We start from the raw sequence: 141,137 nt of genomic DNA, 5'->3' as shown, positions 1-141,137 counted from the left end.
TCGGTCAATTGCGAGATTATATCTTGGTTGCTGGACATACGACAGGTTTTAATTAGAGGAACTTGTTTAACTCACCACTAGATGTCACGGAATCCTTTAATTTACTGGCTCCAGGCGTCACAACTCAGGATCTCAGTAATGTCACTGTTCTTTTATTTTCTTAAACACCAGCAGAGTTCGCTCTTTGGGCTGAGACGTCGTTTGTGAAAACTTGGACAAACCAGTCGCTGTTTTATTTGAGATGCACCTTGACTGTAACATCTCAAATAGACGACTAGTCCTGTTTTTACTAATGTAATTCAGAAAATAAAAAGACAGTGACGAATCAAATTTTTTTAAAGTCCAGAGTTTTGACAGCTGACATATTTCCCAACAGAGTGACGGAGGTTTCAGGGGGAGGTGGATCTCTGCCCCTCGCTGCCGAAATGACTGCTTGAAGTACGCGACCGGGCGTCACCAAGCAAATCAGAATATGCAAATGAGTCAACCGAAGCCTTTAAGATTCCGCTCATGCTCTTGTCTTCCGTACGCACATCGCGAGCATTACCATAATTCAGTGGCCTTCGTTGTGTGAAATTCAAATAAGCAAAGCGTCAGGCTTTAATCTCGGCAGCGTGTGAATGTCAATCAATTCACATCATTACATTGTGGCCTCCTGCTTGAATTACGTCTTCAACAGTTACATAAAGTGAAGGAGATCACAACCAGCTCCTCACAGCACATTATCAGTCCCTTTAAGAAGGATCCCATTGGAGCCACAGCTGCCATCTGAATGCCCTGTGGACCCCCTCTCCCAGGTGACAGATTAATGAGCGTGTTCGCGGGGATATAAACTGTATCGCTGGCGTCACGTGTTAACCTCTCTCATGTCCGAGCTCCTCGTATTCATGAGGGAACGCACGCTAATGGACAACTTGTCTGTCAATTACAGCTCGTTGCCGAGTCTCCGATGACAAAGACACAGCTGTGATTCAGTGCGAGCGATTCCTGGAACTTGTGACTGAGCAAAATGGAATTACGCGACAGTCTTGTTTCTAGAGATTCGAAATCCTGGTTTATCTAAAATAGGCTCTTTGATATATGACTGCATGATTTGAACCGAAAAATGCATTAAACAGAGAATGTGCTGGTTCACAAAGCTAAAGTTGTTTTACTTACAATTAAAACATTTCGTAGGAATCTTCACTTTAAAGAACTCTTGCAGTGAAGTGCTCTAATAACATGTCAAAATGAACTGACACCAAATTACAAACATTCATAAAGACACTAGCACATTATGTTAGCTGTTAGCATTCTTTAGTTCCAATGTTTGATGTTAAATGAGTTTATGAAGCTTCCTCTCATCTTAGTCTTTTTCTCTCCACAGGTGGTGTTTACCTCCATGAATGTCCAACATGGCCGCTGTTTGAATACACTGACCTGGAGCAGGTGGTTTTAAAGATAACACTGTATGGAGATCAGACTCACTCTGAGCTGGTTGATGTGCGACGGGCCCTCGGGGGCCGGGCCCTGGCTCCTGCAGCTCCAGCTCCATGTAGTTGAGTTGCTTCTTCGATGTGGGACTAATGGGAATATTCACGTAGGTCACACCTTCGCTGCAGGGCCGCTCGGGGAGAAGTGTCTCCGGGGGGAAAACGAACACTGTGCGAAAAAATAATAAATTGAGACGGTAGAATTATTGAGCTGGAAACACCCAAAACGAATGAAAATGGTTTCAGACATGTAGAATATTGTCTTTCGATTCTAAGAGCTTCTTTTGGAATGCGTCAGAAGATAATCACACAAAGGGGACATTCTAATGCACTGAAAATGCAGCCTCCTGACATTATTAACTCATGAAGTTTAAAAGTCAGAATACACTAGACTCTATTGTCGCCCCTGGTTTTAATGTATATAAGGGGAAGGGTTAACCGGCAGAGATTTTCAAGTGGCTCACTGTAAGGCATTAAAAACTTTGTGTGTCTCACAGGTGAAGGACATGGGACCCATCCTTTCCAGCCGTCTGACAGGATACAGGTGAAGGGCCTGAGATGGAGCAGCCCACACCGGGGTCTATTAACCGCGCTTAAGTGTGCAGCATTACCATTAAAAAACTATATGGAAGGTTAAGTGCTGAGACAGTCGTTATCATTTGTAGCATCCTGACACTGCAACGTTTTATTAAGGAACTACATCACAGGTGAGAGAAGATTAAAAGATCTTTTCTGAGAGCAGTAGTTAACAATTCAATTGCATTAGGATGCTACCAGTTTATTGTCTTAGTTTTACTCTAGTAAATATGAGATGTTTGTATTAAGGATAATGTGGTTTAGGTTATTAAAACTGTAAAAGATGGCAATGCGAGTAAATAATTGTTTTTTAACCTTAAGTATTAAACTTTTCTCAGACAACTTTTGTTGTGTGTCGGGTCTAAAGTACTTTAGCTGTTTTTAACCATAGAAAGAGATTCAAGCTGTGGTTTCATGGTTAAGAACCTATTGTTTGAGTTCACAGTGATTTTTATCAAACCTTCAAATTAAAAGTTAAAATCACTGATTACTTGTACTCAAAGAAGTACTTTGTAAAAAAATCATCCTTTTGTGATTTTGCTCATTTCTATGAAACAGTCATGATGACCTTAATTAAAACATAATGAAACAATAAGGCTCATGTTATAACCACTTTTTAAAGCTGGACGGCTTCCCCTCCAGGCTGAGCAGCTCCTGAGGCTCATATGTTAATTAGAGTCATTCAAACACACACAGTAGACATCAGCAGTAACACTGGAACACTGTGTATCCCACTGAATTGCCCCAGAGGCTCATTATGTATAATTAGCCAATCGGCCCAAGAGATAAATTATGAGATACATCATAGTCATTTTGTGCTGTGGGGCAGTGAAACACTAACTCACTGCCCTTATGATTAATCCATAGAGTTATTTGATTCATGCTGCTGTAAACTGTGATCAGAGCTCCATCGATTATCTATTTTCTTACAGCATTCTGGGCCCGATGTAATCTGGTTCAATAAACCTTGACTTCTCTTTCACAATCACAATCAGTGCCATCAAGTTTTCTGATTGTCCGTCCCATTCTTGTGAACAATATATCAAGGAAAGATGTGAAGGAGAAGCCATAAGGAAAATCAAACTATAACTACGAACAATTCAAAATAGTGCTTCTATTTCTCCATAATTTGCAACACTACAAACTCAAATCCCTGTTTAAAATCTGTAAAACGGAACTAAAAGCTTTATGCATTAGTGCAGAATGTACTAGAAACAGGTTTGACAGTAAACTGATGCCAAACACAAGTCATAGTGATCAAGGAGTGCTGTCCGCAGAAAAAGGTGTCGAGGAGAACCAACAGAAAAATTGTTGCCTTCCACCATCGCTCTTCCTGTCAAACACACAAATTATAGCTCCACCGGTGCCTGCAGTGAATTTGCTGTGTAATTTATACGGCTTGATAAATGGTTTCCAGTGACACCAGGAAGTCCCGGTCGGCTTCAGCTGTCATGAAGCCAAAAGGCAGCTGAGATAAAGAGGCACAGTGGAGCTCACTGCTGCTCGGCTCAATATCTTATTGATGCAGAATGAAATGTGTTTGAGGTGAATCATGCGTCTTCCCATGTGTTTTTTTTATGCCTCAGCAAAGACATCTACAAGCTTCAATAACAAGAAAGTACATTCGAGGAAATATGTGAATTCTTCTGTGACTAATGAAAAGATGTGAGAAGATCAACTCTGTCTCTGCAGAGCATTGATACGAGTGTTTATTAGCGATGTGAGAAAAATTAATTAACACACGCTTTGTTTGGATTAAAGAAACTGGATCCAAGATTAAAACCAGTGTAGAACAGATATAAAATATTAAGGTGCGGTGGTCACACACTGCCAAAGATACATTTCACATTTGGTGAGAATAACCGTGTTCATTAAGTTTAGGCCTTATTTGGACTTTTACCGACTTTAAAAGTTTTAAATTGACAAACAGATCTGATAAAACAGCAACAAGCTCCTTTAACGATCCTTCTACTTCCCATTCAGCTTCATCTCTAAGTTTACGAATCAACAAACTAAAACCCACAATCTCATCAGATTTTAGGAATAATCAAATATTCAAAAACCTATCACCAGTGTACTAGGGCTGATTTATAAATACAAACATTTATTCGTGGGGAAACTTATTGTAGGACCTGTTCAGATTCAAAATAAGCAGTTGACCAATTTAAACAGAGCGTTTAAATTAGTGTGACCCAGCAGAGGGCGCTCTCTCTCAGGTTGACCTATGGAATGAAACCTTGACCTCTCACGCTAGTAATGACATGTTTGCTACAAAAATGGGCAGCAGCTGGCAAAGCCCTCCCTCTGAGAGTCCTTGAAGCATTCTCGGTAAATAGCAAAGTAAACAACAACAACAATGACTTGCCAGCAACAAACGCGAGGCGGCGATGCCACTACGGGCGACCGGAGAAACCTTGAGTCAACAACCTTCGCTTACCACGACATCGTAAATATGCCAACACAGATGAGATGGCGTGCATGGAGGGGCTCATTCGAACGGATTGTGTGTCATTTCAAATTTATGGTTAAAAGGGACGGCCCCACTCTGCGTAAGCAGGATATTCTCCTGTCGAGCTCCGGCACAAAGCGAACCTGACGTACAGAATAACAACACAGAGCTGATGTGAAGAGCCGGGTCAGGGCTTTAACGGCGGTATTGACGGTTGAAGATCAAAGAGAATATCTAGATCATAAAGAAATGATTTCTGAAGGATCCCTACAGCAAAGAGAGAGACGTTCAGCTGAGGACCATCAGAGCGAGGAACACTGATGAGCTCAACTCTAAAAGACAAAAGGATATTTTACACCTTTACAGTTAATAAAAAGGAAATGAATTCCACATGGAGCAAACACAGTCTTGTGTCAAAGTCACATGGTAAAACTATAAAATGCAGCAGAAAACACTTTATAGCCTGGATGCATCTTCGCAGCTGCAGCCCGGTCAAATGCCTGATAATCTTCAACATTTGGGGACAAAAGATTTCTTCTGCTCTCGCCTCTTGGTGAACGGCAGCAGTGGCGGCAGCAGCCATTACCCTCGGGAAGCACATACATCAGCGAGAAGCAATTAGACGCCAGCAGAGTCTCCGCAGGTGCAGCCTTTAACTACGTCAGACGCCTGATTCGTAATCGATCCTGCCAGCCACTGCCAAAGTGGGGTGTTTTATAATGGCTGCCATTACAACCGTGGGCTTTACCCACAGCTCCGAGGCTTTTTATTATGTACTCTGCAAAAGCCTCCGGGGGGCGTAAGAGGCCGAGCTGCCTGAGCCAGACGTCCATGAAGTCAACTGCTTCTTAAGAGGAACATGGGTCCTCAGGGTGAGAGGCCTGCTCCAGCCTGTTTTCTACCTGTGTTACTTCAGCAGGTGTGTCAGGCATAAAAATAATTCAAAATGTACACGTTAAACCTAAAAACGTCTGCATTGGTTACGAAGGGTTGGCTACCAACATTTGACATGTTCACATTAGCCACTATCTAGACCCGATTGTAAAGTTGTGTTGATGGTTTTTAAGTGATGACGTCAACAACTTGTGCACCAAAGTCTTCCGAGTTGCTGCTCAGGCTCGAGAAGGCGTTTACGAGAATTTGCCCAATTATTACACCGCACGGGAACGGTGTTACAAAGTTATAAAAACCATCATTCTGAGCAAACACTATGAAATCAGGAGCTAATGTGAAGAACTACTGTCACAACACAGTTTCAGCTCAAGGTGACGTCACGCCTGCATCCTCACAACACTTGAATCACTGGACTTGGCCTCGTGCACGTGCCCGTCCATTAGCGGCCTGCTGAGGCGAGGTGACGGCAGGCAGGACATGGCGGCCGAGCTGAGCGTGCAGCTACGTGAACCTGACTGATGGGTTTGGTGCAACGTTGTGACAGCTGCTGGGACTTTGTCGAGCAGGTGTGCAATAGACTGAGGGCATCTTTCTGGGTGTGTGCGACGCTTAAGTGGCCAAACGTCCCCTGACAACTGTCCTCTCCCCTCACGTCAGCGCAGGTATCCCTCCACGCGTCACTGCTCTGTCACATATCTGCGTTTAATTGGCTGTTACGTAACATGGGTTCAAGGAGAGATGACAGTTCACTCAACTGCGAGTTCTGCTAGACGCTGTGAAGAGGAGACGTCGCTAAACCGAGCCCTTTATTCTAAATTACATGCATGTGATTCATCTTTTCAACTCTTGCCTATGATTAGCTCTTTGAATTTAAAGAACAACAGTACAGGGCAACAGCTGTCTTCTTTATAACATATATCATATCATACTCTGCACATAATGCTTTGTTTCTAAGTATTTCAGAATCCAAAAAGTTACAAATTATTCCACCTGTTAAATCTGATAAAATCTTTAACCTGATTTCTAGGTAGCGACCTTTTCTTCACAATAAGAAAAGACCTCGGCCTGAAGTGACATCTCCTCGCTTGAAAGGATTCATATAAACCCAGCTATGGATGAGAATATGAAAGCAGATAATGGTTTGACGAGAATGGCCTCAATCATACCCACTCCTCCACCTAGGCCCTTAGAAAACCATTTAAATTCTCTGGAACCCACATTTTTATTCGGATCTGCATCAAATTGCACACACTCAAAAGTATCCGTCCCCTCGGAGAAATCAAGGAACATGTTGAAAAATGTCCAATTTCTCAATGTTAGGAGAGAAAAATAGTGAAAGAAACAAGAACTACTGCTCTGCGGTTGCACGCCAACCCGTGTAGTCAGCGTGACCTTAACCTTTGACAACCAAAATCGAATCAGTTCATCCTTGAGTACAAGGGAAGATTTGCACCAAATTTGAGGAGATTCCATCGAGGCCACTGGTTGTCGAGTATTTATAATCTTTCTAACAAATGCAATCAAAAACATGACTTGATAGTCCGAGGTAATAAATTGATGGATCATACAAATCAAGCAAACAGCTGAGTCACTTCCAGTTTACCTTCAAAATGACATAATGAAGCACCAATTTAATAAATAAGTCTGAGAGAATATAAATCTCGCTCTAACTCAGAACAGACTCATCATCACAACTATTGAAAACACATCGAGTTTAAAATATCTTTTTATTACTACACAAATATCTATTTATAACCACAATAATACTACTACACACTGCTTTCAGGTTAGTTCTACAACATACATTAAACCAGAACTAGGCTCTGTTCCCATACACTGAAATTGATTTTAACTAAACCTCAGCAGCTGTCTACAATATACACACGCAGCCACTTCATGGAAATAACTTCCTGTGAGTGTCACAGGCCATTCACCTGGATTAGGTCACGTAAACATAGAGTGCGTGTGGGTAACGCTCCTTCCTCAATCTGCTATTTAACGAGCCTCATTTTATTTATTCCTTTCATATCGGTTCGTACACAAACGGGTGATGTGTTCGTTTCAAGTGTGTGAGCCATCAACTTCTAAATCTGTAAATGGTTGCTGTTTGTTCTATGACGCCTCCAGAGCACTTACAGAAAAAACTAAAATGGCCCATCGAGTAAAAAATTGAATCATTTTGACCTGATTGTTTATTAAACTTAAAACGAAAGAGTCTTTGTTATGGCGTCACTAACCTTCCGTCTCTTGATGGAACCTCTGCTGACCACAGCTGCCCATTAACTCGTACTTCTTTTCCCCTGCCTGAAACACACACACAGTTGATTTTAATTTGCAGTGAGTGAGTTTGTTACATAAGTAAGTGATGAGGAATTTCTCCTCGACAGTTCAGAGGACACGTCAGGAGTATTAATAGACGGACGCTGATATTCAGGATTTAGTCAGAGCTCAGGGTTAAACCTGGCACTTAGAAACAAGAAATACCTCATCAATATGGAGGCACAGCCATGAAGACTTATGGCTTTCTCTGTGCAAACAAATGGAGAAGGCGGGGTTGACTGCAGCCAGCCACCAGGGGGCGATCAAGATGATATGGCCTATTTCTTAGGTAGCTGGCGTGTCGTCCATCTTTATATAAAGTCTAAGGTACCTGCTGATGCTGCCCCTGTATACAGAGGTGTACATTTAAATTAAAGCTAAATGCTAAACTAAACCTTGTGGAACCACTTCTGTACTTGTAAAACTGTAAAGCCCATATTCATAATTCTTATTTGCATCATAGATTCTAACAATCTGTCCTTACTTGACAAGACCTTTTGAGACCTGGAATACTGACTGAACAACATCAAGCTTCTTTACAACCTGTTCTATAATCCCAATTAATTGGTGTCCCTGTGATATCACTTCCCTTCCCCCCCCCCAAAAATAGATTGAACTGAACTCCTAACACAATGAGTTACCCAGTCAACATGTGTGAGCGGTTGATAGCACAAGGCGGATTAGAGAGTTTGGGATTGGCGTACCTCTGAGTTCCTCTCCGGCGCCCGATTCTCCATAATCGCATAAGCAGGATCAGCTCGGCGTCGCTCCTCTCTGCTACTGAGCCTTTTGTCTGGTGGGACCGAAACATACAGTGCGTTTTAAATATGTAAAACACCGAAAACTATTCTGTTGTGGCTTTTAAAATCAGGTTTGTTAATAAAAGCAAGAGATTCCTGGTTAATGTTAAACAGACACAGCAGAGTTTTCATGCTCAGAGATCCAACATGCTGCAGACAGTCACCTGATATATACACTATAATCTGTAATCTCTAAAAAGTCTTTATAGGATAACTAAAAACATCAGAATAGACGTTATGCTCTATTATGTCAGGTATAGTGGCATCAACATTATAAACCAACTGATGGTGGATTTTATAAAGACACACTGAGGATGAGAAAAGGGAAACTACTGCTCAGTAAAGCTCGTAAAGATATTTTCTGTAATTTGATTGGTCGGCAGATGCAAATAATGGCCATAAAACTTGTTGCATCAATGATCTTTAGGATGGAAAATGTCATCAATACATTATTTCATCCTTTGAGTGAAATTTTTCCATATACATTTGTTGCAAATTTGAATAAATTCCCATTTCATACAAACGTGTCGGACAGACAAAGGGAAATATTTAATCATTTATAAATGCTAGTTCATTTATAAGCCATTAATAAATACTTCAGCTGTGAAAAATGTGGTAATAATGGTGTTTAAATCTATTAAATGCTTGAGTTTCAAAACTATTAAGGGCAAATAGTTCATCTTCAGTTGATGCTTTTTGAATCATTAGTTGTAACCTATAAACCCCTTTATAACAGGGGCCTTATTAGAAAGTTGTGACAAAGTTTGTCATCCAAAAAAAAAAACAATCCACCATCAGTCAGTCAGTTCATATCGAAGCTCATACACATTAATCATTTTATAAACTTTGCAGTAACTTAAACTTTGTTTTCAGATCCACCAAAGAGCAACAAGAGAAAAAGAAACCACGAGGACACAAGCAGTTTATTAAAAAGAAAAGACAAGAGGGAAAAGTATGTTTTTATTGATGACCAAGAGCAGGAAGAATATAAAAAAGAAAAGAAGAGACTCTTCAGAGGGAGCCAAGAGGAAACCGACGCCGGAGGAATCGTAGACGCTTTGTTATGAGCTGAAGAGGAAACTGGTAAAGAGGCCTCTTACCTTCAGTGGCCACTGAGCGACCACTCATCTCCTCATAATCACAGAGGCCGTCCACGCTCCGTGATCCATCACCGTGACCTTGATGGAGCGGCGTATCGTCAGGGGCCGCTTCCTGTTCCTGGCTTCTCTTCAGGTGCGGCCCTGAGGGAGAGCTTAGGAACGTGGGGACGCTCCTGAAGCGGAACATGTCAGCGGGGACGACTCGGGGAGGAGGGTGGCAGTGCTCGCTCCGACACTTCAGACAGTTCTCGTAAATGACGTCTCGGCCCTTCTGCTGTGGATCTTGTGTGCAGCTTCCACTTGGTGCCGACTTGAGCTCGTTTCCAAAAGCAGGGCTCATCGATTCATACAAGCTCAGTCTGGTTTTTTGAACCAATGCCTCTGGCTGCCGGTCCGTGCCTGGAAAGCCCAACAGATCCGCCAGGAGACAGGATAACTTCTCTCTCCCTTTGATTGGCAGCGGTGACTCCTCGCTCGCCCCGTGGAAGCTTCCAGAGCCGGAGGAGACTTGCCGTTTCACCTGAACAGCCTTGGATGTAATGTCGAGTTCTGAGGCAGCGCCGGGTCTGCACGCTGATTTATCAACACTTTGATCTGCTGGATTGAGAATATAATGTTCTGGAGGCAACAACTCCTCAACACACTTTGATTTCTGTCCCAGAGCTGCGGCTGCTGGGGTTCGTCCAAAACATGCATCACATGGTTTCATGCATGCAACGTGCACACGATCAGTCCAGCTACACTTACCTGTTATGGCAGCTGTCACTGAACCACTTGCCGGAATGCACGGTGTCCCCTGTGGAATGATCAAGAAAACATACTCATTAGATTCTTCGTGAAACACTACAGCCTTGACCAATTTATAGGCCTTTCACAGACGCATCACATCAGCTTGTGTTGGACATGAAAACTTTTATTTTACACAATGAACCGCGCAGAAAAGATGTTATTAAAAATTTCAATTTTCGTAATTCAAGTTCTATTTATTTGGTTGTATTTGTGTTTTCTTCCTAATTATAATACGGTTTCTGGTTAAATTTCAAACCTCAATTGGGTTCATTTTTAATAAGGGATTGATAATGAGATTTAAGGATTTCATGACTGGTTTAACGTGAGGCTTTGTGTGTCAATCAGTGAGTAAACATCTGAGTCTGGTGTTTAAATATGAAGCACCAAAGTAAAAGGCTGGAAATTATCCTTATTTATTTATAATCCCCTGAAAAGACACCAATGTGCTCATCTGTGTATTTTCTGATCCGCGTCTCAGCCAGGAGACGACTTGTTCCCCTGAAGATATAAATCTAAAAAAAAAGACTTGGTTGCAAATATGTAGCCTCAATTTCGTAAAAGGTTTAAATAATTTCCTTAAACACACGTGCACTGCAGAGCTAAGATGAATGCATCAGGAAGAAATCATGCATTTGTCGGGGCCCGTTTTTAGATTGTGGATTAATAAACAGTCTAGTGAGAATTCACAGCAGATTCATAACAAACACCAGGGCCAATTTTCATTTTGTTGATGCAACATGTCATCCGGAGTGGTGATGTGGCTCAGTGATGCGTTTTAATAGACTCTGAACAACAATGAAGCTTCATTACAAAGAAATAACATCAATCAGGCTTTGGCTTCACAGCTTTTAACTATTATCTGGACTTTTAATAAGAAAATAGAGAGTTTTGTCAAATTCATACTTTAAAAAAAAACGGTAACCACAGTGGACTGCCTGAATGTCCTGTACGCCACTGTCATGTGACCACATCCATTCAATGTCATATTCTAGTATTTTGCTTTGATTGATGTCTGATGACAGTTACAGCTAAATAATTTACGATAAATATAATCATACATTCCTAAATGCATTTTGAAATGTGTTTATGGTTTAATATTTATAGTTTTAAAGTATCCCTTTGACAGTGAGCCATTTGAACACCACACGGGGGGGGGGGGGGATGTTGCACAGGGTGAGATGTTCCCTCCCACACTGATCCATCAGCTCCTCCTGTTTAATTTAGTTCCCTCAGAACTGGCAGAGGAACAAAGAACAGATCCTGCAGAAATGTACTAAGTCTACATGATGAACAAGATGCACCACCAGCAGATGGAGCTGTAGAGGTCACGGCCAGTATTCAGTAGAGTGACACGATAAGAGCTGGGTGTTTAAAACGAAGGGGTTTTTCCAAAGAAATTAAACTTTTGGAAACTATACATCACCACAGGCACAAGTAAAATAAAATAAATAAATGCATACCAAACTTTTGAGATATAAAACTGCACATCTCAAAATCCCCTGGTCTACACTTAAATCAAATTTATCTTTCATTACATTTACTTATTGTCACTTGAAGACAAGACGATAGAAGCGAAAAAGCAGAATTAATGTGAAGCTATTTAAATAATAAATGAATCATTCAAGTGAAGCTGTGACAACTTAATTTCCATCCATCCTTCAGAGAAGAAAAATCACCATCACCCCAGAGAACAAGACGACTAACCCCATAACTCAGACTGAGGCCTGAAGAAGAAACGCTACATATCAGGAAGTCATGCTGCATCTCGCTTGAAAAAAAACAATTAAACTCCGGTAATATTCACTTCAGACTTATGACTTATACTAATGTAGCGCATTTAAGAATATGAGACATCTCCATGTTATGCAACGAATGGAAGGCGTAAGAAGAGAAAAAGTGAAAGTCACTCAGAGGTCTGCCTGTGCTGTCAGGGTTGGCGGCTGAAACGCTAAGTCGCTAAGACAGATGGGCTGTGGGACTGTTGTGACACCGGGCGCAGAGCGGCATCACCGTCAGCCGGCACGATACCGCAAAGGTCATATCGACAGCGAGCCACGGAACAGATGATACAGTGATGATAAGGCCGGCTCGCACAAGCTGCTACTGCACGACAGCAGGTTACACAACGGAGACCCATTTTTTTTGTCTTGTCTTTTGACCACTTTTTTCTGGAATGGACAAAAGGTGAAATGTATTCTCAGTTCTTTATGGAGTGCATCATGTGTTCATATTAAAACGCTATTGGTTATTATCCTTGTTTTTATTGCCAAAGGGTAACCGTGAAGAGCCATGAGTTACCAGTGTAATTTTGGTGATGGGCATATAAACAGAAGCCTGGTCCAAACCCTATAAGATCTCTTCCCTCTTACCTTAAAGCCACCGCACACTGAGCAGATGGCCACGATGGTTTTTGAGACAGATGTGACTGAGCTGCAGATGTGGCAGGAGTCAGGATGTTCACTGGAGGCCACCATCTTGTTCCTGCTCTCCTCTGAGGGGTCCTGTGAGTGTTGCCTCACTGAATGTTTGTCAGTAGTTTCCGAGTCACGCTCACAAGTCGTGACGTTGCTTTTATCCCCCTGGGCCGACTCTTCAGAAGAGCCTTTAGCTGGGGAGGAGGGTTCCTCGTCTTTGGCTCCCACGTTTCCCTCTTGTGAAAGATTCCTGGGAGAGTCGTGCAGGTACCTGAGGGATGTCGGTACCTGGTACTCGTGTCCAGGGGCACTGGGGCAAGAACAGGGACTCAGGTCTTGAGTCAAGTGGGGAGGCAAATTGAAAACAGAGCCAAAGTCGTCCCCGGAGGTGATGTCCAGGCTGCCTGTGTAGGACGAGAAACTTCCAGAGTACGAGGAATGGCTGCCGGTGGCGATACCGCTGTCAGACGAACTCTGACGCCCGATTTCCTGAAGCTGCCGCGGGGGTTTGGCCGGAGGCCGAGTTCCAGACCCCTGGCTGACCGACAGCTTCTCCATGCTCTGCAGTGCCACTTTGGCGGCAACATGGCTGACGTTTTCCGTCGGGGCAGAGATCGGTTCGGTCCAAATGGTCAGCCGGCTGCCGATGCTGCAGTCTGATTGGCTGGTGTCGGAAGTGTCGGAGGAACCGGATATGCTGCGGTCGTCTCCTCCAGCAGACGGGCAGAACGTGGACAAGGCTGCGGAGAAGGACGACATAATAATGACGTTTCCATCAGTGATGCATATATCACATATCAAATTGTTTGTCTTCCGCAACAGTGATATCAATCTGACAAATTAAGTCATGTTAGATCATTTAGGATCATTTAGAGCAACATCTGTGTTACCTGTGCTGCTCCGGTGAGAGAGCATGCTCAGTCGCTTCTCCAGCTCCTGAGTGTCCTGGTTCAACTTCTCCTCCACGCTGGTCTGACTGCCACTGGTATCTGGACCCAGAGAGAGAATCAGAAGCAGCCCTTAAGTTCACCCACAAACACATGAGAGGAAAACTAATGGAACCGAGCAGTGATGAGATTTACTGAGTGTTGCTGCTGTCACTGAGACGGGGGGGCGGGGGGGTCAGGTGGGTTTTGTTCCGCGGGGACACAGCTGCGACAACAGCCACACTCACTCCAGATAAACACGAGTGGACACTTTAAAAACACAAGGGTCTCACTCATCTTCATGTGGCGTCATGAAAACATCGTTTCAGAGACGGCAGCAAACGCGGCAACAACAAACACGGCTGAAAGTGGCGGTGAACACTGGACGGCCAGAGGAAAGGGTCACACAGGGGAGCACCTTGCAACACAGCAGGGTTTATTAATAGCGCGGCCACATGGCTCTGCTGGTACGTGCTCTGCTGCCGCTGGTGATGTGAGGGGGTCTAATGTAGCTCAGACAGCCAAGGTCAACTCTGACGCCAGATCGATTTGTTTCTTCAGAGATCTATCACCGTCTGAAATATGAATGTGATGTGTTGCAAGTGGTATTTATGAATTTATACGTTTGAAGTCCAGTCATTGAAGACGAGGAGGTGAAGGTCCCGTCCGAGACGCACGTATTCTCCACTGCAAGATGAATTATGCAACAATGCATCTCAAGAATCCTGCGACCCCAACCCGAGTATTAGGGTCACTTGTGTAAAAAAAAAATTCTATAAAAAAGTGAGAATCATGTCAAAGTAATGAGAATAAAGTAGTAATATTAGGCTACGTGTCCTTTTAGAGGGCAACTACCAGAAGACCAGTCCATCTCTTACTTTAATATGAAGAATGTTGAGCAGCAAGTTAAGTTGTATTTTTGGACAAATTTCACAACTTCTAAATCCTTCATCTTTCGACGGATCAGCACCTTAGTATCAAATTGTTTTGTGCTGGTTGACTGAATATCACTCTGCCAGAAAACAAGAGAACCTCACAAAGGGTTTTCTCAAGAAACAATTATATTGGTTCCAGATTGTAAATACAGAAGTGGAACTCCAGCAAACATATAAACATTTATTTATATTTTCTTTTGCTCAAAATGTTGAAAATGTAGAAATATAACATCTTCCACAACCTTATAGATTCTCACCATCGAACCTGCCGCCCTGTATCCCACCTGCTCCCCGTTTGAACAGGTTTCTCTGCCGTCGCCAACATGAGACGAGCCAACAGCTATGACCGAATGCAGCACAGCCCAAGGGATCACAAAGGCATGCATCATGGGTAATACCTGCTCAACTGACAGGTGTCATAGCCAATCACGCTCGGCTGTATTTTTGCCGCTCGCTCATCCCCCCCTAAGCTCCAGTAACGCCACCGCCCCCCCCCTGACTCTAGTAGCAGAGACGAGACCGATCTGTGAACGGGCTTAAAAAGTGTCCTGCTATTTATGATGAAGGAAAAGTAAATAAACCGACACTTAGTAGAGAAATTAAAGTTCTTATGTGATAACGTATCATAACATCTGAGTTTTTTCAAGTCAAATCTTAGTTTGAACCTTATTCATTCATTTGCAACATTTCAGTGATGTTCAGAATTCAGAAAGATGGACGCACGACAGCGTGCAGACACGATTGTGGTCTGCAGAGGAAGATGAGGAGGGGTGGGCGGGGGGGGGGGGGGGGTGGTAGGCATTGAAGGGGGTGCGTTGGTGGTGGGAGGTGGGGGGTGGAAACCTGAGGATGAGGTTACATACATGCCCGGAGTGATTAGGAGGCTTTGGCTGCTCTTGCTTATGTGAACTGCGACTTTGAACCCTTCGCTGTCCCCCCCCGCTCCTCCGACATCCTCCCCGCTATTTATTCTACTACGCACAGCATTAATAGGAGCATGAGCTCAACCTGCGATCGGGCGGTGAGATGTGTGAAAACCAGAATATTGAGACATAAGCACCAGAGTGGAAAACCAAAAGGTGTCGACACATTCTGTTGCTCGATCTAATATTACTAAACCACGTGGGCAGCGGGAGAACAGATAATGTTTGACAAACGAGAACTAGGAAACCTCACATAAGATACAATGAGTCTCTGCATCCCAGACCTTGTAAACTATAATATATATAATTCATACATTCATTTCTAAAAATATTAAATATTCATCACAATTTCCTGTAAAAGTCTAAACAAACATAATAAAATTGCTTCTAAAGCTCATCAGCAGTTCAAACAAGAGAGTTTGGCACATTGATTAAATTGGTTATCAAAAGTGTTGAGGATCATTTATTTGCCGTTTAAATGAAAAAATAATAAGCTTCAAACTTTTTTAGCCTAGACATGAACCAGATACTCATCGGCAGTGCTTGGTGCTCCTTTTAATTCATTTCTTTTATTCTCATCGTTTCTTCCTTGTAAACATTAAGAAAAAGGTTTAACTTAAGCTTTAAGTTATTTAAATATTAGCTCTAAAATGTTAATATTATTTAATAGACTAGATGAAATCCTGTCAGACAACTCTGCTGTAACAGTAGTAAAAACACATAATGGCTATTTTGAACTCGGCTCTTCCTCCAGCAGCATCACAACCTCAACTATTCATAGACATATACAACCGAGTTTGGTGCCATAATCACAGTAAGTACAGTAGTTATCCTCTTCTTGATATTTAAGATGAGCCTAATCTTTACATCGACTCAAATTATAAAACTGTTTCTGAGGATTAACCAATTACATACAAATAAGCTCGTCCGTCCACGGAGCAGCTCTCTGACTCATTCTGCCAGAAATGGACAGATTCCAGGAACACATGGATCACACCTCACGGCTATAATAAATCCCTGAAAGCACAGGAGGGGAGCCAGGCCCGCTTCGCTACAACAATAATGTAGAGTGTTGACTTAAGTGTTTGCTCGCACTCCTTGGCAACAACCCGGCAGCTCATTATCCAAATAATGAGAGGATCATACAGAGATCCACCTTCTGTCTTTAAATAAAAAAGGTACTTGCAACTGAACATGCCCCCGTCCGTGCAGACCTCACACATGCCGCTGGGTTTCCACTCGCTTCCAGTTAGGCAGCATTAAGAGATCTCTGGTACTGACCTGGCAAAACGGGCCGCAGTCCAAAAGGGCCTCTGTTGGGGGAGATGCCTCGGACGATGCAGTCGAACAGAAAGCTGATCTGCTCGCTCTCGGCAGACGCCAGCAGGAAAACACCGGCCCCTGTAGAAGGCAGACTTCAGTTAGTCACAGGGTTTTACTGAAATAGGTTCAAATTTATTCAACATGTGCAAACAAATGAGAAAGTCCGTACAATCACTTGAAAGTCTACAATAACAATAGGACATTCAATTGTAGCTAAAATGTCGCCAATGTGGAAATATTTCCCATTAAAAAGGAATTATTCTGCATTCCTGGATTAATTAATTAAAGTTATGACTGCCAAGCTAGAAAATGTAGAAGGCCAAACAAGAACAAACAGATCATAGAATTATAAAGGTCAAAAATAGTTAAAATTGTCCATTACAATATAAAAAGGCCAAAAGCTGCCATTAGTTTGTTGTCAATAAAGAAGACTCAAACCACAGAGCTGTAAGAATACAGAATATAATAAAAAATATGACCCAGCATTAACTGTTAACTTATGGTAATTTGAAAGGTTATTTAATTTACTTTTTGTAAATTGATTGCGTCATCAAAGAGGGTTCAACGATGCAGAGGTCGGAGGTCGTGCTCTCCTGACCTGACTGACGACACAAATGGTCGTCCGTTACAAGGCGTCACTGAGACCACCCATGTGACCGGCTGACCTCTAATCACATTCCCTACACCCCTGTGGTCGTGAGCGAGGTCAAAGGTTCGGCTGCAAAATCTACACCACTATAAACTCAAGATGTAGTAAATGTTATGATATAGATCCGATTATGAGGTATCTCAAATTTAAAGAAAGATGCAACTCCATCAACTCGTGTGTGGAAGTGAATGAATTCAGCACCTGTCAAGCTTTTCCAGCAGGTGAGTGGACATCAGGTGCACAGTCATTGGCCACAGAGCAAAAATAAGCTCCAAGCAAAACAAAGAACAGGTGGCACAGTTTGTCTGGTTCACAAAAGATAAGAACTCTGCCTCTCCGCTCTAAAAGCTGATAAAACAGCATCTGGCTCTATAGAGCTGCGTGACTGTAAAATGAGCTCAACTCTTCACAAGCGCCAACATTAAAGTCTGGTCCTTTTTTACAGCAGGAAGTAAAAACTCCTTCTATAACTCAAGTGAGGAACTAATGGAATTCAATCTTTATAGGTACGTTTCATCATTGTGTAGTTTAGTTGACCCTGAATTGAATATAGTAAAGGAACTATCGCCTCAGCAGGCCAAAGAGCAGTAGCAGCTGTAAAGTATTGTGACTGTCTTTAAAGCAGCAGAACAAGTTAAAACCAAAACGATCACATTTTACCTTCAACAGTGTTCACACATGCAACAGTCTCAATCATTCGGAGTCGGGTTAGTTTCCACCTGATGGATTCACTCTTAAAAGCTCAGTTTTGGTCTCCACCACCTCCTGAGATAAATCCGGCTCTTAATCTGCCGAATGGTTCACTAAGCTCACCAGCATTAACTTTGTCTGCCATATTGGCCGAACAGGTGGTAAAGGGCTGTAAGGCAGAAGGAAGCACCGAACCAAAAGAACATAAAAAGGTATGGGGCTGAAAAACAAATCAATGAGTGGAAATATAAATCAAATAAAAACCTCTGTAGAGCGGAAGGAACCTCCAACTGAAGCCAGGTGATAATTTTAATTATATAAAAACAAACAAGAAAGCAGATCATTAGTCACCAAGATTTTCCTGTTATTTGTTTATTATGTTATTTTCTAATTAACTTCCGAGTGTCCTTCAGTTGGATTATTTCCCTCTGAGAATATTAAAGCATCTAAAGGGTTTTTCAACTTAATGAAAGTTTAAAACATGAACGGATGGATGGATTTATAATTAACAGTGTTTTTCCACAGGGCTGAAACTAATCATCGTTTTCATAATTAATTAATCTCTTGATAAATCATCATTTGAACTGATTTACTGATCTGAAAACATTTCTGCTCACACATACACACAGACACTTTGGTTTCTTAGCTGGACTCTCCGACTGAAACACTAGGAACACGGAGGATAAACTAACAAACAGGACGAGAACAAAAGGTCGAACAAATGCCGCTTCATTTAGAAGTGACAGCTCCAACGCGTTACACCACTTCCCTGTGTGCGGTGAACACGCCGTGCTGAGAGATGACATGTCGCAGGAATGTTCAGCCTTCAACGGCACAAACCCACAGAACACGACATTCGTGTTCGCACTCATTCACGTTAATTGGCTTTAAAAAAAAACATATTCGAGTGAAAGTGGTGTCTGACCTTCATATTCTGCGAGACCCGCTGCCGAAGAGTTAATGGAGCTAAATAAATCACACGTCGCATTCTCAAGGGTCGTGTTTCCAGCGGGCTCATCGTGTGACCGTGGCGCTCTGATGTCTGCCTCCGTCCCCTCCAGGTGTCGACACACACTCGTCTCTACTTTAATGGTTTTGTGTCTATTCCAAGACGTAAACTGTGGTTCACTTTACCACGGTGACACGTGTAAGTGAGCGTAGGGAAAACAGGAAAACAGCAACTCTGATGTTGGACTTTATATCCTGCAGCAGGTCCCTTGTTGTCGTGAAGCAGCTGGTTTCTAATGGTTTCTAATGTCAGAAGGCAAAACATAAGTAAAACTGTCTTCTGCCGTTTACATGACACTCGTGGGAACTGTTGGGTTTCGTTATCATTTTTTAGGGTCTCGACTGTATTAGGCAAAGTTGTTGAGGTACAAATAAACAAACTTAGCTATAACTGTACGCAAATCAAATCACCAATAATTGGACTTCATCCAACTCACAGAACAGATGCATCCTTCTCTGGAACTCATGACTTCATGGGGCCTTCCACAAACTTCTGCCACCGTAAGACTATCCTCTAAAAGGTTGGAGAAGTTGATCAACAGTTGGGGAACAGTACTCAACAGAGCGGCACGTTGTAAACTTTACAGTCTTCTCTTCAAAACAGCCACATCACAAAACTAACTCTGATGGTAGAGAGCAATGTGAAGGAGACTGGGAGCAGGGCAACGCAGTAAATCGTAAAACACCCGTTGTTTGTGACTTGGCTACTTCGATCGTCTCAGGTCTGGTTTACAGCTCTGTCAGCAACAGGGCAAGAGAGAAACTCACTACAAACATTTACCGACTGATGTTCTACAGATTGATGATAAACAGAAAGTTAAATAACACAGTAAAGTACAGTAGTATAGTGCAGAAAGAAGAGCTCTGTCAGCAGCTGAGCTGAAACTACAGGGGATTGATGGTGTATTTGTACATGCATAAAGAAAAGAGGTTACATGCATGGACCAAAAACCACAATCTAATAAATTAAAGACAACTCCAGAATCATTAATTAGAAATATTACTTCAACATGCAGAGTTACCAGGGGAAACTTAACCCTATCTGACAAGGGTATAGGGGTATTTCCATTGAGACACAGCATCATTCAAGAAGAACCATGACAGAAAGGGCTAAAGACAAAAGTTATATGTGTCCATATACTTTAGGCCAAAATAGTTAGGCAAAGCAAATCAGACAAGATGAGGTCAAACTGTAATGAGCCAGAAAACTGGAAGAGCAACTAAATTAAACAACAGCTGCAGCAGAAACAGAAGAAGTCCCAGACCGCTCTCTGCCAGGGAAACAAATAAATAAGTTGTTGGAGACGTCTTTTAAATTTGAGACACTCAAACAAGAGCTGATTGGAGAAAAATAAATAAATCGTACAATTCAGGACGACATCTGCACATCTCAACCTTCTGGCAGCGATAAAAAAAACACATCTGAAGGCTGCTTTTCCTCTTTGTTTCATAAAAGTCCATTGAGCATCTTTTGTTAATGTGTCCGCCTGAGGGAGGCCAGATGTACGAGCAGACAAGAGGAGCGAGACACTCAGTGACTCAGCTCAACGCGCTGATCCAGACACTGATGTTCTCCGAGCAGAGGGGCCTCGAACACAGGAAGCAGGTCTGAAACATCCCGGCGGCCTAATTTAAATCCATTTAACGTTCAGCGTGTTTATTCTTCGTAACCGCTTCTCTATATACAACATATACATGTATAAATGACCCAGTTATGACTCCACTGCAGGGACATTTATCATCCAATGATCCTCAACCTAAAAAACAAACCCTAAATGAAAATGAGGGGGACCTGGATGATCAATATTCACAGCACTGCTTGACCAAAACATTGTTTGTGTCGCCGTCAACTCAACAAACACAAACTCTGAATTAAAAGCAAAGAGGGCAGGAGCCTCATTCAGACACAGCCGAATGAAAAAGGGTCACATGAATCACAGCCAGTGATGATCTGGTCTGTGTGGAGAAGCCGTAAGGAAAAACACAGCTCACATCACCATTTAATGAGCTGTTAGCCGCTAATGATGCAAGAGGGACCTAACAATATGACGAAGATGGGGTTGTACCAATACTGATCGACTTTCCTTAAAAACGTATTTATTTGTTTTATTCGTTGTGAACATCAAAGTCCGGACTTGGTTTTCCTGATATTTAGCAGAGTCTCTAAACGGCTTTGTTATTTAAAACTTCTCCATTTTGTCACTTTCCAGACTCAAGTTTGATGTTCTGTTTTGTAATCCTGCCATTTTGTCAACTAGTCACTGTTTCTGTGGTTTTGAATTAATCTACTAAATGTGCATTGCTCATTAATCATAACTGTTTTGCTGTTTTCATGCAGTTGCTTTATTTCCCCTTGTCTTCCCCAACATGACGGAGCCATTTCAGCCCAACAACCCCTAAACCCTCTGCCTTCGAAAACCATCTGTCAAACATAATATCATTTTATGGGCTGCTTACCTAAACACATCCACAGTGGCACAGAAATAACAAATAGGCCACCAACTTACAGTATCCACATCTCGTTCCGCCCTCGAACACGAATCCGTGGGGGACAGGTCCATAGCGCCGCAGGTCTGGCAGGTTCCAGTGGCCGATGATCACCGGAGGGACGTCCCGGGCCAGAGCCAGCAGGTTGTTGCACAGATGAAGAGTTGCAGGTCCGCTCTCCAGCTTGGTCCCTGGTAACACTCCAACGCTGAATCTGTGAACTGAGCAAACACACAAACTTGATAAAAAAGGAGAACAGAGGCCTTTTCTTCAGTTGAGGGACTCACATTAGAAAGGATGAGGTTTCCTATACAGACCATTAAAGACAGGCTTTGGGTGCTTGATTTGCAGACTAACAATTAAAGACTGTATTGACTTTCACTAACGAGCTGTGAGGGATGAATAATAAAGTTTAAATTGAGCAAATTAAATGGAGCAGCAATAACAATGAGTGAATATGACTTTCTTTGGACTTTGAAACTATACGGGAAAGTTGTCTCAGACATACATATACACACAGCCCTTAAATGGTCACATATATGTAGTACATAGATGCCCATACATTGCATAAGTTTCAATACAAATATCCTCATGCATACAAATAGCATGCAGAGGGATCAGCAAGACATTTTATCACCTCCACTAAGGACGAGTAAAGACAGTTTGATGGTTGGTTTGTTAGCAGGATGACGCAGAAGCTATTGAAAGAATTTCAAGGACCCTTGGAAGGAGGAGACACGAGCCAAGAAATTATAAAACTTTCTGGCATGGCTCCTGACGAAAGGGCAGATCCAGGATTTTTTATTTGTATCACTTTAACATTGCTCCGATTTCCAAGGGGAATAAATCCAGGGATTTTGATAATAAACAAAAAGAAAAATCTGTCATATTTAGAGTGTGGGACTTATTTTTATGCAGCTTGAGTGAATCTATTGGGCTTCTAGTTCCAGGATGCAAAGGCAGATGGGGAATCATTACACTTTTAAAATAATAGCACGTGTACAAGAATATATGGGTTTTTGCACATTTTTCAAGTGGTGAGTAGATATACAGAGGATTGATGGACGACTAAGTTTTGAAGCATGATGCTAAAAACTGTTCCTAAGACTGGTGCAGCCCTGCTCCTGTAACCTCTGCCAGAAAATAAAAAAAGGTCTACATGCTGCATCACCTATAGAGACTTTATATCTAAACATACAGACATGAATGGTATTAATTCTCTCATCCAGCGATCATTAAAACATCTCAAATACATCATTTTTGTGGGCATGCCATTAATCGTTTTGTGAATTAGTAAGGGGTCATGTAGGAATGCACTGTATTGAAAAACATAAAGCCCCTACACAGCGATTACTTCACCACGGATTAGGTTTCATTTCCCAATAAAAAGGAGAAACAGCTGCGGAGAGAATGAAATGAGCGAGCGGAGCCCTGAACACAACGCGCTCACATCTGAAGCCCGAAAGCCATCGATCAAAGCCAGTTAAACATCTGTGGAGCCGAGTCGAGGCAAAGAGGAAAAGTGATGTAAAATTAGACATTGCGTCTCACAGCCTTGGTGCCTCGTCTCGGCCTGGGGCTCCAGGGGAATTTCATTCAACGCACTTGTGTGTGGAGTTTTCCCCCTGAAGCATCGAGTCAAAAATACTGAACAGCACCGAACAAACTTGAGATTGATGGAGGCGACGGTGAGGAACATGCCGGGCCAGCTGCGTCGCGCCATCGCTCATGTCGAGGGAGATTCATCCGCTGCCACACAACCACACAACGTCTGCATGCAGGCCGGCAGGTGACATTTCTGCAGGTTTGGACACACTCCACTCTGTGGCATTAACATCAGGCCACACACACATACACACACACACAGAGGACAGACACACACAAACACATTCTTCAAACTCCCTAAACAAGTGGACAGACACGTGCACATATGCAAATCAAGCCCTGTGTTCTCTTCCACACAAGCAGGTCCCTTAATGTTGTCTGGACTCCTGCCACCAGCTGAACAGCACAGTGCTAATAATAGGGTCCGTTTGTTTCTCTTTATATAACTTGCATCATAGACCCACAGACGGTATACAGGTCAACGCAGGGCTACAGTATTCCACAGGGTCAGACGTGTATTTCAGGAGGAAAGACAAAACAGAACCATGTGACTGAATGACAACAGCTTGTTTGTTTAAAGAACGGTTCCGGACCCCGATGATGAGAATGAAAATCTTTTTAGAATTTGATGATCTATCAGACAGAAGTGAAAGATAGAAATCCCAGCTCTGGATTTTAAATGGTTTTAAATCACACACACAATACATTTTTCTGTTATTTTAATATTGTACAAAAAGACAAGAAGAAGAGACAAGGAACCTAAATTATCTTAAAAGCAAACAATTGCAGAATCTTTCATAACCTCATGATATTCACCCTGACTACATTAAATACTAACTGGGTCATGCTTACTTAAAAAAAAGAAGACATTGAGTAATAATTAGATGCAGACGCAACTTTTCAAATGTTGAAAACCCCCTTAATCCAATCCTCTGATGCAGATCTGATTTGAAACGTATTGATTTCTGGTTTGTTCCCCACCCTTCCAAAAAATTTCATGGAAATCTGATTATAAATTTTACGTGAAACACAAATGGAAACATAACCCTCTGAGGTTGAGTTGGGGCTAAAACGTAGTATTTAACCAATGACCTCTAACCAAGCAATATATACCATCATGCATTGCGCTCATGCTAAGTGAACTTTAGAAATTAAGTATTGGACTTTCTACTAGACATTGTGACGCAATTTCCAGTGTGCAGAGAATACACCAAGTTGTGACACAACCCATATACGTGTGGAGCAATAATGAGATTGTTACAGTCTTCACATCACAACAAGACAAATGCCAGATTTCAAAACTATTTCTACATTTGTGGCTTGACTGGCGCAATGGTAATTGTGTCCTCATCTTTTGCACTGGTTCGGTATTGGACTAGTACTCAAATAACAGCAGTGGAGCCATTTTTGTGCATTCCTTTCAAATTGGATTATCCATATATACACATAAGTCGTCCTCCTTCCTCTCGGCTTCTATTAACTTCTGCACTTGGGATCTGTTGCTCATGAAAAGGTGGAAACTTACTGGGCCTAAAAAACTGGTATGGTTTGGTAAATCACATTTGACTGCAGTGAATTTACCCACAGTGAACGCGGACGTGTGTGATGGATGAACCAATCTGCTTGTTCAGAATCGCAGGTGAGATCCAGAGCTGTTGTGTACAATGCCGAGTCGTTGACATTTCCCCGCAAAGTTTTTCCAGGAGAATAAAAAGAAAGGGAGACACAAATCATGGGGGTAAAAGCAGGGACAGATTTACTCACCCTCTCCGAGGCTGTATTGGAGGCGGACGTCCCACGCCTGCAGGGTCTCCCGGCTGTCGAAGCCCAGTAGAGCGGCCTGGTTCAGGCAGAGGATGCCCAGAGTGAAAGCAACGCCCTCATACCACTGTCCTGCCTCCAGGCCACAGATCTCCTCCAAGGTGACACTGGCTCTCTCCTTGTTGCCCTGCGCTTTGTCGGACTTGTCTTTAAAAACCAGCAGCACGAGGCAGTCTGCAGGAACCAGAGAGGTAATATTAGACATGATGTAGGATGAAAACGCGGTTTGAGGCAGATGCTACCTAACCTTACATTTCCGGAGTACTTAGTAAACTAGAAATCTGAAATCCACCATTTATTTCCAAAGTTAAGTGTCAAATAAGATGCTTTCTGACAAACAGTAGATGTTTAAAGTGTCTTGTTTTTGGCACCGTGAAACAATCAGTGTCAACTGACAAAACAAGACTGTGTGTGTCCATGTGCGTCGCTCTCCTTCACACCGACACACCTCCCAACACACATAACTGAGGGATGAGAGCACACAGCTGTGAAAACACTGACACCGAAGATCTGAGGACGAGCAGCACCCAACCTGCGGAGCACGTCGAGCTCCTCAGATCCACATCGCACAGGAAAGTTCTCTCAGGAACAGTTTGAGGACACACACACACACACACACACACACACACACACACACACACACACACACACACACACACACACACACACACACACACACACACACACACACACACACACACACACACACACACACACACACACACACACACACACACACACACACACACACACACACACACACACACACTTCATCGCTCTGAAACCACAGAGGCTCAGCCATTTAAAATAAAGAGCCAAGTCATTGATAAACGGGTTCAGGGAACTTTAAACTCTGTCACAGGCCTAGATTCACATTCATGATGCATCTAAAAATACAAGCGGGAATCGAACTATCAGCGTTTAACACATTAACATTGATGGAGGGAGTAAATAAGGGTCAGTGAGCTCGTTTTTAAAGATAGAGAAACATATTCATACATTTAAGAGAAACTTTGAATTCAAGAGTTCTTTGTATTAAAGGTTAACGATTGATGTCGGCTCTTATTTAAGCTGGCGCACACATTTTGTTCCATTTTCTCTGCTCATGTTGTCATCTCACTCTCATCCACTCCTCCTTGTAAAGCAACTGAAATATTGTTTATAAGTTTATAACTGCATCTTGGAAAAGTTTGTATTTACTTGCTGTTGTGTTACCTGTTGTTTCATCCTGCTCTGGTGCCATTACTGTTACTGAAGTTTGTTTACATGTTGCCTCTGATTTTCAATTTGAGAGGACGCATGTGGGGATTGGTTGCTACACACAAATGTATTTCTCATTTTGTATAACACACAACTTGCTGTAACTGCCATTTAACACATTTAAAAACACGTTTAAAAACTTGAACACACACAAGTTTAGAAGCTGTAGTGAACATGGGGCCATGTTGTGAACACAGCAACACAAACCAGACGACAGAGAAACAAACATGGCAGCTCCACACTTCAACTGTATCCCCCCTAACTTCACTGCGCATTTATCTACGTACACACAAAAAAAAAACACAACAATTAAACAACAAACTACGCGAACAACGATGCGTTCCTACCTGCTACCGGTGACGGCTTCCGTAGAACGAGCCACCTGGTTTTCCACTGTAAAACAAGAAAAAGTGAGAGAAAGAAAACGCAAAACAAACTTTTTTTTAATCGCAAAGATTAAAGTGCACAACTTCCGTCAACACAACGCGGTGGAGTTTAAACCTTTTTTCCATCCCGGAGTCTGGCGTATCCCTCCACGACAACTGAATCCGTCATCTTCAGTCATAGTTCCTGACAGCTGCAGCGTCTCTGTCCCTCTCACACGGACACACACACAGACACACACCGACTGAGGGGGTCACTTTCAAAATAGCTGCTCCCTCTCTCTCCCTCTATGTGTGTGTGAGGGGTGAAAACTCGCCCCCAGCAAAGCACATGGAAAATGGCCTGACCACCGTGTGTGTGTGTGTGTGTGCCAGACTGCTGCCACCTGAGCTGCTTCACTGCTGCAAAGACACACAACTACTGGCAGATACAAACCACGTGATCAGAGGATTACAAATAACATTTGATTAAAATGCATCTGTAAATCATTAACAAACATTTACTTTAACTCATTTAAAAATGGAAAGCTAAATGTATGGATTAAAACAAGTTAGTACATTTAATAACACAACAATATAACAGGATTATATGAAGTCTTATGAACATTCAACTCATCTTGCAACTTGTACTTTCATCAACACAAAAACCACAGTCCTTATCGTACACAATACGTTACACCTTCAAAGTAAGAGCACGACCAGGCCGCTGCTTCACCTGCGCAGGACAGAAAACTACCAATAGAGACAATCACATTAATCTGTTCATCACAAATCAACACAATTCATACAATGAATCTCTAACAATCAAACATTTAATGAGACAAACGCATATTAATAAACAAAAACTAGCTGAAAATATTAGTTTTGCTAGTTGACCTGAAGTCGAAAAGTTTAATGAAGTTACAACAAAACACATCTTATCCTTAAATAATTACGACATAACCCCCCCATCAAAACAAACGGAAATATATAACATGTGTAAACACGTCAAACTACATTGTACAACACGCTGATATCAAAAGTTAAAGAACTTTACATACCGACCGTCATTTTCCAGTTTTGCCAATATATTCATTGAAAGAACACAATCACAACAATGCCACAATGAAAACCTCCTGAAAAAGTGTAGCTAGTGACCCCAAACTGGCAGAAACATCAACTACTGAGCTCACACACACACACAAACAAACACAAACACAAACAGCAAGTCAATTTCAAACTTCATTCCCTCATGAAGAACATGTCAAACAGTTGAAAGCATTGGACAACAACAAAAGAAAGACACAAAGAAGTTCCAAGACGCAAAGTTTCAAGTCAGTGAAGGTTTATTCAGTCAAAATGTTTCACAGTTAAAAAAACGAATGTATAAACTTCAACAATTTTGTTATTAATAAAAAAAATAGTTATAATAAAATACATTACATCACCATATATTAAAAATAATAAGTGTCCAGGTCAAGTTTCGTTCACGAAAGCTCTGGATTTAGGACGGATCACTGAATTGATCCAATCGATATAATTTACCACTTTAGTATAAACGCCAGGTTTCCCAGAGCGGCCGCAGCCCTCGCCCCAGCTGATGATCCCGTACAGGAAGCTGACATCATCCCTCGCACAGGCCAGAGGGCCCCCAGAGTCGCCCTGAGGTCAACACACACACAAGTAGATTCAGTCAAACACACAAACATTCATGCACAGATCATAACAAGAGGCCCACACGCAGCTGAGTCACACCCACACACCTCAACCGGACTCAGTGGGAACCTGCGCTCTACCATTGAGGAACCGTGACTTTAAACTGAAGAGGAAGGAGCTCCCCGGTGGGTGGATCCATACAGTTTGGTCTTATCTTATTAGAAAGATATAAGAATTAAGTGAGGAATTTCCAAAACAAAGAGTTTGGTGCCGCAGCTCTTCTGGTTCAGGAAGCAGCCGGGGCTCATGGGTAATCTCCATCATATACAGTTGTTTTCTCAACATTAAAATCATTGAATTACTCAGATATGGGAACACGACCGAGTCTCTCACCACATAGAGCAGAGGGCGCCGTGGCTCAGTAAAAGATTAGCTCACACTTTCTATCTGGCTTGATTTTAGACTATACAGCCTGTGTGTGTTTGTGTGTTTGTGTGTGCGTTCTGTCCACGTTTGTTCTCCTACCTGGCAGGCGTCGTGGCAGCCGTTGAGCCCGGCACACATCATGTCGGCGGTGACGTGGTTGCCGTAGACTTCAGGCTTCTTACAGACTTCGTGGGGAATCAGCCGGACTCCGGTCTCCTGCAGGGTGGAGTATCCTTCGTCCTCTGTCACATGAAGACAGATCACGTGTTAAAACTGTTGGTGTGCGTGTTGCCCAGTTGTGGTTTACTACTCAAAACAAGGGCTCCCACTTCATCAGCCTGATTAACCTTCTCTGTGTGTGTCTGTGTGTGTGTAGGGGGGGGCAGTGTAGAGGTATAATTCGAGACTGGAAAACCCCTGTATGGCTGTGCAGAGCCTTAAAAAAGACATGTTTAAATTCAAAATAAGTATATTCTGACTAATTCTGAGGAATCTGGAATCTGTAGCTCTTTCACAGACACAGAAACTAAAGTCCACCAGGTTCCTAAAACAACCTTAATTGTGTTAAGTTGTGTTATAGATTGCGATGCCTTTGTTTGTGTGATCTTCAGCAGGAGGGCACAAAAACTACCGAACGAATTTACACACAACTCTATTAGAGGATTCTTTATCATTGTGAGATTGGGCTTTTCTTTACGTTTTTAACAATTTCCCAAAGTCTTCACCAGCTGGTTAAATAAAAGTGAGTAGTTTCCAGCCTCAGAAGAATTTCTTTAACACAAACTTAGCCATGGATTTGTGAATAGAGGCCAAAACCTGATCCTGGTTCTAAGATAATGTTTCAAACATTTAAGTAGATTGGCTCTGACTCGTGCACGTATAAATAAAAAAAACATCATTCATCATTGACTGAATGTGAAGTGACTGAAACATGGGCATGCAGGTAGTTGCTGTCACGATGACTCACTCTCGTGCTTGAACCCCCAGCCGCTGATGGTGCAGCAGTAGCCGTCGGGGAACGTGGTGCTCTTCTCCGGCAGACAGATGGGCCGGATGAACGGAGTCTTCCTCACACAGCGGCCGTTCTGCTTCTTCAGCCTGATCAGAACTGAGCGGGGGGGGGGGGGGGGTAATAAAAAGTTATCAAAACGGGAGAAGAGAAGATGAAGCAAGTTTTGGACATGGAGACTCTGTGTGTGTGACAGTGTGAGTGTGTGTGTGTTTTTGTGTTTATGTGTGTGTTTTTTCAGGGACGGGGGGGGGGGGGCCACAGAAACACAGCTGTTCAGTGACACACAGCTGTGCTCACAGGCCGGGGTCTTAAGTGAATTTGTGTTTTTCTGAATGGGGACAGAAGGTCTTCCAGTTTATGAGTCACTTTTGTGTGTGCGTGTTTGTGTGTGTGCGTGTGTGTTTGTGCGTGTGTGTAGTGAATGATTACCTATGTCGTACAGCGTAGGATTGAACGCCGAGTACTGTTTTGGGAAGACGTACTCCTCCACGCCGAAGGTCCTGGTGTTGGGGCCGGTGACGTTGAAGCCCTGCTGGCCGAGGACCACGCGGAGCTGAGACATCAGCGGGCTGCGAGGAGACAGTGTGTTATTAAAGTCAATTCGGCCTCTGAATGTTCAATATCTCAGCTCCCAGAGCCAAGTTATCTTGCCGAGACAACTGCAGGCTGCGGGATTTCATTAAACTTTTCTTTGAACTGTCTCCAGACGTTGAAGGCTGAGATACCCCAACGTCTCTTTTTTAACATTTAATCATCAGTCTATTCCACGTGTGCACAAGAAACAGAAAATCCAACAAGTGCAAGGCCACGAAATCGATCTATTACATTCATACTTATTCTTATTTTTTGCCATCAGGGCCCCAGGACTCTGGATCGATAAATTCTTTCTGAGACAATGTCTTCTTCCCTTTTTCTCTCTCTCTCTATTATAACATTATTATTTATGCACTTCCTGTACTTTCTGTATTCTAACCATTTGTTTTCTTGTGTTTAAAAAGGGCTCTATAAATACAGTTACAATCATAATTATATGCACCAGAGGATTTTGTAAAGTGGCGTGTAAGCAACATGGGGGACTCTTATCTCAAATCTGATAAGAAAACAGTTTAGCCGTGAATGTGCATCCTAGAATAAATCCTTGCATGTGTCTCTTTCTGAAAGATAAACTTTAACCGAATGATTTAATGCTTGAACAAAAGATCTTTGAACTTGAACAGTTGCTCGTCTGTTGACATCGGGAGCAAATGGAGGCATTCGCACGTAAACAGCATCTGTGCACGAGGTGTTTTTTTTAGGTTTTCCTCGAACTGGTCGCCGGCTCTAAATATAGTGTGTTCACAAAGCTGTGAAGCCGAGGGGTCACAGTCTCTGGATGGCGCGCGTGTTGAGTTGTGACGGAAAACAGGGACACAAAATGACCTCATCGGTTTCACATTGTCTCCAAAGGGCATCAAACCCTCTCCTTGATCTGCAGTAACATGTTTTCAAACCACCCATGCGTATATTCCTTACTGGCGGAAGAAGCAGTGTGCCGCAGACACGATCCAGCAGGAGGACACGAGGGTCCCGGCACAGAAGTTGGAATTATCGGAATAAATGGCCGCCATCCAGGGGTGGGTGCCGGGCAGGGCAGCGTTTCCACCCATGATTCGCCCCCTGGCTGGGGACAGCCTCTTCTTGTGCTTCTTCCCGCACACAGGCTTTCCACCGGGCTTGCGGGAGCTTGGTTTGTTGAATGGAATAATCCTCCGAGAAGAAGCTGCACGGGGAAACAAGTGCCTGGTTATAAATCACTGAAACAGGGGGTATCATCAAAAACTGGTCTAACAGCTAGAACACTGCTAGAACTTGCTCACACTCTTCCCACCTGCAGGAAGCAGAGCAGCTTCTTCTCTAAATAAAATGATGAGTTTGTGGATTCTGTTCCTGAACCTGGCACCCTGACAAACGTAAACATTTGGTTTCACCTGACGTGACCTATTTCCCTCCTCTCTCATCTTAACCCACGTCTTGAGGGAAACGGCTCGTCGCTGAACTTCCTCTGAATTCAGCTCTTTATTGCTGCAGCAGTGACTCAGCAGATTTAAGCTGTGTTTTTAATTCCTGAATTTTTCTCAGATGGCAGGACTGTGTCATTTAATCAAGGCAGAGACAAACTCAGAGAATTGAATGATGCAGGAACTGGCCTTCAGGAAAAGTAAGATAAATCAAATAAGAATATGTCTTCCTTGAGAAGGTTCATAAGAACATAGACATCTAGCTTCTCAGGGGCGACAAGAACTTCTACTGAACAGGAAATGATGAATGCAGATCGTTTGTCTGACTAAGCATCAAAGTCTATCATTAACACAGACTGGACATAAAAATGGATGTTGACTCCTGAGAGTGAAGCGGATGCTGTAGTGCCTGGAACCTGTGTTCTCTCAAATGACCAATAGGGGGTGACAAAAATAAGTAGTTCTGTTAAATTCTATGAAGAAATTCTAACTCTCTAGTTATTCAGTACAACATGATGTTCATTTTGTACATCATGTTCAGATTGTGACACCAGAACTTCCACAACACCTCTCCCCTGGGTGTGTCTACTCACACACGGGCATCACACAGGAGGGGACGTCACAGTACTCCCAGGAGATGGCGTCCTCATTCAGCGTGTAGCACCACGGCTTCTGGTCTCCGTCTGGGTTTCTGCACACACACACACACACACACAGTGTACATTGTGAGTATGTGTGTGTAAGTGTGTGTGTGTAGAGGTGTGGCAGCACTTTTTTTAGCTCCATGCATTACTCAATACAATACAGAAGCTAAAGGGATTATACAGGGGCTTTGTCTCTATTCAGAAGGTGAAAGCTGGCTGGGATTTCCAACCAAAGCCTCGCGCATCAATTATTATTTATTTTTGCTTTTAATTAAATGAAGATATGGCCTCCTGCTTGTGGACATGCCAAATGGCTGACGGGGCATCATGGCCACAGAAACAAGTGAAAGCAGAATTCTTCCCAGTGAGAAAGGGAAGAGGAGCGAATGTGCAGGAGATAAGAAAAGTTTCTTATTTATTTGTATCAGACTTCAATGTGGTGGTTTCCTGGCTGCTGGTTTGCTCTGGGGAGATTTGAGGGCTCGTGCATGTGGGGGACACATGCTGACACACACACTTCTGACCGATCAGCCTTGTAAACAGTTTGTCACCACGAGGGAGGCGAGTGGATAAGCCAGCTTTAAAATAGATTTTACGACAAACGTATGAGGAGCTATTGTAATTATCATCTCAAAGCCATAATTGGAAGAATCTTTCATTCAACCCGCAGGATGCCTCAGCACGTGCACGCACACACACACACACACACACATGCACACACCTGCAGTAGGCGTGTTCGCCAAGGCCCCTGAGCTGTGACGCGACCACCGTGCCCACGTGCAGCTCGTCCAGCAGCAGGTCGGAGTTCCACGGCAGACACCGGGCTCCAGACTCTGTGGTGTTCGCCAGCCCTCGGTAACTCTTCCCCCTGCTGTTGTAGCACTCAGTCTCCGGCTCTGCACACACACACACACACACAAAGTCAGTATCACGCAGGTATGTAAACAACACAAGTGCAATCAGTCTGTTTGTGAATGCAGATGAGAATCTCTGGGACAACTGATCTCTTTCTCTTCACGCTGGAATCGGTCGGAACAAGTCTAGAAGAAACGCCACAGTTACAACAACTGTGGACAAGTTTGGCAGCCTGCTCGTGTCTCCACCTGCTGCCATTAATAAAAGCCTTTTCACGCACATGCATGTGCAGGAACATGTGTAAAGGACAAATGCACAGAAGGGAACATAAATAATGTCTTCCAAGAACTTGTGAGGCAGACTGTGCAGCCACTGGAAAATGTGAATCCACTGAACCATTATTTTCAGCGTGATATGAGCACTGTGCGATTATAATATAATATATGTTTATAGTTTAACAGCGTCACACATGTAACTCACCGAAGCTACAGTCGGCGCCGCTGTAGCCGTTCCTGCAGTTACACACTTCTTTGCCGGTGGCTGTGATGAGTCGACACGTTCCATCGTTGTGACACTGGTTCGTTTGGCACTCTGGACACATCGAGAGACACAACACGACAACTTAACACCTGCTTTTTTTGTGTTTTAATGGTTGATACAACTTTGACACACTTCTACATTAGCATCATGACGTGATATCTCTATCTTTCTTTCGGAATTTAAAGCTGCACTAAGAGACACTTCTTATCTGTGGTGTGAAGTGTCACAGGTTTCGCTTGTATTGTTAAATACACACAGAAATATTACGTTGTGGGACATCGCAGCTAAAAAGCCACATATTTGCCTCTTCTTCACAAAGTATCCCTCATAAAAGAGATTTTAATTTAAGTGCGACTGACTTGTTTAAATAAAGGCTAATACAAATTATTAAAACGTGTTGATGTCGCGTACGCTGCCTTTTGTGCTGCCCCCTAGAGCCCAATGACTGCAGGTTCAGCAACAATAAATCTCACCACTGAAATATAGTTTAATTTTTATCTTTTTATTATTTTACATAGATTATATATTTGTCCTGAATGTTTCTCTAGGATCTGATGCCGAATCTCTGAAACAGTTATGCTTCATCTGCATCGGATCCATCTAAAGAGTACAGGCCCCAGCGTGTGATTTGGGAAGTGAACTCAACCCCTTAAGAAACCTTTACTTAAAGAATAAATAAATAAATGCAGCTGATATCAGCACACAATAAAGATAACGTCAAATTCCAGCTCAGAGCCGAGTCAAGGCACATTCAGGTACAAGGAGCTATTTTTCAGTTTCACGGCCACTGGTTGACAAAAGAAAAACAAAGTGACAGTTTCAGTCGAGGGAGCCTGAAACCACCTCAGTGCCGCTCGCTCCTTTATGCCAGAGAATGTGTTCAGATGAAAGCACCGTATGGACCCGTGGGGTGTGTTCTATAACACCATTCCTGAGTCACAGTGAGTCATATAATCGGCTTTTTTTTACCAAGGTAACGGCAAACTTTGGAGCTTTGATCAAAGAGAGGGCGGGACACACCTTTCATATCATCTATAGGGACGTGATGTCGGAAGGAGAGAAAAGGGCTTTCTTTTTTTTCCATGAGACATGATACTTAGACGTCTCTGGGGGGGGGGGGGGGGGGGGTCATACTTTCCACTATCTTTGGGTTTTGGGAAAGCCCTCGTACACATCAGGTGCTGAGTAAAAATGCTGAATACATGTATTTCATTGTGAGCTGATGGTTAGATTAACAGCTTGTTTTCCGGGGCAGGACAAAGGGAACCAAAGCAGAGCAGAGAACAAACGGCAGACACAGTCGGAGCCGAGGGAACAAGAGCTGACGTCTTACCCGAGTAGCGGACTCTCTCACACTCGATTTCCCCCGCCACACACGTGCACTGTTCCACGTTACGGAGGTGGATGCGTCCCCAAGACTCTCCGGTGTCATAATGGCGCAGGTGTACGGTTTCGTAGCACTTCTCTGAAAAGAAGACAGAAAACAAGATAAAAGGCCGTGGGTTGAAATGTGAGAGGAGATGGAGGAGCTCAATGGAGCGGACAGAGTGAGAAACACTGACAGGAGAGTGGCTGCATGTGGACACAGGGTTCTTATTGTTTTTGCAGTCAGCCATTTAAATCATTTCAAAAGTACAAATGACCCATAACTGATTTTTCCATTTTACTTTGGGCGTATCTGGAAATAAAGGTGAAATCTTTTGAACTATCTATTTCACATCCCAGATCAGTCGCTTGACTTTGCAAAGTCGGCATTTAGTATGTTTCTGCTGTTCATTTAACCGAGTTAAATTAAATCTTAATGTTGATCAAAGTGCATTATGGAAAGAACTGGGAAACACTCGTAAGTGTAAAGTAAGTGCTGTAAAATCCAGATTAGATGAACTCTTAACCCTTAATAGTTGATAGTTTTAAGTAGGGAAGTTTTGAGAAATTACTTTGAGGCGTTGCTCGTTGTACACGATCATATAAAAACACTTTGACAAAACCAAATTCAAGGCAAAGTAAGTAAACATTGTATAATAGCATGGACGCCAAAAGTGAAGCCAAATCAATGAATGAACATCAGAAAACACTGGCATTATATTTATATTAATAATCGACCTACTCTCTTCACACAGTCTCCCAGAGAACCTCTCAGGACATTGGCACTCAAACGTGTGTCGGTGTGGGATCAACGTGCACACGCCACCGTTCCAACACGGGTTCGCCTGACATGGATCCGTGATTTTACGAGACGTGTGGATGAAGACTGAAACACAGGAGAAAAGAGGAGGATGATGAGAGGACGAGGGACAAAGATAAACACGATATATCTCATGACAAAATACCTCTGATTGAATGCTCTTTTATTGTGGTTGGTGAACTTACCGTTTGGTTGAGTTCTGTCCGGTGCACAGAAACCCCACAGCCGGTCCCGGTCAAAGTTATGAGAGAGTGAGCACCTGAGAGAAGGGAAACAGAAAGATACACCAGTGAGCGCAGATTACACTCTGAAGAAAAGATAGATAGATAGATAGATAGATAGATAGATAGATAGATAGATAGATAGATAGATAGATAGATAGATAGATAGATAGATAGATAGATGGATAGATAGATAGATAGATAGATAGATAGATAGATAGATAGATAGATAGATAGATAGATAGATAGATAGATAGATAGATAGATAGATAGATAGATAGATAGATAGATGGATAGATGGATGGATGATAGACGGATAGATAGATAGATAGATGGATAGATGATAGATAGATAGATAGATAGATAGATGGATAGATGGATAGAGAGATAGAGAGATAGATAGATAGATAGATAGATAGATAGATAGATAGATAGATAGATAGATAGATAGATAGATGGATAGATGATAGATAGATAGATAGATGGATAGATGGATAGATGATAGATAGATAGATAGATAGATGGATAGATGGATAGATGATAGATAGATAGATAGATAGATAGATAGATAGATAGATAGATAGATAGATAGATAGATAGATAGATAGATAGATAGATAGATAGATAGATAGTGTCAGTTTTTGGAAAAGGTAATACACTGATATAGTGACATAAAATCCTTTCTATCATGATGGAGGATTTTTCGTAATCCAACCACCAGGAATGTTGCACCTTGGCAGCCACTTTGAGTCGGAGGTGGAAAAGGGAAAACACTTTCTGTAATAACCGAACAGCTCCGGTGAAGTCTATCAATCATCCACTCATTTAATCAACGGGTCGAACCATCAGCGTACTTCAGGGCGACGCTCACTGATCTGCAGAGCGCAGTAGTAAATCCATCTCTCCGCCGGCTGCATGAGCACATCATGGAAACACGCAGGCTCATATTGTCGTAATGTGTTTAGCGGAGGTGGACCAGAGACGTGGGGCCGTATATGGTGTAATTGCATACGTGTTGCTCCATCTTGCTGCCTGGCACCCGCCCTGACTGTCTCATATCTAAAGAATGACAAGGAGCCGTAGCCCCACAGCGAGTCTGTTGTCTTTTTTTTCTTTTCCAAAATACACATCCAATGAAATATGAAAAAAAGAAAGAGTGCAGCTGTGTCATAATCTGAGGTAATAAAAATGCACTCGTGACGGTTTTGCTTAGGGCAGATACACACCCTTAGGATAAACTGTAAGAAGTTGAAGTGTCTTATAAACTTCATCTGGAGTCACAGTTCAGATGTTTAGATTTTTCAGTAGGCTGAACAAAATGCTTTTTTGTTACGATGATAGTACATTTTCAGTCTTCGTATATTTTTTCCCAAGAATCAGATGCGATCACCATGAGGAAGAAGACATTTTTTATCGAATTCAAAAGGGCTCCCTGGAGGTGTTTCTAAGATAAAGCATTCACAAACCAACTTCAGGGTTTGAAAACGAGATCTTAGGACTCACTAACTGGACATACACATGTATATGTGATTTATCGATGTCACAAATCTTATACTCATTCATGTTAATATCAGCATCAGCCCCTAAACATCCAAACTGGCCGTTCAACATGTCACCTTTTAAATCAGCTCCTTCTGATATGTCTGCTCCGATGTTGTAGCTGTGACAATCAAATCATTACGAGGCCCACACACAACTCAGAGAGGAGCATTTCACTAGAGCGAATTAGCCCCATTACCTCATTATAAAATTGCATTATGTCTCCTGTTGCACAAATCCCCCATCAGTGCGACCTGTAATTAAGTGCGACTACGCACCACGGTTACACACTACCTGGAAAATCACAGAGTTAAGTTATGGCACCTTGAGGAAGAGTCAGACGGAGGCCTGTGACGTAATAGTTGCGCTGGGTGAGTGTCAGAGCGGCGTAGAGAAGTTCTGTGGTTTCTGAGTGTGTGTCTGAACCGAATTAAAAATGACGAGGCAGCACAGTCTGACCTGAGTGTGTGGTAACCGTGAGTGATTACACACACACACACACACACACACACACACACATGTTTGTGTAACCAAAAAAACAGTGGATCCAGACGAGGTGGAGGACTCACCAGGGTCTCATGGACAGGATGGTGACGCAGTGATAGTGGAGCCGGCCGCCCTGACGAAACGGGAACTTACACTCTTTGCCCGTCGTGGTGAGAACTGACCGACAGAGGAAAGAAAGAAAAACTTTACGTTCACTGGACACAGAAACAAAAAGAACTTTGAAATGAGAAGAACGCTTGGGCCGTTTCCCTCTTGTACCTCACACACAACTGCTTTCACTTTGAAAAAGACCATTAAATCTCTTCAGACAAATAAATCCTAGTGTTGAGTGACAAGTAACAGACCAACACAAGCACATGATCAAAATGTATTATATTATATTTAACCCATTATGATATCCAATACCTTTTCTTTTTCTTTGTTTTAAAGATCGGGGTCTTTCAGTTTGAGAGCAGGACTTATTGATTTCACGTTCAGAATTTGTGACGCTTGCACTCAAAGCCCTGTGCTTGCACTCAAATGGCTCATGCTTGTGCTCAAACTGCGCACTCACAATTACACATATTTTCTTGTTTGGACAGATTTCCAAATATTTAGTTCTTCTGCAATTGAATTCTTTTGTGCAACGCAGATGTGGTGATGACAAATTAAATTGTCCCTCCCTGGTTGTGGGTACATTAGCTCTGAGTCCCGTATGGCTGGGTACTTTAACCCTGTTCATGCAGTCCCATACAGGAGCTGGTTGGGGGAACTTTGACGGATTAGTTGTCCAAAGCACAGAAGAATAAAAAGTTGCAACAACATTTGTGAGTGCAAGCGCACATCGTGAGCACAAGCAGGGTTTTGAGCGAAAGAGTTACAAATCTGAACACAGCATCAGTGATTATAGTTTGAGGACAAAAACATAGGCTCCTGGTCAACATGGACATAAAAATCTGTCAACATTGTTATCATCATGATAAATGTCTCATTATTATTTATTTACAGACTGATCAGTCATTTTAGAGGAAGTTTCTACATTTGACCTTTAACGATGACATTAAAAACGACTCCTTTTGAACATGATAAACAGAAAAACACTGAGGTGTCATACCTCCACACATTTTGAAACTGCATGATAATCAATACAATCACATATATCTAACGGTTGCTATACAATGACAATTATATCGTGATAGTTATTAACATGGTTTTATCGATCAGCCCTACCCACAAACTTCACAACAGACTTTCTCTGTAAAAAAACAACAACCATCATCCCATTCAGTGCCAGTCTAATCAGCATCCCCTCTTCCTCCCTCCCTCCCTCTTCTTCCTCTGAATTAAACACAGGACTCAGTCCAACATACCTCTCCTGCTCTCCCTGTGCGGCTCTGTGGAGATGACTGCTTCACGTCCAGGGACCAACATGCGCTGAAAACAAGTCAAGAGAAAGTCGTTTGGCGCGTTTCTTCCTCTTTTACGCACGCACGGTGGCACAGTGGATACGAAAGTTGCGCAAAATGTGGATGAGATGGCGATAACCTACCGTCCCGACGCTGAGAACACAAGGCAGGAAAAGTAACATGAAGTGAGCCATGGTGAGAGTTTGCATCGGGGGTCCGAGGCTGCTGGTTTCCTGGCGGAGGAGGAACTGTCAGGTTACTCCAGAGAGTTTGCGAGTCCTCAGCCCGCTGTTGGTCATAGGGAACGTGGGAATCCCTGCATGTATTATCCTGTCCCTCACAATATTAAGCGCTATTGAGTAAACCCGTTGCGTCATCATCCTCTGGTGGCTGGAGCTTCCCTCACACCCACGGGTTATTATCAGTGGAGGAACTTTCCAGAGGCTGAGGCAGAGGCTGCAGGGGCCACTAGAGCCCTGAGACCCCCCCCAGGCAGCATGTAAAGCCACCTTTTCACCAACACCTGGCATTTGTCTTCAATCGGATTTCACTCTCGGGGTCAAATGACTGAAGGACGCTTTTATCGTCCCGGGCTTTGATTGGCCGTGATGCAAACGTGCCTCCTGGGTGGAAGCGCTAGTTTGGCGAGACAGCGAGGTGACAGGTTAGTTTATCTTCCTCTCGTTTTGCTATAAATAGCAATGAAAAGGATTATATTTGATTTAGGGTATGTAAGTTTGTATATATGTATAAATATAGGTATAGAGTATATGACTGTGTATAAGCATACTATCTACAGTTGTGTAGTGTCTCGGGAGAAGGCTCCTTTCTATGTCAGGTCTACTGCCCTCATATTAAATGTAGTGCAGCAATCTTGATTTGAATGGCAGAACCCATTTGAAACCAGTTTAATAGTGTAACAGACAGCAAAGCTGGCTTTAGGGCCGTGCATCATGTTCCCATGAAAATGAACTGAATGTTCCACAATGAAATCAAATATAATTTGGTGTCTTTGGCTTCAACAATTGGCTTCACTGAAAAGTTAGCACACACTCCCATGATCGAACTAATTAAGTTAGCCGAAACACATGCACACAACATTAGGACTGTGACATGAACCTCAAGACACATGTTGCACTTGCTCTATTTTTATATTTCAACTATTTAATACATCGCGGTAGAAGTGCTTTATTTGTGGAAAAATCTGACCGAGGTAATAAAGAGGTTTGTGCCCTTCAAAATAAAAGTGGAAACAGTCTGCCCATCAGGACATTTCCAGCTGATCTACTGAGTTATCCTGAATTTCCAAGATAAGGGAAAGTCTAGAGTCTGGAGGCAGTAAATAGTTCTGATGAAGAACTCAGTAATGACAGTGGCTTTGAAATGAGGGAGGTGAAAAGCCGGAGTAACTTGTGTGTTGTCAGCATTCCTGCAGTTACATGCCGTGTCACGACAAAGACTCCTAATCTAACCTCTAATTTTCACCAGCTGTAATAATCTCTCTCCAGATGCTGAGCTAAAAATAAAAAGACGAGGCCGGACGACAAGGAGCACGTTCACATGGGCCACTTACCCGCAGGTGAAGGTTCTACAGAGGAAGCTGTTCAACTAAAGTCAACTACAACGTTAATTATTGACATTTCTGACAAAGCAAACACATTAAACTGGACAAACACGCCGAGATTGTCAATGGAGGAGTCTTGCTTAAGACTAAATTGCAACAGAGGAGTATTTCAGGTATGCTTTTACAAGGTGAGCCCAGGGTTGGAATGGGATGGGGAGGATTTCCCTGCTGGCAGAAGCACCGGCATCAATCATGCGCAGCGAAGAAAAGAACAGGAAGGTCAAGGATTGCCGCCGTCAAAGCTTTTTAATCATTAAACATTTGTACAACCTCAAAACCACAGAAGAAGAAAGTACAGACAATAGAGGTACTGTCATGTAGTAGCATCTGTAAAACATAGGAAGTAGATATACGTAGGAAATAGTTAAATATCCAAGTAAAGCGTGATTTACCTCCGTGTTGATCCTATAAACTGATTTCTGATGTCTAACATATGATCCAACGACTGAGGTCACCACTTTCCAACAGGTCACACGTTACAAAGTTCTTTTTTTCCATCTCAGAAATAGGAAGCCAATGGACACAGAGTTAAGTTCTAAGTATTTATGAGTTGCAATTTAAAGCACAATTAATTTAATGAATTGCTTAACTCAAGAGTATTAAATCTTCTTTTAATGATTTAGCAGTAACATTTATAGCAGTTCCAGGATGTGGCGGGAACGGAAAAACCTGATAAGCGGATGATTAGATCTGTTTTCTCACATTTTAATCGCCTGAGCGATACGGAATTCGGGAAGGGGGGGCAGATACCTCAATATAATCATACATCTTATAATAAATAACTTACAGGAAAAAGAAAGGCAGTACAATACAGTAACATGTATAGAACTTGAATGAAGACAAACATTAATGTAGATCACTGTACAATTGTACTGTAAAATATACAACAATATTTCTTTATGATGATCTTTGAGTTACTTTGTATCTCCATGTTGTTGTGATGACACTCATCTCAATTTGAAGTTGATCTGATGTTAGCCCTGGTACAAGTACCTCAAAGTAAAAATGTGGAATATGGCCAAAATGGCCACTAAATGCAAAATAGCAGTTTTCCTGTTGCTTTTTTCAAATTGCACCCATGGAATTTTTTGTTTGTCTGGTCATAAAACACATGTATATCGTAAAACGCAACAGGAAGCCTGCTATTTTGCATTTAGTGGCCATTTTTGCCATATTCCACATTTTTACTTTGAGGTACTAAAATTAAGTTGTTCATTAAAATGATATTGTCTAGGTTCTTCTGGAGGTTTTAACTGTATCTCACAGTCTTCCTCAGAGGAAGAGTAGTGGAGAAAAGCTGGAGTTATATAGTGTTTCTAAACTGTAATACAATGAAATCCCTTTAGCTGATACATATATTTCAGAATGTAACTCCTTCATTAGCAAGCAATGACTGATGTATAAAAAAAGACAAATAATCACAAATAAATAATTGGTAATGTATGCCTCATTAGACAATGGAACCCAAAGTGGCTTCTTCCATTGCTGTCCTCAGTCTAACATGGCTCATGACAGAACTGCTTTGTGCCTAATTATGAAGCTATACCATAACAAAAACGTACCACTGTCCCAATATCACAACCAGTACTAAAAAATACGCCAAAATCCTGAAGAAATGTACAACATCTATCACTCTATTCTTGATATTTTTGGAGTGGTCATTTACATTTTTCTACATGCAGCCCATCACTTTGACTCGCTCTCTTTCAGAAGACGTTGCCTCAGGCTTTAAAAGTGCAGCAGTGTGTGTGTGGGGGGGGGGTGTTCCCTTTTAAACAATTGTGGCCTTGAAAAGTTCTGTCTGGCAGTCGTTGCCCTCGGGTGGATTGCGGACGTTCTGCGGCAGCTGGCCCGTCCTCATCTTGCTCTGGCACTGCCGCAGCTCGGCCACGTAGCCCTGGAAGCTCAGGCTGAGTTCAGACTCCTCTCCCCCCCGGGGCGTCTCCGGCGTCCCCTCCTCGAGATGCACCCCCTCCACGTCCATCACCTCCTGAGCCGCCTGCGGGCCGCCGACCCTTTCGCCAGGTGACTTTGCGTTGGGGTTATTTTCTGTTCGAAGTAAAGACAAAAAAAAAAAATTTAGGTCAAACGTCATGGATTGTGGAGAAAACTGTGAATGCGAAATATAGCAAAACACGTTAACATGCGATTTAACCTCAGCCACTAGGGGGCTCTTAATCAAAACAATAAGAAAAGACCTAACAGCGTGGCATCATGGGAGTTCTTCAACACCATTGCGGACGAAAATCAACGTGATGCGACTCAGGCTCAAATTAAGTTCAGAGATGAGGTAATGAATGTAATGAATGTATGAATTGTCGTTATTCATTATGAAATGAATCAACCGGACAGCTGGCTAGCAGCGTGTTTCTCATTCTTCACACTTTGTTTACGTTGATGAGAGCAGGAAATACACCAACGACGGCTAATGAGCTCAAAGAAGATGCAAACACTTGGAAGCTACAGCTGCAGGTTGAGTGATAATCGTCTGTAGGGTATGTTGCCTTGAACGAGCCCCTTCACATTCCATTGGGGTAACTTGTAATTAAATAGGGATAATTACCACAGCGGTTATCTATCCTTACTTAACATATGGTTGTGACGACAACCAAACACAGATACCAACACAGCCCGATCATGACTCACGTGGGGGCCGAGCGCTGACTTCACGATACACCTCTTTGTGGTTACACTACATTTCAGAGGATGTAAGAAACGGAAAGTTTCCCCCCCACAGGTGCACACACACTGCAACCGTGCATCACTTGAATGAACACATCGGCGTGGGGCTGCGTGTGCGTGTGTGTGTGATCTGACAACGCTGCAGTTGTGTAATCTGGACGGCTGTCGTCAAGACAAACCTGATGACATCACCGCTGCTGCTCCAACTTGCTTCACTCACTCGCTTGTTATTCCCGGGAAAGAACCAAACGGGATCTAACCAGGAGGAAATACAGTCGTAGGTTTCATCATTACCACCTGTATTGGATTCTCAAACTATTCAGAGCTGCATGACTTCATCAGAAGGTTCCGGTCGCAGCTTATTTATTTATCGAAACTCTAACCTCACTTTAGAAGTGGGTGTGCTGGACATGGGGGCTCTGATGTTCCTCTGCCCTAACGAGGATTTGCTCCGGGGGCTAAAAGCTGAGGGATAAACTCTCTGCTTCTCTCTACTACCCGTGAACCCTGTGGCCCCCTCAGACTCTAAACACTGAGGCCCGAGTGACTCAAACACTTCAACACAGGGACTCTCCCAACGCTGGGATTCTGTGATTCACTGCTGTCCCTGCTCACGTGTAAACACAGTCTCTGAGCTCCGGCAGCTGAACCCTCCGAATAACACAGAGCAAGGTGGACGACCGGATTGAAGCCACCCGGACAAATACGAGCACTTTACAACAACATTGTGAGTTTAAGGCAGATGGTAACGAGCTGTAAGAAACATTGGTTGAAATCGGAAACAATTCAGGCCTCTTGTCAGAACTTGCGCCGCATCAACACGGATCTCCGTCACAGGCTTTCCCGCAGGATGTGATGTGTGGATGTTGGTATGTGGAGCTGTTAGGTGACACATTATGATGAATAAGGATTTAGTACATTTAAAAGAATGCAGTTCTTCAAAAGGCGAAAGAGAAGTTGACTTCCTCTTCGCCCCATTTGTCCATTCTCTATATCAGTAGATCCCACTCTGGGCATCGGGGTCACACACAGTATGATAACAATTGGTAAGATATGAGAAATTAAACTTAAAAGCTAATCTCTGTTTTATTTTGAAATACTGGTTAGAATTATTTCTTCAGGTTTAATAATGTATTTGAAATTGACTTGTGGAGGTAAAATCTATTTGCTTCAGCTCATGAAAATATGCACCAATATGAAAACTCCTTCTCGTGTCTAGAGTGAGAGTGAAACTTAATTAATTGATTTAATAGTTAGTTAGATAACATAAATATTTTTCCCAGCCCTACAATGTTATTGTATCTGACCAATAGTCTAAAACCTAAAGATGTGTCACTTTGACACATACAGAAAAATGTGAACGTATGAAAGACTTATCTAGAAGCCATGACCTCACTAAACTTCATCAGAACAGTGTCTCACATCTTTATTCTTTAGCTATAGATTTTACTACACATGATATTTGACATCTTGCAACTTGGTGACTGTGATTCCTGTGGCGAGTCTCGTCCACAGTCATGTCAGCAGCAGCCAACTCGGAGCGGACCCAGCTACAGCCCTCGCCGAGGCCCGGCTGCCAGAGAAGCACCGCGCTCTCACCACCAGCTTCACGATAAGGCTGGTCACTCGGAGAACTGATGCGTTGACCCAGTGCAGCAGATAGTGAAACTACGCCCGGTGGGGTCACAAGGTACCTGAGGTGCACATGGCTGCAAACAGAGTCATTACACATTCTGCAGATAGTGGATATCTCATTTACTGTGATTTTTTAATCTTCTGTGTTGGGATACAATCACAACAGGTGACCTCTGACCCTCACTACTGAGAGGACACAGAAACACGACCTGATTATTATCTCCTCTACAATATACTCCTTATTGTTAATGAATACTTTTACTACATAAATGCAGCTTTATTGTTGACTCAACTGAAAAATATTGAGTTAAAAACTGTTTAAGAAGAACGGGGTTACACTGTGTGATGTCACCCCCTAGTGGATGTCCTAATCCCTACAGACCTGAGACCTGCCAGACTGTGATTAAAGCTGCTTGAGCACAGAGCAGCATTTTTCTTCCTCTGGAGACAAAGGGGCTCTGGTTTTAATTTCTTACAGTGTATTCAGAGAGCTAATTTACACCTGACTCTACCTGTTAACCAGACACACTCTTTGGATGGAAAAGCTAATTTATAGACTCATCCATTCACTCTTACATATGAGGGAATGTCTGAGTCTGTTCTCTTACACATCACTTCAAGCTGCCTGCTATTGTGATGAGCTCTTGGGTGATTTTTGATTTAAGGGTTGGCCCACATCAGCTGTAATGACATCTGCTCCCTTGGAACAGCAGGGGGCGTCAGTATTACACAGTTATACACAGAGGGTCTGCAGTGACTGAATCAATCTGAACAGTAAGAGGGAAGCATGGTATTAAGTCATATTTGTCTTGTTTGGTGCTGTGAATTCCTCATTTAAAATCGGTGAGTGTTTGCCACCTGAACACAATTTACCTTCGAATGTCTTTCCACCTAATTTCTAAATCTTACAACTTCATAAAGTGACTAAAAAGTGACTAAAATTACGGAGGCGTAGCTTCAGATTCCAGCAGATTCAGCCCAACAGTGTTAAAAATATGGCTCTGTTGAATCATAGCTGTTCTATTTTAGCTATATAGTTGGCGAATGGGCAGAGAAATGTGCTCCGGTGATAAGACAGATACAAGCAGTGACAGTTTCTATCTGTAGCCCTGTTAACTCTCGGATAAGGTTTCCATGGCGCCCGGTGGTGGTGGGTAGAATCAAGTTTGTGCTCTTAGCAACCAGAAAAAGAAAAAGGAGCGAATGTGCGGAGGAGCTGAACGGCTCCGGTTCCTCCCTCATCATCTCGGTCTCACATCACCTTCTGATTAAAGCCCCGGCCATTAACGGGAGGTGGCGAGGTCAGAGACTGAGGCCACCTTGATTAAGAGCTTTGATTGATACTCATCAAACAGGCTTTGTTGTTGGAGACATGTTGAGTGTGATTATCTTCCTCTTCTTTTATTGAGTTCACAAGAATTCCAAAAGAGGCTTCCTGGGATTTTAATGATAGCTAGAATAGAAAATTTGTAGTCTCTAATTGGATATTTGACACACACACACACACACACACACACACACACACACACACACACACACACACACACACACACACACACACACACACACACACACACACACACACACACACACACACACACACACACACACACACACACACACACACACACACACACACACACACACACACACACACACACACACACACACACACACACTGATTCTGACAACTGCAGAAGAAACCAACACCAAAATCCACCACTTGTTTGTTAACCCATAAGCCTCATCCACCAACGCACACAGTGGGAAAGCAGGGGGGGAATTACAGATCAACACTGGAAATTGTGGATAAAAATCCATTTGCAGGAGACGACAATGACCTTTCACCTGACAGACGCAACACTCCAGCAAGCTTTGAAAACAAGAGACACACAGGGCAGACTCAGGAGATCCACAACGCCACGCTGAAGCTTCACACAACAGAGCGGAGACCCACCCCCCATGAGTAAAACAACACACCAAGCATGTAGACAAAGCTGTGTTTTACAAGACCGCAGAAACATGCCACACACAGCAATCTCAAGACACAAAGCAAGCAGCGGCGGCCTGACAACAAGCGCACATATGAAAGTACACAAAAAGGAGTGGGAGCCGACGAGAGGAGGGAGCCACAAGACTAAATGAGACCGAGCTGAGGGAGAGCGAAGGGAAGGCATGCAGAGGTGGAGAGGAGAGGAGGCGATGGAGTAGGAGGAGGAGGAGGAGGCGATGGAGTAGGAGGAGGAGGAGGAGGAGGAGGAGGAGGAGATGGATGGATACTGGGATCATAAACGTGTAAAAAGACAGACAAGAGTGATTTCCAATTCTAACATTTATTAGATCTACTCAATCACAAGTACAGAGTTTATTGGCAGTGATTATCTACAACAGGAATCTGAGAATGAGAGAGACAGGGGGAGAGAGAGGGAGGGAATGGGGTGACCCAGATAAAGAATGACAGGCAATTCGACAGTGTCACCGGCGCTGAGCAGCACTTGTCCTTCGGTGACGAATTATTTTCACCGCTGCTCAAACTGCTGCAGCACGATCTGACACCGTTTAATGAGTCACCGGTTGTGGAGAGTTACATAAGGAGGAGGAGAAGAAGAAGCTTGTTGACTTGCTCTTAACTGGAGGTGGTGGGAAGGAGAGGAACACAGCATTTGTTTTGTAATGACCATTTAGCATCGGCACGTCCAGCACTGTGCAATATTTCCATGGGTCTGACCTCCGATGTTTTCTAACTGTATACAATGAACCGGTAACTGCTGTAAACACCTGCTGATTACGTGACGTTTCACCGTTCTGCTGCTCTGAACTATACACCTCAGTACAACATTAACTGACCACAATACTGTCAAATATGGATTATTATTGATCTGTATGCAATATTCATATAAAAAAGCCCAGCAGTCAGTTACATCAGCGTTCTCATGCACCCAAAACCTACTAAATAAATCCGAACTGGAATAAACTCCAGTCATGTGGCGAAACCCAACAGTTTGTATCGTGTGGAGTGACATCAACGTAAACGTTACTTACTGAACAAAATATACACATCACTATTTACATGATGATCTGAGTAAAATCCCGATCGATCGGACACATGCTCTGCTATGTTTCAGTTAAACAAATCAGTTTAAGAGGAAATTGGCAAACTGAGAAAGAGTCAATATCAATTTGTCATTAAAGTGCGTCAGGGTCAGTGTAGAGGGGGTTTGATCAGGGTGGTGGTCGGATAGAGACCACCAGAGGGAGCGCACACATGCACATACGACACACACGCAAACACACGGAGCACTGGTCGGTTACACTGTGGAAATACCTGAAGTGGACTTTCCCTCGCCACCTGCGTCTTGAGACTTGGGGTAGGGTGGCGGCGGAGTGAAGTTGGCCTCGGGCAGGCTGCTATTGAAGGACAGCATGGGGGACGGCGACGGGGGCAGCAATGTGCTGTTGGGGCTGCTGATGTCGCCCTCGCCCACGAGTGTCAGGTCACAGTGGGTGTCCTCCTCCACGGTGCGGAGGCTCGGCCGGGTGTCTGAGGGCCGGGGGATGGGGGACAGGTGCATGCCGAAAGTCGGGTGGCGGGGAGGGGGCATGAGGCACCGCCTGGAGTGTCCGTTGGCACTAGAGCTGAGGGAGGAGTCAAGGCTTTCCGAACGAAGACTGGAGGTGAGGGGGGCCCGGGAGGGGACGCCGTTCTCTCTGCTCTGCTTTAGTGAGTCAGGAGTGGAGCAGGCCAAGTCAGAGGAGACGGAGCAGGAGGTGACGGGTGGGATCAGACGCAGGAAGTCGGGAAGCACCAGGTCTTCTTTGCGCAGGAGTCCGCGCTGGTCGTTGGCTCGGCCGCTCTGCGCCCGGCTCAGCAGGTCAAAGAATTCTGCAAAACAAACCACGACAAGTTCTCTCACTTTATCTTTCTGAGCAGGTGATCGCCTCGGAGCAAAAGGATTAATTGGGTTTAACATGCAGCGTAGCAGCCTCACACCAGACAGAGACAAATAACCCTGTAGTGAAGCCAAAGAAATCAGTTAGTCCCGAGGGCGAAGCGAAGCTAAGAAATCCACCACAAACAAAAATAAATAAATAAAAGAGAAAGAGAAAGAAGGAAAAGGGGGTTTTACCTTCAGCTTCATCTATATTAATCTTTTTCTGTTTTCTCTTTTCCCCTGGGAGTGCTGAGTCTGGTCCACTTGCTCTCACAGAAAAGTCCTTGGGTGTTGACCTCTCATCTCCCTGCAGATGCAACAATAACAATGCACTCTGTTAGGGGATGGAGGGATGGGGAGTGGCAGTGGGGGGGGATAAGCATGAGCTGCTGAGCACCCTACTGAGCTGAGAGTCCAGATTTACTGGGATCTTCATATAAAGAGGAGACGGGTCCATCTGTGGCTCAGGGTCTTCCCTGAACTTGCCAGTATCTGGACCGAGAACCATCTGACTAAATATGGTGCAGTTACTCCAGCATGGAGAAATATGAGTGAGTGAGTCAGCCACAGGCAGTGTTAGGTCGAAGAACACAGACAAACAAAAACCCAGGAAATGAACACCAACGGATGGCTTAGCATTGGCTACGTGTTAATAAAGATTCATGTGGGCTGATATTCAATGCTACTGAATGTTTGCAGAAGCAGCACAGCAACAGAAAAGGACAAAACACCACCATGTGACCAACACTGAACAAGGGAGAACTTACTGCTGCAGAAAAACTCCTGGTAGGAGGGTGACCTTTTATGGAGGAAGACTTGGATTTGTCCGCTTGAAAGAGAGAAACAAGAAAAAAGGGATATAAATCAGAGAGCGAGAGAGGAGAGGACATTTAAAATATATCTTAATTAAATTAAATCCCATGAATAACAGAGGTCGACGTAGTTTATAATAAGGTGTTAAACTTCTCAAAGTTCTTATTCCTTTGTCAAGTTTTTAGTTACCTCCAACGAGAAGGTTGTATTTTATTTGTTTAGCTGCTTTCAGATATGCAACGAACTTAGATTTTCTAATACAACAAAACAAAAACAAATTAACCAATTCTACTTTTCTTTGATCTTTTTTGCCATGTTTGCTGATTTCCTAAGGACTTACTCATGGATCTGAATTAAACAGGTTTAGTGGACTGATATTGAGTTTGTGCAATTTAACTGTGGCTTCATACGGGGACTGCTGGGCCTTGGCAGCTGTATGTGCTCGAGTGAGGGCCATTCTAGTGTTTGGGATTAACAGTGTGTAATGTCTTCTTACCTTTCCCTGAAGCCTGGTCGGCTTTGTCCAACACAACTCGCAGGCCATCCAAACTGGATATGGGGGCACCCAGATCCAAAGGCTCAGTTTGTCCACTCTGAAACAAAACATAATTAGACGTTCAGCGAATTTTTCACATCCCCTGTTTTGCAGAAGTCTACATATGCTACGAGTTAATTCCTCTTTGCATATGGTTGTTTCTTCTGAGAGCATGTGCCTAATTTATGAACTGTGTTTCGGCTCAGGTCTACTGTATAATACAGTTATAATGCCTGGAAACCGACAAGACTAAAATAAATCATCTGGCAGGCGATTGAGGGGAGGAGTAAACAGTCGGCATGTTTGAGGAGTGTCGTCATTCTTAATTATAGCCCCGGTTCGCCATCTTCAGAGGCTGGGCTGAGTCACAGCGCTAACCACCATGTAGAGATGGAAAAGGATGCGGTCGATTCCCTCCCCTAACCATGATCCTCCACCCTGTGGCAGTGTCACACACACGCCACAGGGCTGCTCTCCGGACACACAGCAGCTTCAAACGCATTTAGCCGTTGTAGACGACAGGGGGGTGACTTACTATCTTGGCCACAAGATCGCTGAGGTGGAGGCCATATTTAGCCACCACGGGACGTAGGACTTCAGTGACTGGTTTGGTGGGTTTGGCTTTCAGGCCCACGGAGCGGTTAATGGGAACCAGGTCCAATCTGAGAGCAGATAGAGTACAAGTAAATATCACAGCATTAAAAGAATAAACAGCAGTTACGGAGCTGACGGATGAAGTCGGAGTTTGACGGGTTGTTCTCACCTGAACAAGGTTCGCTTCTCCAGTCTGAGGTCTCGTGAGCTGAGGGTCAAGCAGTCTTGGTCCAACACCAAAGGCTACAAGGAGAGAATGTATAAAATTACACATTATCAACACAGAAATAAAGCCGAAAACTAAAGACCTTATCCTACGGACAAATTCTGCACTAAAATCCTCTAATCTGTTCAATTCCCTTCAGATTGTTTCACTTAGCTTCTCACAATGACTCCTAACAACAGAACAAAGCACATTTAAATGTTGAGAGCAGTCATACTGTATTTATCAAAGCTTGAATCGTAATAAACAACAGAGCCGAATCAATTCATTCAAGAGCTCCTCGCAGCACCGCTCTGGTTCCTGATCTATTAGCAGCAGATGTTCTCCGCATTTTTGTCAGTGAGTTGTTGGCAGAGTGTGCGCCCCCCCCCACCTCACCTTCTCCCCTCCCACCAGGAACAGGTCGGCGGCTGCGATGTTGACGCTGATGCTCCGACAGAGATCATGGAGGACGTCTCTGATGGAGGCGCCGGGCCGAAGACTGATGGAGGAGCAGGAGCCGTTGGGCAGAATCACGCTGCATTGTTTGGGGGAGCGTTCCCAGACTGAGTGGCGATTATCAGACTAAGGAACAAAGGTTTAACTGGTTAATTTAGCTCCAAAATGGAAGAATTGAGTGATACAGCGATTCATCTGAAACGAATTTCTTCATTTTCTAAACTTTTCCGTCTATAAACAAAGAGTGAGTGGGCTGACAAGTAAAAAAAAGAAGAAAAGAGCTCTGGCCTTTAATGATGACTACACCAGTTACTGGGCCCTGTGTTGCCATGGTGATCTGTCCAGAGGAATCTTACCTCAATCTTGCCGGCAGAGCAGGAAGTGGCCATCTCCAAACTGGTACCGGACGACAAGGAGCCCTGGGATTCCCTCCGCCCATTGCTATAGTAGTCTGCTCAAAACACAGAAAGAGAGGATGAGCTGATGCAGAGAAGAATTAACAGCAAAACTAGGGGATCTTTGTAACCAGAAGGCAACAGGCTTGTTAATTCATTTCTCACCGAGGTTAATGTCTCCGATTTCCTTCTTCTTGGGGCCCTTCCCAAAGCTCCTGTTTCGGGACCACGAGAAGAAGATCCCACGTTTCTTGTCGGCGCTTTCGTCTTTGCTCTCTTCGTTCAGTGACCTCCCTGACCTCTGCTTTCTGACCTCCTGTGAGATGGAAGACAAACAATACGTTCTTAACCTGTCACACTGAACTGATGACCACACATTTTCCTCTGTTATCACTTTAAAGCAGTCCAGTCTCTTGTGGTACCTTCTTCGGAGTGGACAGGCTGGAGCGGTCCGAGCTGGCGCTGTGTTTGGATGGCGCAGGGCTGCATGGGATCTGGTAGGGGTCTGGCAGGGGTTGACCGTCTACCTCAGCGCGCACACACTCCAGGTAGAGGGAGGACTTGAGGAATCGGGAATAGCTGTCGAACTTCATCAGGTTAAAGATCTGGAGACGTGAAGAAAGAGCGATGAAGAGACAGAAGTCAAGAGGTGTCATTAAAGTGAGAAAAGAAGCACGGGCAGACTAAAACAAGGGAGACAAAACTACTTGTGGACTTAAGTTTACAGCTGATGTTATGACAGGTGTCTCAACAGTTTTCATTTCTATCATGCTCGTGTGCAGGCTGGAAAATATACAGATCTCTTGACTGCATGTCTATGTGTCTGTGTGTACAGTATGCTCTGGATTCTCTGTGGGTGTATGCCAGTTTGTGTTTATCTATGTGGGAAAGCCTCAGCACCCTTTCGTAAACAAACCCAGATGGCCACCAAAGAACCCAATATGCTTGTGCAAAGTGGCTAAAGGCGAGAAGAGAACAAAGCCCCCTATAAGAGAATGTCTCCTGATAATACTGCAGAGGGAAAACGCTTAATCTTCAGCCCTTGTTAATCAAAGATGTGAAATACTAGAATAATTGTGGAAACTCAGTTTTTTTAAACAGATTGTTGTGTCTTGTTTAATCCACTCCGCTGCTGTGTGATCGAACCTGTAGCTGCTGGGTCTTGAACATGTCGGGGCGTGGGGAGGTGAGGACGTCGTCAGCCAGCTGGGCTTGGCTGTCGATGTTAACTGGCATGGTGGCCTTGCTGGACAGGAAGCTGTTGTAGATCTCTCCTGCTCTCTGGGACAGCTGCAAGGAAACGGGAGAGGTGATGTTGAATTACAAAAACAACAGCAGCGTCCCTGTTGTGTCTTCTTATCGGACAGTTTCCCACAGTGAGACCCCTTGTTTTAGCCCCATTAGCGGCTCTATTACCATAAAGCAGTGGTTCCCAAACCTGGGAGTCATGACCCACAAATATGGCCACAAGATAAACATGAGGCTCCAGCCATAGAACGAGTTTGTTTCAAAATGGCGTATTAAAACCGTGCTTTAGCGCTGTATCATACCTTGTCCATAATAACACACCCGATAACTTACAGCATGTGACCTGTCACATACACTGGACATGTACATGCCGGTGTAAACAGGAAGGACATTGTCTACTCTGGAGGAGAAGCAGCAAAGGTGAAATAAAAGACGAGGTATCTCTTCTCTTGGACTCACAACGAGGTGGAGCCGTTAACGACGCTGAGTGTTAACAATGTTTTGGATTCAACAATGGTAGGAGGTGAATGCAGGTGTTTTGAAATTTGTTTGAATACTGTTGACGCCAAACATAAACTTAGCAACAGTTGGGCAGTATAAATATTAATGTGGCAGTGTGGATGTAGCCCGAGGGAGCAAAGATTATTTATGAAATATGAGATATTATAAACATGGATTCCTTCAGGTGTAAAAAAAGATGCAAATTAACCAATAGAACTTAAACCCTGTGAAAATAAGGTCACAGAATTTATTGTGTTTTAAATTGTAAACCACTGCTGTTAAGACAATTATAATTTAACCACTGTGTATATAGTTTTAAACAATAACATAATGTGTCAGTTCATATTGGACCACAAAGCTTTGACTGCAGCTGTAGCTGCATACCGTGGACTTACCTGCTTTTTATCAGTTGCTGGGACATGACTGAAGTACTCACAGGCCTGCCAGAACAAGATATTCTCCTCACTGAATTCTTTCTTGAGAAATTCCTGTGAAGACACAAAATCCCAATAAGTTTCTCCATGATCTCAAAGTGCTGATCACTTTCACATCCTCCCACCGCTGCTGCTACTGTTGCTCCTGAAGCCACTAGCGAGGAGAGAATATTATTTTGTGTTATGCTGTGACCAAAATTGGAGTAAGTGTGGGCACAGGATGGAGTGGGCGAGTGCGGCTCTGATCAGCGCTGAGGGAAGGTGAGGAGGGAGGTGGTTCTGGGACGCCAGGACTTAATGCGGAGTGTTCTGAAGGTGTCGTGGGCTAAATTCAAACACACATCTTTTATGTGGGAGGTTTGGTAACATAAAGGAAAGCTGGCTCTGAACTTATTCGAGATTTATACATTGTTTAGAAAAGCTCTCACATCACTGCACTACATGCGGGTCAGAGAGGAAACACTTACAGAATGTAATTACTGTGTGTAAATAATTGAATAGAGGAAGGAGGGGGAGGGAAGACAAAACATTAACTGTAAGTTTACATTGCGGCTCTCTAATTGCAGCACAAGTTCAAATTAATATTTACTGTGTGTAAATAATTGAATAGAGGAAGGAGGGTGAGGGAAGACAAAACATTAACTGTAAGTTTACATTGCGGCTCTCTAATTGCAGCACAAGTTCAAATTAATATTTATTAACCTTTTCTACTCCTTTAACTTTCATTGAAACAATGAGCAGAATTAAAAGAAACTAAACTGTAGCACTGACACCCTGTGTTTAACTCCTACATCAGAATAATGAAGCTGCTTTCAACACCACTCCGCAAACTTTCAAGCAACGTGAGAAACTTGTTCTGCCCAGCTTACCGAGAAGTAGCGCACGCCCACTGGATCCTGGAGGAGCCGCTCGAAGCAGGCGGCCCAGCTGGCCACGCGCTGCTCTGGAACCCCCCGGCGGCTGCCCGCTCCTGGAAGACTGCCATTGCTGTTCAGGCTGCTCTGGCTGCAGCATCCCTGCAACTGGACTCCACTGTAGTCTGCAGGAGCGGGAGAGTGACGCAAAGCTTTAGACAGATCATCGGGAAAAACGTAAAAGGGACAAAGTACAGCTATCACCCTTATCGGCCTTAATCTGCATTTTTTTGGATATTTTTTACCTTTTGAATTTTGAATCTTTGAGAAAAAGTAATCTGTAATATAGCTCCAATATATTTTCTTAGACCTTGTTAAAGATATGATTAACTAAACACTATTATTAATAATATTATTATTAACAAACTACATTAATGCACATAAGTTAAAACCATAAAATACATCAGATTCGGGCTCTGGTGCTAATGTTGCTAGCTCTAGAGGGACGTGTGGAGCACAACACATCTGATTGCATCCTAGAAGGAGTGAAACAGCAGATGCCACTCAGGTGATAAAAGAGGAGCAAACAGGGTGCATGACAAAGAGGGAGAGGAATAAAAGAAGAAGGAGAGTGGACACAGACGAGAAAAGGGAGACAAGCAGGGAGACCGGGTGAGGAGCTCGGGTCAACTAAAGTGGAGAAGGAAGCACTTCCTCTGCGGTACCTGCTATCGAGGCGGCAGATGGCCACTTTAGGGCTGCAGGACGAGCAGGGAGGGAGTCCAGAGTAAAAACAAAACAAAAGGATCACAATAGAACTGGTTACAGATAAACAAGTGCCTGGTGTCACTTTGTGAGAGAGAGTTAAACGGTTGGCATGGGAAACTGCTATTTACAGACTGTCTATCTTTTCTATTGAGAGTAGAAATGCTGGATTCACTGAGATTTGACTGTGGCGTTGTTAAATAAAGCAACTGTAAATAGTAAATAAAGTTCTAATGTGGCCTCTTCATGACCTTTAAAAGTGCAATTTAAAGAATGGTGAATTATCTTCTTCGCTGTGACGACACAGGCCAGATGACCGATTTCCTTGTGTCACCTTCTGTCCACAGTTTGCTGACAAGCCATTTGGTTGGACTCGGTTTAACGTATTAGGACTGAGGCTTCTGAGATGCCTGTTTACCACATTGTGTGCAACTCAGCTAATGAGATGGCTTTAGAAAGCAAACAGCCATGTTTGATCCACATCCACAATGAAAGGAGCGGTGCTGCGCGTCCACAACCGCAGCCTCGGTCGGCCTGTTAGCAAATGTTATTAACTGCTATGAAAGGGAAGGACCAGACAGCATGCACGCTAGAACCGACTGTGACCCGAAACACGCTCAACAAACAGCCTTTGTTAATGAGGCATGCTGCCTGCAGTGCATACATCATTCTCACTAAAAGTATTTTTATTAGACCATTTTATTGAGCAGCGACAAAGTCCTCTTTTGAGGCTCGAGCAGAAAGTGAGAAATAAAAATGCAGACACAGAGAAAAATGGACTGAGCAGCAATATGAGCAAAAGCGGATGAAAAAGTTTCAGTGTTAGTGAAAAGGAACGAAAGAGGGAAAGCTTTAAACTCTGGTTAACAAGCCTTTTGTTTACTTTGAGCGTTAAGATCACAAATAGGACATTAAAGAGCTTGAATTCTACTCCGCTTTTACGCCTAAGCTTCCCTTTTAATTTTTTTTAAAAGTAGAAGTATAAGAATGGTACTCACCGCCATCTGAAGAAGCAGCAGACTGAAAGAGAACAAAGAGAGACATGAGTGAGGAGCTGCTCTCATGACCTCTTGTACTCAGACAAGAGGCTGAATACTGTGCTGATTGCAGCGTCTCTCCAGGCATCTGACCAGTAGCTCTGAGGTGTGTGTAAGAATGTGACTTTGTGTGTGTGTGCTACTAGAAAACATTCATTTGTAAGTGGGTGGACCCCTGCTTGCTCTCACACACAGCTGTTCACACCTCCTCACCAGGACCCACCCCTCATTTTATATTTTCCTCTCAGGCTTGAATGTGTGCATTCCTGCAGAAAGATCAGAGCTCATCAGGGCTGAGCTGCTTGAGAGGCCATCACTGGCCTTAATGGTCCTCCTTTCACTTGCTAATTCAGGAAGTGAGTGGTCTATGCTAAGTAGATGTTGCTGAATAGACGCCAGCAGTTCCACCCCCCCCCCCCCCCCCGGAGAGCACGTACGTTTCATGGTGACAACTTTCTGTAACTGGTGTGTAATTAAAGACAAGAAATGAAGCCCAGATCTAATGATGGCTCCACAAATACTTAAATGCAATTCAGCCAACTTTCAGCATTATTTTGGTCGGGCTAATAAAGAGAGATTTAACGCCTAATCTGTGAAGCTGTTATCGTAAATAAATTGAAAGGCAGGGGGTGGATATGAGAGGCGCATCTCAGGGTTCGGTCCAAAAACAGTACAAATCTGTGCGTTGGAGGATTCAACTGAAAAGGGGAGACTATTTCCAGAAGACTGTTTGCTGAGCTGCCACTTCAAAGTGCAAATATTCAAGACTGATAATGCAGCTAAACAAGGCTCTCATTACCAGACACTAAGCTCTGGTGTGAGCTGTAGATACATTGTGTGATTAATGGTATAATAATGGATTGTAGATCTAAAATAAATACAAAATAAATAAAATCCTCGACACAAGGCCTGATCTGGATCCACAACACAATTTAAAGGGTTCTTCCTTGACCAATACCACATGTATCCACCAACTTTCGTGGTGATACGTCCTGTGGTTTTTGTGCAATCCTGCTAATTAACAGGCACACAAAAAAACAAATGCAGATAATCACATAACATCCTTGTTGGAGGAAATAAGGGTAAGTGTTGTCATTATAAAGTTTCAGCCTCATCAATGAGCCTGAGAACACGTCCGGTCATATATCGTGCTCCGGCCTCTTCAACTGGCCATCTGAAGGCCGAGGACGTCCCCTCTGTCATGTGCTGCCTGCTTCCATTTTGGGAGTGACCACATGTAAAAACTCTATCAGACCCAGACCGCTAAACCACTAATTGTCCGTCACAGCCCCTTTACAACTCGGCTGCTGCTGACTAAAAGGAGCTCCCGGCTGCGTACAGTCAACACCCAAAATCATGGGTGGGTAGCACGAAGACCAACATGAAGCTGAAACAGAGGAGAGAGAGAAGAGAGAACACCCACTCCATCTGTCCGTCCCTTTTGGATCTAAAAACAGCTAAACCTCTAACCTTAAATATATGGAGTGTTGAGACTGCGGTTTGTTTTAAAGAACAAGACAGACATCAAACAATGTGACGTAAGTGTTGTTTTTTCGCGAACAAAAGGGTTCCCAGGCTGGGAATTTGAAATTATGAATTGGTATATTCACGATTGTCAATGCTTAATGAGTCATTGCTAATTCTTAAGCCTCCACATGGAGATATTTTACATCTGAGATGATATCAAAGATCTAAGTCTTGTAGGAACGAAACTTCCTCAGCGATACGCACAGTAACAAGTGGGGGAGTTATCACGAGGAAGTCTCCGTTGGCACACACTAATGATGTCATGGCTAAGCTTCTATAAATCATGCGTGTGTCAGAGGAGAATTATGTCGATGACACACATGCCATGAGGTGCGTTGAACACACCTGAGCGTCTGAACAAATGTAATTTTGTAAAACCCCACAATCTAAGCAGGTGTCATTGCTTTAGTTCCCTTTCTTGTTCTTAACAGTGGCCTTGGGAACCTTGAATGAGGCTATATAAATCCAAGCTTTATCAAAGGGCAGGAAATTGTAAAAATAAAATGTCCACGGTTACATGTCCGAATGGCCTGATTTTTCCAATCAAACATTCCCTATGAGATGATATAATACGGAAAATAGGTATTTATATACGAGAGGAAAACACAGATACGTCGACTCTTTAACTTGATAAATTAACTAAATGATAAATCATGTTGGCTAATAATCTGTAGATCAGCTAATTAGCTGACTGACTAATTACTGACACAAACATGATTAACCATAATTAAAAGTTGAGCAGGTAGAGCTGGCAAAGATACAGAGGGCGGTGTGTTTGTGTGTGTGTGTGTATGAGGCAGCAGGAGTTAGACCACACACACACCACCGAGTGTTTTTAAAGTCGTAACTGCTTCCTTGACCACAAGTCCCCCACAATGAGTCTGAAGTGCTGACCCATCCACACCATCCCCTCTTGTCCACATACGCTTCCTCTGTCGACACCTCTGGTGACAAGCGGCTCCACTGTGGGTGGCTCTGCAGCACTGCAGGCCCTCTTTGATCCCTTTCGTCGGAGGTCAGATTGCAAATGTCCAATTTCACAGTTGGAATCGCTCTGAGTGCCGTAAATGTTGGTTTGTTATCAAGCAAACAGACAGCATCACAGTTCAAGTCCCAGTGAGTTTCCACCTGCTCTGAAAAGAGCAGGATTTGTCTCTTCGGTTGGAAAAATGCTCTTCCAAGCTTTACTTTGGTACCACCCCCACGCCGTGCAGTCTGGCATCTCAAGACACCACATGCTAAAGGAACGTGGATGAGCACACCGACAGATTTATGTGTGTGTGATCTGAAGTGACACATCAGGACTGAAACATACACTTTTCTTAAATGTAGTGTTGTTCGGTTGGTTGGTCGATATGCCCTTGTCCAACCAATTGTCATCGGTGGAAACTCAAGCCAGGGCCGATGCCAATATTAGGAAGTAAAAAAATTCCAATAAAATAAATTGGCAAGGATACATACCCTAAAATTATATTTTATAGTTTTACCAATCAAATCTAATATAAATAACTATGAAAGCAAAAATAAACCACAGATACTACCTATAAGAAAGTTTAAATGATAGAATAAATATTAAGAAATCTTTTCTGTAATGTTTATTTAGAAAATAATAGCCTCCAAATCGGCAAACATAAACACTAATACTAATATGTCTATGAAAGGCTCATATTGGCGGATTTGAATGGTCCAACCGATACATTTGTCGGGCTCTGGTGAAAGCTGTCTTCCAACTTGAAAGGTCAAACATCAGTTTGTATATCACAGCTCAACAGCAAACACAGCTCATCAACTTGCTCCTTCAACTTTGTATTTAACGTTGAATGTGAGCATATAAAAAAATAGCCATAAATTAGCTTTAAATCAAATATGCTGCAAAGACTAACTGAAGATTTTTTGTTACCCCTCGTGACTAATCGATTAGCTGTAGAATCTGTACGATTGCACGGTTTTACGTGGCCGACACCTGACCTAGTCAAATCGGTTAAAAGATAAACAACATTCACACTCATTAGCTCCTCTAACAGAGTTAATTTCCGATGTGTTAAAAGTTAGTTTTCTCTTGACAAGGCAAGTTCCTACCGTCAGAATCTGGATTGAGATGTACCCTGTTAAACACACGGCTTTAAAAATAAAACCCAGAGCAAAGTCAAGTCAACACACAGCCACAGTTACCCACCGCTTCAAACAGCTGTTCAGAGCATTCGAGAGATCGGCGACAAAGAGGGAAATTAATGAGAAAAACAGCTGACTTAACAAAACGAGTTTCACCGCTTCGTACAGCGGAGGGAGAGGAGGCTCGGGCGGCTAACCACAGTTTACTTACAGTGCCGAAGTTCCAGGTCCTCTTGAAGGAAAGTCTCTTTTTGAGACTCATTGTTCCCTAGTCTGCTACACCAGCAGCCCACAGACAGAATATGTGTGTGTGTATGTGTGTGTGTGTGTGTGTGTGAGTGTGTGAGTGTGTGAATGCATACCTGAACATTCCCCACCCAAAACTCAGAAAACCATGTCTGTACAAGTCGGAGCGGGGGAAAGAGAGGGAGGGAGAAGGAAGCAGAAATCTGACATGGTACTGAACAGAGAGGAGGAAGAAGAGGAGGGTGGGGGGTGGGGGGGGGGATTTCCTTACTCTGCAGCTGTTACCATGGTAACCCCACCGTCAATACATACAGCTTGAGCCACATTGGAAGGAATCAGATGAATCAATCCCCCCCCACCACCATCAAATATTGCCACAAAAACACACACTCGCCATGTCAAAACCACAGCGGCCTTCCCCTTTTGTTTCCAGTCCGGGACCCCCCTCCCCGCCCCTCTCTCAGAAATAAGTACTCAGTCGAAGCTTAAAATGGAAACCAGATGGATTTGGTTTAATCAAAATAAAAGTTTGGTCGTCTCTTAGCTGAACTCTGGGCTTCATTAACCGCTGTCAAAAAGCACCATTCTTATGAGCCCAGCCGTAATCCTGTCATTTGGTGTTTTCTGCGAGCAAAGTAGCTCACGTACGAGAAAAGGAAAATATGTATATATTTTTGTTTTCCTTAGTATATTCTGGCATCGCTCCTCGTCTCCGCTGTATTTCCGCGCCTCCACATATCTTCTAAATCTCTGTATTTCGAGAAACTATTATTCTTGAATAATGCGGCCTTGTGTTCTGAGGTTTTCCAACAAACGTGTTTGTGTTCTTTGGACTTAATGGTGCCATAAATAATGGATGAGATACGGTGTTTATTAACAGACTGCTTTTCATGGTAGATTTCTCCTGTTTAATTGGATTTTTACTTGATCTCCCCCTTTGGATCTACTGGGTGATTGTAATATTTGCACGCCTGTGTTGATGGTTTGACGGGGCAAACCACAGGTTACATCTGAGAGGCTTTGTTCATGTATGCACTGGGTTGTATAGATCTGTGTTTGCATTGAAATGTACAAATGCAGATAAATAATGGTGTGACACTTTCATGTGTTGCGACAGATTGGGACATGCATTTACAAGTCACTACAATCGTACATATCACAAATAAATCTAAAAAGAATGTATTTAAAGAGATAATAATGTGATTTTCTTGCCAGCGTCTGCGCCACAACAAGTAGGGCTCCCACGATGAATCATATTAAAAATTCGTTCACGATGCATATACGCCAATTCAATCTCACTTCCAAGTGACACAGACTCTGCAGCATCATTGTCATTAGGGAAATCAGCTGCATCAAAACAGGGGCTCCCACTTTGTCCCTCAACAAATGACAGCGCGGCGTTAGACCAAATGATGCAGCAGAACATTGGCAGTGAGAGAAGTAAACCAATCGAGAGCAATTCAGAGACTCAGAAGAAGGACGTTAATAAGACAAAATTAATCCAGAAGAAAATCCCATTGATGGTGCGGGAGGAAACATATGTATTTGTGTAGATTATAAATAAAGCATCTTTCAGCAGTTTACCTATTATTAAGTATTAGTTAGTTATTGAGTAAGACACATTTGAGTCTCATATCATCCAAAGCTGTGCAGGACTACACCCTAACATGTTTCTTTATGTCTCTTCATGCGGAGAATATGATTTATAGTTATTATGAATCAGGCATCACAAAGCGTTATTCATAATTGTATAATTTGGCCATAAACACCTGCACCTACAACGCATTATCGAACCTGTAAAGTAATGTGCTGTAAAGAAAAACAGTGCTTTTCATGTTGGGATTTGTAAATCACAAGTTCCAGACATTTCCAGTTTTTTTAGATGAATTAGATAATTGCATGTTTGAATATAAGAAATCCTGTGGGCTCCTCACTGGGACAAAATAATCGGTGTTCATTGTGTGCGTTATTGTCCTACAATACAAAGCACAACAGAAATAGACGAGCTCTCACAGCTGGAAACATTTAAAATTATTCTAGACAGTGTTGATACAGCTCCAGGAACATCCTAAAAATACTAAATAAAGAATTCAAACTCTGGAGGATCTAGAGTTGTAATTGGCAGTAGCTTTTCAAAAAGTCATGATTGATGTTCGCCACCACATATGTTTGTATCATTTTTGTACAAGAGGTTATTTATTAAAAACACTGTATTGTGCAGATAATTACTAGTGTATACGTAATGCTATAATATAGAGCTGTAGCACAGAAAGCATGTGCGCCTTCATGTGCAGATAAAATCTGTCCTGCAGTAATTAGAAGCTATTCGAGGCGCTGAGCTGAGTCATCCATAGCTGTGGTTAGAAAATCACAGAACGCAGAATGCTCAGACCCCCAGCTCTAATTTTGCTCTTTGACCCCCCCTGAGGCAGAGAGTGGCTACAGCAAGGTAGGTTCAAAACAGGAGCGAAACATGTTGGAACTCTTCGAGCAAAAAGCCTCCAGGACAAAAACATTTCACTGCGATTTCTCCATTGTTGCTGCTCCAAGAAATCCAGCCTGTTGCCACAAAGTAAAAAGGATTCACGTGAGCTCTGAGCCTTCGCTTGATTAAATCAATGTGCCAAACATTTCTACACGGGCTTCACAGTGACAACGAGTGCCGCTTGTCACAAGACCTAATTGCATGTCAAGCTCTTCGCCAGGCAATCTTGACCGAGGACAGGAAAATAATCTGGACCTGCTATCTGCGGCAGACGACAAACTATTCCCAGAAAATAACATCAAGAGAGAGCTTCGCATGGAGGCAACTTCCTTTAGAGGGAGGGAGGGAGAGGGTGCGGTGACTGATAAGATGGAAGAGACATTTCTTTCCCAACCAAGCAAGGAGAGTGTGAGAAAGGGAGGGAGAGAGTCACACTGATTCAGGGAATTATGAAACTCATTCGACCATATCCAAGTGGAGATAAGTGTAGGCAGACGACAGACAAGCTTGTATTTGATTTCTGGTCGTTAACAAGTGGATCCCTGTGTTTTTATTGAGGGTAATCTTGTTTGTCACCACAAATATGCCAGACACTCTATCACATTAGCAAGGAGCTGTTGAGGTCAGCATGCTTATGTGATGCTACGGGACCAGGTATTGTAAACAACATGAACACAATACATGAGTCTCCTTTGCTATTATGTCCATACATATCAAGGGCTGTGACACTCTGTTGATTCCCGTCATACAGTCACATTAACCTCAGGTTTCTGCAAATATCCAACATTTCAACATGTAACTGACAAATCCTATTCTGGTGACAAGAGACTAAGAAATTATAACAGCTGTATAATTTCACTTTTGCTTTAATACTAAAAAGTAACTAAGTAAAACCACATGTCAAATCAAATATTCTAAAACATGGTGTCTGTTAAGGTAGTTCCTTATCACACAGATGTAGATCGTTTTTAATATATTTGAGGATGTAAAAACAGGTTTGAAGCATCAAGCATGATTGACCAGCTATCTGGAGCGCAGTTTCGTGGCTTAACACCATGTCGCAAGGAAAAGATGGCGGCACCTGCATCCAGGATATTTCGTACAATAGGAGGAAGTTAATTTGTGTCGTCCAGCTTTATATACAGTCTATAGTTCAGACCTGGTACTAAAATCTGTCTCTAGTGATCCAATCACAAATGAAAAGCTCTCACGTCAGTCCACACCTGGCTTTAGAATGCGTCTCCTCTCCCCACATGGGATTGGATCTCACTTCCCTGCTCCCTATGCAAATAACACTTACATCACATCTGTTTGCAAAGACCAATTTCTTGTTTTTTTGCCAGTCTGAGTTTGACAGACAGGTTCATTTACAGAGTGTGTGTGTGTGACAGAGAGAAAGAGAGGCTGAGAGAGAACAGGCAGAGGATGGGCTGAGAGAATCAATGACCTGCACCGCAGATTTTACTCATTTGAAACAGTGAAAGAAAATAGAAAATCAATGTGGCAGTCAGGGGTAATATTGCAGAGGTGGCCACAAATAAATCAATGGATGAGAGAGACTGAGAAATGTATAATCGTTTAAAGTTTATTATTAAACTTTAGGGGGTCAGTGGATATTGTATCCTTGAATGGGCCCAGAACACGTGTGTTCATGCTGCTTAAAGAATGTGGTCCCATGTGTCCCAGACCATGGACCTCACTGGGCAACCTCAATGCATTGTGGGTACATTCAGACCTGTGCTTCATCACCAGAGACAGACGTTTAATACCAGATCTGAACAGGGCCTAACAATGGCCTCTTGTATCGGGTGCTTTAATTAAGTGGCTCTCTAAATAGTTTGATTTAGAAACAAATAAACATATGAAAGTTCTACCTCTGAATTTATAATGATGCTGGGTGAACAAACGTCAAGCCCTGTGTCATGAGCCAAGTAAAGGGTCCAGAATTGCATGGCGGCGGCTTTCAAACGTTATCCTCTCAGGAAACAAATGGGGTGCGCTCTCTGTGTCTTTAAAGACATGAGTGATTTGCATGTGAACAGAGGCCTCGTCACGGTGCGTTTCATCCCCTAATCCCCTTGATCAGCCGTAATCTACTGCCTGTTCCCCAATGCTAACCGGTGAGCCCCAGCAGATGGGTATGGCTCGACTCCTGTCTGGATTAACGTGGCATTACTATGATTTCCGCAGTGCTTCTGCTGTGTGTGGGTGCACATATGCATGTGTGTGTGTTTGTAGGTGTGGGTGTGTGTGTGTGTGTGTGTATGCCACTTGCTGATGATAAGGAAGCTGACAGGGTGTGCTAGCCTGTTTAAATTTGTCCCTTTGCTGCCCTCCTCGCTGAGGCAACCCAACCAGTATCAGATTCTCTCTTTCCCAACTCATAACAATGTCAACTCTGATCACTTTGTCTGAACCTGTTCAGCTCATGTTAGCAGACACTCGACTCAGTCACTACAACGTGAAGCCTTATCGCAAGCCTTAAAACATCACATGAACTCCCCTTGTTGTGTTGGACAAACACACACGACCGGCACAACACAGCTGTATCCAACGAAAATAGAATTACTGAAGAGAGCGAAACTAGAACCGGAGACCAAGACCCCTCCCATTCCCATTTATTATCATAGAAAAAGGGCTGCGCACACATGAGCCTGTAGGGCTTTAGGTGGGTATAACCACATAAGATGCCACCACACCCTCCTGCTGCTCTCCTTGTTTCCCATAAAGAAAAACCACCAGAAAACGGACTTTCCAAACTGGAACCTGACACCTATAATTAGCCCTGTGAACCCCCCACCCCACGTTTTCCACCACACCTTCTTACACGAACACTTAGTGTGTGTTGTTTTGAAAAAGTCTGTGTGCTTGGGTACATTTGGTTGAGTGATGATAAGGCCGAGATATGTGTGCATATCAGCCTCTCTGGAGTGGACAAGGCTATTTAATGCCTGTGACAAGGAACTGGCATAATTGTTTATTTCCTGTGGGAGTCCTCCTGACCTTACGGAGTGCACTAATCCTATTGGTTATGCAGGGAACATTAGCTGGATGGATGATGCTAGGGAAGAGGTGAGGACAAGCTTGGCTTAAGTCCATCCCTTTAGTTTGAGGGCTGTAGGAGGACACTCTACTGGTATTTGGCATGATAACAATATGACAATGCTCACAGTATTGTTATAGCTGAATAGCATGTAATACAATACTTTGTTGTGAGTTTTTACTTTTGCAAAAAAAAGAAGAAGTGTTTGTCTGCACACTCAATGCTTCCTAATAGACAGTTACTTATTTCTGTCATAACTTTGCTTCCACCATTTTGTGTAGCGCTTTGAGTTGTCTAGCACTACATAATTTGCATTTCAGGGCAACCTTTTCATTAACTGCCTTTAGAAGCACTTAAAAGCACAATAACTCATGGTGCAGGACATAACATGCCAGTGGCATTAGCCTAAACCAAAAGATCGAAGCTATGTATTTCTTCATGTTGACCACGGAATTATGATGTTTATAGAAAAAGTGCACGAGGAGAAGTTAGTGTTTACACTGCCAAAGAGGAGCGCCAAGCCTCACAATATAACAGGGAGAACTTGTCTGCCCTGACAATCCATGTTTACGACTCCCACAGTGCGACCTTGGCCCGATTCTGGAGCATCTTGTGCCAATTCAAGGCCACAACGATACCAACTACACACTCAGCTCTGTGCCTCCCTGCCATCCCATCACAGTCTAATGAGACAGGTCTGTCTTGCTCAATGCGAATCCACGTCAGCGTTGTCTGAGCTACAGGTGTGGGGTAAAGAGTGGAACACGACAGGCAGCTCGCTCTATCCCAGACATGTCTGAACTGTTACCAGGGAGGTGATAAAAGACTTTGGCAGGTCCTGAGCTGTTCCTCGTTGAGTAACCTCCACACCCTTGGCAGTTGATTCCCTTTCGTTGAAGCAGAGAAATGTAATAATAGTACAATTGAGGAAGATAAACAGTGAGTGGTGAATCATTCCCGGCAGTCGTGTATCAGATGTATAGACATCGTGGTACAGGCAGCTTCTACTACAGCCAATCAACAGACGATGATATGTGGTTTGCTGAAAAAGATACATCATAATCATGGATGTTGATAGATGATGTCATAGCGTTTTTGCGTGACAACAGCCAAGAGTGGAGCTGCAGTGCATCTCCATCCAGAGATGGCGAGGCAGCGGGTATTTTTCCGTGGTTACAGCTCGGTCAAACAGCAAACTCAGCAACCACAGCCACATCTGGTCATCGGGTTATTGGCTGTTACACGTTCATGCATCGAAAAAAATCAGCCGGACAGTTTTAATAACTTCTATTCGAGGACTAAGCTTTGTAGTGTTAACAGGCTGTTTTTCCATTGTGTGGGTTTGAAATGAACAAAATTACTAAATCACTGTGAAACTTCTCGCAATGAGGAGGAGAAGAAGACAAGGAATCACATAGTGGAGACACTTACAAAATGTCAGGCTACTTAGTCTTTGCATCCTGTAATGCTAGCCTAAGGACACTTTTTGTGAGTGCAATTGTCCACCCACTCTCCAGAACCGGCTATGTGATGTCAGTGAGAAGTGCGTCGTGTTCTCCTGCCGGTAAGGCTGATCCCCTGGAACGCACTATTCTGGTTCCTACCCTCAAGTCATAACAACCTCATCCATAATTGACAGATTAATTATCATAATCAAGTGTGGCATCCCATCTTTGAAACTAATGCAATATAGTTGAGCGAAAAAGATCACGCAGCAACAAAAGTAGGACATATTTGAGGAATCAGAGCAAGGACATGTCAGCACGACGTCAACACAGGCAAGGTAAAATCACAGGCAACCATTTCAAGTTCAAACTAATATCTTGCTGTAACATGACCAATCCAAAGAATACTTTGCTCTTGAAGATTCCCCGGAAATTGTAACTCTGTCAGACAGCCTTAACCTCAGAGAATTTAACTTGTCCCATTGTCACCAACTGACTGGGAGAAGGCTGCCCCTCTCATAGTGAGTACAGCAGAGCGCACATCCTTCAAAGGCTCATACAGTTCACAAAAATAATCCGGGGTCACTTTCCAAACCCCTTTTAGTACAGCTAGGTCTAATTTAAAGTCAGCATGCATCCTGATGTCGGAGCTACACCAAATTCTGCTGTATACAGCAGTGCTGTGTGTAGCATAAAGCACATGAGAATTCAGCTGGCAGGACTCAAAACATTCCTCTGACAGACCACACAAGCTAACCACTGTATGCCGCTCAAAGGCTACAACAGGAGCCACAAAGAGCCCAAAGAGGGAAAAGTAACGATGGCAGGGAAGATACCACCAAGTGTGAAAGATGAGGTTGGCATCGCCAAAACAGAGAAGTGAGGACAGACGGAAAGATGAACACTTCCAAGATTTTCATGACAAGGACTTACAGAGTTGAGAGTTAAAGTTTGCTCCATGTATGACGCTGTGTGCGTGCGTTTGGCTCGTCTTCAGCGCTTCTCCACACGCCTGCTGTGTGTAAACGAGTCCATCCGCTGGAGCTCCCTGGCGTGTGTGTGTGTCAGTGTTTGCGGCGCAGAGAGACAGAGCTCAACCGGGGGACGAGAAAGCGTGCAGGAGAGCCAGCAATCCTGACAGCTACTGGGAGTTCAAAAGCTCCCTCTCTCTTCCTCTGCTACCGGTTCCTCTCTCTCCCTCTCTGACTCTCTTTCTCTCCCTCCCTCTGCCACCCTCCTCTCTCTCTCGTTGCTGTAAATTCCTCCTCCTTTCCTCTATGTTTACCTCCCTCCCCGCCTCTGTGTCTTCATGCTTTCTCTTGGTTTTTCTGTAACGCCCACAGGATAGATCTATTACCCACAGGCGTGCAAACGAGAGCTGCTAATGTCTCCACACCTGAAAGGAGAAACTTTACACTTATAGAGCAAAAAAAAAAGAAGAAAGAAGAGGTGCCCCAAATTTCCCGGCAGACAACGAGAGTACGCCTGAATAAAACAGTGTGCACTCACGTTAACAGATGTTTTCACATGCAGCAACACATCAGAGGACAGAGTCAGTGTGAACACAGCACCCAGCTAATGGTGTCATCTCTGTAAAAATTGCAAAGCATCTGTTTGGAGCCTGTAACAAGGGGGAGGAAGGAATCGGCTCATAGTGGTGGTGGAGTGGTGCGGTGGGATTTGTGGGGGGGGGGCATTTTCAGTTGGGCTCAGAACATTTCTGCTTGGAAATAACGTAAAAGCAACACATTATTCAACATGCACAGACATAAGTGGACCTGACAACAAAAGCTCAGCATACATTGTGATCTCTTCGTCACAGGATGCAGGGGGAGAAAACCAGTCACCTCAAAGACAAACAGAGAATCAAAAAGAAGCTTCTCCCTCTATTGAACTAGACAAGCTCAGGTCCAAATGTGTGCGAAAGGCACACGACTATGTGCGTGCTGTTCTGACTCGTGGGTGCGTGGGTTTGCAAAAAAGCTATGTGTCGGAGTCTTTGTAATGTGAAAGAAAACACAACAAGCCATTGCTCATTCCTGCGCCGGCCACTGTGACGCACAACGCCAACCATGGAAAGAGCATCGCGGCCACACACGTCCAAAATTGTGCCGGCCTCGTCCAGAACCCGCAGTGAGGCCACGTACAGGGGGTTATCCACAAGTGTCTGCCCCGAGCACTGATGGTGAACTCCAAGATAGTCTCACGGTGTCCTTGTGAGTCCAGATGCGAGTGCTGGCTCAGAGCTTATCATGGTTTTTATTTGGCATGAGAGCAGTCCTTCAGAACATCCTTCACAACAACACAGCTAGAAAGCGCCGCAGAAACCAAACACTTTACACCTGTCAAGTTTGTTCCTGCGCTGCTATCACTGAATATATAAAAGCGTGTTGTCACACAAGGTGAGCACTTTACTTTGGAAGGTTAATCGTTCCCTTTTCAACGTTCTCTCTGAAGAGGAGCGCAACCTTCAAAAGACGAGAGGAGTTCTGAGAGTTGAGTTTTTTTCTGACTCTGCTGTATGATGCCCAAGGTCTTCATAGTTTCCAGTTTTACAGGGTCTACCCCACCTCTCACCCAAAGTAAGCTGGGATTGTCTAAAGCCCCTCATTCCCCGGGGGGATAAGTGGTTTAGATAATGGATGGATTTAGAGACGAGTGGTTCTCCAGATCTGCTGCTTCAGATATACCACCAAACCTTGTATAAACCATATGCAAGTCTTATTTAGAACACAATTGGTAATGCCAATAAATTGGCTTTGGTTTGCTTTGTAACTACTCATCTGATCTCTGACCGTGACCCCAGGGTGAAGCCCTTGAAATGAGACCCTAAGTGCTATAGGAGGATCTAGTTGCCTTTGACGACCATAAATCCTTCCCCATGGGGTCATTTCTTGGAATGTATAGGCCAACGTGGTGGGAAACGGCAGAGGTTTGATATTGCTCTCGATTAGATGCAGTGTGATGAGTCCGGTGCATCGTGAGAAGCTTGTCTTGTCTTTCCTATAGGAGGTAAAGCTTGACTGAAAACTTGTACAAGACATAACAGCATAGAAACATTGAAGTAGAGTGATTTAGAAAGAGTTTACATAATTTTAAGGACATATCTAGGATATAATTAATAACATTGATGGGATAATAAAATGCTTTTTTATGCTAGGGGTTGATTTTTTGTATTTTTCGTTTTCTACCGAGCCTCGAAAATCCAGCACTACTTCCCTTTAAGGCAGGAAACATGCAGCCAGAAAACTGAGGGTACAAAACCTTATTGTAGTAGATTTTTAAAAGCCATAAGACCAGCCGGAGCCTGTCTTCTCACTTCCGGTCCTGATATAGTCGAGGTGGGAAGGTCCAGGTATTACAGGTGATGAAATATTGCGTAACAAAGCAAACTCAAGGTGTAAAAATTAAAGATAGAGAAGTCAACACAACACACCACAAGTGTGAAAGCATCCGGCTCACCACCGAGCCAATGTCGGTTTGTTCCATAGAAATGAGATTGACCACAGAAACGGATTACACCCTGAACTGAGAGCAGGAATAAATGTCTCATAACAAGGCCGGCGGAGGTTATAAGGGATGTTGGTAAACTTTTGATAGATTCACCACACTTAGCAACTGCTAGGATACCAACCACCATAGCAACTGAATGTATAAACAACATCATCAAACAAACACAACACAAACACGTGGAAATCTCAACACATTCCAATTCAACAAATTGTTTCTATGATGTGAACATCATGACGGCTGAGGGGGAGTATCTTTAGTATCTGAAGCAATTTGTATCTCTTTTGTCCTAGAACCTGAATGTACTGCGGTGTGATGATTACAGTAAAAGCAAATCTATGCTCATCGTTAGATACGTAAAAGGAGCGTTCATTTTGACCATATTTGTGCACCATTTCTTGAAGTTTACGGATCAGGACAGAACAGACAAAACAGAGCAGCACGGGGAGCGGGACTATTCTAAAGCCAATAGTACATGCCGGCTTTTGGCGTATATTCAAAATCTTTATCACACATAAAGCACAAATGTGGGAAGTGATGGTTAAATTGTTTTAAACAGAGGTACCTCTTCGTTTGTAAGGGCAACGTGAGTGAGCCTTAAATCAACAAGGGAAGAAGGCAAAGAAGTTCTGCTGCATGCAAGCCAGAGCTCTGTGGCGGTACCTTTATATAGCCACCTTTAATCCTGTGGCTGTACATCTGGAGCAGACCCTGAGATTCTTTAAACAATAGCACTGTATAATGTGGGTTGGAGTAATCCCGAGGAGGAGATCTGTGGCGAGTCTCTTTGACTACTATGTGTGGTCTGCAGGTGTGTCTGTGTGACTAATAGTTGGATATTCAACACAGTACACCACTTTTTGGTTTGTTATAGTGTCTGTACATGTGCGTTCAGAGCAATTATGGGATGAAGGAACAGCGTGCGTGTGTTTTTATGAATGTGAATCAGCTGTGTATGAGTAATGCTTGCATGCAGGGACGACGGGAGAAGCAGAGTTCCTCGGCAGCATTTATACGAGAGCCTGCGAGGGCGATGTTCAGTCGCACGGCAGTGCTCATTAGCGAGACCAAACAAACAGGGCCGTGCCTCAGGCCCCCGCACAAAGGCCACTTTGTGTTGTCCCCCCTGTGCGCAAGTGTAGCAGCAAATGCAGAGTTCAAGGCAACGGAAATGAAAGGTTAAAAAAAAGAGCTGGAATTGGAGCAGCATCGGTCACAATGGTTCACCTGAATGTGCACATTAGAGAATCTGGCCGACCTTTCTGCAAACAGGGCCAAGCAGAATGGCAATAACACTGTCAGACCGTCAACTTGGATTAAAAAAAACGCCAATTCTAAAAAGGGGGAAAGTGGAGCACGTCACATATTACACTACCACTGTTTGTTATTTTAAAACAACTCAATAACTCACATGCCGGGAAAACTAACAATAAGAAAAAGAATTTGGTGAATACCTCAAGGTCGTCCAGTGACCGTGCCAGGCTGAGACGTTTAGCAGAGCGGCGCTTTGAGGCACGAGCACCCCCCCAGAACCTGGAGCCCTGTCAAAATAAAGGAGAGATGGATGAGCAAAAAAATACACATGAACATTGATATCGTTGTACAAATATTAAACTTATACAAACCCCTAAAAAGGTTTATTGGAACAGTCAGTCATAAGCACTGGCTCCGAGTTGCTGTCATTAATTTAACACAACTTTATTGTCAACATACTTATGTCCAATCCTGATGTAGGTATGACGGCATGGAAATGTTAGTGTTTGTACTAAACTTGACAGATTGCCTTGTTTGAGCCTCAACAAAAATGAGGGTGATGACACAAAATTGCAAGTGGTGGCATCATGTTAATGTGAACTGGTGCGGCCCAGTAACAAAGCACCAAAAGAGAAGCACTTCATCTGTCACAAACTACCATTGGAACGCAGAGAGAAGCACTATGGTTATCTGCCTTCCCATCATTGTGGGAATGATTATGCAGTTTAACCAGCTACCCCTATTCTTATGATGAGGGACGCTGTGTCCAAAGTTTCAAACAGGAGTTGAAGAATTACAGATAATTACCAGTGCATGACACAGGCTCTACCCTGTAATTTCCCCGGCTTCCTGCACAGGATTGTCCTCTTTTTGATTTAACAGCTCGGGGATGAAGGCACAAATTCAGCTTTGGTGTATAAATACTTAAAAAAAGACTTTGCTTTGAAGGAGGCAAACCCCAGTAAAGGCTACTTCTACTCTTTGTGTTGTTAAAATACAAACACAATCTGACCATAACTTAGATTCCCTTAAATACTTAACTTTGTACAAAACATCTGTGACTATATGTCAGCTAACTGGAGTCATTTCTGTGGCTGAGAGACAGAAACTAATTCTGAGATACTGCAAACACATCAATGTCACCCAGGACTTCATGGGAACACAGGGACATCTTGTGGCCAACGAGAAGCACAACACACACACAGAAAAACAGGCATGACAAAGACACCATTGAGTCACAACAGGTGCTTTCTGAGTTCGATTCACACTCAGCACCAATTGACTGGTGAAATAGTAGAACTGTATCTCATTTGAGGTGACACAGAAAACAGACTCGCTAACACCCCCGGCCCTCGACGTCTGGAAACCCAAGTCCCCGTGAACATTTAATACTTCCTGTGTCCCTGTGTTCGACACGGACCAAGTACAGAAACAGATGCTCCAGGACAATGGAACTATTTTATGTCACTTCGAAAGAGGTTCTCTCCACCACATGGCAAAGAAATTATCCACAAGGACACAAGTATATGAGCAAAAACAAGACTCTTCAGAATTTATACTCCTGTAGTATCTGGATATGCGCAAATACAAACTATACACAAGTTTTAAATAATCTGTATTTTTACTCCATGTGAGAGGATCGGATTTGTTTGTTTATGTGTGAAGCTGTTTCACCAAATCTCTAACAGGCAGTCGAAATTATATTATATTATATCACTAGTTAATGATATTTAATTGAATTGATTGAGATCAGTGGTTCATCATAATCAGACTATGCTCTGTAACTGGGAATTTGAATGATATATTCCATTAGCACCATATGTAAATATGATATTGAAATAATGTCTTAGTCGGAATAAGATCAATAGACGTGGTTATAATCAAATAAGTTGGGAAATCCCTGAAATAGATCATTGCTCACAGAAGTGAACTGTGAGTGTTAAATGTTGCATATAAACAAAGCTTACTCACATGTTTGTTGCTACCATCTTTCCGCTGTTTCTCCCTCTGGTCCAGAAACCTCTTGGTCCATTCCTCTCTGGGAGGCAGCATCATGACCTCTGCCGACTGGTATCTGTCTGAAGGAATCTGGTACATGGCGGGCGGCAGGTTATTCGTGCCTGAGCTAAGGTTAATGCACGAGGAACAGTTGGTGGTGAGCATCACCGGAGGCTCAGGGTCATCGTTCGGGGCTTTAGGCCACTTCTGCTTAGTGAACCACCTTTGGCTTCCTCTGAAAGACTCTCCGAAGATGTTGTTTTTTTTACCCAAAGGCAGAGGAGGTGGCGGGGGCTTGAACTGGAATTCGAGCCTGGGTGGGGGACCTCCGTAAAAGCCAGTTAGGGAATCTGGACCAGGTAGAGATTCTGAAAGGGAATGTGTGCTGGCACTGTTGTCTGGATTAAGTTTTTGTCCATTCTCAGAGAGGTTTATTGGGGTAAGGTCTTCAGTCGGAGGATAATCCCACGGACAGCTGGGGAGGTGGGCCCCAGGGTGGTTTTGGATTGCAGGAGGGAAATCCCTATCCGTTCTCTCCTCAGGCGGGGACGCATTCCCAATACCACTGTCCCCATTGCTGCTGGCGCTGCCTTGTTTGTCAGTGCTGCCATTCGCCTTGGCTTGCTGCTGAGCCTCCGTGTCCAGTTTTCCTCTGAGCCTCTCCACGGGCTCTCCCATGTCACTATACAGGACAGTGACAAAGTGAAGGACATCGGGGGGCGTCTGAGGGAATTCCAGGCAGCCCACGGCATCTGGATCTGGAGTGCACTCAAAGCCAAAGCGTCCAGCGATCCCTTTGTGGTCCTCGTGGCTTCCCAGCTCTGGGTCCATAAAGAACACATGGCAGGAGGCCCGAAGAGGTCCATCCTCTGGTACATGGCCATCTATTATATGTGCTGTAGTGACCAGGCAAAAGAACCGAGGGTCTTCAGCACACACAGCCCCTAAGACGAGGTTCTCAGCGGGGAGAGCTGCCAAGACGGCTCCTGTGTCGTCACAAAGGCGGATGCAGTCAAACATAATTTTCATCAACACCAGAGTGTGGGTATCCTGCTCTGTCCCCAACTGTCGTATTCGCTCCCGAATGGCCTTTAAACAGTCCTCCTCGGATTCTGTAGTGTTCAAAATCAGCTCTGTGGAGCTCAGGTAGCCGACCACCAAGGTCATGTTTAAAATACCCCAGTCTGGGCTAGCGTCCTCTGGGTCTGTAAACACAGAGTCCGAGTACCCCACGCTGGACGTTTCCTCCTTGGGTTGCCCAGTTACCATGCTCCACTGCTGGGACCACTGGGACATGTCGGGCTCAGACACGGGCCTCTGTTTCGGGGTGACAGCGTTACTCCCGTTGAAGGAGGAATTGCTTGAATCGTGAGAGATAGTGCGAAGAACACCAGCCTTCTGGTAAAACCCCCCCTTATTACCAATCCCGAATTTTTCATCATGAAGGATGGGGTTCCCCATTATCCTGCTGTCAGCATGCACCACCAACCCCAACGGTCCTTTGCAGCTGCCAATCAGCTGCACAACAGTCTCATGCAAAGCAGCGGACACGTCTGTTCCGTTGATTGCCATGATGCGATCCCCTTGTTTGAGTCCCACCAGGTCAGCAGGACTTCCCTCCAGGATGCCACTCAACAAACATGGCCTCTGTCCAGTAATAGTAAAACCATATCCTGCTCGACCACGGATGATCTCCACTCCCCTGAGCTCCCCCAGTGCATTTAAATCCAGACGCCTCCTTGCACCCTCAGGCTGTCCCTGTATCCTCATCTTTGTTGTAGGGGGCTGTGAGGTCCAGTGTGTGGGAATCGAAACACTTGCAGGTTGCCGACACTATTGTGTGGGTGACATCCTACAGTTACACAAAGTGGACACAACAGCAAAGTGTGAGAAACAAAGTTATAAAATGTGCTTCAGTTCACCGAATGCGCAAAACACATGACTGGAGGAGTGATCACAAAGATGAAGGAATAATTCACTTGCTCATCACCTATCATCAGTTACCGGTTGTGATCAAACATTAGTTTGCATTAAACCAGGGCTGCAACTGAATATTTTAGGTTTCAATTATTCTAAACACTGAGTTAATAGAGATAAATTAATTAAGCTAATTGTGCTGATAATTATTTGGTCTATAAATGCCAAATACCTAGATTGCTGGAATCAAATATGATTGGCTTATTTTGTCAATAGGTCCATAAAGTAAGAAATCTTCACCTTAAAAAAGCTGGAAACTGCTTATTTCAAATCATTATTACTTAAAAACAACTTAAACACTCAATTGACAAAAACAAGTTTCTCTCCAATAATTAAATGATGAAATCTTTAAACATTTTCTGAGCAATAATTTGCTTTTATGTTTAAATTGAATGTTTATTTTTTACTCTTTCTGATGCTTCTATTTTTACTATCCCCTTTGCTGCTATGACATCGAAAACTTCCCAAATTGTGGGACTATTAAAAGGATCACATCATAATACTTGAATGCTAATAACACATATGGTTTTAGAGCATTTTGGTGAAATGGAAAATTACTAAAACAAATCTCAATGCACTTTCTGGATGAATTCTAAAAAGGTAAATATTGTGGATATAAAGAACATAACAGACCTCGTGGAAATGAATTGTTTCCTCTAATCGTTAAACCTAAAATCTAAATAAAACATTAGCATCGATCTGATAAAACGATTATCTGTCACATGCAGCAGCCCCCCCCCCCACCCCCCAACCCACTCCCCACAGACCCTGTCCCAGCTGCCTCCATTCTCACCACCAACACTTTGACTCACCGCGGTTTCAAATCGCTCCAGTTTCCCATTCACCACAACTGCTGCTGTTTTGAAACAAACAGGAAACAGGTGAAGAATCGAGTGGGGGGGAAGGGGGGGGGGCGGCGCCGCTTGTATTTCAAACTCAGGTGTAAAAAAAAAAAAACGTCCGACCGGTAAAACGACGCTGCGTCACTTTGGTCCCAAACTACCGCACGCTAACTTTCACAAACTACCTTTCCTCCCCAGAGGCGAAAACGTCCTTTAAAAGAACCCTCCACGTTTCCATCCCGCGTTTGAAAGAGTCCTCACGTTAGCATGTCCCCGCATTACGCGTCTTTTTTCTCTAATAGTCACTTTAACGTATTGTTTCACTCCGCGGCTGTTCCGTCCACGTGGCTCCGCCTCCCGCCGCCGACACCACAAAGCGTCTTTCACTGTAACCATGACAGCGTAACGACTCCGGGACGTGACGTGGCGGCTCGCTGGCCAATCACCGCGCCCGTATTCAAACGAGCGGAGTGACGCTATTGGCTGACGCGTGTCTGATAGTTTGCAGGCTTTTATTTTCTTTTTTTGCTATTTAAAGTGATATTTAAAAGCCTGAGACACATTCTGCTCATTTAATGTGTTTATATGATGTGTTATGATTATATTGTTTGTATTATTTCTATTTGTTTATATATCCTTGCTTAAATATAGAAACGTGTGATTTTAAACTACACTTTACTCATTTCATGCTTCAAATCTTTGTTAAAGATTTTATCTTATCATCATTATGATATGTTTATAAATGTGCTATACTAATAAAGTTGACTGAAATATCACATGGAAGCACTTTGAATAAAAAAAATGCACAATACACCTGATTAATAATAATCATCCCCAGTATGATATACTATCAATAAGTATAATTAAAAAATGCACATAATAAATAATGTAAAAATCTTACCAGTATAATTTTGATTTTACTCCACTCCACCTCCACATGTGTTTCCTCCTGTGTCCTTGGAAGAAGCTGTGTAAACATTACCTCTGTGGTCAAAGGGCTGCAACGGCTGCACACTGAGTCACATGGCTTTATTACAGGCGTGCAGCCAACACATTTGCAGCAAACAGAGACTAAGTCATGTGACAATAGGTTTATTGATTATTGATGGAACTCGTGCAATACAATGACGACAGGTTGCACTTTGTTTCACTTGTCACTGATGTGAGTGTAGTGTCCCATCACAGGCTGCAAGATTGGTGGTTATTTTTTGTGGTAAAAAAAACTGAGTTGCATTCTTGAAGCGGTGGCTTCCATGGAGTTGGTGTGGTGTGCGATGGAACCAATTTAATCCCTAGTTTCTCCAAATCCTCTTAAAATAGGCTGGAAGGCAAAGACCTGAACATTTCAGCTCTATCGCTCCCGTCCTTCTGTGTATTTCTGCAGTTCAATAATCCTGCTGCAGAAACAGATATGCTGAGGTAAAATGACAGTAAGACACATAAAATCATAACCGGATTTTGAGTTGTTTTTATTCAGCAGAGATGCAAATCGAGACCAAGTCATCTCAACATTTGAAGAGAAAAGAAAACGTGTTATTCTGTCTCTGTCATGACATCTGCATGTGTCAAATCCTAAAAGCACACATACCCCAAACGTCTGTAGGGTCACAATGACACACTGTAATCCAAAGTTGCTGGATTTGAAAAGGATTTATTTTATTCATCACATATAAATGTTCTTGACCTTGGAACAGTTTTTTTGTGTATGTTGATGATACCACTCTACAGGGCACCTGTCTTTTCTGTGAAACTACATCAACGGCCACTGTAGAATCAAAACACAATTACGTCACTTCTGCAAGAGACTTATTGTTATTATCTATTGAGCACAAAAAGGACATATCTAAGAGCTATAAAATGCCCCCTAACATCTAATGCACTTTGTCTCGATTGCAATGCTATTTGCTGACAACCCCCTACAGTACAACAGGGATTATTGCCTAAATTTCTGCTTCATAACAAATTGTTCTGTTTTGGCATCAAACTGCCCCAACTTGCAATTATCTTGGCACAGTGCAAGGAAAAATTGAAGTGATCAGATAGGTCTGTTTCTGCTTTGCTGTTGTCGCCACAGTGTTTTAAAGGGTGCAAGTTACCAAGAAAGATCTGCTACAAGTGTCCTTGACTTCCATTGATGACATTCAGGCTGAGCAGGCCGCCAGAAATCAAGTGCCTGTTGTTGTTCCTCTCTGCTCATCGTTGAGGCAAAATCAAAAATAAATATGCTTTATTTTCGTGTCCGAGAGGCTTTTGGCGTGGCAGGATCTCACCCAGTAACCATAACCTACATGCTTCATGGCTTCCCTTGGTCCTGCTTTCCACTCTGACCCCATGACGTGGCAGCGGATGGCGGGATCATCTTCTCCAGGAGGTTCATCATACGCTCCTGCAGCTGCAGACACTGCACCTGGAGGAGGTTCTGTTGGTGCATGGCTCGACGGACCTCCCTGCACGTCTCCTCGATGGCTCGGCTCGACCGCTTCTGTTGCTGCACCATGGCCTGCATTAACCGCAGCTTCTTCCTCTTCATGGCAAGAGGCTTGTTGGCGTGCCTCCTCTTCACTGAAATATGATGGGAGCTGGAGAAAAGAAAGATGAGGGGGGGGGGGGGTGGAGAAATTGTCTCAAAATAAAATTTTTAATCAAAGAGTCTTTCGCCAGCATCCATTCTGCATTTTGTGAACACCAACAACTGCTTAGTCATAAAACTAGAGTAATGTTGAATACCGAATCAAAAAATGTAATTGGCATTGATTTATATACTGGTTTACAAAAGCTAGAATTTGAATGCATGTTCAAAGACTAGCATCTGACCAGATAACCTTTGATTTTAAACAAAGGTTTTCCAACCTCATTACAAAAGTTGTTATATCATATGTGTTTATGATTTCAAGGAAGACAGCCTGTAAGATGTGCTGTTGACCTTGTACAAAGGTTAAGGCTCAATACCGAGCTAGTCAACTGCCTATAGCTGGTCGTGGAGCACCTGAAGATAACAATGGCTAGCCTGGATTAAACCTACATTCAAAAAAATCCTGATAAACTTGTTATTTATGAGGCAGCACCTAATTCCAGTTCTAGGGAGAAAACATTCTCCAGCTGCAAAGCTAACAGGCCCAGCTTGGATCAAAAGGTCGCTTTTGACTTCAAGCAAGTCAAGTTTTAGATTCAATTCAAGGTAATTAAATTAAGTGTCAGTGAAAGAGAGCTTAGAGAAGCACTCATTTTGTTTGTTGATGTAATACAGTATCAACAAGACCGAAACAAAATCTGCTATTTCCCCTATTTCCTGTTTCCCAAATGCTGTTTGATTTCTTAGTTTTAAAATAGTCTTAAGAGAGATAAAATGAATAAGTTTGATCCAAGCCATCTGAAACAGTTTACTGAGTCAGCCTAAATATTATTAAACCATTCTCCACAGCCATTTCAAATTTAGGACCACAGTCTGCTATTTATCGTGCAGAATTTGTTTTTATTCTTTTTCAGTGCCACTTCTAACTCTCCTGCACTTTCACCCACACTCCATGGCCTTCTTCAGTGGATGGAGTAGCTTAGTAGTTTTCATAGAGATAGCATTAATACGTTTGTGAATGGCTGTTAGTGACTGGAAACGTGTCACATTCCAGCATCTAGACATCCCAGTCTGGATGGATGGATGCATGAATAGATAGATAGGCAAACACACACGTACATTCTAATATTTCATATTACCTGGATCCCTGTGTGTTGTCACTGTCGGAGCTCAACGACTCCAGCTCTTGCTTTATCTCCATCTCATCTGAGGAGCCTGTGTACTCTGGCAGGAATCCCATCAGGCCCTCCTCCGACGGGGCCCCCATGTTGTCTGTGGACTGGGAGGAAGTGGAGGGGCCCGGAGCGGAGGCCTGGAACTCCACAGAGCTCATCCGCCCGTTGTCCAGCGGCTTGGAGAGGATCTTCTCGATGGCTTTAAAGTACGGCCAGTCCGGCATCTCCCCGCTTTCTGCAATTGTGGATTTCAGTCGCCTGTTGGGAGCAAAAGAGGGACGTTAATAGTCATGCAACAACTGGAGTGAGGAGTCACTGCTCTGGATGGACACCGATCTGGTGCACTTGCCTGTACTGGAAGGACATGTTGGTGATTTTCATCTTGATCTCCTCTTTGAACCGCTGCTCCCCGGTCAGCTGGAAAAACCTCTGCGACATCTTCTCGTACACCTTGGCGTTCCTCTTGCTCACTTTCAGTTCGTTGTGGTTTTCGTCCCACACGTAGAGGAGGGCTTTCATTTCCCCGTCGGTCCAGTTCGGGGCCCGCCTGTGTTTCTCATTGTGGCCTGGTGTCAGGTAGCTGAAATCCTCTGATGCCATTTTTCCCCTCTGAAATGGTTCTCTTGGCCTCTGTGGTTGCAGAAAGTGGATCTTTAAGAGGCTGGATTTGAAAGTCTTTTACTGCTGGGAGCTGTGGGAGGTGTGAGACATGCATGGAGACACACACACACACGCCTATGCCCTTCCCCCTAGCCTCGCTGAAAGAGGACTCAAAATGGGGCCTAAGGCGGGAGAGGAATCCGGTTAAAAGCTTTTAGTGGTGCATGATGTCACCGTGACATCAAGTTGCCTTGGCAACGGTGAGGGAGGCCCTTCACCCCCCCCCCCCCTTGCTCTAACCACTCCCGCCTGCTCGCATTTCCCCTCCATTCTGCACCACAGGCAGCACAAAAAGCTTTTAGCTGAAATGCAGCAGTGTGAGCGCTACACACTCCAGACAGTTTTGAAACATGAGCCTCGAGGGGAGGAGGAGAGAAAAAAGGAGAAGAGAGACGCGTTTCCTCGGCAACAAGACACCAGAATTGGTAGTCAGCCAACACGCTGCTCCATTTAAAAGCTTTTAATAATAGACAAGTCATTTTGATGCAGGGAGAGGGGAGAGTTGCTTTGTCTGGAATGATGTAGCAGAACAGAAAAATGCATCCAGGCTGCAGTCTGGACCTAAAAGCAGCAAAAGCCTTTCACTGGAAAGATGGGAAACACTTAAGGTGGAAATAATAAAAGGAGAGCTATCACACAAACTGGCAACATGTGGTGATCAGACCACAGGCGACCCTCTAGTGGAGCACAATAGGCTGCCTGCTGTAATCAGCTTTCTATTCATAGCAGTGGGAGGTAGACAATGGACCCCAGCTGGAAGGGTCTCTCTGACCAGTTAGAGACCCCTCCCCCATTCGAGTCTCAGCAAGGCGCAGATCTCCGTCTGCCCCCATCTCTGCCACCTTAACCTAGCATAACATTTGCATTTTGCCTCTTGCCTGCTCCTCCCTTTCCCTCTCTCTCTCCCCTCTTTGTTCCCCCTTTCTCTGCAGCATCTCAGCTGCTGCTCTGCCTCTCCATATTTAGCTTTGCAGAGCAGGAATAGTGATGCAGCAACACAATCATGGTTATCCTCACTTCATCTTTATTAGTGCCACAAGTTGACATCAGCGTGGCTTAACTCAGTTCTGGTCTGATTAGACCCTCGACCCCATCTGCTCCTCAGTAACCTGACAGGCAGCTGGTGAGTTTGTGTCACATAACACAAATTGGCAGCTTTACCCGATCCATCACATCTGTCACTTAAGAGAAACGTTAAGCTCCGTTTGTGCAGAAATGGGAAAAGTGAATGAGAGTTAACGTGAAAGGCTTTGCATTTTGGTTTTTCTCATTTGCCTTCAGCCGACATTTTAAGGCCTGCACCTCTAAAAGAGCAGAAATGTGATTATTTGTTTCAGTGTGAGCTCAATGCTCAACTCATTATTTCTGCAGGGTTGTGTTTGTTGCCTTGAAAACAGAGTAGATGCCTTGAAGTAATTAAATCTAAAATAAAAAACTATTTCAGTGACTTAAATAACCGCAGCTGCCTGTAAACATTCGTCTATTTCAGTTTCATGACTGGGTTTTCTTACTGGGCTCCATATAATTGTATTTTCCTCAGTAATTTGTTTCATTCATTAGGGTAATGGTAATCCAGACTGCTAATCCAAGAGCCAGACTAATCTACAGATAAACTGATCATGCGCCACCCATCTCTAAAACGTAGAATGTGAGTTCTGATCTAAAGCATCCTTCAAATATAACTTTAACTACAAGGGTAACTAGAGTGTATCTTTCAGGAAGCATCGACAATTGATACAATCTTACCAACGTAACAATAAATGTTAAAAGATCATAACAATATGGATTATGCAGTATTAAGATGTAAAGTAAGCCATTTAAACAGTAGTAGTGCCACCTCTATGTTGTTATTCCTATGTGAGTAGAACAAATGTGAGAATATATTAACAAATGCATTATTTCTTGATTTACTTAAGTTCAAATTACATAATATTTATATATTTATCAGCTTTAGCTTTAGACAAAACAGTACTTTTGCTAGTCTTCAATCCCACTTTACTGTATATACAAGTTGTTGTACATAGCCTACAGTACTGTCATTAGTTTCTGCGGTGGTCATCTTACTTTTTCTTTCCATAAATATTCAAACCAAATTTGATGCCAGAAATTACTTTAAAGTGTAACAATTCTGCCACATTTATTTAATAAAAGTTGCATGATCAATTACACAAAAAATAAAAGAGTAAAACCAGAGTAGGGCTCTGATACGTTGGAACCTTAGAAAAACGTTTAATGCAAATTTGTGCACATAAAACAGATACAGTACAGTGCATACGTAACGTATCATAAAGTATGAATGCTTTTAATGTTGGCCCAAGTCCCACGTCGTCTATAGTACCTCATCATAAACCGGTCTGTGATGGACCGGATGCAATCTGACTGGACCACTTGGTCCAAAGCTGCTTCCCCAACAAGAAAGTCTTTTGCACCGGCTCATGCAGGCGAACACCAAACATGAAGAAAGCAACTAATTGGCCGCATTTTGTAGTTTGATAAGAGCATTTGAGGCTGGTGTGTGTGTCTAACACATAAGTACAGTAGTTACAAGTTGTCCCGTGTCCTCTCTGTGCAAATCTGAGGTTCAATCCTGGCATTGTGGGTATTTACTCCTCCAATCAGTCTTTAACATTAATGCAGCTACACAGAAAGCTATTCATTTCACCCATGCTCTGAGGGCAGAACTATTAAGGAATGTCAGTTTGTGAAACTATAAAATATAAAAGACTGTAAATTATATTTTTTTAAAGAAAGGGGCTGTTAAATGGCAAATTAAGTGTCAGGCAAACTCAGGTACAGCACTCTTTGTCTCGCCACACCCAAAAACAAAGCAATGAAACACACCATATTAAAAAAACTGTAAGATTAAAATATAAAAATATGACAGAATGGAAACAATATAATATATCAAGTATTCATAATATACAATAATAAGAGGTTAAAAATCAAACCTAAAAAGGAATGTCGTTCTGGAAAAGTACCACTAGAGGTCAGCAAATATCCATGCTCAGATATTCAGTTATACACATGAAGTATTTATCTGCTGTGAAAAGTTATTTCTGCTTGTGGACAAACATTTAAAAACTTGCGGAGCCAACTTTTTACTTCATTTTAATCTCCTTCAATTCCACATAGCAGCAGTCGCAGTGATAAACACTCCAGTTCAGCGAAATTGACTTTACGTTACATTCTTGATAAGAAGTCTCACAGTAGAAATATTTTTTTTCCCCCTCAAATGTCCCACTGGATAACATCTGTGATCTTGACACCGTTACTGCGTCAGGGGACGACAAGGATTCCCCATGTTTCAAAACTGACTCATGCAGTCATAGGAGAAGGTTTCATCTCGGCAAACTCGGCTGAAACTACTTCTGTAAAGTTCCAGTGAAGAGTTTTGTTTTTTTTAAACTGTGGTGGTAAAAGTTAGTCTTTTATAGATTTTGAAAGTGTCCAACTCCAGATCCTGTTTCCAGTGTCGTGCGTTTACAGACTCCGGTCTGGTGTCTCGTCTCTTCAGTGTCTTGAGAGTCTCCGGCTCAGTCTCTGGGTAGACACTCCTCCTCGGTGATGCCCTGAGCCTTGAGCTCCTCCAGGACATTGTCCAAGTGGCCGGGGTCAGGGTAGCCGTGGCCCGTCAGGTTGGAGCCAAACTCCGTCTTGTGGTGCACCTCGTTCCAGATAACTGTGTCAGACTCGCCGGTGGTGCTGGACGTGCCGACGGAGAAGATGAGCCGGCGGTCCCACGCTACCAGGAGCAGCCTCAGAACCTGGACGAAGCAATTACATATTCAATTTTCACATAATCAAGACATTTTTGTTCTTCATACTACTAATAAAATCAGAAAGAGGTGTTCTCTCATTTACCCTGCGTCCCTTCTCACTGTCCGGGAGGTAGCAGTGTCTGGGGAACCCACGGGCGGTGAAGGGTTTGCCTGGATTTGGATGCTCTGGGCCCTAAAGAGAAAGTTCCTCACATTATCCGAGCCAAGATTTAACATCTAATACAGAGATCGTTTTTCATCACATCAATGTACCTGGATGCCAGGAGGGATGTTGTAAATTATCCGGATGGTTTTACAGTCCGGGTGGCCGGGCAGCGAGTGAGGGATGACGTGGTACTCCATCTTGCCCGGGGGCTGGTTGCCGGTCTTGACTCCGTAAATGGTTTTGCAGGTTGGGCACTGCAGACTGCCGTCCTTGTTGCCGTTGTTGTACATGGCGACGAGGCACTGGAGGTGGTACTGGTGGCCACACTGTGCCAGGCGGCCCACCGATTCAGCCCGGGAGATGCCTCCCACGCCGGGGCCCTTGTAGCCTGACGGTCCTGCCAGGGCCTCCATGCAGATGGTGCAGTCCTGAGATGGGTGAGGAAGGTTTACCATTTCTATCTCATCCGACATGATACAAACATTCTTTGACATTTTTCATGTATATATATTTTGTATCGATCTGCCTAAAACTAACAAACCTATGTCCAAGTGTGTATTTGGGCCAACTGTTGCTGAACTCACCTCTTCTGGAGGATTACGAACTTTCTGAAGGTACCGCTTCACCACCTCCTCGGGGGTCTTGCCTGAGAAATAAAAACACAAGGTGTGACGATCTGTTCGTGAACAAAAAGCACGTTTCAGGTAAAAGCGAGAGCAGACATCCTCCTCATCGTGCCCACCTTTACGGGCCTGTTTCTTGGTGGTCTTGCGGCAGCAGTGGCCCAGACCGGGCACGGGCTTGATGTCACTCTTGCTGACGGGTGGAGGATGAAGCACCAGCTTGGGCGGGCGGGTCAGACAGACAGGAAGCCCTGCTGCGCTCATCAGGATGCCTGTGATGCCTGCATACGGCCACAAGAGGGAGGATGTGAGGTCTACTCATTGCATGGTGAGAAAAGTATATATGGGGTGTACTGGTGAAGGTGGCTTTACTCAAATACTAGTTAAATATGAGGCCAAATGTAAATGTGTGTTGCCTGTGGGGAATAAAACAGTGAGATGCCTCTTTAATAGGCTGAAAGGCTGAATTTTAGACCCAATATAGAGTAAACAGGTCTGATTAATTAGAATCTAATAAGGAAATAGGTAATATGTCCATATTTGTACCTGCCAGTGCGGGGTGCACAGGGCTAGATCCATTCAGGTTCTTCACTGGAACTGTTGGCACACTGAAACACATGAGGAGAAATCCCAATTGAATTAATCTTCAGATACATTATTTGCTAAAATGAAACACTCAACGGGTCGGGTCAACTCGGCAGCACCGGATTGAAAGTGTCAATATCTGACGAGTCACGTGTGCACACAGAGCCAGACGCAGCATAAGCTCGAGGCCGGCTGACCCAGTGTCAGCTGGCTAAGGAGCTTTTGTCGAGTCATGAGGAGAAACAAATAGACCTGTTGACATACTTCCCCATAATTATTATCAAGTGGGACTTCCGGCTGTGTGAGGCTTAAGCCCAGGATGACAGCACATGACAGACAAGTTATTTATACTGTTAGTTATAGGGTGTGACTGATATTGTACTTCTCAATACCTAGGCCATTAAAATATTGATAATTAATAGACTATGATGAAAAGGTTTTGAAAGAACAAATTAAAGTATTTTTGACCTAAAATAAGGACATGAGTTTCAGTCCCTTGTGATATGTAAACTCCCTGTTCCTCATATGCTTTTATTTGAATAAAATATCAAACCATTGAGCTATATCTCTGCTCATCCAGAGGGGTAACACTCATTAATCCCACATTCATATCACCACTACATCTGTCCTCTCGCAGTCGTGTACTTACATTCTGCCAGAAGTGATAACAGTCATCTTTCCTTCTCAAATCAGCAAACACCACTGATATGAGTGAAAATATTCCAGCAGCAATATCCACTTGTTTCAAAAGTCGTTTCGGAATCTTATTTTTCAGTCCTGCCTCTCACGGACCCACACGTTGAACAGCAGTCTCTCCGTCTCTCTCTTCCTCTGCTTGTGTGCAGGTCTCCTTCCTCGTCTATAGAGCTAATCCACCTGCTTTCCATCTGTTGACTTCAGTCTAGCTGCAGGCCACAGATTCGTCACAGCAGGGATTACCTGTGGGTTACCCATGGGGTTACCACATCCCACACTGCCAGGCTGCCGTAAGGCTGACACGCAACTTCCGGAAACAACTGTTTACCAACACAATGCTGGTTCACAGAAGCTACAATAATGTTGATGTAGTAAATTTCAACCTTTGACCCCTGTAGATTTAAGAACCAGCAGCTCGTAAACGTGTAAAATAGTTTAGAACTGTAATGGACTCCTGATCATTGTGTTATTACTGTTTTGAGTGTTTTCTGTGCACTGAGCTGATACAACATCAATGTTTGTCACCTACTGTTGACCTTTATTTGTGCAACTGTGTGCTGGATTTGATTCCTCTTTCTATAACAGTGCCAGAAAGCAGACGGTTTGTGTCTGCTGTCTGTTCTGTATCACACTGACTGTGTAAACCTCTGCACAGCTAGTAATTAAACCTCTGAAGACAACTCCGGTCTGAGAAATTCATTATTTCAAATCTCATGATAAATTTCCATCGACAAAACCAAGAACTGAAACAGGTGAATTGGGAATTTTGGGTACAGCCACCAACATGAATTAATGTAAGGTCATTTGAAATCATCAGATTCTCCATATTGTATAAGTATTTGGATAACTACACTCATTTAACTCTTTCAACACAGACACAGGAATGTCCGCTTCAAGAAACTAGTACTTGCTAGTGTGACTTTTAAATCTGAGCCTAGTTACCCACATCATATGATAAGACTACCGCAGGGTCCATCAGCTCTGTGACGTGGAGCTCTTCATGTGTGACGTGACGGGGTTCTACCGCAGCAGCAGGTGTGACTGTCAGCTGGATGGAGGAGGACTCTCACCTGATTTGCCGAAAGAACGGGCCAGTCACTCAGATTACCAGAGCAGTGACATTAAGCCCGTGCTTGTCAGTATTTATATGAGGATTAGCTGGTGTGGAGGTTGTGTTCACCAGTGTGAGGATTCAGAGCACATAGTCTTTTTACAGGAAGTGTCGGTTCACAGTACAAGCAGCCAAAATTCATTACGACTCTTCAGTGATTCTTCGTGTGTTTGAACAATGTGGGATGCACAAGACCTTGCTTTGCTTTTCTTCTCTTTCATATTTGAGGCTGGAAACAAAGACGTGAGCGTCCCAGAAAGAAAAAAGAGTTTCAGCGAGACGGCGAGATCGTGAGGAGGCTGTAATTGGAATATGATGAAATCCAGAAGGTAACATTCGCCACCAGCTGCAAAACATCGAGGTTTGATGAAATAATGAAGAACCAGCTGCTCCCTTGTTCACCCACAAACCTCTTACACACTAGCGCCCTCTGGTGACAACACTGAGACTGGCCTCGCTGGTTAAAACTTTTGCAGAAATAAAAATTATTTAAAAACCCCCTGCAGATATGATTATAGACAATTAATCTGCTCCAAGTAAAAATGTATTCCTGAAATGAATATTTTTTTAAACAATAACACATTTTATGATTTACGTTCTGAAAAAATCTGAAAAATCCAGAATCTGTAAATATACAAAAAAAAAATAATTCGACATGTAACTACTGAACAAACGACTTATAATATGCTAATCTTTTTCTTTCTCTACTCAAGGAGCTATTGCCAAGCTCTCCGCTAAAAGTGAAAGTATTAGGACAGTGAAGTTATATTCAAACTATTCCATAAACCTGCTTTCTATCGTCACTGGTCCACATTGGTTGGCTACAGTTACCAGTTCCAAGTGTTCCCAGGCAATTCGGATTCCCCACCATCCTTACTGTTTGGTGAAAACAGTATCCCAACTCCTTTATAAGTCAACTGCACGTGCACAGGTTGTGTGTGTGTTGATGATGTAATTTGCTGCATGACAAATGTGTGGAATGTGCAAAACTCTTGTCGACTTCCCTGTGAAAGCTCGTCATTGTTTTTCCGTTGAAAAGACTGAATTCATGGGACTTTGTCTCAAAGATTAAAGGCTCGCTATCGCTAATGAGCACTAATGTCCCACTGTGTAATGAGGCCTTCCGACACATGAGAAATCCCAGTCCCTTTTTTCCAACGCACCCCGATTAGTCGTCTCAATTTGTTTTGTGTACAGCAAATTGAGACGGGACGTGATCACTGAGGAGATTTGGAATTATACATTTTAGCAAAACTTTCCAATCAAGAAGAGCAGAAGACGTGTTGTTTGATTTCTGTAATTTGCTCAACGACTGTTAGTTATTTTCAAAAGCAGCAAATTGATATTTGGATATTTGACAGTTTACAGGTAACGTCAATGCCTTCACATCACACCTGTCTATACACAAGCCTGTTCATTTATTCCCAACTGTAAAGAAAGATGGACGACACGACAGCTGAGTCCTAAACCATAAAAAAACCATAAATAAACCATCCCTCCTCCATGTTAGTGGATGGGACACGGACCAAACTAAGTAGTCAAAGTAAATGGGTTTTAATTAGTTATTCGATGTTATAAAGATGGGGTGAAACATCATGATTGACACTCGAGACTGTCTCGTGATTGGTCCAAATGATGGATGTGTCTGATGTGTCAAAAGTGCAAGATGGCTGTGCTCTTATCCAAGATTTATTTGACTTCATTTTTGTACAGTGGAAGGAAGTGCAGATCTGTCGTCCATCTTTATTTACAGTCTATGATTTACAAGGGGGGGGGGGGGGGATCTGAAGCTAAATTGAAAGACGCTGAACTATTCTGATTCCTTATGACTTTTGAGTGACAATGTGACGGCGGCGGTCGTCTACTCACCCAGAGGCAATGAGTGCACGTGACTGAGCCATGGCGATACGCTGCAGCGCCGGGCGGCTAAGCCCCGCTAGGCTGGACCGGGGGGGAAGGGGCGCCGCGCAGGCAGCAGCGCCGGATGTAGACACCGGGCCCAGGACCCGGGCAGAAGGCGAGGGCGTGCACGTGGAGGCGGCCGTAGAGATGAGCGCCGGACCCGCAGGGGGCACCGCGGGGCCAGGACAGGAAACGGAGAGGGAGGTGGAGGCGGAGGAGTAGGGGGCAGAGGTGGCGATGGATGACGACAAGGTGGCTGGTGGAGGAGGAGGCGGCGGGAGTGGAGGCAGAGGTGGAGGAGGGGGCCGGGTGGAGGAGATGGAGAGGGCAGCGGTGGCCGAGCCGAGGAGGGAGAGAGAGTGAGTGAAGCCTCCTCCGAATCCGAAGTTGGCGTTGCCGATGCCGCTGCCCCCGACGATACTCACACCTCCAGGCCCGCCCATCCCGCCCACACTGAAGCCACCTGTCGCCCCAACTATAGACGTCCTGTTTGGGGAAAGCGACCGGGACAGGGACGGTGGCCGAGGAAGGGTCAGTGAATACGACCCTCCTGGAACAGGGTGACTGCTGATTTTGGGACTGGGTGGTTTGGTCAGTGGCGGCCTGCGACCCAGTGTGTGAGTGGTTGACATGGTGCCTGCTTTGACACTCAGCACCAGCATGCACTGCTGACAGGCGCATGGCTGTCCCAGAGAGGTGATGGCCGAGGCAGGGAGGGCGCCGCTGGGGTACGCACTCCCGTTCCCGCTGCTGCTCACCCTGAGCCCCATGCCCACCCCGGACACGTCCACTCCGAGCAGGCCTCCGTGGCTGGGCATCGACCCTGGCCCCCAGGCGTGGTGGGACTTGGGCAGGGGCCCGGCCACCAGCGGGTAGGCCAGGTCGGAGCGCCGCTGGATGCGCCGGCAGCGCTGCGTCTGCCCGTTGATCTGGGTCATGCTTTCGAAGTCAATGAGGTAGCAGAAACCCAGCGGCGCCAGGTCCAGCCAGGGCTGCTGACGATCGCGTGCCGCCTGGATGGCGATGCCCACGTCCGTGTCGTACGCCGTCCAGCTGCCAGTGTCGTTCTCCCACTCCCACAACCAGCCCTGGCCCGGCGCCGAGGTGGGGTCGTAGAAGCTACGGCGGACCGGTCGAAGGGTACCTGAGGCAGAGGTCAGAGGTCACGACACACAAGTGAAGGTTTCATGCACATTATGAAGACTGTAAATGCAGCTCTGCAGATTTCTACACACTTTTTGCAGTGGATATAAACTTTAAAGCTTCTTGACCAGTAATCAAGATGTTCTATGATGAGAGATGTGGGATGGAGGGTTACACTATTTACTAGGACAAGTAGATTACAACCCTCACAAATTCAACATGTCTGCGTTTGCTTGCTAGGAATTTGGGCAAACGGGTCGCCCCTGGTAACAGCACAGGGTGTTCTGATCCCTGATTGGCTGGCAGCCTTGATCCGAAACCAAAGCTGAGCATGTGTTTGCTTTCCCAGGCTGTCCGAGAGACACTCCACTTTCCAAAACCGTCCACTGTCCAATTCTGTCCTCAGGAGGAGGACACAAACGTTTATATGGGCACAAGTGTAAATGTAATATTCATCTTTTCTTTAATAAGCAGTGATGAAGTAACCCAGGTAGGTACAGGTCCACTACTACATCCCTGCATTACAGCAACCAGCCAGCTCCTCATCTATACAGTAGGTGTGACCGCTTCACACCAGACAACAGGGGAGTTCATTCACAAAAGCTGCTCCCATCGACCCCATTTCCTCTCACTGACCTCAGACTCCTGAAATTCCTCACTCCCCCCTTGTCTCCCATTTTGAATGGGGGGGGGGCTACCGGCCTGCCTCACACATAGTTTCAGCCTCTGCTGGGTTCGGAAAAAACTAACTGCACAAAGGCTTTTGTCGGCCGGCGTTGAGAGAGAAAGAGAGAGAGAGAGAGAGGAGAGGGTGGTGTTGGTGTGTCTGCCAAAGTTAGACGTCTGACAACTGACGATCCCCGGCTTTGTCTTCGTCCTGCTTATATGAAGCTTTCACTTGGTCTGTAAATAAAGCCCTGAAGCTGCCCTACAGTATTTCAAGCATTCACACATATATGCAGCACTCTCTCTGTCATACTTCACACGGCTGGCATCGCCACCAGGGGCAAGGTGGGGTTCAGTATCTTGCAGAATGGGGACGAATGTGATCAAACCGCCGACCCTCTGTTCAGTGGGCTACCTGCTCTACCTCCTGAGTCACAGCCTCTTGTGATGGATCATCTCTCATGCCCATATGCTCTTATAAAAACACAGAAGTGGTGATGGCGGTTTAATCGGACGTGTCCAAGTGAAGTGTTTACAGTGTGTGTGAGAGTATGACTGGACAATTCAGCTGCTACTGTGTCCTATGTGATACACACACAGACACACACACACACACATGCACACGCACACACACGCAGCAAAACATCCCTGTCCTTAGATCATGTTTGCACAAAACTGGACATATTGTGATATTTTGGATCCTTGTGCAAGATTAGAATTTGAACACTGCATATGTTGGAGGCCACTTTGCAGCAAAAAAACATCTGGAGCCGACGAGATAAATCCCAAACGAGCAATAATAATAATAATAATAAAAGGCCTCTCCACCCGAGGCCCTGGCTGAACCGTAGCATCCTCCATCGGGTGTCTCTGCCTCCCCTCTCCTCCCCTCTCCTCCCTCCCTCCTCCTCCTCCTCACCTGTGTCTTGTCGGAACTGGTGCATGGAATGCAAATCGATGATGTAGGGCGAGAGGCGAGAGTCCACCTGGCCGAGGACGACGCTACCACAGCGCGGGTCGCTCCGGATGACTGCCTCGATGTGGTGACAGACAGCCGGGCTGTAGGGCCGCCAGCGTCCGTGCTCGTTCAGCCATTCCCAGACCACAACGGCGGACGCTAGTAACATCCTACTCCTGTGGATGCGAGAAAAAAACCCCGATGATGTTGATGTGTGATGAGAGATGGGCTTATTTTTTTTTTTTTTTACAGATTCCCTGCTGCCGCTCCGCCGTGCATCCGTGCGCACAGCGGCGCTGCATCCATCTTGGACAGTTTTCAACCCAGATGTGTCTCCTATCTATATATAAATATATATTTATATATATTGTGAGGAGAGGGGGGGCGAGGGATGACACTACATGCAAACCGTACCTTCCATGTTTGTAGTTTCGGGTGTGCAGCAGTTAGTGGATCCCCTGATCACAAGCCGAGCACAGAGAGCGTTTCTGGGCGATAAGAAAAACACAGCCTCGCAGGACGGTTGCATTTTAGTCCCTATGCAGATGAGTGACGTGGGCTGAAATCATTTCTCCGGCAACAATCAAGTTCGGCTGAGAGGACGCCACTGTGGGGCTCGGGCTGGTGGGGCAGGTTGCTGTGACAGGTCGTGCACATATTTACACATGAAGCTCAGTGAGCGGTGGGGGGTTCAGACGGGTATTTACCGGGTTTGATCGGCTCCGGGGGTTTTAAGGATCCATCTGAGAGGCTTCTTCACTCCAGGTGAGACTCCCTGGTCCTCATCGGCTCCATCTTCGTTTCTGACAGCTCCTCCACACCGACGGCTCCACTCGTCACAGCTGGAAATTATTCAACCGGCGGAAAAATAGACAAAATCTGTGACACCCGCGTGCGCGATCACGCCCACGCCTCTGCCGCCTCCGACATCCAATCAGATTGGAGCCAGGGCTCCGTAAGGCCAATGAGGAGGGACTCTCATGTCGCACACATGTTGGATCGTGTTGAAATAAGAGTGTATTAAATGTATTAATCATCAGTTAAAATAGTGCAACACGTCTATATGAAAAACACGTGTAATGACGTGTTTTTCATTTGAAAAAGGTAAAAGTGGTGGAGATGCCGGGGATTGAACCCGGGACCTCATACATGCGAAGCATGCGCTCTACCACTGAGCTACATCCCCATTGGTTCCTACTGAAGAAAAATGTCAATAGATAAATCTGGTGGCACTGTTTTGTCATCGTTTTAGTCTGTTGTTATGAACTTTCTAAATACAGTTTATAGTGTTCATTGAAACATTGCCCTCAATAAAAGGTTAATTCATATTTTTAGAAGATCCATAATGTCTATTTGTTGTTTTCTTTCATTAACAGGTCTCTAATTATTCTACATTTTACCGCAACATTTATTTATAAACTATGAAATCACCAGTTGCATTGCAGAGTGTGATTTTACATATGCTACACTATACGATAAACTTATATAATGTGATGCCTCATTATAGAATTTAAAAAACATGGTCGATAAAATCCACCTCAACTTTCTTCCGACTATGATTCTTCATGTGAAAATGCATCCGTGATAATTATAACAGTAAAAATATAATGTAAGAAATAATAGATTTGTGCTTTTACCTTTCTTACCTCAAATACATCTAGCGTATAATACTACGGAATGTAAGATGTGTACTTGTAACTGCAGTATTGCAGAAAGTTACTTTAAATACAGTAAATGTCACTAGAATATCAACATATAAACAGCTCGGCCATAACCACAATTCTTTACCTATTAGTTGATGCCACTTTCAGTTCATAGTGACATATGATGTTGGAATTATTTAATTGTATATTTATTATATTCATAAACAAATAATGAAACAGTCAGCTGTAGAGTCAATAAATGATTCCTGGAACCATTCACTTTTTCCAATGTCTATTTATGTTTAAAATAAAAAAATAATAATCAATTATGAATAAAGTCGCCTATCAATGTTCTGTAACATAAGTAATTGATCGTGTCAATACAATTTTAAGTAAAAGAAAAACATGATGAAGTCTGTTTGTATTTTTCTGTTTTTATTCTCAAAAAACATTTTACACTACACAACAATTAGAACATCTGATTTCTGAACTGAATCAGTGTGACACAATAAAACATAACATTCTTATACAACAGTGTACGTCTGCATTTTTATACCAGAGCCACAGCAGGAAGTAATAAAACCAGGGCTTTTACTTTATCTGTAGTTAAAAAAATACTCATAGTGGATGTTTTACAGAATGATTCCAGTATTTATTATCATTATTTCTAGAAAAACACACAAGGATCAGCATTTCTATTACATACAAAATTGCTTAACGAGCTAAAAAGAAATAGGCTACTTCAATTGGTAACATGCAAATGAATTAGGTTGGTTCAAATTCAAATGAATAAGCTATATCAACTCAGTTGAACTGTTACTTGAAAAAAACACTATTCATTTGCGGGGTACAAACTGAAATATCATTTAAGCTGGTAAATGATTTTCTTTGGTCAGTGCACCTTCTTCTCCTGAGCTCACAGAGAAGTCACCTCCCTCTCCATCCCCTTCTCTTCAGACCAGATGGCACTTCCAGCAAACTGCTTTAGGTCGATCAGCAATCCAGACCCTCCTGTTTCCTCCCCTTTGCTTGCCGCCTCCTCCTCTTCCTCCCTTTTCCCCTCCACTTTTGCCTCCGGCTGATCCGTCAGCCTGGTTTGCTCCCCTGCCTTCAAACCCTCGGAGCTCGAGGTAGCATGTGAGACGTTATCCCCCTTTCCCTCCTCCTCCTGGCTGCCCACCTCGCTGTCACCCCACTGGCTACCCCCCTCCTCCACCTGTCCCTCCTCATCTCTGATCTCCTGCATCTCCTCCCCTTCCTCGAATGAATCCCTGCCAGGACACAGTCGGACTCTGAGACCTGTCCCCAGAGCTATTGCTGCGACCCTCGCCTGGTCCCTGAGCCCTCCTTCCTTAAGCACCATGCGCCGGATGGTGTATTCTTCATTATTCTCCTGGTTCAGCTTCTTGTAGAGGTAGACCAGTAATAAAATGAGGGCTATTAGGAAGAAAGAAAGGAGCATGATATTCACAGTGGATTGTCGGTAATCATCATCCATGCCTGTAATGAAGATAGAAAAAAGGTTTACTGAGTTAGTGTGTCACATAGTCAGTGCTTGGATTCATCAATTCAAAGATTTCTGTCTTTGTTAGACTGTCTCCTAAAGAAATAGACATTTTGCAAACTGATCACATTTGCTGTTTTCGGTTATGTTGAAAGAGTCATTTGTAACTACCCTATAAACGTTTTAGCAGGAGCCATCTCATTGGAATGCTTATCATCTAATGTTTTGTAGAGCATATTTCAATCAATCAAATTATATCTGCATAGCCCGTATTCACAAATTCAAATTTGCCTCTTAGGGCTTAACAAAGTGCGACATTCTTTGTCCTAAACCCTCGACTTGAGTGAGCACGACCTTCATAGAAACATAAAAGCCTCAGATGGAGTTGCAAGTGAAGGACTGTGTTGAGCACATTAACAAAATAACAATATATACAAAAACATAGAACAACTCTTCTAAACAAGAGACTTTTGGACCTGGAAGGAGGTTTTATTAGTTTTTGCTCATATTTGGTTGTCACACTGTTGTCGGCTGTCTTAAAACAATGCTGCATGTAAAAGCAGGATAAGACCCACGACAATTTACATTTCTATATATGTTTCTGCTGTATATAAGTTTAGTGAAACCTAGTTTCCCCTGTGACAAACTCAAATCTGGTGGACACGGATATTATGCAGAGCGTGTGAACCAAAAACTCTTAATCCCACAATACTAAGTCAGACTGAAATCAGAAATGTGCTGTACCTGTTTAGAAAGTTCCCTGTTTAGTAGAGAAATCCCAGTGGTTGGTGTTCCAGTTCAAGGCGGGTTTTTGCCGTGAACTCTGACAAATTTACATTCAGGATCTAGAAAAAAGTCCAGTTAATGAAAATCCATTGCAAATAATGCTTCAATACTACAACAAATCATGTTGGAGAAAAATATGAATAATAATATACATACATTTTCTTGAGATATGACAAAATGTCGGTGGCGCCTTTATCTCTGCATGCATGCGTTGCAATGACAGGAAACTAGCAGAGTGCTCACACCATCGCTGGCTTCCTGTCAAAATTATAATTAAGCATCAGTGGGAAGAACACTTTGTTTTTTCTAAGATCATACAATAAGTGCTGCAAAATCCAGTTTCAAAATACTAATATCAAATGACGTAAGTGCAGTGAAAACACAATTAGAGCTGAAAGGTGTGAGGTCAACTGACCATAGTGGTAAGTGAATGCCTGCAACACTGTATTTATAAAACCATTTTACTTGTAAGGTACGTTAAGTAATAATTGAAGTATTTAGAAAAGAAAAATCTTGCGGCAAAAATGTGATAAACAATGAAATTTGAAACATAAAAACATAAGGAAGTAAATTGTGAGCTACTCACCGAAGTCGAGAGCAGGAGATAGAGTTTGTGCAGCCACACGATTCAGGAACTGAGTGGTGATCAAGTCATTTTGAAGTGTGACAGACTGTGTGTGAGTGTGTGTGTGCATGAGATGTGGTGAGGGGTCTGAAACTCTCTGTGGACGGTGGTAGGTGGAGGCTGAAGGCGGCGAGGAGAGATTGAAGACAAAAAAATCAAGCAGGGCGTGGTGGAAAGTGCCATTCAGAGCAATTTTGACTATTCATGGAAAGAGGAAGACGTAGAGATGTGAAGTTATTCTAAAACAAAGTCAACTTACTCCTTTAACTCTGCAGCACAGGTGCAGGTTATTACGCAGCATACTCTGAGTACACGTACATACCCGCATTTTTACTTGACTTGAATTGACCTATGAGCAATGAACAAAAGACAGTGGTTTCTCCTGACATATTCTAAGCATGCACTGTCATTTCCATGAACAGGTTGCAGTAACAGCTCATTACAGGGCTGAAGAAGAGAAGGGCTCTGTCAAATTGTTTCTTCAAATTCACATAACCTCAAGAATTAAAGCCTGAACCAGATGAGAATGTGATTTAGGCAGCGTTTATCACGGTTTGGCAAAGATGTGAGCCAATCCGAAGAATGCACGAGTTCAAACGCTGCACGCTGACTGTGAAACATGGCAGCCACATCCTGTTTGCTGCTTCAGTGGCCACGCAGCCACAGCCCCTGCATCTTGCAGAGACGTCTATCTTTAATACACTGCATTTCCCCCCCGAGGGACACAAAAGACCTGCACAGCACACCCACGATTGTGTGGTGCGCAGAGCATGACACATTATTGATTTACAGTCTGTGAGCGACTGTGCTGTGAAGTTTTAGAAAAACGTTTTGGCGGCTTCCATCCAGATATTAACAAGCTGTAATAAAACTACAAAGGAGAGCAACATGAAACTGACGTTTTTGGTCTATCTCAGTAAACTCAGCTTCATACCTTATGTCTCTGTCTGTAGTTTGAGAGATAACGGGACATTTCCAGGGTTACTCCCCACTTGGCTATTTAGACTTTTCTTCAACGGGGTAGTGTAAATTAATCTAGGTGTCCGATATTCCTTCACATCTGTTCCTTCACATCTGGTTTTTCAATTTTATTATGAGGTCACAGTGAACTTAAGCGTTGTCCTCTCACCATCCAAAATGTAATCAGTTCAAACTTGAAACTAAACAAGTACAGCGTAAGAACCAAATTTGAATAAATTCCTTCAAGGCGTTCTTGAGATGTCTTGACAGATGGAGGGAGGATGGAGGATAACCCTAGAAAACCCTGGTGTCACCGTCACCAAGGCTAACAAAGCAAAACCCTGAGAAATCCCGCAGACACCTTACACTTTATAAACAGTGAACACTATTAAAACGTATCATGATCTGAAATTCACCACATTTCTTGGCGTAAAGAAAAAAGCCACTCAAATTATACAAAGGAGGAATGAATATTTATTGAGCTTTCACAATTTAGTCTCATTTTAAATGCTACCGCTTTCACAATTAGTGTTAGGAGGTCAGTGCATTAAGATACATAAATCACAAGTAAAGGAATGCAAGGAAAAGCTTGGTGTGGAAAGTACCGGTGTGGCACTCGAGTATACTACGCTATAAGTGCCTTCGAATGTACTGGCATAAAAGTAAAAACAAAAAAGAATCAGTTTCAACACCATAACAAATGCAAAATGTAGAAAATGTGTCACACTTCGGAGTAACTTCCTCTTTCTCGTGGCTGTAAAACTGATAATTTGAATATTTTGAGTGTGTTACCAGGGAAAAAAATGCTCAGGAGACGTCACAAAGCTTAATGTCAAGGAAGCTTAAGGGGCTAGTGTTTTTTTTTATCTTCATGTGGACAAATATCCCACCTCATGACGTTAACAACACGAGGTACAAATTCACAAGCGGTACCTTTTCATCGATGACAGGGAATTACACGACACATACATATTTAACTACACTCTCATCAGCTTCCGTTCAAAACACATCTCTCCGCGTCGAGGTCGAGATTTGCTCACCGGTAAAGATTTTCCTACTGTTAACCTCACACACACACACACACACTCACAGCGTCCTACAAGTTAAACAAAAGCACAAGTCACAGGAAGGGTAACGATTGAGGGTCTGATATGACATCCCTGTTTAGCAGCTTTAACTACCTGATTAAATAGCCCTAATGGTAACATTTGTGAGTGCATCCGAAAGGAAGAAAATCATATTAGAGGTACTTCATTGCTTTGCTATAGAATATGAACTTTCATTAGCTTGAATATAACGCTTGTTGCTAGCTTGTGCATTAATTTGGGGCAGTGGTGCCGGCGTAACTGCTTTCGAAAAAACCTTCAAAATTATGACATGAAATTTTTGCAAAGCTCCAATATGTGCACCACCAAATAGCCGCTACTACTCTCCCTTCATAAAACCAAACATAATCTCACTGTTAAACTTCACGCTACGCAGATGACGCCTTGTTCTCCAACCACAATCTGGAAAACTCACAGAAACAAACTGCAGGGCTGTTTTCACTGCAATAGTTGACTTGACTTGAAAGCAACTGTGATTCACAGTTAGTTGCTACCGTACACTACATTCTCCCACTTTACACAGCTTAAGGTACAGTTGATTCTAGTAAGGCTATGGTCTATGGATTAAGAGGGAATGCCCTCGGAATGTAGTGAATCTCCTGCGTCCTCATACGTCCCCATCCTCGATCCGAACCAGCTGCCGCTCCAGCAGCTCGATCCTCTGGCTCTGAGCGAGCACGACGGCGCGCAAGGCCTTCATTTCTGCCAACAACTCGTTCAGCAAGTCGTCCTGAGGAGAGAGAAGAGACGGAACAGGTCAGAAAGATTACTCGGAGCCCGAAAGACATTAGTAAGGTCAATGGGCTTCATGCAAAAAAGCGTTTGTTTCCTTATCCTACATTTTTCCCACCTATGGTTCTTCCGTGGGGCCTGAAATGTCTCACTCAACAACTCACCTCTCTCTTCGGCCTCTCCGCATTTCCATCCGTCTCTCTCACGGCTACTCGTGGCGCCTCTTCTTCCGGCTCCTTGGTGGCCGCTGCTGTTGAATGGGCACCAGAGTCCTGTGAGGCGAGCCTGGGCTTGCTCCTGAGGGTGTCTCTGTGCTTGGATGGAGGAGCCGCGTAGCCACCGCTCAGGGAGACCAGCAGCGGCGGTGCGTCCCGCCCGGCGATCCATTCCTCGGCCAGGAGAGCCGGCTCCGAGCTGGCTGTGTCCGGGTAAAGGTCTCCCTGAAATAGATCTGACTGGGGAGGCAAGATGGAGATGGGGTGTTTAAGTAAAGTTTATTTAGTGTTAACATGATAAATTTGTTAATGTCTTACCTTGCGTGGTACGGTCATAGAGATGGGCTCCACTTTTCTTTCATGCAGTTTGTAGAACCTACAAAATAAAGCAGGGAATTAGAAACCTTGTTTACTGTTATTCTATCTTCTTCCATGAATTTCAATTTAGTCTTTCTTCTAAGACTCTCAGACTTCCATATATATATATATATAAATATATATCTAATGAATTAAATAAAGGAAAATTGGAAATTATAATAAAACTCCAGGGTCCATGCCACTTTTAACCATATGAGCATTCACAAGTTTTTTACAAGGAGGTGCTCTCACTTGAATCTTTCACTCAGAGTTCCATCTGAACCCAAATTTGACCCAAACACTGGGACGAAAAATACACAATTCCCTCAGCCTCATCTATCTAAACAGACAGTACCTACCGGGCGATTTCGCACTTGTTGACGTCCACGCCTCTTTTACTAAGAAAGCCCGCCCCCTTCTGCGGCTCCTTGCTGCTGTACAGGCTGAGGAAGTGAACATACGGGGATTCATCCGTCACCTCGAAATAGCGGATGGTGCAGTCCCCCTGAAAACATGAAGATAACACTGAATGAAAACGAGTGCATCAAATTAGCTGGGTGAATTGGGGGTTTGAGTGTATTTACCTTTCCACACAGGTAGACCATGTTGGTGTCAGGGTCGTAAAAGGGGAGAAGAACTCCATTACTCGTATCCATTTCTTGTACCGCCATTGGCTCGGAGAGATCTTTCTGTGAGACAATAAATATTGATCCGATACTTATGAGTGCTTACTAATGTCCATCTAATGCACCCCAACCCTCACTGAACAAAAGGGCAGACTATTTCCCGCAAACAATATGGAGGTCAGAGTTTCCTACCGTATCCCACAGTGCCAGCTGTCTCTCACTCATTCGACTGAAGCCTGTGGTCAGGATCTTCCCATCAGAGAGGAACACAGCTCTCATAGGCCTGGTTCCGTCATGGACCTTCTCCCTGACCTGGCAGAAGAAGGAGAATGGAGCACTAGGGGATTTATTTACCGCCAGGATATGTCCACGCAACTGTACAACCTCTTTTGTACACACTGCGAATGTTCACCTTGAGGACGGTGTTCCTCCGAGGGTCAATGACGCGCAGGGCCTTGTCTTTGCAGACGGTGCAGATAGCGCTGCCGTCCTTATTCCAGCCGACACTGTAGATCAGGTCTGGATGGGAATCGCTCAGCTGGTACACGAGCTCCCCCGTCCCCACGTTCCACACACACATAACGTTATCACAGCCTAGGGAGACAGAGCTGAAGAGGTGAGCACACAGGAAGGGAATCATGTTCAACCTGACCTGTGTTCAGATAAAGAAATGAGTTCAAGGCGCTTTACATGACTTATAGTTGAAGTTGAGGAGGCCAGATGACAGAACATAGAGGAGTCTGTCGGATATTTACTCTGGAGCGAGGTCATGAAGAGCTTTGGATTCTAAGAAGTCGGATCAGTGTGGTTCTGACAGCAAAAGGTCGGTGGTGGACGTCTATGGAGGACGTGGTCTGATTGTTTTAAGGAGGACGGAGGACACAGGTATCTTTATAGATCTGGATTGGGACAGGAGACATTTGAAGCTTGAGTGGGGAAGGCTGGGAAATGGTTCAGGATTTACCCTCCCATAATTCCTTGGGATTCACTATGATGCTAACCTTGGGCTGTTTAACAGCAAAGAGGGCGATTGGGTCAAGAGCTGATGGCCTCTGCTGCCAGGAGATATCAGGTCGAATTTAACTACGCCAGTCAAATCTCACCTTTGAGTATTTTAAAGGAGACGTGTGCTCACATTCGGGTTCAAGCTGAAATGGAAAAGGTTTCCAATGTCTCAAGTTAAGAAAGCACATCACTTTCCTCAGACTGTCTATTGATGCAGCTCCTCTGTTCAGCCTGTGTCTCAAACACTTAGCTTAGTGGCGGAGAGGAGCTCTCTTTACTACTGTCGTTAGGCTTTTTAACTTTGCATAACTTTTACATACACAAAACAAATGGCACAAGAGGAAAGACAAACTGAAAAAGCCTCTTACATCTTCTTTAACTCTTCTAATCTAACACATGAAAATACCAAATGCTTATAGCTTAATTATAATGGGGTGACGTTAAGATGGCGAGTAGTTGCATGGCATAGTCAAGCCGGTATGTTAGGGATGTTGCTTAACTCAGTTTTGTCAGATCTCTCCTCTTTGTTTTCTTACGTTGGCCTTGTAAATTGTAAAAGCATCGTTATAGTTCATCAATAAACCTCTTTGGTTGCTTGCAAAACAGAGGTAGGACACCTAGTTGTTGGTTAATCGGAAATTGAGGCACTGTAAATGATGTACACACTCACGATCATGCGATACCAGCAGCTCACAATGTCACACAGGTTTAACTTGAATTGTACCTCTAGTGGTTTGATTATATGCAAAGATAAGCATGGTCCTGTACGCTTGCCAAAGAAATCTAAATCCAGTGCAGTTGCAGCAGGGTGAACTTATATCTCAGGTTAATCCGGTCGATCAGCCTGCCCTGCATGCTATGAATTCCTGCGGCAGAGCTTCTGATTCCTTGCTTGTATACTGCAGCAGTATTTGATAAGGCTGTCACTGAATACCAACTCCTTCCATATAGATTTACATACATCTCATTCCTGGAGATTCAGATTGGTCTACAACTCAAGAATAACACTTAATGATACAAACAAATAAATACTTTTCTTTTAAACCAGAAAAGTGGAACTAGAATGTGAGGAATGACGCTACCTGCAGTGAGGAGAATGTTGAAAGCGGTTGGGTGCCAGGCCAGGATGCCCACTCTTTTACTGTGGCCCTCCAGGGTCACAATGGCCTCAGTCATTGGACTTGTCAAGCCCCCGTCTGGGATCTGCCACAGCTACAGGCAACACAGCAGGCATTTGTTTAGGTACCGCAGCATGCATTCATATAGAATATCTTTAAAATGGCTCAGAGAATTTGTTCTTGGTCACGGCTAAGACAACTGGTGTTTGTAAAACATTAGCACAAGTAAAACTAGGACCTCAGAAATGAGGTATCTCCTTGCTAAGGGTGTATGGTGACATTTTTATTAGCACATGTCAACAAACATAAACAATACCGTTATTCCCTGTGATATTATTGCCTAGAAATCAGGCACACAATCTGTGGTTGTGCCGCAAACCACCAGCACAACCACCACCGACAAGCCTTGCGGCGGTGAGGGTACCTTCACTGTGCAGTCCTCTGAGGCACTCGCAATGATGTTGTCGTCATGAGGCGACCACTGGATGTCCAGCACCGGGGCCGCGTGGCCGCACACTGTCGGGCTGGACTGGTCGACCCTGCCGCTCTGTGGGAGGAGCAGAAAGTTAGACTGTGACACTGGGACAGCTTGCTTGAGACATGTCTAACGTTTCACAGTTTAACCTTTGACCACTGTTTGTCTTGAGTCTGTAGAAATGCTGCACAGGCACTAGTCATTCAAGGAGTGAGGAAAACCAGCAGAGTGGAAGACTGAGGCTATTGAAAGTATTGATCGAGTGTTAAATCTGGATGTGATGCAGAGATGCTCAGACCTTGGTGATGGGAACAACGAGGAAGGCTCCTCCTCCGCCCGCCTCGATGATAACGGCGATGAACTTGGGGTTGACCGCGCAGAGGGACGTGTCCCAGGTCACGCGGGACACTCTGACGTCGTCGATGCCGTGCTCGGCCTTCCACGCCTGAGCAAAGACATGGCGGAACTTGCTCTGCCTGACCACACCGCGCCGGAAAGACATAACTGTGGACAAGGGAAACAAATGGCAGACCTGAATTGGACAATTTATAAACAACTTTGTCAAACCAGGAGCAGACACTGTGAAGATTTGCTGCTTTATTTCTCAGTTTCATATCATTGCAACTTGACATCTATGATCCGCTTGAATCTCTGATGTTTTATTGTCCAGATAACCGATGACTTGACACACTAGAGGAGCAGCTACAAGTTTTGGCTCGTGAGTTTTCCTTTTCGGCTTTTTCAGCTTACTTGGCCTTGGACTGTATTTCAGATCATCAGTCTACTTTTGGAGATTTTAGACATAGTATGTACCAAGTTAGTGTGTTTGATATCTCCACAAAATAGATGGTAATCAGTCTAGGCATTATACCAAAAGTACTGGGCACATCACCATGAAACTTCGAGTGGAGCTCATTAAATGTTGGTGCAGATTCCAGATCTTGTTTTTAATTTTCTTGAACATAGCAATATAGGCACTTTTTAAAGATTTTTGGGAAGAAATAAATATAAAAATCAGGTATGTGTATATATATATCAAGTATAAAAAGCAGGTATATATATATATATATATATATATATATATATATATATATATATATATATATATGGGAGTAAATTCCCCCACGTCTTTAGACCAGCCTGCGAGAGAGTTTGTCCAAACAGCAGGGGGAAAGCTCTCATGCCCGGAAAGTGTGTCCTGAAAAGTACAGTCAGGCTTCAGTGGACAAAAGGGCATGATCCGCCGGGGACCAAAACATGCTAAGGCCGTGAGGGGGAAGGGGGGGCTGGGCAGCCAGATCTTCTGAGGCAGGGGAGCCAGTAACTCTATACGCCATCTACCTAACGCTTCCCAGTTGTCCAAGCAAACTGTTACGAGTAGGAATGCAGGCAACGATCCAAATTGTGCTTGTGGGGATAAAAAGCGATCGAGTGGAAACAATGACTGAAACACTTGCATAGGAATTCAGGTCTGAGTGGACCAATGATGTGATGCCATTATGGAGCCAGACATTTAACAACATGCTTTATGGTTACACACTATTTAACTGCATTGCACACAATACAAGGATATGTGGATTTGCAGAGAGAATACTTAGCAGTAAAGGCAGGAGCCACAAAGGGCTGAACAAAGGTGTATTCACACGTAGTTAATCCATCAGTGAGACGAGGAGACAGCGGGGTCATCATTCTCGAGTGGACCATCTTACCTGGCGTTTTTCAGCAGCCTCTCTTTCCTCGAAAATGGATCTCCAAAAAGACTCGGGCGTGACAAGAGCAGGCCAATAAAAATAATCCTCCGACAGCAGCAGTAACTTAATCCTCTCCCGTGTCCAGGCAGTCGACAGCGCAGACCTGAGCGAAATCCGCGAGAAATGAAAGAGCCAATCCGAATTATTAGCCACCGCGGTTAATACTCATTTCCCGTTGGATTGTGCGTAATTACGCATGAGCACGGTGCGTTAGCAGCCTGACCTGGTGGAGCATGTCCCGTGCCGATGGTCTCAGCATGAATGGAAGCCGGCTGACGCGATGATGATGATGATGATGGAGTGTGTGTGTGTGTGTGCGAGTGTGTGTGTACGCAGACGCTGCTCGCTCCGTTTACAGGCGAGTGTTTTGGAGATTGAGCAGAATCCCAGACACTTCCGGTCCTGGCAGGATGTGACAGAGGCACGCAGGAGTCGTTAAACCGGATGTAACGGAGCTGCTAAAACATTAGCTTGTGTGATTAATAATATACCGTAACCAACATATTAATTAATGACACCACACTGCGCATGCGTCTTTGGCATTACAAAGACCAAACGTTTTAAAATGTAAGTTCCAATTTGGATCTTGATCTTATTTTGATTATTTATTGTTAAATTTCAATTTATTTGCCGTAACTTTTTTATCACGTGCATGTATTATTATTATAGCTAAAAAATGAAGCAAATTTTGATATTTGAGATCATATTTTTTCCAGATGCAGATTTTATTTATTACATTCAGATTTTCCTAAACATTTGGACAAAACAAACATTCTAAAGGTACTCCTTATCAGCCAGTGTTGTTTACAAGATATGTTAGCTTTTATTGACATAATGACTGTAAAATTGGGGAAGACAGGCGACTGCTGCAGGAATGCTCAGGTCTTCAAATGTTGGAGCGCCCCCTAGCGCTTTTTAGATTTCTTACAAAGCAAACTTTCAATTGATTAATCGAGAACAATCAGGAATCTGTTGATGAATCCATATTGAAATTGAAAAACAACAGTCTCTATAGAAGTATTTGGAACTGCCTCTACCACAAACAACAACATCAGTCAATTCCTGTATTTACTTTCATCCCAGGCAGGAGGTTTACTTGTAATTAACTTATTTTACTGTGAGGAAGAACAACAGAAGTAAATTATCTGAATACATATATTATATATATATTATCTGAATATATATATATATATATACAAAAAGATAAAGATATTTTCTCCTTATATTTGCGTTGCACAGTCGATTAAAGTAAAATTGCACTTGAAATTAGAATAACTTAAAAGGAAAAACCTGGGCAGGATATTCTGTAAACATTGAGAAAGTCTGGAATCACGTGGTTGCGGTGTATTCCTCTGTAAGTACTTTATTCCCTTTTATATCCACTTATATTGGCTCTCTGGTAAAGTAAGATCCTAAAAATTGTTTTGTTTGGGCTTGTAAATGTGTAACTTTGGCGACATCCAGTGTTTAACGCACTAATTATTATTCACCCCCACATGAGCTAAATCACGAATAAATAGCATCTGGTACAGCAAGTGCAACAGGTGGCTCCGTGGCGCAATGGATAGCGCATTGGACTTCTAGGCTGTGAATACAGTAATTCAAAGGTTGTGGGTTCGAGTCCCACCGGAGTCGAATTTTTGTTCCTCCGCTTTGATGCGTTTACTTTTAACTTCTTAATCCAATGGTCTATTTGCTTTACTTGTATTCATCTGTAGTTTTTAATTAATTAATAAGAAAAGCAAGAGTTCTTCAGGAATTTATTATAACAAAAGCAGGCTCACGCTCTTCATTCATTATACTCAGACTAAGCATTGTGAAGCTATAGTTAGCTATGTTCACTGGCTGGTGGTGAGGAACAATTTTGAAGAACGAATATCAATATAACCTCTAAACAATACTTTCATAGAAAAGTTAACTTAAGCAGAAGCTCCAGTTGCGTCCACAAATTCGCTGATAATCTGCTATAAAAAGGTAAAATAACATCGATGCAATGGGGATTAAAATGTACATTTTGTCTGTTTTGACGTGTTGATGAACTATTATTTTAAAAGGTCAACAACAACAACAAAAACACCGGTTCATGTGACCTGTCGTGTTTCTACACGGAACCGACTCGTGTTACACCGGGTGTAACCAGCAGCGAGCTAATGTTGGGCTAGTCAGCTTTAGCTAGCATCAGGCTTCATGTCGACTTGCGCGGGTTTAGAATGAACAGCACACACGCGGCTCACGAGGGATACGACTTCATTCCGCTGGTGTCGCGTTGTGTCGCCGTCGCACCGCTGTCGCCTCACGCCGGGCCGCTCTGCCCCGGGCTGGCTAGCTAGGTAGTTAGCATCTCAGGCTAGCCACAGCGGCGTATGGGTGCCAAAGTTAGCCGCGACTTCCCCGGGTGCCTGGTGGCCTGATCTCACGTTTCGGACACGTCAAGGTAAACGCTTGGCCAGATCGAGCGAGTTATTAAAAGCTAGCTGGCGAAGGGGACGGTGGTTTCGGCGCTGCAGCTCGCCGTGCACCGGGGTTGGGGAATTGTGTGAATATGCACACGTCAGCCGGCAAACTCCGAGCAAACATGTCAGCTGGTGTTAACTCACTTTAGCTCATGTTCTGGCTGTACTGATCCAGTGACTCTCACTTAGCCCTCACTGTAGCTAACCAGCCCCCCCTGACTAGCTTATGGTTGCAAGCTCTTTATGAACTTTACCATTTGAATGTTTTGTTGTTAGTATTGTTTGGAGAAGTTCTCTTTCCCCTTTTTCCCCCTGACATAAGTCAAAAAAAATCTCAATATCTGTGACAGTCACTTATATTACGTTTAAATGTCATCAACAAGACAAAAATGATTCATCACTAGTTAATCTCTCTTTCATTTACATAGTAGAAGTGTGTCAATAATGAATCTGTATTGATCCTATAGTTAACCTTTGACCCCCTCATACCACACTGAAAGTTCATTATCCGCCACCGGTACTGGTCTGTAGTAATGTTGCATTCAATCTTGAGCTGGTTTAGTGTGAGAACAGGTAAGTGACACGTGTACATTTTTCATAATCAGTGAATCTGCTTATTATCTTCCCGTTCGATTGTTTTGGTTGTAAAAATGTCATAGAACCTGCTGCAACATCACAAACCCCAAGTGGATATATTTAAAGTGTTTTGCTTTTCCCAGTCTTGAGCCGAAAGTGCCCAGATAATGGGTTTTATAGAATTGAAGATAATGAAAATAAGTAAATTTTTACATTTGACAAAAATCGACCAGCTAATGTGGCTTATTTGCTTCAGAATTTACATCAACAACAAACAGACAATCGAAATGGTGATTTTCTGAGTCAATCTTTTTATTTATGGATCAGTTCAGCTTTGTGTAATGGCACAAATCTTGTCACGTGCGTTTTGACTTGACTTCTCCTTTTATTTTAAGGTTCCTCAAATCCGTCTGATTGTGGGGGCAGTGATGTCAGAGCCTAAGACCCCCACCCCAACCCCAGCTGGTGACACATACAAAGGATGGGTCTTCAAGTGGACAAATTACATCAAGGGTTATCAGCGGAGGTGGTTTGTCCTCAGCAACGGGCTGTTGTCATACTACAGGTTTGTTTCCCTGCAGAACACAGACAACACAAATGATGCAGCCTTGATAATGTGACTAGAGAAATAGCTTTGTATTCATCCTCAGTAACTACTGTATAATTACACCCAACAAACCGTCCTGTGTTATTTCTATTATAATCAATGTCTGTCAAATTTAAGCACTCTATACAACTGTAGTACAGTTAATAGGACAGCAATCCTATTACAGCCATTTCTTCTTTCTCCATCTTTAAATGTTGTATACCAAAAACTCATTACTCTCTGGCTATCAGGACCCAGGCAGAGATGGGCCACACATGTCGGGGCACAATCAACTTGGCCACCGCGACCATTACGGTGGACGACGCCTGCAACTTTGTCATCTCCAACGGGGGGGCGCAGACGTATCACCTGAAGGCCAGCTTTGAGGTGGAGCGTCAACGCTGGATCACTGCCCTTGAGTTGGCCAAAGCAAAGGCAGCTCGCATGCAGGCGGAGTCAGGTAGAGCCCAGTTCTGATATCTTGGCTGAATTCATTTAATTTATTTGGAAGCCACTGACAAAAGCCCCAGATTGGACCCAAATCTGCGTTCAAGTAGCAGTCACCAATCGCTATGTGTTAACTCTAATGTAGTTTCAGGGGTCCATGACACGTTGCACTGTCCAACTAGATTGCTGGCAGCAGCTACAGGCCATCAGAGCGCAGGGTGGGTGATGATGGTGAAGGCACATGTGGTTGTGAGGCACACCCTGACTTCTGCAAATTGCTGTTACATGAAGTACTTAAGAAATTCATTAAGTAGTAAGCTTAGTTTAAGTATGAGCCACCCAAAGTAAAAGCTGTGTAATTACTAAGTATTAAGTAATTAAATTTTGATTTGACAGTTTTTTGAAGACTCCCTGTTACAGGACAGCTAGTCCTGTATTGAAAACTGCAGAGATCTCAGGAAGTTTCTTTGGATTAAACATTCAAACACACTGGAGGATGTAAAAGGGAGCATTTAGTGTTATTGATCTTTGGATCTTTTAAAAATTGGATTGAAGTTATGATAGCAGAAGTCTTCCAATGTGGTTTTTATCGTCAACAGATGACTCCGGGGATGACTTCTCACATTTATCTGCTCCGGTGGCGCCCGGCCAAGGTGGCGGCTCTCAGAACTCAGAGGTCCACACTGCTCTCAGAACACTCGGCAGCAAGGTGGAGGACCTCAGCACGTGCAATGACCTGATCTCCAAGCATGGCTCTGCCCTCCAGAGGTCAGGCTCTGTCGCTCTGTTTGTCCTTATGCCCTCAGTCCTTAGTTCAATGTTTATCACAGCTCTTCTTTCTAAAAATACAAAGGAAAATTCCCGAACATGAAAGCACACAATACGTACACACTGACGTTTGTTAAAACACAATGACACAGCTCCAAGAATAGCGACTAAGTGTAGGTGTGGTGGTGCCAGCATGCAAAAGAAGTATGTAGATACACAGATGAGCAGACATGCACTTTGAGTTATAAAAATAAAGCCTGTGAGTCATGCTCATGGTTTGTAACAATGTAACTGGATGACGTCTCTTGCCAACAGATTAGTGTCATTGTGCGTTTTATTATTTCAGGTCTCTATCCGAGCTGGACAGTTTGCGCCTGACTGGAGAGGCTGGGGATAAGATTCGTCAGGTCACAGAAAGGGCCACGCTGTTCCGCATTACCTCTAATGCCATGATTAATGCAAGTGTCTCGTCTTCTCTCAGTACATTTATAACTTGTCTTTTAATTATATAACCAGTCAGTCTGGCCCTTCTTAAAAAACAGGATTTTTTTCCCGTCTCCAGACTGATCTTGTTTGCACATAAAGAATCCAAACTCACTGTCCAGGCCAAATCAACATGTCACAATAATTTCATTTTGGGTTTTAGTGGTTCTAACTGAACCTGTGTGAATGTTCGGCTCCTCAGGCTTGCAGAGACTTTCTGAATCTGGCTCAGGCTCACAGTAAGAGGTTACAGAAGGCCCTGCAGGCAGAGCGGGAGCAGAGAGTGAGGCTGGAGGAGACTTTAGAGCAACTGGCCAAGCAGCACAATCACCTAGAGCGAGCGTTCAGAGGGGCGTCCCAGGCAAACGCCACAACAGATAATAAAGGTAGAACGCGACTCTCACCCCAACCAGTTCACAGACCACAGTTCCCAACTCATTATTTCACAGGTTATTTTTGTGAACACGCATCTATCAATTCCGTCACTGATTAAATTGTTGCTGAGAGTTTTTCTGCCAACAAAATGTCACTCAAAAAAACACATTGCATTTGTTGAAGTGCAACATGATTAGCGTTCACACTGTAGTGAACTCAAAGTTTGGCTGATTGAAACCATGTTGTAAAATGTTTTTGACAGGTCATCAAAGTGCAACACAAATCTTTAAATAGACTGAGCTTCTGTGCCCTTGATTAACTCTCAAGCCCAATTTTAGTTGCAACCTCCGAGTGTGGGATACACAGAAAGCCAGCCTGCTACCTTTCCTTCAATCGCTTCTTTATTAAAGTTATTTCTTTTCCAAGATATGCTACTTTTTTGATAAAACAATGAGATGACATTACCTTTTTATTTTAATAAATTGTGATGCATGGCTTTGACATTTTAAATACCAAACATTTAATTTGTTCAAGGAAATACTTGTGAGCCTGAATGCTTTCTGCTGTTGTCAGTAAAGAGTCTGGTAAGTAATAACTCTCTGTAAAGGTGCTGCCAGGCCGGGAAAAGGCGAGGCCAGTGACGAGGAAGATGACAATGAATTCTTTGACGCTATGGAGGAAGCTCCAGAATTTATCACTGTACCTGCAGATCCACAGTTTCACAAGTGAGTAGCACGCCATTCACAATACATGTGATTGTAGATTAATATGTGTTCCGACTGAAGGGTGAATTCCCAGAGACTTCAGTCGTTAATTCATGTGACCTGCTTCCTTGTAAAACATGTCAGTTAATCACAAGGGTTATCTTACATTGGTTATTGTTTAAACAGAAACCTTTTATACACTGACACAATCATTGTTTTTGAATCTCTTACAGAAGGTCTAGCAGTAATATCAGCGGCTTCAACAGTGAAATGTGTCCTGATGATCAGTCGGTATGTCTCAAAGCACCAGTTCAGTTCATTCAAATGTTCATTGTGTGTTATTGTGCTACGATCAAGAGTCGGATCAGAAACATTTCAAGAACGACTCAGTTGAAATCCAGTGAATCGTTCTTTAAAGCTTCATCTCTTCCAGTAGGTTTCATGCTGATTACTGACAAAACCTTCTGCCCTTCAGCTCAATGAGGAACCTCTCGCCATAAACCCGGAATCCCCTTCTCAGGAGCTGGTGCCCTTGAAGAAGAGGCGAACACGCATCCCGGACAAACCCAACTACTCCCTCAACCTGTGGAGCATCATGAAGAACTGCATCGGCAAAGAGTTGTCCAAGATCCCGATGCCTGTGAGTATTTCTCTGGCTCTGGGTTGTTTGCTGATCTGGCCATGAAAAGGTCACATGAACGATGACCTCCTCCTCTGGCTGTTCTTTTGTTTGTGTGCTTGTAACAACGCTTTCAGGTTAACAAGGTTCACACGAGGTTAAGGACGTATCAGCACGTCTCAGCCATGCAGCACCAGAGTGCGACTATCATGTGGTCTTAAATAAATTTGTGTTGATCTTCGTCACCAGTTCTGTCACATTCTTTGGAGCCTTCTATGATTGCAGTTCCTCTATCCCTTCATCTGTTGTGGGAACAGTCATCTCGTCAACTGAGTCATTCTGTTTTTTAATTAGTTTAATCATCTGGGATTTGTTCATTGCCGCTTCTTGTCATTGCTGTTGAATAATAAGACATTTTAAGTTTAGTCAAGTTGAGGTTTATGCTGTAAAAATTATATTATAGTTTATCCATACTTTGTTTTATTTTATTTATAATGATCAACTTTTCATATACATAATGTCATGTTCCGTAGCTTTTTGTAGATCATATAAGGGGGTAATTATTATAATTATTATTATCACTGCTATTATTATAGCAACCCAGTCAATAGCCTGAGTCCTCTGGGCCTTAATGGGATTCTAAAAAAGAAGTAATGACAACACATTAAGATAATTACAACCTTAATCAACCTTTTCAAAAAATCCAAATAACAGTGTCACAAAAGAATATAATATAAAATGGCATTAGAAACTAAATACAATATTGAACAAGACATAAAATCACCAAATTTAAAAGGCAATAATTCGGCTGTGGTGAGATGAAGGCGTTGGAATACTTGTTTTTTTTAATGTTTATGCTGATAAATACTCTTTCATTTCCTGCAAGAGACTATGTATCTATGTTCCACCATGTAGCCATGTCCACCATATTCCACCATGTAGCCAACAGAGGGCAGAATTTGTTTGGCCAAGTCCAGCAAGTCAATGATGAGGATCTGTTTTGCTTGTGAAAAGATTTGACGTCCAGTTTTTAACATCACTAGACATAAAGTGACCTCAGCCGACCATGTTCAGTGGGTCTAACTTCTGATTGTTATCAGGATAATAATGTCTAATCGAGTCAAATATACTTTATTGTACCCGTAGGGAAAGTTTTCTTGGGCCAAAGTGCTACAGCAACTGCAGAAAAGTGATATGTACAGCAGACAACAAAAAACCTTACACAAAGACGTATCTTGTAAGACGCAGAATAAAAGCAAGTTAAATATTGAACCTGTCCTGAAATCACTTAACACTAAAAGGATATGTCAAAGTTTAAAGGTTATGGTCTTTGTCAAAGTGTTTTGTCAGTCAATACTAAAATTAAAGTAGCAATATTAAACTACACTATAAATATACGGCCAAATAGTGTACCATAGCATCTTCATTTGTGATGACTGCAACCATCACTTTACACCTGTTCTGCTCTCTGCTATAGGTAAACTTCAACGAGCCCATCTCAATGCTGCAGCGGTTGTCGGAGGACCTTGAGTACCACGAGCTGCTCGACAAGGCGGGCAAGTGCCAGAGCTCCCTGGAGCAGATGTGCTACGTGGCTGCCTTCTCCGTGTCCTCCTACTCGACCACCGTCTACCGCACGGGCAAGCCCTTCAACCCCCTGCTGGGAGAGACGTACGAGCTGGACCGCCGGCGAGAGAGCGGCTACCGCTCGCTCTGTGAGCAGGTGGGATGCGTCCTCTGCAACATCTTCTTTTCCTTATTATTGACTATTCTGTTTTTAATACACAAACAGAGAACAAATTCATTTTTACACACCTCTACACAGGGAAACAAAACTGAACAAAGAAAGGAGGAGGGATGACATGATTATTCCCATTGACTCAGCACTTTGACACATTATAGGGAACTAGAATTCATGAGAGTTTCTTAGTAATTGAGGTTAGTCAGGCCTCATTCGGGAAGGAAGTATAGTTTTTATTTAGTAGCATGGGCATAGCAGCTTGTTTCAGTCACGTGTCATGCATATCTGATTCTAGTTCTCTCCCTCTCTTCTGATCAGTATCATTTTGTCATTTTATTTTAGCTTTCGTTAGTGGTTACATTTTGGACACTATTACAAAAGCTGTTTTGAAAGTCATGTTGCTCCGCGCTCTGATTCTGAAATGAGAAGTTTAAATGGATTTTGACTTTTTCTACTTAACAGTGTGCACAGTGTGTTTGTTTACAGCTAATGTATCTGTTCCTCTGTTTCCAGGTGAGCCACCACCCTCCTGCAGCAGCACATCATGTGATTTCTGACCGTGGCTGGACTCTGAGGCAGGAAATCACTGTTGCCAGCAAGTTCAGGGGCAAATATCTGTCAATCATGCCTTTAGGTATAATTCACTTTGGTTCAAATCATTTCAAATATGCCTTGTGGTTTGAGGATGACGTTGATGGAGGGTGTGCTGTGAAAATGGCAGTCACGTCTTTGTGGACAGAACAAAGCGATGTTGTCTGCCAGTGAGCAAAGCCTGAGGAATTCATCCGTCACACCTCAGCTTACCTGAAGGTTGTCAGTCAGGTGCCTAGAATAACAAACTGTTGCTTTGTTAGTGATGCTGGTAAATTGAACACCTGCATTTCCTCTTTCTGTGCAGGCACAATTCATGCAATCTTCGAAAAAGGCAACCATCACTACACATGGAAGAAAGTGACCACCACAGTGCACAACATCATTGTCGGAAAACTGTGGATCGATCAGGTGAGAGCGAAATTGATGCAAAAATCGCACTGTTTAAAAATAAAAAAGCTTTGAATAAACAGCCGAGCCCTAAGTTGTCCCTTTTGTTGATGCATTTCCAAGAAAGTCAACAACAATAGGGAGATGAGAAATGACGAGTCACAATGATCTCGGCTCGACTCCAAATTATACCAACAACAACTTGCCCAAACCTGAACTTAAGTTTTGAACGTCTATCTGTTGAAAGTATATGATTCCCTTACATTGAGTTCTCTCAAACTTACGTTCTGTCTACCTTCTAGTCTGGAGAGATAGACGTAGTGAATCACACCACTGGAGACCGCTGTCACCTGAAGTTTGCTCCTTACAGCTACTTCTCCAGAGATGTGGCCAGGAAGGTGAGTAAAGTGCAGAAACCTTTGCCTCGCATCAATTCGACTTTTGCAGATTTCTGAAAATTGACTGCAACTGGTTTAAGTTTTTTATGCATTCCATATTCAATTAACTGTTAATTGTAACACAGCAGAAACTGTCGCATGTTGCAGTTTTTCTGCTTTTATCAAAGCATAGAGAACACGTCCCCTTCTCACTCAGAAGGCCGCACAGGTTCTGGTCCAGGTGCTTGTCATCTCACGCCTAGACTACTGCGACTCCCTCCTGGCTGGTCTGCCGGCTAGAGCCACCTGATCCCTGTAGCTCATCCAGAATGCAGCGGCGCGACTGGTCTTCAACCTTCCTAAGTTCTCTCACACTACACCGCTCTTCTGCTCCCTTCACTGGTTACCAGATGCTGCCCGCATCCGCTTCAAGACACTAGTACTTGAGTACCGTGCTACATCCATGGTTAAACCTTACACCCCAGCCCGTCTACTACACGCTGCATCGGCCAATTGGCTTGCTGCTACCTCACTGCGAGCTAGTCACTCAGCAAAATCACGACTGTTTGCTGTCCTGGCTCCCAAATGGTGGAACGAGCTCCCCATTGACAACAGGACTGCAGAAAGTCTACGCATCTTCAACCGCAGGCTTAAAACACATCTCTTCCGACTCCACCTTGGCTAAGAAGATGGTCTTATAACCATCGTCAACTCTGATGTTGAGAGACAGAGAAAAAAATAAAAAAAGTTAGTTGCACTTATATGTTGCACTTACATGTAGCACTTTGTAGTTTGGCTTTTTTGAAACTAATGTACTGACACGAATCTTGCTCTTGTGGGTTTGTACCCTCGTGGTTGAATGCACGCTTTGGATAAAAGCTTCAGCTAAATGAAATGTACTGTAAACAAATGAATCTTTCGTTGTTTTCTGTGCTACATGCATCACACCTCTACTTCAAGATAGCAAAGATCTGCTCTCTTAGTTTTAGCCGAATCATAGTTGCATTTGATACTTCAGCTGCTTCTCGGGTCATCATGTGTTACTCTTCTAACCCCCTGTGTCTCCCATCTGCAGGTGACCGGTGTGGTGATGGACAAAGACGGCAAAGCTCACTACGTGCTGTCAGGGACGTGGGATGAGAAGATGGAGTTCTCCAGAGTGATGCAGAGCACCAGAGGTGGAGAGAACGGAACAGAGGGCAAACAGAAGACAGTGTACCAGACACTTAAAGCCAGAGAGGTCTGGAGGAGAAATCCTTTACCGTAAGTACCGTCTCTTTAAACGGAGAAAATGTTTCGACTGGTTGCAGGCTAACTACGAATCACACGTGGTACTGTAAATACTCGTAGTAGTTTACACTGTGACACACACAAAGGTGAGAGTTGTGATGACGAATTGTTTATTCAACTGGTCCGCTTGACAAGAATAGAGCAAAACTATATAATATATTGTCATTGAAAGCCAAGCACAAAAGACTCCCCATGAATAACTGTAACAAAAGAAATAAAATATCAGGGTTGAGCTGTGTATCTAAGCTTAATGCCCTAACCTTATGTAAAATGACGGATGATTACAATGATTGAAGTTGAATAATACCAAACTCTACTGCAGGGTGTGTAGTTGCATAGCTGTTGTTTAGTAACCATTGTGACTTATGTTTACTTGAGCAACGCCTTTTTGATTAATATCGTTTATGCAGTCGTACTTACTCTAACTGAATAGTGGCCGCAGGCGTTATGTTTTTGAGCTGTCTGTGTGTCTGTGTGAACAACGATATCGAAACAACACTAAGGCAATATCTTCAAATTCGTTCAGTCGGACTCGAGGATGAACTAATTCTATTTTGATGGTCAAAGGTCCTGACGTCACACTTTTCGGTAAAAATACATGCATGTAGTTTTTAAATTCACTGGTTGTTCGAGTCATACAACTGCAGGGATTTTAATTCTAGTTTTAGATAATAAAACTGGGTGGAATATATATAATATATTATATATAATGTCTTGGTTAAGGTTTTTATTTCAGGTCAAGTGACCTGCTTTTATAATTAAAGACTGTGAGAAACCTTTTATTCAAAATAATACATTTATAACAACGATTAAAGTTGAATGATACCGAACCCTTACGCACAATGACAGAGTTTAATGCCCTCTGTGACATCATTTTACACCCAAAGAGATTTTCTAAGTTCTGCTGTTGTGTATCTCTGTCCACAGTGACGGAGCAGAGACCATGTACTACTTCACCGCCCTGGCTCTGACCCTAAATGAGTCAGAGGAGGGCATGGCACCCACGGACAGCCGCCGCCGGCCTGACCAGCGCCTGATGGAGGAAGGTCGCTGGGAAGAGGCCAACGCCGAGAAGCAGCGGCTGGAGGAGAAGCAGCGCAGCGTCCGGCGTGAAAGAGAGAGGGAGGCCGCCAGCCAGCGCACCTCCAGCCAATCGGATGAAAGTGAGTCAATTGTGTATTAATGCTTTTTCTTCTTCTGTATTCCTCTCTACTGGGTATGGGGGGGAATCTTGGAATAAAGGGCTAAAAAATCTTTGTGATCCCCTTTTCTCTTTCAAAAGCTGTCGATGAGGATTCTTTTACTGATCCCTCCTTAAAAGGCAAGTATTCCTAATTCCTAGTCGCATCTTCAATCTTCAATTTCTGCTCTATTCATCTCTATGCATCTTTCATCTTTCATATTTCTTTCAGCTTTTTTGCCAATTTTTACCAATCTCTTCTCTCCCTCAGGCTCACCTTATGACAACTACCAGGCCCTCTGGTTTGAGAGCTGTGAGGACCAGATCACAGGTGAGCAAATCCATCTATATAAGGGCGGCTACTGGGAAGCGAAGGACCACGGCAACTGGGAGGGATGCCAAGACATATTTTGACCTCGGCGTTGACTGCAAAGTGCCCTGAAGAGACTGGTCCATCAGAGCTGCCTGGTGGACTCCGACCACAGAGGCCTGCCTGCCCCCATACTCGGACGGCTGCCTCCCTCCAGTGGCTCTCTGTTCTAGGAGATCTCCGGGACGGCCACTGCTGTCTTATCCCGAGGGATCAGGGTTTTCCCTCCTCGACCTCCTTTGTTGCTGTCACACATCTGAAAAGGCTGAAAGTCTCTATGCTGCCTTGTCCCGGGTCAGGCTGGACATAAAGGGGAGGAAAGGAAACAGGCAGTGCTTCCAAATGGAGAGTAGATCCTCCTTGTAGTCTCTATGCTCACGTGTGTTCAGTCTCTCAGATCAGGAGCAGGAGAGGTTTTTTGTGCTGAAAACATTTTGTGCGATAATGTAGTGTTCCTATTGTCATCCACAGCAAACTTGTGCTTTGTTCATACCTCTCAAAGTGGGACTAAGACCTGGTTAATATATAGATTTATAAATAAATATGATAATTTCAGTAAAATGTCAAATGGTGGCCTTCAAGATGTTAGCGAGGATTTCATGTTTCTCACTCTCTCTGATTCAGTGTCTTAATGTAATGAAGTGAAGGTTCTAGTGTGCTTGTGTGTATGACTGCATATCTGTTCTTCCATCACTTTACATCCCTGCCACTGCGCAGTAAAAAAAAAGAAGTGATTGGCCAGAACGCTGGTTGACCCTTGACACTGTCATGTTTTATTGTTTTTGTTTGTTTTTATTTTTTAACAAGGCTTAAAGGAAATTGATGGTGAGAATTAAAACAAGGCCTAAGCACCTGTTCTCTTTGCCTTAGAAACAAGTAGCCTGCTCTCACTTGCATTTACAATACAAATGAGTGGGTCGCCGATTTCTCGTGGAACCATTTAAAACGTGGAAGATGTACTTAAGGAAAGAAACCGTGAGGTGGTGAAGTTTTTTTTTTTTTTTTTTCGGTGCTGAGGAAATTTCCCATTAGTGCAGTTAATGGAATTATCCATTTTCACAGCGTTGGAATAATGTTCAATCATTTTGCTAACAAAGTGAGAGGTAACATGGTGACATGGCAGTATAAATTCTGTTAAGAAGTGTTAAATACTTGCTGTGATCAATTTCTTGTGACTGTATCAAACGAATGAGCAAAGACAAGTAAATGCAGTGGTGAAAACAAACGTCACACCATTTATCTGCAGAAGAAGCCATACATATGCAAGTATATTTTGACACCAAAAACGTGAGATACAATGTGTGTGTGTGTGCATTTCATAATTCTGTTTGTAAGTGTACTTAAATATGAAGAATAAATAAACTGAGTTTAAAAGAAATGCAAATAACTATGATTTTATAAATGTATAGAATTTCATATTATAGTATCGTTTTTTTTTTTCTCCAGTATTTTTGTTTCCTCACATATTATTGGAAGAGGACTGTCTTCACTTTCAGAAAAAAAGGGAGTTGCCATTGAGAGGGGAGACATGACATTGTTCAGTATTTTGTATTAACAAAAACAAAGAATCTGTAATAAACAAATGCTGTGATGTCAAACAAATCGCTTTTCAGACTGTTCTTCATCTTCAAACATTTGTATTTGACGCACCAGAAGGCTCAAGTGTCCCACTGGTTTGTATTCCAGTGGTTTTGATGATGTCATAGCAACATCTCTAATTACCAGACCTCATTGAAAAATGTCAAACTTACCATTAGAATGTATTTCATGTTTATTAATGTCGTAATGTTAAATTGGCTGCTGGTCCTCTGCTAATCGGAGTCAAAGACGGCCCATATTTCATTTAAGCTATTTTAATAACACCGTCTCACAATGAGTCAGTAAAAATAGAGAGTAACACAAAGTTTAACCAGATATTTAAACTCTTTCTTGAGCAGTCAAACTCGACTCTGGGGTTTAAATCACCAGCTGCTTCACATGATATTTTTCCTGATGAGAAGAGCTCTTTGTTCCACAGGCGCCTCTCTTGCTGTGTCATGCCAGCAGATTTATTTTCAGCCCGTTTTCTGAAAGGCAGACTGGAACCTACCATCCTATACAAGGGGCCGACAGAATCGGGAGGACACACCCTGATACAGTGTAGTGCGGTGCAGTGGACAAGAGGTGGTAGAGGGACGCTGGGAGTTTGCATAGCAGGCAGCCGGAGCCTGTACAGTGGGAGATGTGGGAATGCTGAATCAGGGAAACTGCATGAAAGCCGGGTAGAGGGTGGAAGAGGGTAAACGGCAGGGTAAGATGTACAGTATGACGCCGCGGCACTCATTTCCTCTCTTAGTTGTGAATGTGGAGCTGACAGTTCTACCTCAGGCTTTCCTCCTCGGTTAAGGAGACTTTGAATAGACTTTTATCTCTGTGCTGCTTTGGTGCGTTTTTTCAAAAAGCCGGAACTGCCCCGTTCACAGTTCAGCGAGCCAGAAAAGCGAGGTAAGGTTTCACAAATCAATATTTCAGCTTTGTTGTGTTGCATTGTGAGTGACCACAGAGGATTTGCAGTTCTGTGCACGCCGAATACAAACAGACGCAGAGTAACATTTCTTGCCCTTCTCCCCCTCTCTGCTCCCAGTCTGATGGAAGTGGACGAGGTGGTGTGTTTGCCGCGGTTGTCCCGAGTCGCAGTTTGTGGCGGTACCCATGGCAATGAGCTGTCCGGGGTGTACTTGGTGAGGGAGCTGCTGAAGGCGAGGAAGGAGGCGATGGAGAAGAAGAAAGAGGAGGAGGAGGAAGAGGAGCCAGCGTCGGTGCTGATGGTGCTGTCGAACCCACGGGCCACGCAGCATTGCCGCAGATACGTGGACGCCGATCTGAACCGCTGCTTCACCCACGCCACCCTCAAGTAAGGCCGCAGCGAGAGGTGATGGAGATGATGATGCTGATGTTGTGACGGATGATGAGCTGTCTTGGTTCTTTTTTTTTTCCCTGTTTCCCAGCGGTCCCGTCTCAGACATGGCCCCCTACGAGATGGTCAGGGCCCGAGAACTGAACACGCTGCTGGGGCCCAAAGGCAGTGGCGAGGCGGTGGACCTTGTTTGTGACCTCCACAACACCACCGCCAACATGGGCCTGTGCCTCATCGCATATTCTGACTGCGACTGGATCTGCCTGCACATATTCAGGCACCTTCAGGCAAGACAAAGACAAACTGTCAAATCCATTCCCTCTGCACATTTTGAGAAACCTCCCAGAGTAGAATAGAAAACAAAAAAGATCTGATTTGTATTTTTTTCAGAGGCAGATGCCAGATGTACCAATGAGGTTCATCCATTTCGACGTTTCCAGAAAAGAATCCTATTCCCTCGATTCAGTGGGAAAACACGGCTTCGGTAAGAAGTTCTTGTTTTACTTTAAACTGATTGTTGGAGGGACAGAGAAGCTGCAGGATTTGTGACGTCTCCCCCGTCTCAAATCAACTTTCTGTAGCGATGGAGATCGGCCCTCAGCCCCACGGCGTGGTGAGGTCCAACATCTACACGGCGATGAAAGATGGCGTGCAGCACATGCTCGATTGGATTCACTCCTTCAACTCAGGTGCGTGTAAACCCAGGTCACCAATGGAGATATCTCACTTGGCGAACCTTCTAACCCCTCGTTGGACTCCATCATGGGTTTGTTTTTGCTTTTGTTCTCAGGTACTACTTTTGAAGGAGGATTCGTGGACGTGTTCACCATGGTTAAACACATCGACTACCCAAGAGACGGCCAGACTCACGACATCACAGCCGCCATTCACCCCGAGCTCCAGGTACAGTCTGAAATGTATTTGTAGCTGCAGGACTTTATTCACAGACGGGCCTTTGTCCGATTTAAGAGCTACTTCGCCTAATTGTGTAAGTTCGAATGAACCAGGGAGTGGATCAAATAAAAGGAATAAAGATAAACTACCTAACAACGAAGTATCACCTTAATTACATTACAGCATGAACATAAGGTGGCTTTTGTCAATTTTGTTAAAAGGTGCTGTGAACAACACAGGGATGAATGTATCCTGTCCTTAACCTGCCCTGTTGCTCATAGATCTATTGACAGCATCTGTTGCAACAACAAGGTCGGGCGTGGTTCTCGAAGAGGTTTCATACCAAGGAGCAATTATGACGTTAAAGCACTGAATCTGCTCCTAATAACAGCCTACAAACTACATGGTGACTTACAGGCATCCGGACATTCGACGAATTTCATGACTAGACTAGAGGGCCATTCAGTTGCTCCCATAGGCAAACCAGTCCTCTTACATTCAATTAAGCTGCAGCAAGATCCATCAATTATTTAAAAGGAAGTGGATGGAAAAAAACTCCTGGATCCACGACAGAATATAATGGATGCTATCCTGACCCACATGACACCCTTCCACCAAGTTTTGCAGTAATCTGTTTCCTGCAATCTGACCGGGGTGATAACACCAGCTCCTTGGCGGAAGGAACAAAAGACAGTGATCACCAGGTGCACCTGCAATGAATGAGTGTTCCCTTTTGAGTCTTTTATTCAGTGCTCAGCAGGAAAAATTAGAACTCTTATCTTTATAAGAAACATACGGTTCAACAAATATAGTGTTTGGAGTTTCTGTTTGATGTTTACTGGGATTTAAACTGAGCTTTTCTTTCCAGAGCAAAAGGAAACTTCCATGACAATGACAGACAGACAAGTACAGTGTTTCTGTTGTGTAAAGTTCAAATGTCCAAATGATGGTGCAGGTACGAAGTGTAAAAACAATACAAAATTAAATAAGGTGTTGGTAGGTAGATGACAGGAATAGAAACAGGTGGATTGAGGCTCCTGACAATGATGCACGTGTTGATGACTGCCATGACAGGCAACTTCTTTATTAATAGCAGACATTGTGTCTTTTACAATTGTTGATTGAGATCTGACTAGAGTTTAAGAGCATAAGAGGTATTTGGCGGCGATCGTCGCTTTGATAACAGTGAGTCACAGGAGGAGGATGCAGACATTACCGACACATCGACCTTAAATAACTGGTTCCTTACAGGAAACGTACAATAAGAATTTTTTTTCTACCCCTGAAGGTAAAAACCTGTTTTTCTGTGGCAAAAAGTTGTCTCACAAAATTCCAACTAAATTCCTTTTACTCAGAAGTAAAGGTTGCAAACATACGAACCATTATTTCCCATAAATAAACAAGTACAACTTAGAATATGAACTCATTTGGATTACTTCAATTCTCTCCTCAAACGCCTGAGCCGACAGAAACGCAGCAGCCAAACTCCTCATCAAACCGATTTAGATAGAGCATATTTCTTTGATTTTATAGTCTTATTATTGGCTTCCAGTGAATGTGACTTTAAGATCTTATTGTTGTCTTTTCGGTCCGTTCTGGACTTGCACCTATCTACAGGAAAACCATCCTGCAAACTCCTTATCCTCTTTTAAATCTATCTTTTATAGGTGTGCTTTCTCCTAATCATGTATCACGTTTAATTGTGCCTCGTTTTATCCTGTAAAGCATTGTGTAACTCTAAACTGTCCTTTTAAAACTTTTTAAGCAACTTTGGTGACCTCTGCTCCTCAAACCACAGCACCTCCCGGGAACCTTTGTTAGATGCTGCACTGCTGAAAAACCTCACACATAAAAGTGTTAGGTGACAGCAAACCTGTCACCCAGCTCATAAATCTAACTCCCTGCCCTCCCACACAGGACCGAGACTTCTGCCTGCTCCACCCCGAGGACGCGCTGTTCCAGACGTTCTCAGGTGAAACCCTCAGATACAAAGGCATCGAACCTCTCTTTCCTTTCTTTGTCAACGAATGTGCTTATTACGAGAAGGGCATCGCTCTCTCCCTGGCGAGAAAGAGGCACGTGATGATCCCGGCCGTCCGGGTGCAGACGGAGGCCGAGCAGCAAACCGACGAGCAGGGATTTGCGTCAGAAGAGGAGTGAGGGCGGGATTTTTTTTACAAACCAATGACACTGATGTGACTGTGAAATAAATTCTTGCAAAACTTTTTTTTATTGAAACGACAGCAGTTGCTTATGCTCAACAACAATATTCAGGTGGAGGATGGACGACACATTCAATGTAGATTCACAAAAGCACGGTCATAAAGCTGTTATACACTATTTACTCTATCGTGGATTCGGGGGTTGATGAATATCTTGTATTTAAAGGCTGCTTCACTACACAGGCTTTGTCACATATAACCTTGTGAGCGCTTATACTCTATATATCAACGGAAACTTACAGCAGGATTTTATATGTAACAACTGCGTTTTCTGTAAATTCATTTGATTTTTTTGGGACATTTACATTGTGAAAAAATAGAAATTCACTACCAAGCACTACAGCAATATTCAGATATGTTCAAAAATAATTTAAGTGCAAAGGAATACTTTAGCTTATCCTAATATGGCATTTAAAGTACATTCGTAATGCCTCACATGAAACTGTTTCCCTTAGATCCGGTTATTGACTGAACTTTGTGGTTTTTATCCCGATAATGGCGAAAGAAGGAAATGATTGAAAAATTAATAATAATCAAGGAACAAACATAAATCAAATAAATAATATGCACAAACTAAATCACAAAAGACTTTGAAACCTATTTCAGTGAGAATATGAGAACACAGAACACAAATAAGTACTTTTACTGTTGAGTACACGAGGGATTTTTCTTATTCTAAAAAAGGCTAAAAAAATCTGTCAAACATTAAAATCATACTTCAAAATAGCGAACAAAACAATATCCATGAAACACCATGTGACCTTCATCATTTTCACAAGTAAATAAATGTCAATTAAGTCGAAAGTCAATCTTAATAAAACTGACCTTTGACCTAATCTATCCCTTAACCCATAACTACAACAAAAGTACAGAGATAGTCTCTCACTGTAAACCTCATTGTTGTTCACATTCCCAGACTGTGTTTCGAACCTTGTTGGTAAAAGGCTTATTACGCAACGTAAGAATAAATATCTTCAATTGTTTGAGTTGATACAGTTAGGGTGTGTCCGGGACATCATCAGAAATGTCACCGCACCCAGTTCATCCTGGGGTGTGAGCAGAAGTATAACAGATTTCAACCAGTAGAGGGCAGTGAAGCATTTGGTGCATCCCACTCTAATAGCACAAACTGTACAACTAATGCACTACCACATTGTCTATAGTACATAGTACACATTTTTCCTTTAATGCAAGGGACTTTTACAAGGCGCATGTTGACAGACATCCATACAGGAGACACGGCCGCCTGTTTAAGCACTGTGCTTTTCAAGGAATGTCACATTCTGTCCTCCAGAAGAATCTCAGAAATTAGGTGAATTCAGTAACAACCCCTTTTAACAGCTGTGGGCAACAACTAGTTATCTTTCATGTTTGGAAGGGGAAGGTGAGGTGATGGGTATTCAGTTCTAACATGAAACCTCACCAACAGATATCACTTAACTCTACACACTGGACCTTCAAGTGTCCTGAAAGGAACATTCTCCAGACTCTGTAGCTTGTTAAGGGCATTTTGGACGCTCCCGCCTTTGCATCAATGCTTTCTACTGAGATCAAATTGTAGAGGGAGTAAGAACACAGAACACGTGTTGTGGTTTTTAAGTAACTGCATTTTCAGTGTCTGCAATTAACCTGGTAGAGACAGTCTTCCTATAGTAGAAGTGAAATCATGCCATCCTGTGATCCGGAACTTTTCTGATGTGAACGCAATATATATTGAATTGAATGAGCGTGTAGTAATCTACTCTTAACCAAGCATGTGAAGCGCTATACACGTCTTTCTGATTGACTTTTTTTTAAACCAATTCCCAGCGAAAGATGAAAATCTAATCTTTTAATGCAGCAGATAGGGTCTTTACTGTAGTGTGCATGCACGTTAATCCATCGGAGGTGCGCAGATTGACCCAAATCCCGCTCCTCTGAGATCATCCTATAAAATCCATCTTGGTGTCAGAGCGGGGTATGAATTCACCCAGCTCTCAGTCTATGCAACGCGGTAGGCTGTCATGCGGTAGTAATTCTGACTGTGGCTGCGTGCCGCCCACACCAGCAGCGCAGCGGCCATCATGTGGAGCGGCGAGGAGATGAGAGCCAGGTACAGGGACCAGCCCAGCGAGCCGTCCACCTTGTCGGGGAGCATAGACACCCTGTGGAGCAGGTCCATCCCTGCCAGGTAGCAGCACACTGTGGCTAAGGTGCAGAGACCTGCAGGGAACAACCATTAGGGGGTGGACCGAGACACTTCTTACATTTATTTTTTGTGCCTGACATTTCACACGCTCATATTGTTGGACAAATCCAACAATAAACACACAGTGTTTGAAGCATGCTGCAAACAAGCCATTTTTCCCCAATCAGACTTTTTGAGAAATCCTCATAGGGAAATCAAGATAAACAGTAAGAGAGAGTGAATGTGAGCCAGCATGCACAATATCAGGATCCTGAACCTGAACCATCCTTCATTTTGTGATTTAGACCTGTGCATTTCTTAAATTCAAAATGGCCTAAATGTCCCTGATTTGGACGGCAATGCCTCACAGACTCGAGCCAAAATGGATAATTACTGACTTTACGGACATTGATCAAATGCTGTGGATCGTTGAAAAATAGATTAGCTGTTGTGTTATACCTTATCTCTCTCTGATGTTGTCTATTGTTGCGTTGCTTTGGTCTACGAATAGTCAATATTGCTGTTTTAAATCAAACTAAACCTGCAATAACAGATTATTGACCAACCGGGAAAAAATGCAACTAGTAGCCTACTAAAAACAAAATTGATATATGGCAAACATGTTAGCGCACAGCAGAAACTGATGCATTTTTGGCCACAGAATGATTGTAAATCCATTATTAAAACTCTAAAAACGCTAAAAACTCTGCTGTGCTCACCAGCTAGTTTCTGTGTATTGGATGTAGATCAGGTTATGAGAGCAGGTTTTTTAACTGCCTGCCACACCTCAGCATTGGTTTGCTGGAAGAGGTGAGAGTTTCTTATAAGTGGGCTCAACACGTAACATAACAAATGAATTGAAACGACGCTGAACAATTGTATTTCTGGTTATTGTGGCACTAGCATGGACTTAAAAAACCTGACAGAAATACATGATAATATTCAGAAATAAGTTACCTTCTTTACCACAGTTTTAATTTCCTTTTTTGTCAATGCGTGATTTGATTTCTTCAAATAAAGAATTGGGTTTTGGACATGTATTTAACTGTGAGCCTTTATGTAGCTGATGAACTCATGTGACACTGCTGATGGACTCAAGTAACCTGCAGGTTCAGCTCGAGGCCATCTACTTCCAACAAGCCACTCAGTTGCTTTTTGTTCGCTTAATTACTGTCTTTGCGGATGCATAAAGAGAAATCCCCACAGTCATGAGGTTATGAACGAACAGGTCTTACCAGCCAGTAGGTGAAGCACTCCGATGCCAAGGGTTGGGGTGAGGCTTCGGCAGAGGCAGGCGAAGAAGCCAATCAGGGCTGCCATCACCACTAAGCCCAGTGACACCAGTGGCAACAGAAACTGGCACCTCCACAGGTCTAGACACACAGACACAGGAAGGATGCAGTCAGTGGGCTTCACAGTGACTTCAGTTTTCCACCTTCTTTTGCACGACAGACGACAGGGACCCAATTGGCGACAGTGCATTATTCAGCATCACATATTGGACATAATTAAAGGGAAAGTTCCCCCAAAAATGAAAATTCACTCATTATCCACCAACCACTACGCAGATGGAGGGGTGGGTGGGATGTTTTTACAAGCAATGAACACCACTTGAACATGGGTGAAGCTGCTGAGACAGAACTTACAGGTGCGCAGCATGTCCTCTCCACTGTTGTGATTTCCTGGTTCTTTGTACTTGGGAGTGAACTGCTGAGACAGAGTGAAGCTTCGACACTCCAGCACCAGTTTGGCATCTGAAAGAGGTTGTTCACTTCAACAAGCAAAATCTGAGCATGACAGTTTACTACAGGTGACATGATGCAGTACATTCATGAGATTTTTATGTTTTATGCACATGTGTCATGTGCCGTCAGTAGTCCTTCTCTTAAATAAACTGCTCCCTCAATAATAATACTTATGACAACGTGTGACGAATCTTTCTTGTTCTCAGCTTCTTTTGAAGAACACAATGCACTGTCTAAACTACCAAACGAATGCCTTCATTATTTGGTTTAAATCTGAAATGTTCTTATTCAAGTTCTGGGGTTTCACTGTCAGCCTGTACGTTGGACAAAGAATCTTCTCTGTATACAGATCCAAGTTGAAATTAACTTATATATTTAGGTCAACTGAGGGTCCTCCAGTTACTTCTTTTATTCACCACTGTGAACAGTACACAGATTAGAAACTCAGCCATCTTTCCCCAATGGCATACGCATGTTAATGAAGCTGCACTTTTTTGACCCCTACATAAAGCTAAAAAACTAAAGTGGCCTACTTATACAAATATCCTAAAACAAACGTGGACCCTTATCGGCAAACATGAGGTGCTCTAGGTAAAGTGCAAACTGGATGTGAACCTAAAATTGGCCATTTGGTAAATTGTGATTTTGGCCCAAATAGAAATACACTTACTCAGGCCACTTTTGGTTTGCACATGGTATTTCTATGGCTCAAGTGTGGCTCAGATCTGGCTGAGCGGAGTGGACCGCTCATACTTGGGCACCTACACCTGGGCCTGAAACTGTTTTGCTATGCCGGCTTCAACACGCAGCCGTGCACATGTGTCTTCACTGTGGGTTTACTCAAAGACAGTTGGGTGTGATTGAGCTCAGACTGGATTGACAACTGCAGAAATCCCCTGTTATCCAAGTGCTGAATCCTCTGTTACACCTGTTTGGAGGGTGAGCCACACCTGCGGTTGTTATTAACGAAAGAGGTGGGGCTTGCGTAACAACATCTCCGACACTTACGGACCGATGCTTCGCCTTTATGGGGAAGTGATGTGTGTCACGTGAGGTGAGCCACGTACCTGGCTCCTTGTGCCAAAGCGCGTGGGCAGGGACGAGCACGCACCGCCACCAGAGGCCCACGGTGCCGTTGAGGCGGAACAGGGTGTCGCTGTAAGTTTTCTCGTCAAACTCCCCGTCCAGGAACTCCTCGTACAGGGAGCGCAGCTCGGACACGTTGGCCTCCCCGCGCACGCTGGGGCTGCTGTACTGGTACCAGTGCTGCGTCCCGATGGCCACCGACACGTACACGGTGGCTAGCGTGCTCAGCACGCAGGCGATGACCAGGGCCGTGGCGTAGCGGTTGTCAACCATTGTTCACCGGACCAGAGGCGCGTAACAGATGATTAGGTTGATGCCAGCAGGTCGAGTCCGCCGCGCGCATCAATGAATGGCGATGAATCCGCGATGCTCCCCCACATCCCGTCCCCCACTCTCACTCAAATCACTGTGGCCTCGTCAAGTTCACGAAAGATGCAGCGAATAGAAAAACAGGCAAAGACAGGCGGTTATTTCACTGACTGATCCTCAGCAGCCCTGCAGCCCGGCTTGGACGCGCCATCTGTTCCCTTGTCCCACTTCCGAGGATGGTGGGTGGCCCGACGCTGCGACAGATCCCCCCCTCAGCAGCTGCAGCCCGCATTAAAACCCTCTAGTCCTCGGCGAAGCATCCAACACAAGCCCGTGATCTGATCATTCTCATAATAACCATAGTGATGTCTGCAGAGTCGAAACAGCGGCACCGGACAAATGCAAATAGCTTCGGTCCACTTTGGATGACAGGATCATAGATATATATGGACAGGATGATGCCGGGTGCGCGCAGGATGACGGGATTTGTAAACACACTAATCCATGTGTTTTCCTCTTCCGGTTTGCGAGTCTCTGTCCATCGAGGTCATCGAGCGACCAGAGACACTTAAACAAGTGTTCAGGGAAAATGGTCCATTGCATTGGTTGGTTGATTGATTGATTAATTAAGCTTCCAAATAATTGTTTTGCCTTGGAAAAAATTGAGAAAATATCCATCACTGAGACCACCTATTAATAAAACACTACTACTACTACTAATAATAACAACAAGAATAATAACAACGAGGTCAATCATGTTTAATTTTGAGTGTAACTCAAATAAGGAGTCTATAATGTGTGATAATTTGTTTTATGTAAAACTCCAAGGAAATGTATAAAAGATCAGTCATAGCCACAGTTTTTCCTGCTACAGCTTTATGTCTGCTGGATTCAGGTAAGCTAGTGTTATTTTGAAAACTCCAGTGGTTTTTGTATAATAAAGATATAGTTTAAAAAGTTTAGATTGATGCTGCTGCATAATAAACCGTGGCCATGACTCATTCTTGTTCCACTGCTGTGTTTTGCCAAGTGCGAAAAAGAAAGAAAAAGGCAGGGTTTGATTTTCTGTCAACATCAGTGATGCTTTTATTAACGCTTTTGATTCACAGACATGATCCAGTTTCTAATTAATCAACAGAATTACAAAACGTCACGCAATCAACACTTTAAGGTGGAAATATGTTGTATTCTAATTTCTGTAAAGTTTTTTACTGCTAACATTAAGAGCTCTCACAAAACACAACTATGCATCACATTGAATCACAATTTGACATGAATTTGGATATTATAAAGAGGTTAAGATGAGACATTAATATCTGACAAAGTTAAATTAAGTAAATCCAAAACCGTGCAACCCATTAAAAAATCCACAATCTGGGATTCTTGCTGAAGATAAAGTCCTTTTTCATTCCAGAGATGTCGTTCTTGTTCTCATGGGAATTCATAACGAACTCAGCGCAGATGCTATTGCTGGCTGGACAGCAGCCATGACACAAGCACCAGACAGGATGCAGTGACGAGACTGATCTGTTGACTGACTCCACTTGAAGCTGTAAATGAGGAGAAAATTAATCATAACATTAGTTTGATGAATACTTTTTCGGCCTGTGAAGTTTTCCAAAGAAGTAGAACTCAATATCTCTTACCTATGCCATCCACGGTGATGGAGCTCCCCTCAATGTCGAAGCCGGTGACTGATGAAACTGCATTTAGCAAAACGTCTGCAATCGCAGTGTTGGTAGGAACAGATGTGCCAGTGAAGCGGAGGTCACAAGTATTGAAGATTGATCCATTACTGCAGGAGGAGAAACAAATACATGTTGAATGAAATATCAGATTTAGGCTGCAATCGTGAAAATGTAACAATATGTCAACAAATTACCTGAATCGCACCACTTCCAAGGAAGAGAAGGAAGAGAATTCCTTTTTGTATAGAGGTTCAAGCTGTAGAAACAGAAAACACAAGGTATTTTAAAAAATCCACTTGTTTTATGCTCTATGTTCTTTCACTTGATATTATTTTGGCTCCTTGATAAAAAATACTGAAATAGAAAACTCAATAATGTGAAGCCACAGGTTTTATTTTGAAAAGAGGCTTACCTGATTCTTTATGGTAGCAGCTCTACTTCTAAAAGCAGCAGATGATGTATCCAACAAGTCGGTTGTGAATGTTTGCAAAACAGACCTGAACACCACTTGCTTTTTTGTGATGGCAGCAGTTGTTGCTGCTGCAGTTGTAGTAGCAGCTAATGTCGCTGCAGTTGTTGCTGCTGCAGTTGCAGTTGTTGTAGCTAGAGCTGGAGCTAATGTCGCTGCAGTTGTAGTTGTTCCTGCTGCAGTTGTAGTTGTTCCTGCTGCAGTTGCAGTTGTTGTAGCTGGAGCTGGAGCTAATGTCGCTGCAGTTGCAGTTGTTCCTGCTGCAGTTGCAGTTGTTGTAGCTGGAGCTGGAGCTAATGTCGCTGCAGTTGTAGTTGTTCCTGCTGCAGTTGCAGTTGTTGTAGCTGAAGCTGGAGCTAATGTCGCTGCAGTTGTAGTTGTTCCTGCTGCAGTTGCAGTTGTTGTAGCTGAAGCTGGAGCTAATGTCGCTGCAGTTGCAGTTGTTCCTGCTGCAGTTGCAGTTGTTGTAGCTGGAGCTGGAGCTAATGTCGCTGCAGTTGCAGTTGTTCCTGCTGCAGTTGTAGTTGTTCCTGCTGCAGTTGCAGTTGTTGTAGCTGGAGCTGGAGCTAATGTCGCTGCAGTTGTAGTTGTTCCTGCTGCAGTTGCAGTTGTTGTAGCTGGAGCTGGAGCTAATGTCGCTGCAGTTGCAGTTGTTCCTGCTGCAGTTGTAGTTGTTCCTGCTGCAGTTGCAGTTGTTGTAGCTGGAGCTGGAGCTAATGTCGCTGCAGTTGCAGTTGTTCCTGCTGCAGTTGTAGTTGCAGCTAATGTCGCTGCAGTTGCAGTTGTTGCTGCAGCTGTAGTTGTTGTTGCTGCAGTTGTAGTTGTTGTTGCTGCAGTTGTAGTTGCAACTGGACTTTCTATAACACATTTTTTAGAAGTGCAAATGAATAAATCAACATGTAAATCTTCTGCTGTTGTAAGAAGCAGAGTTTATAACAAATACTTTACAGAACGAGTATTTTAGATGGATAAAAGGAAGCAAAGACTATTGAATGTTGACACACTGACACAGGAACTGTTGATAGGTTAATTTCAACTGTAGAGAACTGAAAAGTATTATCAGTTCTGTAGAGAACTGATAATACCAGTAGCACATGGTATTATCAACATGCACCTAATTTAACGACTTTCTCACTAGATTTATCGACTGTTCACCTTCCCTAGCCATTCAAAATTAATTTCGGCATGAACAGAAAGCCCTGATGTCACAAGACTCTATGGTAATGTGTCAGAAGTTAATGTTGGTCAGCTCACACATGTATTTAGGACTGACTAGAGCGTCGCTGATGAGTGGCTCCATTTTAACCAGCTTTACACTTGGTCTGAATCACGTGGTGCAGGTGCATTAGTGTTGTTTCCAAATCCAGTGTCACTTGTTTAACGGAAAAACGTTTGCTGCATCAGACACATGGTTCTTAACTTTTGTCATAACAGGCAATACATCAATCATAGTGTCACCTATTAAAATCCCATTGAACATTGGTGGATTACTGTTATAAGCAGTTTCTCCATGAGTATTAAGAGACAATGCTTCGCTGCAGAGGAAACAGTTCTGCTAGTGATCAAAGGCAAAGTACATGAGCTGATTATCTGCATGACAACTGTGTACATGCCCTGTGCAGCATGTGGATGCATATTACTATCTTTATAAAACCCCATGAAATAACAGGAATATACTGGACGATTCACTTTTAAGGTAGTTTGAAATCAATGCACCAACACTGCAGCCAACCACAGCTCATTAGAGGATAATTGGACAGATTGTTGCTCAGAGGAGTGCAGTAGTATGAACTAGATGATGAACTTGGCTGGGGGAGTAACAGAAGTCAGATGTGTCATGCTGTGAGATAGATGTATTTACTTACCTACTACTGTGATTGTGGTGGAATCTATCTTTACGTTGAAAGGGCTACTGGTACCATTTACAGCTGTTACTAAGGTTTCAGCAACAACAGCATCCGCTGGGAGTTCTGAGGTGATGGAATTCGTAGTGAACTCAACGTTCAAATCTGCATCAACTCCATCTGCTCTAGTTGGTCGTCGCCTACGTCAGGAAACCATACAAGTATTAATAATAATATTTCCTGAGTGTAGATTAATCCAAACGTGTAATTTGTACATGAACCTATCAACACAGTGAGTCAGTAAGCCTGAATTTAAACAATATGAGTAAAATAACAAATATGTTTTACCTGAACTCTTTCACTCTGCACTTGTCAAACTTAGGACCAAATTTGTTCTTGTATATTGTGTTGCACTGCAAAAAAAGAGGCAAAACTTAGATGCTGGGAAGATTTCAAACAATTTTCATGAACTAAATAAAGGGATAAATTGATATTCTGCTGGAAATAAATCATCAAAAAAGGTTTCTAGAGTAAAATGTAATAAATGGCCAAAACTGACAGACTTAATAATTATTATATAGAACGTGAAAGTGTACTCACCGGCCCAACAAGTTTTTGTTCAAGAGCTTTGAATGTAGCGCTTTCTCGGTTATTGAGATCTTCAGTAAATGGCTCATTAGGCAAGCCTAATGAGACAGTGTAAGTAGGTTGAGAAGCCACAGTTGTTGGTGCAGCTGAAATTGGTGCAGCTGTTGTAGGGGCAGTGGTTGTAGGGGCAGCGGTTGTAGGTGCAGCAGTAGTTGGTGCAGCGGTAGTTGGTGCAGCGGTAGTTGGTGCATCTGTTGTAGGTGCAGCGGTTGTAGGTGCAGCGGTTGTAGGTGTAGTAGGGGCAGTGGTTGTAGGTGCAGCGGTAGTTGGTGCAGCTGTAGTTGGTGCAGCTGTTGTAGGTGCAGTGGTAGTAGGGGCAGCGGTTGTAGGTGCAGCGGTAGTTGGTGCAGCTGTTGTAGGTGCAGCAGTAGTTGGTGCAGCGGTAGTTGGTGCAGCTGTTGTAGGTGCAGCAGTAGTTGGTGCAGCAGTAGTTGGTGCAACTGTTGTAGGTGCAGCTGTTGCTGGTGCAGCTGTTGTAGGTGCAGCGGTAGTAGGGTCAGCGGTAGTTGGTGCAGCTGTTGTAGGTGGTTCGGTAGTAGGTGCAGCTGTTGTAGGTGCAGCAGTAGTTGGTGCAGCAGTAGTTGATGCGGCTGTTGTAGGTGCAGCTGTAGCTGGTGCAGCTGTTGTAGGTGCAGCGGTTGTAGGTCCAGCCGTTGTAGGTGTAGCGGTAGTTGGTGCAGCTGTTGTAGGTGCAGCAGTAGTTGGTGCAGCAGTAGTTGGTGCAGCTGTTGTAGGTGCAGCGGTAGTTGGTGCAGATGTAGTTGGTGCAGCAGTAGTTGTTGCAGCTGTTGTAGGTGCAGCAGTTGTAGGTGCAGCGGTTGTAGGTGTAGTAGGGGCAGTGGTTGTAGGTGCAGCGGTAGTTGGTGCAGCTGTAGTTGGTGCAACTGTTGTAGGTGCAGCTGATGTAGGTGCAGCGGTAGTAGGGTCAGCGGTAGTTGGTGCAGCTGTTGTAGGTGGTTCGGTAGTAGGTGCAGCTGTTGTAGGTGCAGCAGTAGTTGGTGCAGGAGTAGTTGATGCGGCTGTTGTAGGTGCAGCTGTAGCTGGTGCAGCTGTTGTAGGTGCAGCGGTTGTAGGTCCAGCCGTTGTAGGTGTAGCGGTAGTTGGTGCAGCTGTTGTAGGTGCAGCAGTAGTTGGTGCAGCAGTAGTTGGTGCAGCTGTTGTAGGTGCAGCGGTAGTTGGTGCAGATGTAGTTGGTGCAGCAGTAGTTGTTGCAGCTGTTGTAGGTGCAGCAGTTGTAGGTGCAGCGGTTGTAGGTGTAGTAGGGGCAGTGGTTGTAGGTGCAGCGGTAGTTGGTGCAGCTGTAGTTGGTGCAGCTGTTGTAGGTGCAGTGGTAGTAGGGGCAGCGGTAGTTGGTGCAGCTGTTGTAGGTGCAGCGGTAGTAGGGGCAGCGGTTGTAGGTCCAGCCGTTGTAGGTGCAGCGGTAGTTGGTGCAGCTGTTGTAGGTGGTGGGGTAGTAGGTGCAGCTGTTGTAGGTGCAGCAGTAGTTGGTGCAGCAGTAGTTGGTGCAATTGTTGTAGGTGCAGCGGTAGTTGGTGCAGCTGTTGTAGGTGCAGCAGTAGTTGGTGCAGCAGTAGTTGGTGCAGCTGTTGTAGGTGCAGCGGTAGTTGGTGCAGATGTAGTTGGTGCAGCAGTAGTTGTTGCAGCTGTTGTAGGTGCAGCGGTAGTTGGTGCAGCGGTAGTTGGTGCAGCTGTTGTAGATGCAGCGGTAGTTGGTGCAGCGGTAGTTGGTGCAGCTGCTGTAGGTGCAGCGGTAGTTGGTGCAGCTGTAGTTGGTGCAGCAGTAGTTGGTGTGGCAGTTGTAGGTGCGGTTGTAGTTGTTGTTGCAGTTTGCTGGCTTGTAGTTTGTATAAGTCCGTTAAGAACTAAAATACAAGATTTGTGCTTAACTGGTGAACAAATAAATTAACCAACAAACTAAACTGTGGTAAATGACTGTGTTATAAGTGTTCAACTAAAAGTATGTTGTGAGTAATAGCATTATATTCTGTATATTTTAATGTGATTCAATATTGTCTTGTGTAAGATAATGGATAAAGTTTCTACCGAGTTGTCTCAGTGAAGTCACATAGTATTGATCATTAGGGACTTAATTATTATTTATTTCAAGACAATCTGAATTCAGTCAGTTCCATCTTATTTATCTTACCTGTTAGAATCAGGAAAACTGATATGATCTTTCTGGTCCCCATCCTGTCAGTGTAATCTGCAAAATCAAACAAGATGGATGCAGATTGTGAAGAGATTTTGTTCAACAGTTGGATCAGTTGATCCTCAGAGATGTATAACCTTACTTCACTTTTGAATGAGTTCATACACCATCAAAAAAATCTTGATTATATTTGCATTATTCTAAATCTAAAATTAAAACTGCAGTCTGAAACAAATCCTTTGGAAGATTTCTATCAATTTTACAATTGATTAATTACGAGTATTAGGTATTTGGCGCAAAAACCTTAACATCCCTGAACACTAAAAAAAAATGTTTTGTTTCTAATTCATAATGAAATACATGTTGCATCTTTGGCTCAATTATTAAACATGAAATAAAATGAGTATATTAATAATCTCACAAACATTCAACACACACAGACACAATTCAGAAAGTGGACGAAAAGTTCTAAACTTGTACTTACCCAAATATAGATCGGTACAAGACAAAAGTTATCGATTCCCTAGCTTTTCCAACGAACAGGTTCTTGTAATGTTCCCTTTTTTCTTAGATTCAGCTCAGTTTACATCTGATAGACTGCAAATCTCTCTTCTTCTGTGACTGTCGACTTTTACTTGGTTCTCTATATACTCAATTGTAAGAGAAGCTAATGACGTGAAGAATTGGTGAATCATCGATCAGAAATGCTGCAATACCTCCCAAAATACCAATGTGTTTACAGTTTGTTTACTTGGCATAGTGCCATTGTACTCTCCCATCTTTTGTTCTGTGAGAAAAGTACAGGTGCATTCCATCAAAGTGAATGTTGAAAGGTTCGTCCTTGTGTGACAGTAAATCAAATGAAAACAAATGAACAATTGTATTTGAGTAAAGTGAATACGAGAAAACTCAGATGATATTACAATTTTTTTATTGTAAGCAGTCACTGAATGAATATTTTAATGCAATATTTGGAGATACAATACAGGTTAAGTGTGAAACTTTGATGTTCATATGGACACATCCAAAGATATTTAAAGAGGCACCAGATATATTTCCTCATATTTGTTTGAGGGTGTGCCAAGTTGTCACACCTAGAAACAGGTGAGGTGGAAAAACTGAATTGACAACAGTCAAGTTTTTATAAATAGTCTTTAGTCAGACAAACGCATTTTTTGGTAACCTTGTAGTCAAATCCAAATCCAAACACAGGGAAAACACGGGTAACTACCCAAAACACACTCAAAAATCTAAATATTCCAAATGCCTAATGACAAGGGCAAAACTCCTCCATCAATGTGATTTATTTTCATTGTTTTTAATAGATGTTGAATATTTTAACATTCCATCCTGAATGTTGGTGAAAAAAAAAGTTTCAATGGTAACAATTGGAGCATAGTGTTGACATAAGGAAGTATGCTTTTACTGCTTCTTTGTTGACTATCATTCACAAGTTACAAGTGCTACAAAAATAAAATAGTTATTATTTACGGCAGGCCTTTTTTCGACTGGTTTTGTCCCAGTGACCACCATTCTTACTAGAAAGTAATCCGCGGCCTGTGTGTGTGTGTGTGCGTGTGTGCGTGCATGCGTGCGTGTGTGCATGTTCATCCTCAAGCCCTGGCTGTTCAGGCAAAGTGTTAGGGTAACCCAAGCAGCTGCGTTTCTACATTAGGGGCACATGGGGCACTGCCCCACCAGATCCAGATGGCACTGTTGTGCAGAAAGCTCAATACATCTATACTTTGTGGCATAATATATTTTATTTTATTTTATATGCAAAGTAGCGTGAAAGTCTGTGTGAATAAACTTGATCACAAGCATTATAGTCTTGTTTTGGAGTCATTTGATTTGGGTGTGTTTCTGTCTGTTTGCTTGCTCTGTGAAATGAGCTTCTCTCTTGCTATCCTCCGATAGTGAACACTGACCAGGGATGTGGAGAGGCTTCACTCACATATCAGATGAATAATACGGTTTGATCTTTGGTTTGTTCTCCAGACAGAGAAGCTAAAGACGTCTACGCTCCGTTTCTGTGGTAAGTCAAGTTTAGCATTGTGTTAGTAGTGATGAGCAGGTACCTTGTTAGTTTAGCTCTGCTAGCCTGCAGGCGATGCTAACGGGACCGTATGGAGTTATTAACCGACATGAACCGACATGATCCGCTCAAAATGCAGCCCATAGAATATTTTACTGGTCTATATAGGCCTACTGCTTATAATAATCAGCTACCTCTATTTTGTGACGTTGACATGACGTAGTTGAGACAAATGGATTGTCATTCTCGATTCTTCTGGGGGGGCCAATTAGCCAATGTTGGGTCAGTCAGACCCACACCTGATTCAAATTGTAATCTAGAGGGGTATAAAGAGAAGCCGGTGTCCCATTCACCATGTGCCATCCTCCCTGATCATGCAACGATATCCCGTCGGAGCGTTTGCACGACTGAAACAGCTATTCTCCGAGGATCCCTCCTCTGAGCCCGAAGAGGACGCAAAAGAGCCAGACCTAGAAGCGGACGGACAACCAGATGGAGTAGCAGACCGGGAAGAAGACAGAGACGAGATTGAGGACAACGTGGAGGACAACTTGGATGATGAGGTAGAAGACAACGGAGACGACAAGGACTACAACCCAGTGGGTGATGCTTCTGCAGAATTGTCATCCTTGGAAGAAGAAGAAGAGGGACAAGGTAACGGCTGCACCCCCACCAGACTCGTGGAAAGAGAGACCTTCAAGTCAAGAAACAGGGAAATAATATGGCGTTGTGCAATAGTAATAGCCTTGACGTTGGCTAATTATTACTAATCATAAAATATGATTATTAAAATAATAAAAAATGATTTATTAAAAATAAAAAAAGTGATAAAGCCAACAATTAAGAATAGGTTAAAGGGACCAACGGTCAATCTGTAAGGATCAGTCTCAGTTTATAAAAGTTCAATTACTAATCTCAATATTTAATATGAATGAATATGTAATAAAAAATGAAGGGTTTTAAGTTCGAGCACAGGACGAGAGGAGAGCGGCTGCTACTCCTCCGCCATTAATGCGGATATAAGCGGGGTCTGTCCGGGCCCCACGACGCACGCAAAATCCCACGACGGTAACATAGCCTCGATGTTCCGCCTGTTCATAACGCCGACGGTAGAGAACTGGGAGGGTCGACGAAATTACGGTGAAGAATGGAAAGGGATGGATGAGACCGACATGCGCGCATACGTAGACCTAGACAAG

At 43.4% G+C, this 141,137-nt stretch overlaps 10 protein-coding genes and 2 non-coding genes across 20 annotated transcripts in view; 3 read left to right on the top strand and 9 right to left on the bottom strand.

Moving 5' to 3' along the window:
• LOC133949902 (protein Dok-7-like) overlaps positions 1-27,188 on the bottom strand; it is a 28,815-nt gene extending 1,627 nt beyond the window's left edge. Inside the window, exons 1-12 of one of the 4 annotated variants that reach the window (XM_062383972.1) lie at positions 26,942-27,188; positions 26,788-26,833; positions 25,124-25,354; positions 21,775-21,975; positions 16,879-16,998; positions 13,704-13,802; positions 12,769-13,553; positions 10,358-10,406; positions 9,611-10,207; positions 8,415-8,503; positions 7,629-7,695; positions 1,468-1,641 (exon numbers count right to left, since the gene is read on the bottom strand). In XM_062383972.1, coding sequence (XP_062239956.1) covers positions 1,468-1,641; positions 7,629-7,695; positions 8,415-8,503; positions 9,611-10,207; positions 10,358-10,406; positions 12,769-13,553; positions 13,704-13,802; positions 16,879-16,998; positions 21,775-21,975; positions 25,124-25,354; positions 26,788-26,833; positions 26,942-26,995 — 2,512 coding nt within the window. In that variant the 5' untranslated portion in view covers positions 26,996-27,188. The remainder of the gene's footprint in view (positions 1-1,467; positions 1,642-7,628; positions 7,696-8,414; positions 8,504-9,610; positions 10,208-10,357; positions 10,407-12,768; positions 13,554-13,703; positions 13,803-16,878; positions 16,999-21,774; positions 21,976-25,123; positions 25,355-26,787; positions 26,834-26,941) is intronic. The other 3 variants (XM_062383973.1, XM_062383974.1, XM_062383975.1) reach the window with 3 other exon arrangements.
• Positions 27,189-28,175: 987 nt separating this feature from the next.
• LOC133950114 (hepatocyte growth factor activator) lies at positions 28,176-40,040 on the bottom strand. Its single transcript, XM_062384317.1, has 14 exons — positions 39,913-40,040; positions 39,734-39,797; positions 38,447-38,540; positions 36,303-36,376; positions 36,040-36,183; positions 35,266-35,397; positions 33,873-33,983; positions 33,259-33,433; positions 32,487-32,584; positions 31,409-31,655; positions 30,326-30,465; positions 29,852-29,992; positions 28,984-29,126; positions 28,176-28,464 (listed from the first exon to the last, which is right to left on the bottom strand). Exons 1-14 carry the CDS (start codon positions 39,976-39,978, stop codon positions 28,279-28,281), a joined length of 1,815 nt encoding a protein of 604 aa, XP_062240301.1. The 5' UTR covers positions 39,979-40,040; the 3' UTR covers positions 28,176-28,278.
• A 1,580-nt stretch (positions 40,041-41,620) lies between these two features.
• Positions 41,621-77,981, bottom strand: rgs12a (regulator of G protein signaling 12a). Of its 3 annotated transcripts, XM_062384322.1 has the most exons (18): positions 77,889-77,981; positions 75,073-76,951; positions 73,302-73,388; positions 57,441-57,462; positions 55,693-55,862; positions 54,785-54,877; positions 53,787-53,930; positions 53,063-53,245; positions 52,806-52,956; positions 52,602-52,696; positions 52,186-52,371; positions 51,754-51,827; positions 51,526-51,652; positions 50,952-51,048; positions 50,410-50,471; positions 49,838-49,949; positions 49,036-49,593; positions 41,621-43,442 (listed from the first exon to the last, which is right to left on the bottom strand). In XM_062384322.1, the coding sequence occupies exons 2-18, from the start codon at positions 76,867-76,869 to the stop codon at positions 43,165-43,167; spliced, it is 4,236 nt and encodes a 1,411-aa protein (XP_062240306.1). In that variant the 5' UTR covers positions 76,870-76,951; positions 77,889-77,981; the 3' UTR covers positions 41,621-43,164. The 3 variants fall into 3 exon arrangements, with proteins under 3 accessions (XP_062240306.1, XP_062240308.1, XP_062240307.1); XM_062384324.1 differs by lacking the exons at positions 73,302-73,388; positions 75,073-76,951; positions 77,889-77,981 and adding an exon at positions 69,271-69,515; XM_062384323.1 differs by lacking the exons at positions 73,302-73,388; positions 75,073-76,951; positions 77,889-77,981 and adding an exon at positions 61,330-61,453.
• Positions 77,982-79,390: 1,409 nt separating this feature from the next.
• msantd1 (Myb/SANT-like DNA-binding domain containing 1) lies at positions 79,391-82,395 on the bottom strand. Its single transcript, XM_062384325.1, has 3 exons — positions 82,015-82,395; positions 81,630-81,923; positions 79,391-80,497 (listed from the first exon to the last, which is right to left on the bottom strand). Exons 1-3 carry the CDS (start codon positions 82,263-82,265, stop codon positions 80,212-80,214), a joined length of 831 nt encoding a protein of 276 aa, XP_062240309.1. The 5' UTR covers positions 82,266-82,395; the 3' UTR covers positions 79,391-80,211.
• Positions 82,396-85,417: 3,022 nt separating this feature from the next.
• On the bottom strand, positions 85,418-94,763 carry dtx4a (deltex 4, E3 ubiquitin ligase a). The gene is made up of 9 exons (XM_062384490.1): positions 94,641-94,763; positions 93,895-94,109; positions 91,134-92,310; positions 87,419-87,480; positions 86,992-87,153; positions 86,834-86,895; positions 86,357-86,677; positions 86,187-86,276; positions 85,418-86,089 (listed from the first exon to the last, which is right to left on the bottom strand). Exons 2-9 carry the CDS (start codon positions 94,100-94,102, stop codon positions 85,859-85,861), a joined length of 2,313 nt encoding a protein of 770 aa, XP_062240474.1. The 5' UTR covers positions 94,103-94,109; positions 94,641-94,763; the 3' UTR covers positions 85,418-85,858.
• A 284-nt stretch (positions 94,764-95,047) lies between these two features.
• Positions 95,048-95,119, bottom strand: trnaa-cgc (transfer RNA alanine (anticodon CGC)). Its single transcript has one exon. It is a non-coding gene; the product is annotated as a tRNA-Ala (tRNA).
• Positions 95,120-95,990: 871 nt separating this feature from the next.
• On the bottom strand, positions 95,991-98,647 carry si:ch211-119e14.1 (uncharacterized). Of its 2 annotated transcripts, none has more exons than XM_062384612.1 (4): positions 98,453-98,647; positions 98,023-98,124; positions 97,825-97,925; positions 95,991-97,076 (listed from the first exon to the last, which is right to left on the bottom strand). In XM_062384612.1, the coding sequence occupies exon 4, from the start codon at positions 97,072-97,074 to the stop codon at positions 96,493-96,495; it is 582 nt and encodes a 193-aa protein (XP_062240596.1). In that variant the 5' UTR covers positions 97,075-97,076; positions 97,825-97,925; positions 98,023-98,124; positions 98,453-98,647; the 3' UTR covers positions 95,991-96,492. The 2 variants fall into 2 exon arrangements, with proteins under 2 accessions (XP_062240596.1, XP_062240598.1); XM_062384614.1 differs by having other exon boundaries at positions 98,023-98,120; positions 98,453-98,611.
• A 1,255-nt stretch (positions 98,648-99,902) lies between these two features.
• On the bottom strand, positions 99,903-107,232 carry coro1b (coronin, actin binding protein, 1B). The gene is made up of 12 exons (XM_062384112.1): positions 107,060-107,232; positions 106,795-106,939; positions 105,384-105,589; positions 105,035-105,157; positions 104,575-104,704; positions 102,900-103,081; positions 102,680-102,799; positions 102,446-102,550; positions 102,221-102,366; positions 101,823-101,880; positions 101,454-101,744; positions 99,903-101,287 (listed from the first exon to the last, which is right to left on the bottom strand). The coding sequence occupies exons 3-12, from the start codon at positions 105,585-105,587 to the stop codon at positions 101,165-101,167; spliced, it is 1,482 nt and encodes a 493-aa protein (XP_062240096.1). The 5' UTR covers positions 105,588-105,589; positions 106,795-106,939; positions 107,060-107,232; the 3' UTR covers positions 99,903-101,164.
• A 1,150-nt stretch (positions 107,233-108,382) lies between these two features.
• On the top strand, positions 108,383-108,471 carry trnar-ucu (transfer RNA arginine (anticodon UCU)). The gene is given in 2 exon segments: positions 108,383-108,419; positions 108,436-108,471. It is a non-coding gene; the product is annotated as a tRNA-Arg (tRNA).
• A 486-nt stretch (positions 108,472-108,957) lies between these two features.
• LOC133949932 (oxysterol-binding protein 1-like) lies at positions 108,958-121,388 on the top strand. Of its 3 annotated transcripts, none has more exons than XM_062384023.1 (17): positions 108,958-109,270; positions 110,261-110,430; positions 110,703-110,911; positions 111,498-111,666; positions 112,013-112,124; positions 112,352-112,535; positions 113,132-113,249; positions 113,462-113,519; positions 113,704-113,868; positions 115,325-115,570; positions 116,102-116,222; positions 116,487-116,590; positions 116,872-116,967; positions 118,022-118,209; positions 119,164-119,399; positions 119,519-119,557; positions 119,688-121,388. In XM_062384023.1, exons 2-17 carry the CDS (start codon positions 110,294-110,296, stop codon positions 119,828-119,830), a joined length of 2,325 nt encoding a protein of 774 aa, XP_062240007.1. In that variant the 5' UTR covers positions 108,958-109,270; positions 110,261-110,293; the 3' UTR covers positions 119,831-121,388. The 3 variants fall into 3 exon arrangements, with proteins under 3 accessions (XP_062240007.1, XP_062240009.1, XP_062240008.1); XM_062384024.1 differs by lacking the exon at positions 108,958-109,270 and adding an exon at positions 109,335-109,862; XM_062384025.1 differs by lacking the exon at positions 119,519-119,557.
• Positions 121,389-122,054: 666 nt separating this feature from the next.
• LOC133949826 (N-acyl-aromatic-L-amino acid amidohydrolase (carboxylate-forming) B-like) lies at positions 122,055-125,736 on the top strand. Its single transcript, XM_062383834.1, has 7 exons — positions 122,055-122,270; positions 122,410-122,679; positions 122,774-122,969; positions 123,073-123,166; positions 123,264-123,371; positions 123,473-123,585; positions 125,494-125,736. The coding sequence occupies exons 2-7, from the start codon at positions 122,414-122,416 to the stop codon at positions 125,734-125,736; spliced, it is 1,020 nt and encodes a 339-aa protein (XP_062239818.1). The 5' UTR covers positions 122,055-122,270; positions 122,410-122,413.
• Positions 125,737-125,772: 36 nt separating this feature from the next.
• On the bottom strand, positions 125,773-132,011 carry LOC133949825 (claudin domain-containing protein 1-like). Its single transcript, XM_062383833.1, has 4 exons — positions 130,778-132,011; positions 129,612-129,719; positions 129,201-129,338; positions 125,773-128,000 (listed from the first exon to the last, which is right to left on the bottom strand). Exons 1-4 carry the CDS (start codon positions 131,067-131,069, stop codon positions 127,780-127,782), a joined length of 759 nt encoding a protein of 252 aa, XP_062239817.1. The 5' UTR covers positions 131,070-132,011; the 3' UTR covers positions 125,773-127,779.
• Positions 132,012-141,137: the final 9,126 nt, after the last annotated feature.

The sequence above is a fragment of the Platichthys flesus genome, chromosome 24, assembly GCF_949316205.1.
Source record: "Platichthys flesus chromosome 24, fPlaFle2.1, whole genome shotgun sequence".
In the NCBI taxonomy this organism is placed as follows: domain Eukaryota; kingdom Metazoa; phylum Chordata; class Actinopteri; order Pleuronectiformes; family Pleuronectidae; genus Platichthys; species Platichthys flesus.
The sequence above is the reverse complement of the archived record's forward strand: the minus strand, read 5'-3'. Positions and strand labels throughout refer to the sequence as shown.

Coding starts and splice junctions, on each gene's coding strand:
- rgs12a (XM_062384322.1), bottom strand. CDS start 76,869: ATGAGGATACAGGGACAGCCTGAGGGTGCAAGGAGGCGTCTGGATTTA. Junction 73,389..75,072: donor AAGATGGTAGCAACAAACAT/GTGAGTAAGCTT, acceptor TTATTTTGACAG/GGCTCCAGGTTCTGGGGGGG. Junction 43,443..49,035: donor CGAGGGAAAGTCCACTTCAG/GTATTTCCACAG, acceptor TACTTCGAACAG/AAAATAACCCCAACGCAAAG.
- LOC133949826 (XM_062383834.1), top strand. CDS start 122,414: ATGGAAGTGGACGAGGTGGTGTGTTTGCCGCGGTTGTCCCGAGTCGCA. Junction 122,970..123,072: donor ACATATTCAGGCACCTTCAG/GCAAGACAAAGA, acceptor TATTTTTTTCAG/AGGCAGATGCCAGATGTACC. Junction 123,372..123,472: donor GATTCACTCCTTCAACTCAG/GTGCGTGTAAAC, acceptor TTTTGTTCTCAG/GTACTACTTTTGAAGGAGGA.
- dtx4a (XM_062384490.1), bottom strand. CDS start 94,102: ATGTTACTAGCGTCCGCCGTTGTGGTCTGGGAATGGCTGAACGAGCAC. Junction 92,311..93,894: donor CCAGTTCCGACAAGACACAG/GTGAGGAGGAGG, acceptor CCTCTGCCTCAG/GTACCCTTCGACCGGTCCGC. Junction 87,154..87,418: donor TGTGCACCCCGCACTGGCAG/GTACAAATATGG, acceptor GGCCGTATGCAG/GCATCACAGGCATCCTGATG.
- LOC133949825 (XM_062383833.1), bottom strand. CDS start 131,069: ATGGTTGACAACCGCTACGCCACGGCCCTGGTCATCGCCTGCGTGCTG. Junction 129,720..130,777: donor GCTTTGGCACAAGGAGCCAG/GTACGTGGCTCA, acceptor AACCTCTTTCAG/ATGCCAAACTGGTGCTGGAG. Junction 129,339..129,611: donor AGAGGACATGCTGCGCACCT/GTAAGTTCTGTC, acceptor CTGTGTGTCTAG/ACCTGTGGAGGTGCCAGTTT.
- LOC133950114 (XM_062384317.1), bottom strand. CDS start 39,978: ATGCAAACTCTCACCATGGCTCACTTCATGTTACTTTTCCTGCCTTGT. Junction 38,541..39,733: donor GCACAGGGAGAGCAGGAGAG/GTATGTTGGACT, acceptor TCTGTCGGTCAG/TTCTCACCACGACGGGCAAA. Junction 33,434..33,872: donor CGGCGCCGACTGTAGCTTCG/GTGAGTTACATG, acceptor GTGTGTGTGCAG/AGCCGGAGACTGAGTGCTAC.
- si:ch211-119e14.1 (XM_062384612.1), bottom strand. CDS start 97,074: ATGGATGATGATTACCGACAATCCACTGTGAATATCATGCTCCTTTCT.
- LOC133949932 (XM_062384023.1), top strand. CDS start 110,294: ATGTCAGAGCCTAAGACCCCCACCCCAACCCCAGCTGGTGACACATAC. Junction 111,667..112,012: donor CATGGCTCTGCCCTCCAGAG/GTCAGGCTCTGT, acceptor TTATTATTTCAG/GTCTCTATCCGAGCTGGACA. Junction 115,571..116,101: donor ACCGCTCGCTCTGTGAGCAG/GTGGGATGCGTC, acceptor CTCTGTTTCCAG/GTGAGCCACCACCCTCCTGC.
- msantd1 (XM_062384325.1), bottom strand. CDS start 82,265: ATGGCATCAGAGGATTTCAGCTACCTGACACCAGGCCACAATGAGAAA. Junction 81,924..82,014: donor AACATGTCCTTCCAGTACAG/GCAAGTGCACCA, acceptor TGCTCCCAACAG/GCGACTGAAATCCACAATTG. Junction 80,498..81,629: donor GACAACACACAGGGATCCAG/GTAATATGAAAT, acceptor TCTTTTCTCCAG/CTCCCATCATATTTCAGTGA.
- coro1b (XM_062384112.1), bottom strand. CDS start 105,587: ATGTCTTTCCGGCGCGGTGTGGTCAGGCAGAGCAAGTTCCGCCATGTC. Junction 104,705..105,034: donor CAGAGGACTGCACAGTGAAG/GTACCCTCACCG, acceptor TGTTGCCTGTAG/CTGTGGCAGATCCCAGACGG. Junction 102,800..102,899: donor GGAGGAACACCGTCCTCAAG/GTGAACATTCGC, acceptor TTCTTCTGCCAG/GTCAGGGAGAAGGTCCATGA.